At 52.3% G+C, this 116,432-nt stretch overlaps 16 protein-coding genes across 16 annotated transcripts; 8 read left to right on the forward strand and 8 right to left on the reverse strand.

Moving 5' to 3' along the window:
• Window positions 1–17,801: 17,801 nt before the first annotated feature.
• Window positions 17,802–19,039, forward strand: LOC100899976 (uncharacterized). The gene is made up of 3 exons (XM_003743657.1): window positions 17,802–18,036; window positions 18,192–18,242; window positions 18,413–19,039. The coding sequence occupies exons 1-3, from the start codon at window positions 17,845–17,847 to the stop codon at window positions 19,037–19,039; spliced, it is 870 nt and encodes a 289-aa protein (XP_003743705.1). The 5' UTR covers window positions 17,802–17,844.
• A 5,543-nt stretch (window positions 19,040–24,582) lies between these two features.
• LOC100900121 (COMM domain-containing protein 3-like) lies at window positions 24,583–25,678 on the forward strand. The gene is made up of 2 exons (XM_003743658.2): window positions 24,583–24,792; window positions 25,165–25,678. The coding sequence occupies exons 1-2, from the start codon at window positions 24,687–24,689 to the stop codon at window positions 25,623–25,625; spliced, it is 567 nt and encodes a 188-aa protein (XP_003743706.1). The 5' UTR covers window positions 24,583–24,686; the 3' UTR covers window positions 25,626–25,678.
• A 10,530-nt stretch (window positions 25,679–36,208) lies between these two features.
• LOC108864298 (uncharacterized) lies at window positions 36,209–36,999 on the forward strand. The gene has a single exon (XM_018639640.1). The coding sequence runs from the start codon at window positions 36,253–36,255 to the stop codon at window positions 36,997–36,999; it is 747 nt and encodes a 248-aa protein (XP_018495156.1). The 5' UTR covers window positions 36,209–36,252.
• A 1,141-nt stretch (window positions 37,000–38,140) lies between these two features.
• Window positions 38,141–39,738, reverse strand: LOC100900262 (uncharacterized). Its single transcript, XM_018639641.1, has 3 exons — window positions 39,523–39,738; window positions 39,165–39,375; window positions 38,141–39,022 (listed from the first exon to the last, which is right to left on the reverse strand). The coding sequence occupies exons 1-3, from the start codon at window positions 39,690–39,692 to the stop codon at window positions 38,141–38,143; spliced, it is 1,263 nt and encodes a 420-aa protein (XP_018495157.1). The 5' UTR covers window positions 39,693–39,738.
• Window positions 39,739–42,083: 2,345 nt separating this feature from the next.
• On the forward strand, window positions 42,084–44,193 carry LOC100900404 (histone demethylase UTY-like). Its single transcript, XM_029111566.1, has one exon. The coding sequence runs from the start codon at window positions 42,288–42,290 to the stop codon at window positions 43,911–43,913; it is 1,626 nt and encodes a 541-aa protein (XP_028967399.1). The 5' UTR covers window positions 42,084–42,287; the 3' UTR covers window positions 43,914–44,193.
• Window positions 44,194–50,493: 6,300 nt separating this feature from the next.
• Window positions 50,494–54,115, reverse strand: LOC100904040 (BAG domain-containing protein Samui). Its single transcript, XM_003743604.2, has 4 exons — window positions 53,945–54,115; window positions 52,188–52,874; window positions 51,748–51,992; window positions 50,494–51,390 (listed from the first exon to the last, which is right to left on the reverse strand). Exons 1-4 carry the CDS (start codon window positions 54,113–54,115, stop codon window positions 50,814–50,816), a joined length of 1,680 nt encoding a protein of 559 aa, XP_003743652.2. The 3' UTR covers window positions 50,494–50,813.
• Window positions 54,116–59,753: 5,638 nt separating this feature from the next.
• Window positions 59,754–65,325, reverse strand: LOC100900545 (probable G-protein coupled receptor Mth-like 1). Its single transcript, XM_029111551.1, has 7 exons — window positions 65,182–65,325; window positions 62,619–62,872; window positions 62,295–62,507; window positions 61,162–61,350; window positions 60,777–60,963; window positions 60,208–60,492; window positions 59,754–60,063 (listed from the first exon to the last, which is right to left on the reverse strand). The coding sequence occupies exons 2-7, from the start codon at window positions 62,731–62,733 to the stop codon at window positions 59,754–59,756; spliced, it is 1,299 nt and encodes a 432-aa protein (XP_028967384.1). The 5' UTR covers window positions 62,734–62,872; window positions 65,182–65,325.
• A 1,546-nt stretch (window positions 65,326–66,871) lies between these two features.
• Window positions 66,872–70,954, reverse strand: LOC114828244 (ventral anterior homeobox 1-like). Its single transcript, XM_029111552.1, has 3 exons — window positions 70,888–70,954; window positions 67,233–67,420; window positions 66,872–67,147 (listed from the first exon to the last, which is right to left on the reverse strand). Exons 1-3 carry the CDS (start codon window positions 70,952–70,954, stop codon window positions 66,872–66,874), a joined length of 531 nt encoding a protein of 176 aa, XP_028967385.1.
• Window positions 70,955–80,991: 10,037 nt separating this feature from the next.
• Rpp20 (ribonuclease P protein subunit p20) lies at window positions 80,992–82,112 on the forward strand. The gene is made up of 3 exons (XM_003743605.1): window positions 80,992–81,144; window positions 81,516–81,775; window positions 81,882–82,112. Exons 2-3 carry the CDS (start codon window positions 81,527–81,529, stop codon window positions 82,035–82,037), a joined length of 405 nt encoding a protein of 134 aa, XP_003743653.1. The 5' UTR covers window positions 80,992–81,144; window positions 81,516–81,526; the 3' UTR covers window positions 82,038–82,112.
• A 1,084-nt stretch (window positions 82,113–83,196) lies between these two features.
• On the reverse strand, window positions 83,197–84,480 carry LOC100904468 (peptidyl-prolyl cis-trans isomerase B). The gene is made up of 3 exons (XM_003743607.1): window positions 84,279–84,480; window positions 83,735–83,964; window positions 83,197–83,618 (listed from the first exon to the last, which is right to left on the reverse strand). The coding sequence occupies exons 1-3, from the start codon at window positions 84,357–84,359 to the stop codon at window positions 83,306–83,308; spliced, it is 624 nt and encodes a 207-aa protein (XP_003743655.1). The 5' UTR covers window positions 84,360–84,480; the 3' UTR covers window positions 83,197–83,305.
• Window positions 84,481–85,356: 876 nt separating this feature from the next.
• mRpL54 (mitochondrial ribosomal protein L54) lies at window positions 85,357–89,622 on the reverse strand. The gene is made up of 3 exons (XM_003743608.1): window positions 89,536–89,622; window positions 85,724–86,018; window positions 85,357–85,600 (listed from the first exon to the last, which is right to left on the reverse strand). Exons 2-3 carry the CDS (start codon window positions 86,015–86,017, stop codon window positions 85,409–85,411), a joined length of 486 nt encoding a protein of 161 aa, XP_003743656.1. The 5' UTR covers window position 86,018; window positions 89,536–89,622; the 3' UTR covers window positions 85,357–85,408.
• On the reverse strand, window positions 86,201–89,314 carry PolG1 (DNA polymerase gamma, catalytic subunit tam). Its single transcript, XM_003743663.2, has one exon. The coding sequence runs from the start codon at window positions 89,312–89,314 to the stop codon at window positions 86,201–86,203; it is 3,114 nt and encodes a 1,037-aa protein (XP_003743711.2).
• A 387-nt stretch (window positions 89,623–90,009) lies between the features above and the next one.
• crm (cramped chromatin regulator) lies at window positions 90,010–94,141 on the forward strand. The gene is made up of 5 exons (XM_029111554.1): window positions 90,010–90,126; window positions 91,023–92,075; window positions 92,148–93,712; window positions 93,824–93,830; window positions 94,025–94,141. The coding sequence occupies exons 1-5, from the start codon at window positions 90,010–90,012 to the stop codon at window positions 94,139–94,141; spliced, it is 2,859 nt and encodes a 952-aa protein (XP_028967387.1).
• Window positions 94,142–99,464: 5,323 nt separating this feature from the next.
• Prosbeta6 (proteasome beta6 subunit) lies at window positions 99,465–100,798 on the forward strand. Its single transcript, XM_003743606.1, has 5 exons — window positions 99,465–99,665; window positions 99,848–99,955; window positions 100,101–100,259; window positions 100,340–100,499; window positions 100,578–100,798. The coding sequence occupies exons 1-5, from the start codon at window positions 99,577–99,579 to the stop codon at window positions 100,761–100,763; spliced, it is 702 nt and encodes a 233-aa protein (XP_003743654.1). The 5' UTR covers window positions 99,465–99,576; the 3' UTR covers window positions 100,764–100,798.
• A 258-nt stretch (window positions 100,799–101,056) lies between these two features.
• Window positions 101,057–102,948, reverse strand: LOC100901119 (chymotrypsin-like protease CTRL-1). Its single transcript, XM_029111555.1, is given in 7 exon segments — window positions 101,057–101,121; window positions 101,447–101,514; window positions 101,620–101,841; window positions 101,843–101,862; window positions 101,963–102,067; window positions 102,512–102,622; window positions 102,775–102,948. Coding segments are annotated over 7 exon segments (735 nt in total). The 5' UTR covers window positions 102,919–102,948.
• Window positions 102,949–104,028: 1,080 nt separating this feature from the next.
• On the forward strand, window positions 104,029–105,926 carry LOC100901261 (uncharacterized). Its single transcript, XM_003743666.2, has 3 exons — window positions 104,029–104,185; window positions 104,361–104,614; window positions 104,875–105,926. Coding segments are annotated over exons 1-3 (786 nt in total). The 5' UTR covers window positions 104,029–104,184; the 3' UTR covers window positions 105,406–105,926.
• Window positions 105,927–116,432: the final 10,506 nt, after the last annotated feature.

Below are 116,432 nucleotides of genomic sequence, written 5' to 3' on the forward strand. Positions count from 1 at the left end.
TAACGATGTCCGGCGATCAGGATGATTCTCGGTCGACGCCCGGTTTGCTTCCTGAGTCGAATCAGCAATCGGAGTCAGCTACCGGGATAGCCCCGACACTCAATGAAATCGAGATGATATGGAACAGGAGAGCTAGCTTCGGCCAAGAATTGACGAGAGCACTATTCCGTGTTGGGAAATCCGCCATCTTCGGCGCCGAAGCCCTGCTTTCCTTAGACAACAAAGTGATTGATTCGGTGCGGGCTACCGACGGCATCTTGTGGCTGCGGTATCGGTACGACGTCCTATGGCAGGAGATCGTTGAGCACGTCGAAGCCGAGCGAAATGGCATCTGCCGCGATTGGGAGAGCTTCCAAAGTCAACTGGCCGCCCTAGAAAAACAATTGATCCAGCACGTCGGCGAAATTCGAGTGACGTTCGAACTGGTGCAGAACACCCAGGGCTGGGCCATCCCCGGAGCATTCCTGAAAATAAAGTACCACACAACGCTCTCGGAAGATACAATAAATTTACAGCGGAACAGGTCTAATGGAAACTACGCCGTGTGGACACTACGCATCAGCCAAGCCAATTTTGCAGGGATGCTTCCCAAGGCCAGAATGACACTGATGCGGCGGCAGCTCAGACAGGAAAATCAGCTGATCGGGATATGCGACACTTTCCTGTTCCCCGTTGGAGGAAGTGTCGCGTTGCCTGGATTACGGGACCCCGCTGAGTCGGATCTGGGTTCAAGGAGCTGTCACTATATCTTCAGGAATCATCCCCAACAATCTCCCGAGCCGTCGCATCCTGTCGCAGTAATCGGCGTCCATCTTGTGTGGAGACCAAAAACGGCTTGCATCAAAAATATCGCTTGGCCATGGCAGCAGAAAATCAGTAACGCGCCATCGTCGTCCAAGTCTGCTCAGCGCCGACCTCGGATCATCAGCGAGGAGGGAATCGGAGTAGACTCCTGCATTCCTCGGACATTCGACTCGGAACCCTCCAGCGATTCCCGGCATTCGGGATCTCATCGGCGAACCGGAACAGAGACCCATCAAGCAGACCTGGATTTTTGAATCGAGTTCAGGGAGAAAATCCGCCAACTGCATCGCGGCCCCGTCGCGAGCGACTTTCGGGTCGTTTTTTCCCATGCTACTCTAAACTAAACTATACTCATGGTTATCAGCACGACATAATCGCTTGAACAACGGAGATTCCGATGAACGGGCGGCCGGCGTAGGCGTCGGAATTAACAGAAAGCCAAGAATCGAGAAATATCGTGGAGATCAGACCGGGATCATTCGTTGATATCGTTCGTGTGGAAAGTCCTGTTCCCGAGTATAATGATCAATGATGTATCGACACATCGTGGCTCCGACAGGAGGATGAAAGCGGGGATCTGATCAAGATTTTGGAAAATACTCTACGCGGCTAGCTCGGGCGGTGAAAATGGAATCAATATACGGTTTTCGACAAGTTCGCCTATTTCTCTTCTCCCCGACGAGCTACAGCATTCGTAGACTTGTGACTCCTTCCAGCTAGGAATCTGTGTCAGCAGAAGAGATCGAGTACAGGCCGAGAGCATTCGGACGACAGAAGGAAGAGAGAGCGGCCCACAAACAGCGACACATAGCGGGGTCGAGACAGTGTTGTGGCTCTCTAAAGAGATCCGGTTAGTTGATGCCAAGAAAGCCATTCATTGATCAACGAGCGACGCGAGCGATGACGATCAGCTCGTCATGTTGTCGACCGTCCGCCGCGAATCAACCCTTCAATAGAAAGCCCGTTATGAAAATGACAGATTTAGCATCACGAGAGCGACACGGACCAATTAAATGGATTCGAGTTCCGGCGGATCTCCGTTAGCCAGCTCCGGTTCGACTCCCACAACCAGAAACACATCCTGTCGACGAAAGAAGGGTAGTAGACAACCGCTCCTATCCCGTTAGCTGACCCGAGGATCGCTGGACCTCCCGATTACCCAGACAGATGATCTGGCTTCCCACCTCCAACGGATCACCACATACCGTAAATCAAGTCGACTGCGATCCCCGCTGTTTCGAGCTGATTTCATGAGATTCGTACGGACGATCAGACAATGCAAACTTTCGAGCGGCACACAGGTTGAGAGCCACACTCGGAGGCGGGCTGAGGATTCCTGCCGGAGACTCACGAGCGAGCCATTGTTCGGTTTCAGCTGAATGGCGAGTCATCAGGCTGATCTTGATGGGTGCGAATCGCGATATTACTACCGAGCATCGAGCGATGCTCAGTGCATTAATGATAATTATGGTTTCAGCTCTAATAATAATCAACAGGTAATAAACAGCATCGCGGCATGCGGCATCGCGAGTTGAATCGCTGCTCGGTTGGTTGGTCGGCCTGTTGTTCAATTAGCCAAGCTAGTTTAGAGATTAACTCGACGAGCTTTGTTTTTTGCAATCTTCATAGTTCCGATCGGGGATATTTATCGAAAGCTTAGGGGAGAGACCGAGGAGACTCGTTCATGGGGAGCATGATGTGTAATATTGAGGCAGATTAACTTGGTTGACTGAGACATCAGGGATCCGGTATCTATGAGCTCCAAACAGAGTTCCCTGAGATTCTTCTCGATTCGGCGACGTATGAAGATGGAGCAAGAGGAAAGGCGACCATCCCGGCATTCAGCTCTTCAGATGGGGCGGAGACAAAGATGAACTCTCCCACTATCTCCTAGTGGGCTCACCGCCCCGGGGTGCGTGTTCCACGATCGATTCAATGGATACCTCGAGTGCGGGGAGAGGCAGCATTCACGGCAGCAGCAGTAACGCCGATTGCAGGGGCTTCAAGTGATTTCCGAAGCGCTTGCAGTCACCCGTCCAGAGGCCACTTAAATTCGAAAACCTCTCCCACTTGCTCTCACCCTATCGCCATGATGATTCGGAGATCATTTCCCCCGATTCCCTCCTCGCGGTCTCTATCGGCTCCTAAATCCCTCGCCGAGGCCCGGGAACCTTGGAGAATCGCATGCCGTATCACGCATAGGTTTTCCCGAATTCACGTGTCTGTTTAGGAAAATCCATCAGCGGGCGGTAAAATGCAATTATTATATTGTGATAATCTGATCGAACTACGGTTTTTCGACGTCGACAATGGCGTCCGCTTCAGCGGAAGACGCGATCGTTCCTGACATTGCTCTTGCCGAGGGGTGGGAGGAGACGAAGAATAAGTGTCGAGAGTAAAAACTTGAACTCTTCCGCCTCGTGCTTAACCTAAAAAGGCTTTATGCTAATGTTCTCATCCTAATTAGTGGAGTATCTTGTGGTGGTGACGGCCGCGGACGTCGTTGCTATGTTTGCAGTCGCCGTCCCACTGTCTTGAACTGAGGACGGAAAACAAAAACTAATTCCTGCCCACCCCGGCCGAGCTCATCGTGGGCACGCGCTCGACTGCCCTCCACTCCGCCTACCCCCCTCGGCTTTGAAGTCACTCGGTCGCCTCACAACAGAGCATCGCTGACTATTCGGCCTCCGCCTACTGCATGCTCCGAGCGTGCGGGATGTCATGGATTGCAAAAGCGACAACCGCTGGCGCCGCCGCCGCCGTCGAATTAATCTCACGACGACATCTTCGCGCATCAGTTAACCCTTGTCTCTTTCTTGTGGGGTCTCGGTTGTCTTTTTTTTGCCTCGAGCTCACACGAGCCAGTCATCCAGCCACCGCAAACGCCAGCTAGCCACCGAGTGCGAACCCTGGTGAGAACGAACTAATTACGAGATGATCGAGAATTCGGAAATGAAGCATGCCTCTGGCAGGCCATCACGACGACTTCGAAGCAAAAGCTCGCCGGCCGGCCCGTCGGTCGGTCGGTTGGGCAGCCACCCGGCCTGCGATCCCACCGGATCGATCGACAGGCTCAAGTGAACTTCGGTGGAAGTGGTCAACCTTTTTCAAAGTGCTTCTGTCCTTCTTCCTCGAGCTGTCGTCTCCTTGAGCGCTGCCCCAATTAACTCGAATCGAGCTTTTGAACTTTTTCGAAACTTGATCCGACGCAGGTCGATCTTGGCAAGTGACACATTGGGAGGATGGGTCGGCCGGGAATCTGAGGGTTGGGACAATTTAATTAGAAACTCTGTCCCCAAACCACTCGTTCCATTCTTCAAGGCTCTGGATTCCGTAGAGGAATCCGGAAGAAACTCATATGACAAGTAGCGAGTCCGCAAACTTAGATCCGTGATCGAGGCCACCGAATCATTCCTGAAATTCGGACTGAAAGTAATTTCAGTGAACTGTCACCGCATGCATAAAAAGAAGTCTCGGCTCCATGCACACGCATGGGAAGAGAGTCGATCGACCCGAGCGCGCGCGACCGGCCGAGCGAGCTTCGAGAATGAGATTGGCACAAGTTGTCGGAGTTGTCCGTCCGAACCTGGGCGTCGCCTCTTGTCTCTCTTCACGGATGGGAGAATATCGGCGCAGAGCGAACCTCCCTCCGTGTAGGCCACTGGAGTCATCATAATGACCTATTCAAGAAGTAATTCAAATCGACTTCGATTTGATCTCACCCTCGGCCCTGTTCGAAGTGGAAACTGCCCCTGGGAGGAACCGTCTGCCGTTTGCGTCTCGAGAGGATTGCGCAAGCTCGTGATTGGCAGATCTTGCGTCGTCGTAGGGAGAGTCGACGAGAACCAGACCGAATACGGGGAAGGAAGTCTTCGGAGCTCTTCAAAGCGCGAAGGAAATCTCTTTTGATTCTCTCCCTAAGACTCAGACTCGGAAGGCACTCGCTAACTAGTTGCTGCTAGCGGAGCGGATGCGACCGATGATAACTATGAGCTTGTCGAGTTATAATGAGTCTTAATCGAGTCATCGCGGCCATATGAAGCCCGTCTGATGTTAATCTCCGAGTGGGTTTTTATAAAGCGTTATAAAGTCCTCGCAGTGCCGCATGTTCTCTCTGTCTGCTTACCGCAGCAGCAGCGGCGGCGGCAACCATAAACTTTAATCTGATGTCTTTTTCAGAGGCAGCCACATAGTCACCGGCTAGTCCACGCAGTTGGTCGGGAGTCCGCAGCTTCGGCGGTGCTACGGCCGGTAGGTGTAAAAGGCCCATTTGCAGCCCAACAAGACCATGACCACGACGAAGCCAACCAAGGAGAAGAAGAAGAAACCCAGGACGATGACGACAACGAGGTCCAGAGTCCGTTTAAATTTAGAGCCTTGCCCGGACATAAATTACTTCGTTTCCGTTCCGCGTTCTCGCCCAGCAATCCCTATCCTTATGTCTCCCGCAGTATAAAAATCTTCCAAGGCCCCAAAGTGGAGCAGCAAATATAGCAGTCGGGAGCCTCGCTCGCCTTCTCGGCAGAGCTTTTCCCTCGTCGACGTTGATACTTCCTCCGTCGTCGCTGGTGTCCAAGCCTCTCTCGATCCCGCGCGACTTCGACCCGCGCTGCCCCGACTCCTACAACTCTCCCGATTCGGGTGATCTAACGTCTTCGTCCCGGTACAGCCTCCATTCGTTTCGCGGGAACTCCGAGCCACCGAACGTTCGGCAGGAAAACCGCGAGCTGGAAACGCGCGACGATCAAATTAGACTTGACAGCTGGATCTGTCTTTATTTTTTCTCGAGGTGAGTTGCTCTCGCTCGCTCGCGCACTCGGCCCGCTACTGCAGTTGCTCTGCGGCCACGGCGGCTGGCTCCGCGGTTGCCACCGCCGCCGTTCGCCGCTGCACCCGCCGCCGTATGTATCGACGAAAAGACGAAGGCTTTGTCTTACGAAACATATTGGGTACTGATCTTCGATAAGCTAATGGACGAACAAGCTGAACAATGCGCAGAGTCAGTCGGTACCGTCAGCCGAGCAACCCACCAGCCAGTCGTTCATCCAACGCTGTCGGACACGGAACAGCTAAGCGCGGAGCTTTGTCGAGGTTTCTCCTTTCAGCCAGGTTTGCTCAAAACCGATGAATCCCTCCAGATCTCTCCATTCAAGAGCGGGTTTTCCTCATTTTCAATGAGCCGGCCGAAGAATAGTTGTCTTTTGAGAGGAGAGAGATTTTCCTGCGCGCGAGCTCTCCCTATCCCGCGAGCTCACACTAAGGAAACATCGTCGACATTTTCCTGTACGGCGTGGCGCGCTCCGGAAGACACGGGAAGAATAAGACGACCGATCGAGTAAATCCCGCGCCTGACCCAAAGTCCTCGACGGAAGTGTGTTCTCTTTCCAGAACCCCGCCGAACTGGGCGAGAATCGTAATGGCCCAACTAGTTCGGAAGGTTTCAACATCCTACGTCGTATTGCCCTTATAATTATTGTATTCATTTGTCCCCAGTTCTCCCTTTGGTATCCGTGAACGCAGGTGGCTCCGTTGCCTTGTTTAGTCATTCACTCACTCAGTAAGTCGGCCGGTGGGTCGGTTCCCTGTTTCTTCTCGACTGATGCTAAATGTATTACAGCATAAAATCATTACCGCACCTCAGCCTCAAACCTCACCGCCGACTCGGTCGAGGGGGAGATAGACCGCAACAAGAAGACATTCATAAGACTGAGCAAGTGAAAAGGAGAGCGAGGAGTGCGGGAGATAGAGAGAGAGACAGGCTGAGCAAGAAGAGAAATCGACCGCTCGAGCGAGCGAGACTAGTTCTGAGGGGGAAGAACCTCGAACGGAGGAGGCGTCCAGGTGAGAGCGAATTCAATGCACTTCAACAAAAAGGCTCACTGGATGCAGATCCTAAGCCCTCACGATGCAACGCGGCCATCCAAGGTGGAAGGGGAGCGAATGTCCCTGCCTACGTACATTCCAGGCTACCAGAATGGATGTGATCATAGAATGTTTTCAGTACATTTTGAATTTCTGATAGTCGACGGTCTATCTTATGAGCGAAAAAAGGAATTCGCAAGATCGAGAAGAAGGAATTTTTCCCCTCGAGACATAAGAAAGACGGTCATGCTCAGAGTCCTGGACAGAGGAATGGAGTTTCTGTCAATGACAAGTGTTCGTGCGAGAGCTACGACCAGACTCGGGATAGAAAATTCTCTGAGGATTTGCGAGAACCTACTCACTCGAAGGGAGTGAATCGTGGAGTTGAAACGCAGCTACCCACTGTCTTAATGGAAAACTGGTTTGGTCCTCGACAAAGGCCGTGCGGAGCTGGAGGCGGTGCTTGTTTCATCAAGAAAACCTTTTTCCCTTCGTCCATGCTAAACTGATTAGATTTGAAATGGATGAATGTGAGCTGTCTGTACAACGTGTCAGTGGTTTCATCAAGGCGTTACCGTAACCGCTCGCTTAACTGGCTTCTATCATCACTCTGAGCGTCTGTGACTCCGCCACGCCGCCGCCGCGTCGCTAGCACGGGAATTTGTTGAATCGTCTGCTCCAATGGTTAACTTGTTAGCCGCTTCCACACTGACATTCGCACACGCGTGGTGCAGTGAGATCTGTACGTGGCTCCTGCAGCCTGTGAGCTCGCTCGCTCCTCCACGCGCAGCGGCTCCGACGCATTCAGATGTGGGACCAACAGTGAACGATTACTTCCATTAACAAACGTCACACCCTTGAAGACTTCATCATGGAGGAGCTGAGGCTACAAATTGAATTTCTCGTCCAAGTTCCTCGGGACGAGCGCGAGCGGAATTGCGAAACCAGAAATTCATCCGAGTGCGAATGCAGGAAGAAAAAAGACTCTGTCTCGGAATGTCACATACATTCGCTTCGTTTCACGAAATCAGGACTTTCTTCGAATCCGAGCCCCTGATTGGAGTAGATTGAAATCAAGGTCCGCACCGATCAGTGTTCTTTCATTTTCCGGAGCATTGGTCCCGGGAAGAGAGGGGAGCGCTTGTAGCTCACGGCGCAGCTAACGAGCTCGTGGGCAGATCTTCCTGAGCGGCATTCGATGGAATCCAACGGATCACTCGGAGTTTCGAAGACTTGGGGGAACCCCGAGGGACAGTGGGGGGATGCGAAGACAAAGCGAGCGGTAGGCAACTGGAAAAATCCGCGGGAAAGTCCAGCGTGGACTTGAGAACAGCATCGAGAGGAGGAGCGATTGAAAATATGAAGCGCTCGTGGGGTGGGAGTGGGGAGCCCACCGTTGGAAGGGCGGGGGAGCGCATCTGAAAGAGTCTCCACCATCAGTTAAAGTGGTGGTTTCATTATGGTGAACGTAAGCTGAACGTAGGCGTCATAAAAGTTTAATGTCACCACTGGGAGCGGCGATGTACAGCCGTGTTGCACCAACAGCGGAATTTCAAACATTCGCTGAATCCGCTGATGCTCTGTGGTTTTAACCTCGACTCGGCAGCCAACTGGCCGCTCGGTGGTGGTCAGCGGCTGTTGTACTACGCAAGCTTCGGCCACCGCACCCATGACACCGCTCGCGCGACCGTCGGCCCGGTCCCCCGACCGACCGACCGCTCGTCCGTCCGATTTAGGCAGTTGGCGAAATGTCATACAGTTCACTTTTGTCCAACTCATCGAAATTCCTCGTGAACTCCAGAGATGTCGAATTAATCCGACGACATCTGCGGGCGCAACAACAACTGCTGGCCGGCGGACAGATCATGATGCTTCGGAGAAAGAAAAAAAGAGACTCAGGGACATCGCATCTGTTGAGAAACTGAAAAAATGGGGAGCGCAGATGAAGAGAAATTCTACTGCTCGAGAAGAGAACGATTTTTGTATTTCGTGCGGCTTGTGGTCGTAGAGTCGACGAGGAAAACATCCGAGTCCCCGTCGATGCAATACCCACTCGAGTGACTCTGCTTCCGATACTTTCCGCAGCCGAATTAGACACGATCGGCGGCGACCGCTGCCGCAGCAGCACCGGAGACGAAGGCTGAAAATGAAATCCGTTTCAGCGAGGAAAAGGATAGCGTCAATATCGACGAGGAGGCTCGCGAGCATGACAAGAAGGGATTGAACCGGAAATGGTAGGAGTAGTTCGGCGATGTAGGCGAGAGGAGGGAAAGATGAGATCTTTTGAATTTGGAGGCTCGTCCGCGTACGCCTCTCATTGACTGCTTTAGGCCATCCTTGTAATACGATGAATAGAAAGTTGAATAGCAATGAACTTCTTCTCCCGGTCGTCCTCCTTAGCCGTTGCCTTCTTTTCGTTCTCGTGCGCCTGTCCCATCCTCCGCGCTTCCCTCCCCTGTCTCTCAAGCAAGAGGATCCGAGGAGAGCATCTGACTGAGTGAGCGAGTGACTGACTGACTGCGAGAGAAGTATGCCCGTTGTTACGGAGACATCGGACTGAAAATAATGGGATCGCCTTTCGGAAGGGTGACGAGAAGAAAAAATGGGGAAGATCACCGTCGAAATGATCGGAATGTGCGCTGGCGCTCTAATAACACCCATAACTCGCCCCATATCGATTCATGTGGGCTCATTCAAATGTCATTGATTTGAGTTCTCAGCGATAGCCAGACTTTTTCCAACTTTTGCCCCGAGGACACGCCTCCCGCGAGAACCCGTTCTCCTCGGAATCCGATCAGGAGGAAAACGATTGGCGGATGGGGGATAATCTATGACTCCGTTCTTCGGCTCTCGGAAAATAGGATTAGGCCGAACCGGAGTCACCGACGACATTCGGTGATTAGCGCTGTGGTATTGCGGTTAGGAATCTGACGGGGAGGAATATCTACGGGGAAGAGACAATGGGATCGTCGAGTCGTAGGAAACTCCGTCGGTCTATTCGGCGAGGTGACGAGCCACCCTCGTCAGAGTAGAAAGCAGTAGGCGGCAGTGGACACTCGAGGACCTGGCGGAGCGCTAAATTTATTCAATTCGATTCTGAAGTATTTGACGAATCGAACCAAAAGAGAGACCCGCTGCTACAGCGAGACAACAGCGACGACGACAAGGGCGACGATGGAAGGAACGAGAAGAAAGTTTAACTTCGTTACACAAACGAACCTCGTCGCCAACCGGCCAATGGATTCTCTAGCGCGAAACCGACCGAAACACTCCGTACTTTCAAGACAGCTTGGGCCGGGGAACAGAATTCTGCGTTCTATCTTGTTCGACCGCATTTCCGCATCGATTCTCGGCTCCGCTTGCGTGTACTACCGAATCGATTGATGATCCAGTCAGGAAACGGAGATGAATTTCGTGGACTCACTTATTCTTTGCTTCGTGATGACTTTCTTTCGGAACAATCAGAACTCGTGCTCCGATAGGTTCCTTGTCGCTGCGGCAAAAAGTATTCCGAGTGCTACTCGCGATCGCAGTTGCGGTTGCTCTTAATCAATTATTATGTCAAACCGCCCACAAGCGACGTGCATATGGATTGCGAGGGAAGCACTCCCAAATTGAGGCCTGGTTTTGAGTCTGTTTTACTCGAGTATGGGGTCGGTCGGTCGGTCGCTTGGTGGTTGGTTGGTTAGTCGCTCGCTAGCTCGCTTCTCGGTGGAGCAACTACCCTAACCCGAACCCTTGGCTCATAATTGGACAAAAACTCCAACCGCAGAATTGCACTGCCGAAGGGCGCTTTGCACCACCAACGCAGATCAGGAATTTCCTGTCTTCTGGAATCAACTCCCCACCGGTCGAATACGAGATTCACATGAGAGATCAGAGGGACGGTTGATTTTTAGCTGCATCTGCCGTGTCGTTGACCACTTATCCTGATCATCATGCGAATTTTCTTAGATGCTTTTTCCCCTCGCTCGTCTCTGATGAGGGTGAACATCGAGAGCAGCAGCACCCTCAGAGCAGAAGCTCGGGTCGAAATGAATAAATGTTCTTTTGGCGCTCCGTGTTCTACACCCCCACATTCTGTTTCGCGATATCAGATGGGCTTCGAGGAGTCATTTTCGGAGGGTAAACGGGCACCAACGAAAAGGGCATTTAGCCAACCGTTGTCGCGGGGTTAGTCTCCCGGATCGTTGTTCTTCCCGGATCCTTCAGGTCTCTCTCTCCCCGCCCAGGCATTGGACATCAGATGACCGTGGAGAGCTGGAGTTCTCCTGTAGGCAAGTTTCACTTTCTCGGCCTCCGAGCGGTCGACCGAGAGACAGTTCGGCGACAGACAGCACCGAAGAACGAGAGGCAAAACTGATCAGGAAGCCAAAATATTATTATTATCATCTCTGAGCTCTGCTGCCGACAAACTCATTGACTTCAGAGCTCTTTTAGGTGAAGCCAAATTGCACGAGTTCGACACCAGTGGCAAAACTGTCGCTCACCCGCCTGGGTCCGCATATCTGCTGCTGCTCATCGTCATCTCCCTCGTCTTCATCCACGCGTCCGCGTGCATGCGTGGTTGCCGATGCCGGGGACTGAGGTAGGTGACGAGTCGAACCTAACGAGCGTCGGTGAACTATCTCTCTCCGGGATAGGATCAGGTCGTTTGCGACAGGAAGAACAGTTCCGCTCATATTTTCGAGCTGCACGACAATCCCACTGACACAGTAGAAGAGTTTGTGTCAAGCGCGCTAGTGGACGATTCTCGCTTTGGCAATGAGGAGATTTCCGAATTCTCGTTTCCACTCTCGAGTCGTCGGTTCCAATAGCCGAAATTATTATCATTCTACTCAAATCTCTCCTTACGGGACGCAAGAACTTGGAATGCGACAGTCGGTCGAGCACTCCATCAAGCCGAACCGTCCTCGTGATGAGCATGACGCGAATGAATGTTTCGATCAAAAACCTCAGCGACTCGTCTTTTTGAGTCATTCGGGAGCACCAACTCGAATCGAAAACGGCGGTGGCTTATCTGAGGTGATCGAGCGTTGCTGTCTCAACTTCTAATCTGGCTGGTAGGCGCTTCGTATTTTCGCCTCCCGGTTCGCGTGCCAGCGGGCCCGCCGCCTGCCAGTCAGCAAAGCGAAGCGCACTTTTCCACGTCAGTCTTATTCCCCATTACTCGCGCACAAATTCCCATTTCTCCTGTCGTCACAGAAGAGTCACTCTCGTTCGAGGTGAAGTCTGCCTCTCAACAAATGAACCGTCAAACGCGTTCTATCCGAACCTCTGCAGCCGTTGAGCGTCCGAGGTCGTCGTTCCGTCCGAGAGCCCGTCGGTTGTGGTGAAGCGAGCCGGGAAGAATCTCGGACGTGGGATCTCGACCGACAAATGTTCGCGAAGAACGCCCACGGCAGCGTCAACTCTTCCATCAGAGCTGTCTTGAGCCCGAACAGTGGTCCATTATTAGCGGATAAACGAGGCAGAGACTCGTTGAGCTTGCAGCACCTCTGAGCCAGATATGTATGTCTGTGTAAGGCCGTCGTCTGTATGTCGTCGTCTTGTACTATGTCTGACCGACCGGCCAGCCGAGCGAGCGAGCGAGCGACCGACCGCATGTCCCTACTTGTATGTATGCAGCCGTTAATCACCATCCGAGTATAATCCTTGAGAGGTGTCGCCACCGCTTGCCGCAGTTGTAGCGGAGGCGTCTCGCAAAGCGTGCCGCGAGACCGTCGTCAAGAGCACAACTTTCCTTGTGAGCCTTTGTTGTTCCTTCCCACGAGAGGGAAGCATGGGGATAAATAGGTGACTGCTGAGGTGTTGTGGCTCTTTTTCCATCAAGCTCATGCTGTCTCAGCTTGTCCTCAGATAAGGCGCCCAGTCTCGGAACTGTCAAGACAATCATCGTATTTTACACCGTTTTAATAGCGACACGAGTTTATAGGCCGGTTTACACTGAGCGAGCTCGCCTCGGGCTCCGACCGTAAAGAAGATATAATGGCCCACAAAGATGACGATAAGACTCCGCAGATTCTAATGGCAGAAGCCCAAGATGATCTCCATCTACTTCGCTCCGCTCCGCACCACACAAAGAGGGGAACGCAAATTGTCACGATCCTGCTCGAAATGCTCTGAGAGAACGAATACTCTGTGTGAGTGAATCTAAATGCTGTCGAGGGGTACGTAAAGGTACCTGTTCGCCTCCTGGGACGGGGGATTCTTCCCCGGCCCTTCCTCGGCTGAAATATATGCATTTCACCTCCACCACCGGTCGAGCTTAAAGAATCAACTTCCATCGGGTTCGATTGACGTATATTGAACTCGACCTTGTTTTCGGTACTGTAATCGAGGGAGGAGATCCGAACCCGAAACTCATTCCTCAATTATGCCGCCGAGTACACGTCCGACTCCAGTCTCGAATTTCCTCTTTCGAATCTGAAGTGTGGGCTTTATATCGCTCTGAAATGGCTGTTGCTACCTCCGGTTACTTATAGGTCTTGTAGGAAATGGTTTTGCGACAGGGCGTTGGTTGAAGCCGAATGTGTTGATATCGATGTCGAAGCTCGACTCACTCCGGAGGATTGCGAAAGCGAGGGAGGAGCTCACCGGCACTGAGTGAGTGGACGGCCCGAAGACGGGCCAACGAGACCCGGAACGGGCGTTCGAACAAGCAGGCATCGTCGTAGCTCCTCTCGTCCTATAGGTCGCCTCGCTGGGCAATAGATCCCGATATCGACGAGCAAATGGTCGTGAGGCTGTGTCTTAGTTGGTCTGTCGTATTTACGGCGGCGGTCGGAGCAGCAGTCAGTCTAGATGTCGCCCTGGGGAGCTGTGCTTCGGAAAAGGAGCAATGTCATCTGTCACCGCAGAGACACAAACCGATATTTGTTCGTCCATCTGTTCGTCGATGCGCCATTCGATGTCGATCCGACTCACTTCGCCGCAACCTCCGGAACTCACGCTCGCCGTCGTTCAATTGCTCCTCATGGGCAATTGCGAAGAGTTGAGACTCCGCGTCAGACAGGATCCTCGAGCCTCTGGAACTCCGATCATGCGGTTCTCCCCGTCTGCGTTGCTTTTCCAGAAGAAATTCCAAAGGGAAATCCAGGAGAAGAGCCAAGAGGAGATCCACTTGAGAGTCCGAAGGAAAATCCGGAGGAAAATCCGAAGGAAAATCCGGAGGAGAATCCGAAGGAAAATCCGAAGGAAAATCCGAAGGAAAATCCAAAAAGAAGTCCGAAAGCCGCCGAGATCGCGGTTCGACCGACTGAGTCACAGTCGGTTGTTGCCAATTCGACTATGTCATCAGTTTCGCTGAGGGCAATTTTCTCCATTGAGAGTTCCCCATTCAATCAACACCCCGACCGTGGTCGCTCACTGAGCGCCAACTCAATAGACAAGAAGAAAAAGAAGAAGGAGAGGAACACGTAACGAGCAAGAGCAAAGATCAATGCCGATGCATGGACCATCGGGAGAAGGAACAAAACCGCAAATGGACGCGCACGACGAGGTCATTCACATTGCAGTCTCTCGTTGCGACCGACGGCTGCTTTCTCCTCTGTGGCCGCTTTCAGCAACCTATTCGTCCCTCACTCAGCGTATCCGCTCTCACACCCGACGTAGACCCCGGAATCAGAGACTCAAAAAATCACCCGGATGATTAAAGCGACCGTTTCGGCGGCTGCTGCTGCGAGCGCGGGTCGGTGAGTTAGCAAGGCGAGTCCCCTAAAGTGTGACAAACGGCTGCCGGGACCGCATTAGTGAAATGAAATCGAGCGTTTGCATACGACTGGGGATTTAGGCGTTAACCGGTCGAAACGGATTCTGGGATTTCCGCCCTCGGGCCACATTTTCCGCCGAATCCGGGGGAACAAAAAAAGCATGAATGAAGCTCGACCTGATGAACCTCGATGGCACCTCCGGCGCTCCCGTGCGGCCGATTGCCTCCTGCAGGTGATTCACACGGGAACCTCACGGCTCTGCTCCAGGCCACCTTCAACTCCCCTGCTTCGTCCGCTTCTCTCCGCCTCAAATGGGAGCCTTGTACGTCTACGTGAATCATTCTACGGCAGTCGATGAGAAGCGTCGCGGGCAATATTCGGTTGGTGACTTTTAGATACCTAATTGCAGCCAAGAGTTTCGAACTAAAACAAGAGCGCAGCCTGGGAGCGCGCGGAAATAATTTTGTCATGGCGAACCTCCGCATTAGGAAACATTCTCTCGCGCCAGGATCGGTCGGTCATCTGTTGGTTGCTCCCGCCCCGTATCCCTTGACGCGGCAAAGGATACGTTGTCGAACCGGGGGATCGTCGGATCGGAGATGAGCTCCATGGCGTCGTTGGTCAGCGAGCTCACCGAGTGGAAGGGCTCTTGTATCGTATGGTCGATGGCTCTTCGGCGAGTGGTGCAATCCGACCTCGCTGACCGCGCCTTCGGATGGACTCTTTGTCTCTAACCGGAAAGGCTGTCAGAGCTGCAGCAATTTCACTTCCGGTAATGTGTTGCTTGCGAGGGCCTGGTAATTGTGTGCCATTCAGGAGCGAGCTGAGATTGTGAGAGGGCCAGCTCGAGACGTACCGCCGCTCGGTCGGTCAGTCAGTCGGTCGGTCAGTCACCAAGCAGTCTGTCCAGCTGGCCACCCCGTGCTATTCTCGAAACAAATCTCAAACACTGACTGACCACAACGGATCGGGTTACAGCACATTTTTCACGCGCCAGCGAGCCCCGAGCCGAATAGAGTGGCGCTGAGGGATGGGAGGAAGAGACTTTCATAACCTTAGATGGTCAAGTTCGGATCATGGGAAGAACGAAAGAGGATGTGACGCTGCTGCTGCTGCTACCACCGACCGCGCTTTCTATGGGAGGAAAGTCGCAGTAGCGGCAGCAGCGGTGATCAGTCCTTCAGTCCTAATAGGAGCCTGCACGATGCATTAGGGACAGATCAGCGAAATCAGGAGATGCTTAGAGCCTCTTCGGTCCCCTGCTCGTTTTGCATACCCTCACTGGTTGTGGAATCATTCGAAGTTTTATCTTGTCGTCGTGACCGTGCTCGTGGTAGCGGTGGTCGTAGTTGTCGCTGCCGTCGATGTCGTCGTGGCTCATTCTCCGACGAGTTCTATCCCGTCCCCCTACCTTGGCCTCACCGAACTCCCACTTCTGCGGGCTCGCGACCGCCGTCGGGGGTGATCGTAGGCGACCAGGATGACTTCCTTTTGAAGGGTTTGTGGTAATCCTTTGTGCTAGATGAAATTCGTAGGTGGACAGATCTATCTCCGAGAGCGGAAATGCGTTCTATGAAATTCTTCCGACGGGACTTTGGGGAGTGAGCGGCTCGGTTCGAGCGACCCACGGGCTGGCTGCCTGCCTGCCTGACCACTACTTCCGGGGAGGTAGGACAGGACACCAGGGATTTATCCTTCATCTCGTTGCAAACGTCCGGTCTCGCAGCTGTCCCCGCGACTCCATCGAGTTCAGGCCGCACATTCATAGGCTCCGGAAGGAGCCCGGAACGAGAACCATATTTGGGAAAAATTTTGGCAAATTCCAGCCGATGTCTGACCCAGCAGTCTAAGGTTGGCGATGCGAGAGACCGTGGAAAATGTCCTCGATGTGGAGTCAGAGCTTCCTACAGCAGCAAATCTCATGGGAAATTATATCCTCAAACCGTTTCCCCTACAGGGTCGGGAAGTTGACCATTGGAGACGGAAAAGCGTGCCGCTTTATTATCCTATACATAAGTTTGTCTCAGATGCCAAAGGTCGTATAAAGAGGCGAGAGGGAGGCCAAAGGGAGGGCCCAGGTCGGAGGTCGATTATGTTCACTCCCCTTAGAAACGATGCTCACTGGCACGCTGGTGCGTTGGCTCGCCCGCACGGTGTTGGAAAACAAATGAAACCCTTCGATTCCATCCCTATCCGATTTTGGAAGCTCCGTAGGTTTAGTGGCTGATACCTGATGGTTTTGGGACCGCATCGAAATGCAGCCTCGCCTTTGAGGTGGGTGCGCACCGAGAGCTCGCTGCTGGACGAAGCTCTGCGGTCGAGGCTTGACATGTGACAAAAAAGAAAGCGTCTCGTTTCTGTCCGGTAGATCTGAGCTGTGAATATTCTCTGTCAGAGAGACAAAGGTCTGTGGAGGAACCTGTCGAGGAATCGTCGGTTATCATCACCTAATGATGTACGAATCAGTCAGCGCTTGCGTACATATTTCGAAATGCTGTGGCAAAAGGCGGCACTGCGCGCAGACATACGAACGGACATGCGGACCGACAGTCAGTCAGGCAAGTGAGCATACAGTGATGACACTAATGGTTGCTAACTATTCCCAGTATTCTCTGTCATTAGACGGATTGTGTCAACACGAGCTGGCGACGCCACGAGATAGGTGGTCGCAACCACTTCGGAAGCATGGACTCGGCTTTCATTAAGGAGCCGTCGAGCTCTGGCGTCTGTCGCACTCCTTTCCAAATGAAATCCGTCGAACCTGTTCGCGAGCCGAGCCGCCAAAAGCAGCAGCAGCAGCTGCCGCAGCGGCGACTGTTCATGCAACAACATCATCACGACCACCGCCCGGTATAGCTTCTGTAATGATGTCTCAAACAACGGCAACAATGTCTACGGCCAGCAACCCTAGACGCTTTATTAATAGTGAGGCCATGACACAATTAAATGACACGGAGAGATAACGCTTCGCTGACACATGCGCGCCCGAGACCAGCCACCGTATGGAGACCCGTTCGCTGAACTCAACGCAACCCCAGATAAGCCGAGATGTTGTCACGCACTGGAGTTTCGACATTCGCTATCTGCGCATATTGTAAGCGATAGAACTCACGGATCGCCGCTCTAAAACAGCGGATCGTCCTCTTCCCGCCTTGGAATTCGCTTTATGTGTTCGTCCCGTCGAGATTGGGAAACGGATTATAGTTAGTCAATCATCCAGGAGAGTTCCGTATGACGCTTATTCCGTCTGCGATCGATCGGAAGTGGAATTCCCTATCGCGAGCATGCTAAGGCGGCCCCACAGTTCGATTCAAAACAATTCCTGATCGCCGTCGAGTCCGCACTCAAGTATCACCTAAACGTGCAAGTGGTATCGACAACAAGTGCAGTCGCGCGCGTACGGAATCTGAATTCGATTCACAGTCCTCTACGATTCGTCCTCTCACGTTGGCCTTGCTGAGTGATCATGGAGTTCCTAGAGAACGCAATGAGAGTTTTTAGTGAAGGGTACATCCAAACGATCGATTTAAAGCGGGAGCGAGGCCTCATAGGCATAGCGCCGTCAGGAGAAAAGATCCTACCGAGCTCTATTCGATTTCCTCTGAGAGAGCTCCGTGTTCCAGCAGAAGATTTAGAATATGTCGAACCAGACACTAAGGTGGGTAACCATAATTGTGAAGCTCCGACTTCTCCAGCATATCTTCGACTCCGTTCCGATACTCGTGATCCTCCGATTCGATGTTCCATCCCAGAACTTGTGATTTGGACTCATGAGCCCATCCAGGGATTGAAATGAACGCCCCAAAATTCCAGGTGCGCTTCAAAGTGTGCTACGGTAAGAAGTCGGGATACCAAGCATGTGAGGTCAGTAAGAGTCATAGAATGTGGAGAACATTCTACCGATTGGAATGCTCTATCAGAGGAGCTATCAGACTCGAGACGTTTCTGTTATCTTCGGAGAACTGTCACGAATGACATCGTATGAGTCAAACCTCACGAACAAAGTATGTACTTCATCTCGCTCCTCGTTCCAGGTCACTCCAATCGCACAAAATCTGCGGTACGCTCAAATTTACGGCGTGGCGGAGGATTACTGTAGGGTATTGATTGAGGATTGCCAGAGCTTGGCGAATGTCGACCTACAGACTCTTAAATGCGTAGTTCCCCACCATTTGAGTCTGCGCATGGGAGAACATTGTATTGTCGCCGTGCCCTGGAAAGAACCTTCGAAAGCCAATAAGGAGAAGAGGCTGCCAAGCGTTCATCTCTTGGAGCTCCATAATTCGAAGAGCGAAGCAGAAGCGTCTCTCAAGCGGAGGAACGAATCGAATCCCAGAGCCACCTCACCGACCGTATTTTATCCAAATGAAGTGCTCGAGGCGGATTCTCCCACAGCCGGATCGTCCGCGCTTCCAGATATTACGGCAGTGGGCGAAAGCGAGACGAAAGATCTCAGAAATTCGCACGCTTCGCCTCACGCTGGCGGGGGAATCATGCCTCCGTCGAGAGACGAAATTGAAGTTGCTTATTGGACTGGGGTCAGAGATGGAGTTCGCCGATATCAGCGAATGATGACGCCATACCTCAATGCACCGCTCCCCTTTTTAAGATATGAACCAATGAAGCAAGTTCCACCGGGTCATGTGTCCCATCACGCCTAGCCTCGGAAGGCATGGTGGAATCAGGAAACGGCGGAGCTTTTTTTATAAATCCTAAAATCGCTTAATAAAAGATTACGGTAAGTTTCCAAGGGATCTCTCGTCCTCTTCCCTGACTGACATCTCTCCTCGAACTCTCATTCCAAATGGCTGAACTGATATAGCCGTTTGCAAGAACCGTTCGTCTTTCCGGAGCTTCCTCGAGACTCATGATGAATAATTGCGGCCAGCTTCGGCACTAGATTCTCCTGCCAGAAGCTGTACGTGAGACTTCCTAGAGGGACCCCGGGCCGGGCCTATCATCGAGTATACCTTCAAGATCGGATTCCAGGTCTTCTTAGCGCAATTAAATATCCAGAATCTAAGACGAAGCATTGCATACCATTCCGCGCAAGATTTCGCGAATCCCTCACATTCATTCTTCATCTTTCCATCAGAAAAGCCAGCATTCAAAATTGGAGCAGGACTCGCTCCCGCAAACCTGAAAAATGGGGCTTTCCAGCATCGGGAGCTCAGATCTTTCTCTGCGAAGGAATTCAAATTATCGGAACCGAGGAGGCCGCCTCCGCCACCGCAGCGGCGGTCGGGGATCATCGACGGTCGGTCGAGAATCAAGAAGCGAAAGGCGGTTGCAGGTCCCGGCCGAGCCCTTTCCAGGAGCCCTGCTCCTGCTCCACCTGCACTGTGCAGAGGCCCGCGCCCCTGGCTTACCTTTGCAGCTGCTTGTACGTGTGACGTGGAACGTCTCTTCTTCGCGTTTGCTTCTTTCCAGAGAGGAGGGCACCTCTTACCCCGCCCCAAACTCGGAGCTCTCTGCTAACCAATCGATAATTGACGACGCAGTCCTCGCAGCGACCGAGCGCCTGCCCTCCGATCCGAGGTGCGGGTGGATGGATCCTCACCCGTAAATACTGAAGATATACTCGGCCATGGAGCATATGCGTTCTCAGGGAACGGCCGCTCCGCGCCCTGCCCGTGTAATAATTGATATGGTTTGCGAGGTGAAGAGTGACGTCCATTCGGTAGCACGTGATAATTTGCTGTCCGCAGTTCGCTGAACTCGTCGTTGACGAGCTATGCGGAGCTTCATATATGATGTCGGAACTGTCTCAGCCCAGCCTCTCCCGCCATCAAACGAATGTCCCCTCGTTCTCGAAGGCGAACAGAACTTTTCGCGAAAGCGAATTGTCGTATTCTCAACTGTAGCGATTTATTCAAAAGTCAATGATCGGCGATAGATATGCTCCCGGGTACATATTTCAGGACACGTGAGGAGCATACAGACGCCAGTCTTTTCTTTCCTCCTTGCCGGAGAGCTGTGAACTCGACATCTCGTCCTAATATTAACGAGCGAACCTTCTCTGCCGCAATGCCAATGGACAGACAGACGGACAACATATTTGCCATTGACAACCGACCGAAGGGAGCAGCGCCGCTATCACCAGCTCGACCACGATGAGGACGACGAGGACAAAGATGATGAGAGCAGAGCGGGGGATAAAGCATCATAAATATTTGAGCGAAACTCTTGCTCTCAGCAGTGTCTTTCGTGCTTGTTCGATTTTGATGATGTTAGGCACTCCTCGAAGTTTTTCCCGTCGACTTCTTGTCATGCCTCCGCCTGTCTATATTCCGATGTTGCTCATAGCCGAACGGATTGTGATCGAATCCCTCCTGTCGGGGACCTGGGGAACCGGAATCTCACCCATGCGCAGCTTTCAATGTCCCCGACTACTTCGTCCGACTGTTTGTCCGAATCGCTTGTCGTGGGCGAAGTAGTCGATTAAGGCCTTGAAGCAACCGCTGGAACTCCCCTGTTTGCTGCCTGAGTAAGAGAAAACTCTTCCGTATGTTGAGGGTATTCATGGAACGAAAAAAGAGGCCCTGACGTCGAAGAGTCGTGTTCGAAATTCTAATTGTTTGAAGTCATTCGCCCCTGCCCTCTGTGAGCAACGAAATCTGCTTTCGGGAGTGCGCGTTCTCGAGAGGATTCTTCCCCTGTAGCAAAATTACGTTCGTTCTGATCCGAGCTACTTACGTGCCCCCTTCAGAAGGAGAGTCATTGTTGTATTCGGTCCAGTACATCAGCATCTTCGGCAGCGGTGGAGTTGCTCGCATGGACGGAGGCCAGTCCACCGGCCGATCAGCGAATCCGCCGTCGGGGGAGCGCTTGCAGAGCGGGGCGCGGGTAAGGTGGAGAATCCAGTGACCAAACGATCGCCATCTGTAAACTGAATAAAATCTCGATTTGTCTTCTCTTCCCTCGTTCGCCTCCTGAAGTCTTCTCTGCAGTTCATGCGCTGCTGCCCAGCTGCAGGATGTTGCAGCCAGTGTCGTCGTGAATTCCTTTCGTTATTCCTCTCATTTTTCCTCCTTGTCGTCGTGGACGTGGTTGTTTCGCCTCCCTCCGGACTGACAGAGTCATATACGATTTTCTCTATCGTCGTCGACGACTTCTTCTTGTTGTTGTTCTTCCCTGGTCGAAGGAGCTTCTCGGTGGTGGCTGTCGATCGCAGTCGTTTCCCTGACTCGCTTCCCATCCACTTAGAGCATCGGCAGCGGTGCACTTCTTTCTCGTTGTTGTCCATCGAGTCCACGGGAGAGAAAGCGCGTTTCAAATTCTATCTGCGGACTCGGCTGTCCAACCGGGCGAGGAAGAACGAGCTGGTGAGCGGCGGCGACGACGCAGTCGTCGATTGAATTCATTCAATCTCGTCGCCTACACCTGACTCCGTGCCGGCGGGTACGACGGGACCGAGTGCTTATTCCCCTCGCGAATGACGCGACGACGGCAAGTGGCGTTTGTCTATTTTGTCTCCTCTCGCTGTGGCCGCCCGTCTATCTGCTGCTGTTGCCGCCGTTCGGTGACATCTGTTTGACAATGTCCAGCGCAAGGAGAGCTTTTCACTTATTTCTCGACGATGTGGCCGCCGTTGTCTCATACTCCCCCTCCGCGCTGGGCCTGTAGGCGTCGCCAACGTAGGCGGCGACATCTGCTGATGCTCGCAGCGGGCCAGCTCACGGCCGGAGTCTTCGGCTAATTCGGAGATGCTTTGTCTCTTGCTCTCCCCGAGCAGCTCCGTATCGGTCGTGGATTCCATTGAAAGCGTCCAATCTTCTCCTTGTCCCGGTCGGAGACGACGTCCGAATCAAAAGTTCCTTATTCAAATCAGAATGAAATCAGAAGCGAGCGACAATGCTCTCGCAGGCTCGAGCCGCATTCTGCTTATATCTCGGCGAGTCGCGTTTCCCGTCTGCGAATCTCACCCTTAATTCGAGCAAAGTTCGTTGCTTTTCGCTCGCCTTATCGTGCTGTCCACTGGACGGCGACAGCCTTCGTCATGAATTTTCCCATCGAAAGTTTCATCCATTCCCCTTCATTCAAAAAGGACAGGATAATTCTCAATCGCCACGGTCGCTGACCGAGAGCGCAAACGCATGCGACCGGAGAGCATCGGATGTCGTTTGAGATATAGAACAAAGCCTCTCTGCCGCGACGTCTTGAACGGATTGAGCGCAACGCTGAAAACGAGGAGGAGGAGGAGGGAGGTGGAAAGCGATAAAAATCGTAGTCCCGGCCACTGTGCATTCGAGTGAATATGTTCGACGAGTTCATCCTCCAAAGAAAGATACCCCACCTGATAGCTGGTGGAATCGATCCGCGATCGACTAAGCGGCCCAGGGCGAGACATTGACCCCAGAATCAGTGATTCAGAATCCTCGATGCAATCCAGCAGGTAATTCGGGCGTCCGGCGGTCGCTCAGCTTCGTCGTGAGCGGCGGAGAGCGCGAGAATGGACATCGCCAGCCAGATGAATGTGGCTCGTTTCGCGTACCGCTGCCGATTCGAAAGGAGCAGCGAGAGGTCGAATGGATGCACAGAAGTGAGTGACAAAACAGAGAGCATTAGAGAGAGCAGATGGGTAAGACTTGCGGAAGGATAAGTAGAAGCTGCCCGCAAGTTGGCTGGATGCGCGACCTCGTCCCAGGAGTCCTTAGCGGTTTCTTTCTTCACTCTTTCATCTCTCTGCCCGCGAAAGGGAACGGAGAGGAGCCCCATGGTCCCCAAGCCCCTAGCCAAGCTTTTACACCTCGATCGTCTCGGTGGTTTAGTGGAGTGTTGTCCCTTTTGTTGCTTCCTCATTCTTTTTTCCCGACCCCTCTCCGGCCCAGGCTCCCCTCTGCGTCTCAGGTTTGCCTACGTAGGTCCCCACTATCTCGGCTGGCGGTTGAGTGCGAGGTGGGTAGTGATGCGAAACCTTTAGCCTGTGCATCCTCAGCGCTCGGTTACGGTGGTTTTTGTGCGTAGGTACCTTCTTCCCCTCCCCTTCGCTCTCCTTTCACAGGTGGAGGCCGTCGTCGTCACAACTCCTTTTTTCGTCACAGCAACACTCTCTCGGTCGGTTAGACGAGGATACGAAGAAGGCACACGAAGAGATAAGACGCGTCAGGAAGCACCATCCATCTTTATTAAGTAAAAACCACAGTTATCATCGGTCCCCGAGAGACACGCAAGAACTGAGTAAATTAACTTGCTGGGGGGCAGGCCGGCAGCATCCAGTAACCCGGGTCCTGGGCGGGTGTTTGCCATCGAGCTGACCGAGCGAGCGAGCGAGCGAGCGACCGGCTCTTTCCACGTCGACCACTCAGCCCTCTAACGTGCTGCGGTGAGAGGACATGCGTGTCCTCCGGGGCTATTATCTGTCACCTCTCGGGGATGACCCTGACTGGTCGTCCGTCCGGCCGGCCGGCCAGCCAGCCAGACAGCCAGCCGCTGCGGCTGGCTAGATGATGGCCCGCGAAGCCGCAGCGGTGCATAGATGGTCGACGACCGCTCCCGCACCCACTCCGTTTTAAGTGGACAAACCCCGGAGCCAGGCCTTCCCGAGACGCGCACTCCTAAAGAAGGTCTCCTCTCCCTTCTCTCGGAGCTTCGTTTCTCTCACGCTCCGTGCCCCATATTTTTCTCCTAGTCCGCTTCTCTCGTTTTTGCCGTCGTCTTGCGGGAGCGGTGAAATATTGTTCTCCAATGACACTTTGACAGAGACTGCGAAATTGGACAGAAGCGAAAGTAGCGAATAGTGAGTGAAAACCTCTATGGAGAGAAACGGAGCCTCCTATGATTCTTTATTTGCACGAGGAAGGCTTTCGAAGTTCCTCGCTGGAAGGGTGATTTTCACGATGGAAGATCCGGACGAGGGACGTGACGTATACCGTGCTGGAGACCGTACCTGGAAAAAGCGTAACTGTTGATTCGGAGGGGAGCCGATAGTCCAGCAGGGAGGGGGGGGGGGAAGTCAGGGCGATCAGCCCTTGGGAAGCGCGCTCACCGCCCTTCGCCGACGGTACCGGCGAGACGGCCACCTACGCTCCTAACTGGTCGCTTGGGATTCCTGGACTCTAACTATGGGTGGATGGAGCTGTACTCCCGCCGATTTCCGCCCCGGGATGCGAACACGATCCCGGGTGTCTTAAAGACCTCCGGGTGAAGCGGCGGTTCGTCTGCTCCTTCCTCGCCGGGGCCTGTTTACGGCTCGCTCTGCTCTGACAGCGCTATCAGCTGACTGTAGCTGTCAAGTCAAGTTCTAGTTCGTTCGTGGAACTCCAGAGACGTTCACCCCCTCCAGCCTTTATGTGATACGACCAATCCATGATGGATCTGAAAGACATCATCAGTTTCGATAAAACGATGTCAGCCCTCAATGAAGAAGAGACTTCGGATAGCGTTTTCGAAACCGCCCTCAAGGCGGCGATCGGTAAGCGAACTTATCGTTGCCTGCGGTGAACTCCGATCACAAAGAGATCACGAAGAAGAAGCAATGATTGCGCATCGTCTCTTGGCCTGGCGGATGCATCGGCAGAAAGAGCCAACAATCCTCCAACGACTTTTGATCGGAGCCGCGTGTTCCGCGATGTATCGAGGCAGCGCCGGACGTTAAATCACGCATTCCCGCCATTTCAAGTTCCTGGTTTCGGAACTCGACATCCGAGACTTGTATCGGCAGCTTCCTCTGCCGAGCGTTCCGCAGCTCCCCACGGAAGAGCTTGTCGAGCTTAGCTGACTCGGTATCTCCGCGTAGAGAGCCGCTAGTACATCTACAAGACGTATAGAATTTGTCTCTTTCCAGATCGCCTCAGCCCCGGAGATGAATCCAGACTTCCGTCTGAGCCGCGAAACCTTGACCAATTGATGTTCGGGATCATGGCGGTCCTCGTCGAAGCGTCAAAGTTTGGAGTGACAGAGAACACCTTAGAGCAAGAACTCAAGGAAATCAGTGGATTGAGCGATTCGAAGCGGATACGAGCGATTGTCACCGCATATCGTGACAACGTCGCATCTTTCCGTGCCAAGATGAGAGGAATCAGCCCGTGCTCATTAGGGGAAATAGTCGATTCGGTTGCCTCCGTTAACTGTCGCTTGACGTCTACCGAAGTCGAAAAGTTGGACGGGGCTGGCTGCGTACTGAAACTCGCGACGTCCGAGGGCCACGACGACGTGCAGTTCCACTGCACCGTCTCGCAGTTGGAAGACCTCGATTTGACGCTTCGGCAAGCGACGAAAGCGGTAGAGAAGCACGCGCAGCAGTAATCGAAGCTTCCAGTTGTATATACGTCTGCCGAGAATAAAACCTGAGAGAATTCCAAGTTCCTGAACCCTCAATTTTATTTTCAAGAATCCTATCTATTGCCGTTCTTCAAGTCGGTGAGTCGCACCTTCATGATGATAATCCAAGGAGGGTGCACTCATCCGTGCTACGGACGTATACGAAACGCGCCCTTCCGCCGGGGAGCTCTTCTCCGAAAGCATCGTGCGGAGAGACTTCTTCGGAAATGCTCGATATCCTTTTGAATCATCTTCGTCACCTGTCGGTCCTTGCCGACCGAGTCTGATCCCGTCAGGGTGGGAATTTCCTCCTAAAACATAAACGATATCCGTCGACAAGGCGGAAGCTCGTGAAGCCTTCTGGAACAAGATTCGAACCCTGTTTGAGGACAAAAGGAGCCTGGATCCAAGGGAACCTAATGAGCGGAGCGATTTCAAAAATGAAAAACCTACCTCCCCAAAAGAGGAAGCGACGAAATTTACGGATGAACGTCTCTCGTAAGACAGACCATTGGCCAGCGACAAAAGTTCGACCGACATTAGGCCACCTGCGGGCTCTTGGTGAGCCGCCGCTTGGATGGCTTGCGGAGCGGCTCGTTGGCTTGCTTGGCCGTCGTACTCGACGACCACGACAGCGACGACGAGAGCTCTCCATACGTTTCCTACCATTGGCTCTCATCGCTTGCCCGCCCGTCCGCCTGCCTGCCTGCTTGCCTCTGTGTCGCACTTCTTCTATTGAAAAGAGACAAAAAGTTGGCCCGACGGGAATTTCCTCCTCCACAGAGATGAGGGCAGAGTGTTGCTGCGGCCGGTGGGCTCGCTGACTGACTGACTGGCTGGCTCTCAATGGGGGAGCAGGTGGGTGAAAGTAGTGCCACTGCGGGACCCCGGAGGGGGGAAAGGGAGAGAATCCGGGTATCTGTCGTAAGGGGAGTTTACGGGCGACTGAGCCACCACTTGATTAGCTGATATCGGAAGAGTCGAAAGGAAGAGCCCACAGAATGATTTTTTTCTTGCTCGGCTCTTGGCTTTCGCAGTTATTCGCGCTTTCCGTCACACATTGTCAGACAGTTCACCCCTCCGCGATTTCCTCTGACTTCCTCTTCGATCCGTCGCTTCCTCGCACCCTATATCGTTGCGTCGGCGTCGTCCAATCGATCGCGGAGGATCGTCATTCATTCTGACCATTGCGTCGAGTTACGCACGTAAAATGTAGGTATAATATCGACATTTCGCATCCAATACAACAGTCACCACCGCATCACGGCCAGCTCGATACGACACTTTGCCTCAGGAGAGTCGAAAAACCTCAACGCTGACCACGCGTCGGCGCGCTCGCATAGCTTCCGGCCCTTGACAGGCCTATTCAACATGCGGTTCACGGAATTTCGTACGAAAAGTCCGGGAAGTACTTCACCTGTAAGAAATTAAATTCAATCCTTCAAGAGGAAATCAAAGATCTCCGATCGGATTCCGGATTTTACTTCCCAGGCTGAGTCGGGGTCCGAAGGCGCGCCCGTTCCAGGTCGACCCTGAAAACGCTTTCGCGTTTCAAAGGAAAAATTGCGTTCAATCTGTGGGTTTTCAGGGGCGAGCGATGGCTAATTGGTGGAAATTGCCAGCATGCGCTCCCGCGCGAGTCAGGCTCGAGGGTGTCTCCAGTCACTCGGGGTCCACTGGATGACTCCACCTTACTTTTTTGTTCTTGTTTTTGTCGCGTCTCCGGATGAATGGGATGATCATGAGAAGCCACTTCCTGAGTTGTGCCCCAGTCTACTCCCCAATCCCCGGACGCCGCACGCAGAATGCTCTGCATCTAAGGGCTCCTAACCCTTACCAAAAGCCACCTCAATCACAACTCGGGTCGTTCCTACTACGACGACGACGCCATTGTTGCCACCCAGCGATGGAGTCGACCGTGGCAGCAGCGGCGCCGCCTCGAACAACAATAACAGTAACAACAACCACTACACAACTTCCGTAGCCACTCGCAAAAAAATGTTCGGTGTGTCGCTGACAGAGATATAAATCTTGACTCCCACTCCACTCCTGGAACAATGCAATCTTTTCGTCGCTTAACCAGATTCAAAAATCTAACCCTTGCGTGAAAAGGAGCGGAGCTCGTCGGGCATCGTGAAAGGTGATTCCTCTCCCATTCAGTGAACTCCTCGAAACCCGACGAGGACCCACCACCCGAATCCCCTCGCGGGAATCGGGCCAGGAGTGGTTGGGAAACACTTCGGCACATAGTCGTATAGTCAGCAACGTACAATATGTCCGAGGAGCGTCATACGGTCGGTAGCATTCTCAGGGGCTCGTAGACGGACCCCCTGGCGGAAGCACGCGCACACTGCATTGCTCTCGGATCGGTTTTTCTTGAAGGGCTCTCCATCGGGACGATTGCGCAAAGCTTATATGATCGCTCACGGACATCCTGTGGAAAAAGGCATCGAATTTCAAATTCTACCGGCTGTTCTTCGACAGAGGTAATCGACTATGGCCAGACGGGGCCATAAACTTTTATGTAGCGGTCGAACAGTGGTTTCGAAGGTGGAACGCAATAGTCGAATGTCCGACATACGGCTTGGTAGGAGCGGCAAGATGAAGGAAATGCAAAAAGAGGGGCGGGGAGGGGCGACGGAGTAGTTCCTACGTGTCGAAGCACCGGGAGTCATCGAGCCACGTTTGAAAACCACCATAAATACACGTGAACCGGTGCAATCAGAAGCCTTGAAAGAGTCGGGAGAAGAGACTCTCTATCTCGATTCCCGAGGATTCCACTCGACTAACCAGCAGGCGGTGGAGTGAAGTCGCCGAGCGACGGTGCCACTTGAATGATATCACTCTTGTTTACCTCCTTTGTATTTACAGTGGGGCGGTGCGGCCGTACGTCCGTCCGTCCGAGCGACCATTCGAATGTTCCTCATTCATTCGTTCATTCATCGACCGAGGCGTTTATGTGTGCTCAAAACTGTTTACATCGACTTCCAGTTGAGCGCGCATATTGTAGAGCGAGCGAGCGACCGGACGGCCGTGGTTCGTCAAGCAGAGAGGAAGTTCTATTGAATGGAAAGTGTGTTCGCTCCTCCTTCGCCGCTACCGTCGTCGGCACCGCCGCTGTCGATTTCTTTTTCTTGATCTTCTTCTGCGCCTTCCGCGTCAAGGTGCGAGGAACCGTGAAGCCTCGGGCGACTCAGAATGTTTATTCACAGCCGTTCGACGTGGTGAAAACTCTGATGGGATAATGCTGCTGCTGGCGCTGCTGTTTCTGCCATACGTTGCGGGACATCGAGGAACGCGCGGGAGCAACGTTATGAAGAGCTCGATCTCGGGACCGCGATAGCACCGGTCGTGGAGTTGGCCGCCGCCGCCGTCGTTGTCGGCGTCGTCGTCCTATCGGTCAGCAGCTAACCGCGCCCTCCTGATGAATCCATTCAGATGCGTCCTCGGGTCGATCCTTCTTTTGTCCGGCACCCGCAGCGGCGACCGAACTTATCTCACTCGGCACCGATGGCCTACGCTCTCTGATCTTGCCACCAACTCACGAAGGGTGACTCGATCGAACGTCTACAGCCATCAACAGAATGCCAGGCATTCAATAGAAATGATGGATCCCACGTACATTGATTGCTCCTTACGGCGAGCTGCATTGGGTCGCCTTTGGGCGAGGTCGGATCGGCGGGACGATATCGACGAAGCGGAATGTTTTCGCGAACGAGGCTTCGCGCCACCCCTTGCGAAGGGTTTAGGTTTTAAATAGAAATCTTTTCTTTCTTCTTGCAATAAAGACAGTTTGGTATATGAGAATGGGGCTGACTGGGCTCCTCGATAGCGTCGGTCGTCGTCCGACCAAAATGGATGACCCTGAATTAGTGACGAACGGAGAAGCCACCGTCGGATCTGACCAATGACTCTCGGCACGATAAGAAACTTTTTTTCCCTTTTGTGTACCAGTTCGACGAGGCCGTGTCGCTTCGGAACGAGGCTGTCCGAGGATAACCGCTCCAGTCCCGCACGTACTGTTTGCTCTGTTCAAGCGATAATTGGGCTTCTTCGCAGAGGAAGATCTTCGCTCTCTCTATGCCGGCTTGTCTCAGTCGATGCAGTACAGCCTCCCACCCACTCGCCATCCCGTCCCGAGGCTCAGCTGTTCTTAGACAGGGAGGATGATTATTCCTCATTACGAACAAGCATAGTCGCCATCGAATCGACTGCTCGGCTTTTTTAATCGCCGCTACCATTCGCCACGTTTCGAATAGTCACCGATCGACCGGCTGCTCCAACTCGGTCGAGGAATTCCTACTCCAACCAGGCTGGGAGATGTTTCCGTAGAACGAATTCATTGGCCGACCATTCATCCGTCAGCAGGCAGAGATGTGTGAGACTCCTAATGAACGCCAAGGGCGATCCCTGCGGAAAAAAACATGCCCGTCCACGCTGGGCCGCTCGCTTTGTCCGATCTGCTCGACGTTGAAAAAAATGCAGCTCGAGTTCTTCGAAACCGATCCGCTGAAACCCAGGTTGTTTCAGTTCTTGATCGCGGAGTCTTGAATTTCATCGAAATTCGGCTTATTCCTCGATAGTGGGAAACCGGTAGGAACAGGAGCCGATCGTGGAGAAGGATACTTGTTTATCGAGCCGGAACTCTGCGAATCATTTCCACACGTCCCACTCGGTCGGAGCACGCAGTTCCGGCAGCGGGTAGTGCGCGACTAACAAAAGCAACTGTGGTATTGTCGCCCTTAGGGCCAGCAACCCTCTGCGGCTAACGGTCCTGGCCTTCCCGCTAGCTAACATGCAGCTTATGGCAGTAATGAGAAAAAGTTAATGTTGTGGCCAAAGGTGTCGACGGCATATTGTTGCTGTTACCTGCCTAGCTGCCAGTCTGCGCGTTTGCCAAGTTGCTCTCTGACTCGTTGGCGCTATACGAGAAACGACAAACATTAAATACAGAAGTCGTGCAACACCGGGGACAGTCACCGGCCATATGTCTTCCCTTCGGCCTGTTTTGCCGCCTCCTACCGCGCCTCTACCTGCTGGCCGCTCAGTCGTCTACCTCTTCGCTCCCATGAAGTCTCGAGCGTTAAGTTTGGCTCGGACAGAGAAATTAATGACGACCGCATCTTCAGAGACTCGAAATCTTTCCCCACCTCTACCGACGACGACGACGACGCCGCCTCGAAAGACGGTGCCAGCTGGAGAAGCACCACGAGCGCTAGAAACGCCTCACACACGCAAGGAGCTCTCTGTTTGTGATGAAGATAGGCAGTTCTTCGTGAAGGAACAGATTAATCCGACAATCGGGACGATTCAACACAACAACGACAACAACAACAACACCGACTACCCCGAGCTCCCGCAGCCGATCGGCGCACTCTGCTCAGCTAAGCGCCTCGACCACGTCATTTGATTTATCGGAAACACTGCTCTTCTCTCCCCCTCATATTTCTTTCCAAATATCTCCACCTCGTTCCAAGATGGGCTCTCAGGGTCGATGGTGCACTCGCTGTGGAGAAAGCGTCGCGATCGCCTCGGAATCGCAGCAAATCTCCAAGCCCGGAGAGAATAATTCTGCGAATATGTAAAAGAATACAGATGGTTTTTCTCTCCAGATTGGTTGCGGAATTCATCGTTGATGATTCTTCAAAGACAAAATCGAAGAACACAAACCGTGTGGACACGAGATGAAGGGCGGTCCGGAGCGTACGACGAATTTCAAGACGAGGCCTCGGGCACACCCACCACCTTTAGGGTTAGCGAGCAAAGGTGTCTAGGTGTCATCGACAGACACTTTTTGTGCCTTCGGTGGAAAACAAGTTTGGTTTCGCCCCTCGTTGACTGCAAACTCGATTGAATGCAGCGCGGAGAAACCTCCTTTTCCATGTTCCTCATCTGGTTCAGCTCCGTGATCTCGACTCTGTGGTCAGCGGTCATACCCGTCAGCGGAAGAAACGATTTCCCCTTCCTCTCCCATATCTTAGCACCATACGTCCTCCATGAAGAAGGTTGCGACTTGCGACTCCATTAATCTGTAGCGGGAGGCTCATCCTCAGAATGATTCGTGGGAGAGGCAAATCCATGGGACGCCCTTGTTCTCGATTTTTCGACGATTGTGAGAATTCGGAGCGATTCTGAGGATCACGATTAGCGTAGAAATTTGCTTGTGTCTTATCCAGGGCCATTCAGAGCCAGTGAGACTCGCGGTGATAGAACGCCTACGAGAGTGGTGTTTTGTTACTCGCGAGGAATCGTGAAATGTTTTATTAACGGTGTCATTATGAAGTAGGCGAAGCATTATCGGTGCCGCAACTTTGCCCTCTCCGCGTAGTTCGATCGAAGTCGAACGAGCGCGCGCCAAAAGATGGCCTCGTTTTAATATATCTTCATTTGCGACCGAGTCGACGCTGTGCGCTTCGGACTGCATCCCTGTTCATGTTTCTCCTCGAAGGTCCTCCGCCGCTTGGAAGGGGAGTCATCTCTCGAAGCTGGGGGCGGGCTGACTATTTGGACGACCCGAAAATGAGAACTCAGAGCTCCCGCGCAGAACTGACGGCCTACAGCCCACGACTTTATGATGCACTCTAGCAGCCGGCGAGAAGCTTTAATAAAAGGCCACATGCTTAATACTTCACTTATATACTGTCACTTATAGCAGATCGACCATTATAGGAGATCGATCGCCGGATGGCTCGGTGACTTGCTCGGCCGTTGCCGCCACTGCATAAGTGCCAGGAATCCGAAAGTATGTCTAGGTGTCGTCTCCAACGACCAAACGCTTGTTGTCGTCCGGAATGCTGACCGGATCCTTGGCGACACGACAAGACAACTCCAATCGAAAGCAGCTCGTCGAAGCGTTCTCGATCACGCGCATACCCTCCCCCTAGTATAGCTGTGCAGCGCCTGTCTTGTGGCTCCTCTCGCGCTAATTCACAAACAGACGATCGACTCGGAGAACGCTCTCAGATGGAGAGACGCTAAGTGAAATCGTTCGATAATTGAGTTTGAAGCGTTTAGTTCGATTCGATGGAGCCCGGCACGCAAAGTCGGAATTATTCCCTGCGTCAAACACATCGTGTATCAAACAGAGCAACTTATCGACAGAGATTCGGGTCTGCAGTCCGCTGCGGGAGACGATTCGGTACCGCGAAGATATGGTCGGAATAAGTTCATTCAGAAAACGAGGGGAAGCTAAATCTATTTGCCCGTTGATGTGAGGGTGGAACGCTCATTGCCGATAAAGTGGTGAACGCACTCACTGCAAGAGGTGTTGGGTGGGGGAAGGGGGAAGTTCCCGATATTTCTGGCGACGCCGACGTGAGTAGCCATCCCTGCTGACCCAGGTCAGTATTTCCATCCGAAAAACCAAGCGGTGAACTACGACGAGCTTCAGCATGCGGGCCGAACCCCAGAGGCCGAATGATCCGCCAAGGACCATTGATTCCATACAAGAGAAGTATACAGATAAACATTGTGTAGACACGCCGGTTTGTTGTGCCATTCCCATCCTGTGAGTTTGCGGACGAGTAAGTGAGGGGAAGAGGACGTGAGAAAGAGACCGAGCCACAGGAACTGTTAACCACAGTCGAACGAAAGGATGTCCTCGGGCAAGCTGCAACCAATAACCAACACACTACTGAACCGCCCAAAAAAGCTCGCTTACACCGCTGATAGGGACATCGCCCGAGGGAACAACAAGGGAGTTATCTACCCAGCCGGCCCGTCCAGCGATTCGCGGCTGCACTTGGCGTAAAAACGTCTCACGGTAACAGATGCCGTTCCCGGATCTAATCCACGGACGGCTCATTCGATCCCTGCCGAACTTTCTTCTCTCGGCTGTGAGGACGCGTGACTGACCGAGCATCGACTCGATTGCGATCATCGCGGGCAGAGATTCCCCCTTACGCTCTTCCGCTCTCGATAGAAAGTGTTGCCTCTTTCAAATGTCAACCTCCGATAAGAGGTGCATCATGCAAACTTACTTAAGGGGCTTCTCCGAAAGGGGAGGAGTTCCTTGAAATCAGTCCGCTCGACAGCGAGGAGAACGCAACAAATGTTATTCGTTGCGAGAAGGGGAGAGTTCGAGAGGGAAAATCGGAGAGTGCCTAGACCGGGCTGCTCCTTTGACTCGATGGGGGGGTTGGCATCAGCTCGATTCATCCACCCTCCTTTCCGCGGCGTCTTTCTCTTTGATTCGAACACAACACCATAGTATTCAATAGCTATTCAACGACTCTCCCCGCGAGCATTCGAGCTCTTAGCTCCGAAGTTCTGTGCGCGAAGCTCCCCCTTATCAATGATAATAATAATTGACCACTCGGATCTCGGTATCCGTCCGATGCCCTGCGACGATTTCTCGCTGAACCAAATCCCGCGGTCGGGCGGGAGGAATAATTCATTTCGTCCAATTCGCCGTCCATTTACTTCGCCTTCTGATCGCCTTTGGTACCTCTGAATTTCCCCGATGTCTCGAGCGCGAAATTCGCTCCAATTCCGTAAACGAGTTGGAGCTCCTGCCCGAGAATGTTCGGAGCTGACCATTGGCCATCGGATCATGCTCGCTGTCTCCGGAGAGATCATCCGGAGAGTCTCGCGGGGAAATCTTTGACGCTCTCTGCACCGAGCGCGGTGGCATCGCCGCTTATCGTGCGGTGTGCTGCTCGTGTATGGAGAGGAAGTGGTGTGAGTTCGTCTGTTGGCGTTCGTTCGTTTGTTTGTTGTTTGTTCGCTTGTTTATTGTCATCGGTCGCTCCATTCGTTCGTTCGGTCGGTCGGTCGCTCGGTCGACGGCAGTGAGAGAACAATCTGAAGCTCAATGTGTCGCTCGAAGCTAGTTTGCCTGCATGCCTGCCTGCCCGCTCGTTCGGCCGCCGACACTCCGCAGCCCTACCATCGAGCGAGCGAGCGAGCGAGCAACCCATTCTCCTTAGCCCGTACGGACGAAAACGCCGGAGGCAGAGCCGAGATCATGATGCATTTCCGGTGTTCTTTTCGCTTCCACCGAAAGCAGCCGACCGACCGACTGACTGAATGCAGAAGAAGCTGATAATAATGAAACGAGCTCACTCGCTTTGGCTGCTGTTTGCTCGCTAGACAAGCAAGATTATTTTGCCTACTAGGTCGACTCGATGGGTTTTTCGTCCGTTCACCGCCTCTGTCCAGCCGCTCCAGTGAGAATTCAACAATCCCGGGGACATCGGGGAAGATCTCCGACCGTGAGGAACATCCGGAAATTTGGGAGGGCAATCATGGGGATCTGTCGCTCCGTACGGTCTGTCGAAACTTTGACGTTATCACACGGGGACGTGAATTCTTGAGACGTCCCCCTGACAGAACTACCGACGACGCGTCGCCGACGTTGAATTCAAATTGTTCCACCCCTCACTGAGGGATGATCCCACTCCAACCTGGGCAGCCCTTCGTCTCCAGTGAGCTCACCGCGAGACATCTTGGAAATCTGACAAATCACGGAAGTTACTGAAAAGCAAACACATCCAGGCGGAACCATCCCGGGAATCTAAGAGACGCCATACCGCGCCCGGAAATCCCCGCTGCTGAACAGGCTGTGCGTCGTACTGGTCCGTATTGAGCTCCTCCTCTCCCAACGCAATCGGATCCGGGCTTGAAACGTAACAGACGTCCTGCGAGAACCTTTGTTATGATTCCGTTTCATAATTCGAACGACGTTGAGCTTTTCAGAGTTTCAGGATTGGGTGGGAGTTTGTAGGAGGAGCGTCGAGAGGGCAGAGGGCAAAGGTCGCCAGGGGCGCCAATCCGCACTCGGGACAGCCGCACGAGCCAATGGCAGCCCTCAGGAGGATGGCGAAGGAGGTCACAGGGTTAACTCAGGAGGGCAGCTGTAGCACTGCCTGCTCCGGCGTGCATCCCACGTGTGGCTCTCGGTCTCACCTTCTTTCCTCATTCCATGAATTAATATGTTGAGGATACCATGGAAAATCATCGTTCTCCCCAATGGATCATGGCTGAAAAACCGTGCCTTGAACTGAATATCGTAGGCTCCCGGGACAGGTATGAAGTTTTCTGTTCTCGGCGAAAATATTTCGGACGATTGAGGATTATAGCAGTGTCGATTCCGCGTCTGCAGAACCCGAAATCGTTCCACCTCCTCGCTACATCGGACGACGCTATCCACAGGGGTCAATGAGGAAATCTCTCGATCGGAAATCCCGGCGAAATGCTGGCTTGTCGGAACTCGATCTTCGAATCGAGGGCGGGTATCTATGGGAATAGAAATGTGTCGGGAGTCGGGAGCATTCAGGCTGAATTAATTCAAGGTTCGAATACGGAGGGCCGAAAAATCGATTCCAGAGTATACAAGCAGTGCATCGGACTTGACGTCCGATCTTTGATGGAGTGCATCGTGTTCGAGCAGAGGATAGAATCGCTTTTTTTCGAAATCGAATTTTCGTCGCTCCCAAAACAAAACTTCGTTTCCATTCGCGCTGCTAATTCCTCGAACCAATTGACTACCCTTACAAGAAAATTCATCGCTGGTGACCCTGTGGCTCCAAGAGCAAAGGAAGTGAGCTACAGTGTCGAAATAGAACGGAATTCCGGGCAAGCTCGTCAGCACAGAACCGACAAAACACCGTCGATGATGTCAGTTGTACTCCGAGTGGACAAGTCAGAAGATCTCGGAGAGAAACTCCTCTCGCGGCTCCGGGGCGGTGAGCCTCAGAGCGATACGATCCAGTTCATTTGTGGTGATTCCACAACTCGTGAAGCTCACACGGCTGTTCTCGCCGTACGGTCGCCGTACTTCGCCAAAGTGCTGAAAGACGTGCCCCCGGGTCAAACGGTCGAAGTGGATTTTTTCGGTGAAGTTATGGATCTCATCTTCGAGCACATTTATACGGGCAAGCCGCTCATTGTACGAGTGGAGCAAACTGTCGAGCTCTACGCCGCGGCCACAAAGTTTCATTTATACGATTTGAAGGAGGATATTCGAAAGTTCTTGCTACAGTCGATGGACAAATGTCTGGAAACCGAAAGTTTCCTCAAGCACGATAAAGTTGACGACGTATATCAACTCACCGATATATTCAATCACCCCGAGCTCAAGTGCGACCGGATCTCTTTGATTCAGCGCATCACACAGTGGGCGCTACGGACGTCCATAGAAGACATCAGACCAATCGTGGACACGATATCGAAGCCGGACCAGCCATCGAGGAGAGCTGTTCGGAATTTCCGACGCATTTTGAGCCCCGTTGCGGTCTTCGCACATGTTCTGAGGCGCTTGATCCAATGGAGCGGTAGAAATTGGATATCTGTATCGATAGTATCATTCATCGCAATTCTCTTGCGAGACGAGAGGATCTGTCTGAGAATGATGAATTGAATAGGGCTAGTCTACTGATAGGAGAAAAGATTTGACCAATAAAACTCAATGCTGGAAAATTCACTCCTCAGTCTCGCTCATAACCGACATCCAGACTTCGACAAGGAGTCACAGTCTGCGCTGGAGAATCCCCTCTATCCTTCGTTGATTCTATCCGAATCCGCGGAGCCGCTCGCCGTGATTCTCCGATAGAATGCCTACGATGTGTTTTGCCGCGTGTGATTCCTCTACGAGAACGCCCTGGCGGAAGTGACTCCTCTTCGCGCGAAAGGGGTGGTTCGCGCGGCTTGGGCTCCTTTTGGGGCGCATCCACTTCCTCCGGGGCATTTTTTCTCGTGCTCCGAAATTGATGAAGTGCAAATTGGACCCCGCGAGCTTCCATTAAGAAAGCATTAGTTGTGATAAGGGGTTCGTCTCGCTCGCCCAGACTGAGACACACGCGAAAGGGTTGATAAGTCCGACGCGGTGATTTTTCCGCGGGCGACGATTCAGCAACGACGGTCGCAACCGCCACCGTCGCTGCAAACGCCACTAGCGGTAGCAGCAAGACGGAGTCACAGACAATGATGACTTTTAGATGAAAGCCCACCAACGCATAATGAGCTTAACTCATTTTATGTTTCGACCACCTTTCTATCGGTGACTACGGAAATTCCAGAAAATATTGTACTTCTCGCCAAATCTTCAATTATTACCCAGACTAAATCATATATTTCTCCTTTTGTGTTCGCTCCAGAATATGGTGCTCTCCGTGTGTTTCCATTCGTCCCCGATCGATCCGCAGAATCTGTGATTAGAAAAAACGTCTCCGCCCGCACTGCGGCTTCTCCTATTCGGCCTCAGAAGGGGTTCCGCTCCTCTTGTCTCATCCCACTGGCTTTATTGACCATCGACTTCTTTGCGTTTCTCGTCCAAACTATCTATCTGGTCGCTGAGCATCCATGGATATTCATCCATTCTTGCGATTCCGAATTCCAGTATATCGACAAAACTTTATAAATTAAGATAACACCCTGCTTTGGAATCTATATCACTCGACTAGGGAACCGGACCACCTCCACCCACATCGGGGCGGAATCGAGTCCAGGAGTCCGGCAGAAGCGGCCTCTTTTGAACATGGGCTCCGAGTCTCTAGGATATCTCAGGTGTCCCTGAACGACATTTCAGCTATCTCCATCATTTCGGGACAACCGGTACGGGAAACCGTGGGTTGCCATCGAATAACTTTTTTCAAAACGTCTCCGAGGTGGTGGAACGCCTCCGCTCTCGTGACGACAGAGACGAGCTCCCCGTCGAGGTCCGCTCCTTGGAACATGAGTTTGAGCGAGCTCGTCATGAGTGTTTCCAGTACGTCTGGGTCTGAGGATGAGCTGAGAATCTGACGATACACCCGGAGGATCTCTTTCGCGACGTACTCGCCATCGTAGGACAGCGATTGATTCTGTACGAAATCCATGGCCTCGCTCAGCAAGCTCTCGAACTCCTGACAGCGCCAGTTCCGCTCGAATAAAATGAACGAGCGAATGTTCGGGTATATCGTCGTGGCGTCCGGCGCTGTCCTCAGGAAGCAGATCAAGGCGCGCAACAGAGCTTGGTGGCGATCGGTGGCGCTCAGAAATTCGCGCCAATTGATGACTTTATGAAACTTCGCCTGGCTGGCATCCTGGATGCCGGAGAGGAAGTCTACGAGACCTGCCCAGAGGGCCGGATCTTGGCTCTCGAGAACTTTCGCGTAAACCTCTGGGAGGCAACGATCGATCCGCTGTAAATAGTTTCCGTCGATTTCGGTGTCGCCCCGGGTTCCGCTCCACCGAATAAACTGCTTCCGAGCGAATTCATCCGATGGATCGGAGCGGGTGAAATCCTCGAGAATCTCCAGATCGGGATGAGGTGTATATTTGATGGTTGGGAAAATTCTCTTCTTCCTCTGAATATCGTGCGTTGCTTGACTTGAGATGGGAGAAACGTTCTTCTTCATCGGCGAATCCCTCGAGCATTCCAACTTTGTCGAGAGTTCTTTAACCTGGAATCAGAATACGGATTTCAATCACGGATTCACAATCATATCTCGACAGATCGCCCAGCGGTAAGGAGAGCTCTCGGGTGAAAATGAGCAACCTAACCTCTTCGCATGAGTATATTCAGGGAATTCGGTGAGAACTTACCCTCTTCCGAAGACTAGAGAGCTCGTTCTCTTTGAAACGTAGGTCGCAATTGACGGCGTTGAGTTGTTTCTTGCAGTTCTTCTCACAGAAATCAGCGTTCGCTGCCCGTAGACGATTCACTTCGTTTTTCAGCTCCAGCTTTTCCTTGGCCTTCGCCATGAGCCTGGCGATCAAGTTGTCGATTTTCTTCTGCATCTCATCCGCTGTCGCCCTGAGGATGAACAATCCCTCACGTAGGCGAAGGAAACGACGACCAGCCCTCTTCAGCGATGGTGTTGAAGACTCGTTCTGAGCTTTTTTCTCAAGTTCAATTCTTTCGGCTCAGTATATGTAGCTTCATTTCAGTTTCTTCACTCACCTGCTTGCTGTTCGCGGGACGTCGACATCAATCTGCATTGCGCTGGAGGTCGTCGCTGCCATCTGTTGAGTGGCTTGAGTGCGGACAAGATAATCGTCGACCAGAACAGCTTCATCCCATAACTCTTGATCATCGTCGCTGTCGTCGACGCGGGGTCTTTTCTTGCTCATGGTTCGCGTCGCGTTCTCGCCGGAATCTCCCGAGACGGCGTCGCGTCGTCAGCTAGATGCAGCGTATTATTAACTGGCTCGAGAGCGGATTTTTCCTCTACCCAACTCTATCTGAGGGGGAGATGAATCTCCCGTTCGTGAACCTTGTGGTCGGTGTGGAACTCTGCTCCGAAGCGGGCGCAGCACCCCCACTCATGAAGGATGACTCAAGACATGTCAGTCATCGACAGCGCGCAAAGCGATCGCAAAGCCTTCTCTCGAGACAGGCAATACAGCGACAGTGAGCAAAGCGATCGCAAAGCCTTCTCTCGAGACAGGCAATACAGCGACAGTGAGCGATTCAAAGGCTCCGAGATTGCACGACGATGTCGCGAAAAGTGACTTATGTTTATTTGGCGCGTATCGGAGCAGTTCGACGCGGTCTAGGCCCTTCCGTTCTGTAAATGAGCCACCGGAACGTCGCCCTCTCTTCCTCTGACTGCTGCTGGTGATGACTGGGATACGGGGACGTCTTCTTGGCCTTTACAGCGAGTCCTCGTTCCAGAGAACGTATGAACAAATCCATCGAGAGAATATCGCCCGGTGCTCGACAGATTCGAAACCCGTCCATATGAAGTCGGAGGCGATGATCCTTGTGATCTTTACTAGCCTCCCGATACGGGGGAGGCGGCCGCCACTACACTATGGCAGGCGATTCGCGGACTCGGATCCTATGATACCTCGAGATCATTCCGATCGAGAACATCCGCTCATCATCGGGTGAATTCCGTCTTTCGATCGATATGTTGTCCATCGTGGGCACTCCTGACACTATTCGCCATCGAGTCTCCTCGGGAAGGGAATCGAGGATCTGATCCCATTCACCGAAGCCGCCCTCGCGTCCGAGTCCAACTCTGAGGAGCCTCGCCCGTAGTCGCAGGATCCTAGAGTAGGTTCAAGGACGAGCCCCCCACTACGCTACTACCGCCCAATCTGCTCTGCTAGAAATACAATTACATCGTAACCGGTTGGATCAGCTTCGATCTGCATGGCTCGGGGAAGCTGTATTCTGATGCTACAGAGGTATGTCTTCGTCGGTTTAGTGCCGAGTCTCTGGTCAGAGATCCTGTACTCGGGAAGATTCGCAGTGCCTTAGCGGAGTATTCGTACGCCTGACCCGGGAAGATCGACTCCATTCAGGTTCTCGATGAGTAGAGTTGGAGAGATATAGTTTTCATCCGCGTTATGTTCTGTTCGTCGGATCCGGCCGACTTCGGGCTCGGAATCGACGGAATGCTGCTTCAGGTTCTGAGACCCGACATCGGCTCGGAATCGACTCGAGGCCATCTTAATAGCTTCAAGCTTCATCTATTCGTCAATGACAGGGCTTGTGTAACTGACGGAAGAGGAGCGCAAGCCGAATGCTTTCTATCATTCATTGTGCTTCACTGACAGTGTCCTGTTTATACCGCCGTCTTGGAAACACTCAAGAGCGAGGGATGCTCGGAGACCCCGGCGCAAACAACCCGGGGGATAGAGATGAGGACGAGTGCGTCGGAATCGACGCTCGCCCTTATACGACAGCAAGCTTGAACGGTGCCAGCGAGCTTGGAGAGGAGGGAGGGCTCGGTAAGTGAGACACCCTACAACTCGACCGCGACATTTGGAGAGATCGTGGATGAGTCGGAAGGTAGCTCAGAGAAAGCGGAGAAGTTGAAGCTCTTATGACGATGCCTCGATCGTTTCTTCGAGATGTATCGATATCTCATGCATTTCAGATATCCCGAACTCATGACTTGTTCGTCGCGGGTAGTGATTTCAGGATCCATCTGAGGTTTTCGTAGTACAGGGACTTCTGATGAGATCACGTTGATCTTGTGTAGACTGGGCTCGGCTTTGCGGAGCCTAAAGTTCATTCGAACTTGCGACCTATCTCAATGGGTCGCCTGATTGTGAACCGGTATCAGACAGAGATCATCAGCATCGTTTCTCTCTTCTCTCTTCCGGGACAGAGAGATCCCCTAATAGTGAAGTATGTTCTTCCAGAACGGGGATCTCCTCAATAGAATCAAGCGTTTCCCGAACCGCATTTCTCAGCATACGTTCTTCCGCTCAAGACAACGCCGTTCATCCGCCATTCACCGGGACACCTCTCCGGGCCCGGTCTCCGGATATGAATCTAGGCCCATCGTTGACATAGTAATCCTCCGATATAATGAGCGAGAGTCCGCCCTGTGACCGTCCGATGAGTACTTCAGCTCATTTGCAGAAAAGTCCAGTCGCGGTGGCAAGGGAAAAGGCACTTGGCGGCGCGGCGGCAGCCTGAGTGTCTCTCTGTTGTTATTATTTTTCGGTGGCGGCACACCAGCGCCTCCGCCATAACAGCGGCACTTGACGGAAGTAGCCAGTGGTTTCGATACGGGGATGTAAACAGTGGCAGCTTATTTTTTTCCCGAGAAAGCAAAATAGAAACGGAAAGCGAAGACTCCCTGACGCAGGTCCAAGAGTCCGATGCTCGTTGAGCAGCTCGAGTGAAAACACCAGCGGTGCCGACAGCATCACAGGGGACAGTGCGCAGTGCGGTTCAGAAAATGTGATGCGGGTCCAGCAGGCGCGATGTGTGAAGCGACAGCCGAAGGCTACAACAGCTCCCCGGCGGGAACGAGTTGTCCCTCGACGGAGACAGGATCTCAGCCAGCCCAGTTGACTCGTCGCGAACTAACGCTACTAGCCCAAATCAACAGTCTGCTCTTTGGTGTAGTTCGTATGCACCTGCCAGAAAACCAGAATAAGAAGGCGCTTATCGAGAAAGGAGTTCAGGCTCTCGAACGAGTGATCATAGACGTTCGCCGTCGGGCGGACCGCAAGGAACGCTGTCGCCGAAAAAAGCAGAGAACGCGGACGCCGTCCCAACGGAGACGGCAACAGCAGCAGTCCAAAAGAACACAGCAGCAGCAACAATCTCAGCGAGAGCAGCCGCTCCAACAAGTTAATGGAGAAATCACATCAGTGCAAACTCAATCGACGTCGCCTTCTTCGGGAGCTAGCGCGGCGCTTGTGGCCGCTGCGGGAGGAGCTCGGGAAAAGGAACAGACCGAGATGAAGGAGGAGCCGATGGATGTCGACGAAATCCAGATGAACGGACACCACGTTACGGACGACGAGGTCGCCCGCTTAACGGCTCAGAGCACGAAGCTAAACGGCGAGTGCTCATCAGAGAACGGTTCGCAGAAAGCCGAGCCGGCGGAACGCTCTGAGATCCCGGTGGAGTTGTGGGCGAAGTTAGGACATTTCAACCTGTTACTCGAAGACTACGAGAAGGCGCTGTCAGCCTACCAGAAATATATCCACTTGCGCGAGGATTACTGGAACGATCTGAGCTTCATGTACGGCCTTGCCATGGTTTATTTTCATTATTCTCAATTCGAATGGTCGATTCGAGCCTTCCGGGAAATTCTCTATCTCGAGCCGGAGTTCTGTAAAGCGGCCGAGATCCACGTGCGACTCGGACTCATGTACAAAGTCCGAGGAGACTATGTGGAAGCGCAGAAGTGCTTCGACTTCGTCGCGGGTGCTATCGATGAGGACAAATTATCAATTTCGAAATTCGAGCTTCAATTCCATCAAGCCCACCTGTTCGAAGTGCAGGGCAAGACGCGGCAGGCCAAAGAGTTATACGAGAGTTTGTTGGAGAACCTCCAGCTACCGAAGGGCGTGAAGGCCGAGGTCTTGCGTCAGTTGGGCTGGATGTATCACTCACAGGAGTTGGGACCATTGAAAGGATGCTCGATCCTTCCTCCGTTGCCGCCGAGTGCGGCGACGCCGATGCAAGCTAACCAGCAACGACAGTCATTCGCCATCCAGTGCCTTCAGAAGAGCATCGAGTGCGACCCGACAAGTGGACAGAGTCTTTACTTCCTGGGTCGTTGTTTTGCCGCTATCGGCAAGGTACACGATGCCTTTATATCGTATCGGAACTCTGTCGACAAAGCCGAGGCTAACGCTGATACGTGGTGTAGCATCGGAGTTCTATACCAACAACAGTCGCAGCCCATGGACGCTTTGCAAGCGTACATTTGTGCTGTCCAGCTGGATAAATTACATTCGCCGGCGTGGCTGAACCTCGGCGTGCTGTATGAGGCTGTTAAGCAACCTAGCGATGCATTGAAGTGTTACATAAATGCTCTGCAGGGCTCGCTCTTCAGCCCCGATTCCAACTTGAACACTTGTCAACTCCCTTGAGGGTTTCCAGCAGCCAAACCAGATCTCTCACTGGGCTCTTATTGTTAGGATGAACCAACGACCGACCGAACGACTAACTGGCTGACACACTGACTGATCGCAACATCAGCGGTACGACCGACAAACGGATGGACTTGAAGACTGGCCATGGATGGACTTGAATGGAGATGGTCACTGTTCAGATAATCCGTTCGACGATCGAGTCAGCGGGGGAGTCTCTTTCGAGCTATTCATGATATGTCTTTGTCGGCGATTCGTGTCGACTAATGTCACTGTTTGGATGATGCCGATATTAGTGGACAAACCCGTGGAATATATATATTATATAATATAAAAGTATCTACCGATCACCGAGTATACATTTATTGGTCAAGTGTTTCAGACCATTTTTGTAAAAGTTCATTATTCATAGATCGAACGTAGTGGTGAATAAAGTGACGGAATTTTCTAAGAAGCATCGGCGATCTTGCTTCGCATGGGCTCGCCTGAAATTACCATTAGGTGCCTTTCCCCGCAGATCTCCCGCGAAGCTCCACAGGGGAACTCTATCTATGATTTGGATGATCCAGGATTCCTTCAGACGCTCCATTGCCCTGGATCGAACGACCATATCCACCAGAACTCAGTCAATTGTGGAAGGATGAGGGTACAGGAGGAACATTGGTATTTCATCGCTGCGGAAGAGACATTGCTCTTTTCCGGGGTGCGCACTGAGCACGGAACTTCTCGCCAATTGTAGATACCATCGGGAGGCCTGCCTTCCCTCCCAGACTCGATCCCGTGAATATTCTGCTGCAAGCCCGGGTATCGATAATTCCCAACCTCGAGTGGGGGACCTGAAGTGCAGTCGGTGCAGCCATCGAATTTTCCCTGAAGCGCTCCGCTGACGTCGTTCCAATGAAGTATGCCGTGAACTTCCTCCGGAGGCTCTCCTATTCCACTTTAATCCATTCGCATTCGGGGTTTTACACATTTTCAGTTCCAATGTTCACGATAGATGCGTTTACAGGTAAGGATAATCATCTCTCGTGATCAATGCTTCGACTCCCCGGTATGCTTCGCTTAGATCCTCGGCAGCTCTCGGGAGAATGGAAAATCTTCGATCAAACAATCCCGCTTTCTCCGGTATGCGATAGTTTTTTTGATCTGCGATTCTCCGACAGAACCATGCAAGTCACTTGAAAGGAGGCGGCCTGCACCCCGCTCTAGCGAGCGGCACTACCGATCGCGCAGGAGTTGCAGCTGTCAGAATGCGCTTGCACAACTGACAGGAATCAATACCTGAGTATGCTCGACCGTGTATGGTCTGATGTGCTTGTTCAGAGTGCAAAAGTAATGCATCATCTATATGCGGTCTGTCTTTCATTTCGATTCCAATGTCTGCCAAAGCGGCGGCGGCCACCCAACACCCGAGGGAGTGAGCAAGTCCGCCAATGCCGCCATCGGAGTGCCAGACAGTCGTCTCGTCATTGTCTCTCTTCGATGATGGAAGCGATGGGCGTGGTGGCAGCTTTTTGACATGCTCCTGATCTTGAGGGGATTCGGGATCGACTGATATGACAAGCAATGTCACTCAGGAACCGCGAAACAGTTTCGATGCCGAATCCCCCAAGAACTGCAACAAGTCCACACGTAGCTGGTGCCCGCCACACGAGGCTCATCCTTGTCTTCTTGTCGACGTCCAAGGATAACTCCGCGCTGAATCACTCGGCGATCGACACGCTCGACGCGATCGACTCTGTGCGACGCGTGGCAAATAAATGATCATGCAAGCAGACGTGTGCGAATTGGTGTCATGATTCTTCAATGAACCTCCTCGGAATGCGGGAGGGCTCATCCGCACAACTGTCAGATGCAGATCTGCATCATTTCATGGTTCATCGGGCTGAGGGCTTCATCAAGGTGCTGCCTCTCGTTTCGGGATTCTCTCTCTCAGGAACAAGCCCGTCATGGCTTCAATCGTCCGCTGGCGTTCCTTTGTCACGGAGCCAACGGGCAGTCAAATGGACAGAGGGCTCGCGAACAAGTCCAGGAGCCGCGGTCGCCGCGAATCCGGAGCGAATTTCGCGATTTTCCGCGATTACGGGGGAATGTGAGGTTTTCCGCGAATTCCCAGTAAACTTATAGCGACGGTACGACTCCAGCGACATCTTGTCGCGAAAAAATCACCTTCCTTCCGATAGCCTACCGAGCTCCAGCACCGAACACCGGCACCATAACCCGTGAGGACCTGTCTTCGCGGGGGCGATTTGAGGGTTGAGAGGAGCATTCGAGGAAAGGCATGAGTGGAATCATCTAGAGAAAGTCTCCTTAAGCTCGTAGGTATCCACGAAGACAGATATTACAACTCCGGCTTATTCTCGTTCAGATTGATTGAATTACTTGGCGGTTGGTGAAATTAGTATGAGCTCAATCCTTTATTGTTCCTCGATAGATGACCATTACAGGTATCTTAATGTTGGAACGCGAGGAAGCGTGATTATTCGAGCTTCCTCTGCTCCGGAGAACTCCAGGTTTCCGATGATGTTGGCAACGATGCGGAGCTAGGATTCCACATCACTCTCTCATCGTGGAACCTCTCGCCTAAGATGATGCATAGGGCGTATCGCACTCTTTCCAGGAACAGCGCCCGTTTCCCACCCCGTGATAAATTCTGCCCTCAATTAGGAGGACGAATCTCATCGAAAGCTCAGCATAGCATGTCATTCAGAGCAGTCATCCACATCGGGAGTCACCATGCGAACCTTTGTTCAGTTAATAAATAACAACTCTCGCTGGATGATGCTGCATTCGTACTTTAGCTCTCAACCCAACCAGTTGGTCTGTCGCTTGAAGTTCGCTCCCTTCTTCGAATTCTTGATCAGGAAAGATTTCTGCGGAGACGTTTTCTTCCCTTGTTCTTCAGTCTTCGGCGGTGAATAGACGTAAGATCGTCCCGTACCAGTGGCCATTGCCTTCTGTGGCGTCCTCTCGAACATGATCGTTTGAGCGGCTCTCGTGTGTTTGTACTGACTGCGGAGAAATGAATGTATATCCGATTATTAGATGGGCTGAATGCGGATATACACTATACACTGTGAAGGAATTGTCGCGAAAATGTTGAAGAACAACTTACCCCCTCTGTGCGGCCGCTGCTCTCTGGTATTGGGCCTGCTTTTGTGGTTGAGGAAGTGAGGTTTGCTGACGGGGAGCTTGCTGTCGTCCCGATGTCTGGAGTGCCACTTGAGGTCGACCCTGCTGCGGTCGCAGAGGCTGCTTCTGCACCGTCGGGGACTGGCGCATCATTGCGGCCTTGCTGACCTCCGGGAGCTGTCCGGGTTCGTTGCTTATCCGGATGGACTGTGATTCTTTCTGAAGTCCTGCACGGACATACATAACCCTCGAAGCCCCTTGATTCAAAGGTTGCACTCGCCTGAAAGAACATCCGTGGTCGCTCAGCCAGTGGATCATTCTCCTCAATTCATGAAGTTCAGAAGCGTCTAAATTCGTAGTCCCCAAGATAATTTCGCGGATGTGGGCTCACGAACCTCTGCTGTCGCCTTTGGCGGGTGAGATAGTCGTAGTATATGGTGTTAGTCCTCGGTCCGTAGTAGTAGTAATAATAGTAATCCGGGTAGCTGTATCCGTAGTTGGTGTAATAGTAGACCGGGACTAGCACGTATCGACCTCCGCCGTAAGAATTCCCTGAAGGATGGAGCGAGGATTCGGATGAGCTCATTGGTGGTGCTACTTGCATTGACGATTCGTGACCATTAAGATTGAAACCCTGCCTTCCTACTAGCTTACAGCCTTCTTACTCCCCCGCCTTTTGCTAGGCGAGTTTCTAAAAGTATGGTTTGGGCGTACCCACTCCGGGCGTCCATCAGAGCTCGAAACGACCTCTCGAGGATTCAATGAGGCGTTGAAACTATCTACGAAATCCATACTCAATTCACATCCAGCTTTGCTTTGCTTATGTGAACTCTCACCGAAACCTCCAATCAGTAATCTGCTGTACAAGAGACTCGTGAGTCCGAAGAGCAGCATCGGCAGCAAAGCTCCCATGATACCGATTCCCGCGCAGCGTTTACTGATGCTGTGATGTTTTCTCTCTTGCAAATGCGCTTCCTTATCTGGTTGATCCAAAGTATCGGGGAAATCGAACGTGATATCTTTGATCTTCTCGAAATCTGGAGGGTAATCATAACGATGAATTAGTCGCGATACCTCAGAAGTATGAGCGAGCTCAGGTCAGTCACGGGCGCTCAATTTGGCGAAAGAGAGATTTCGCCACTATTGACTCGGTTTCCTCAAACCCACTCATTTTCCGCGTGTGATGTAGTCCGATATTCACTCTGAACGGCAGTTGCAGAATTTCTTCTCCGACGTTGCTCGAGTTCCATTCGGCTTGATAGAAGTCTACGTCACCGATATAGATGTTCATCAACGCCATGACGACGGGGACGGCACAATCACACGGCCACCTCCGGTTTCTTTTTTCTGAAGCGCTTCAAACTGAGGATCCTCCAAACTGAGCGTCTTTCGGGCGGAAGTCTTTCGTAAATGAATGGCAACTGTAAATTCCAGACCGTGTTTTCTTCCCCTAGGAGCTTGCTAAGATAAGGAGTTTATTCAGCGTCGGATGTCACGAAATGCTTTCCCTGAAAAAGTACTGCGGATCGTCGAGAGCGCAGCGCGTTCCTCGGCCTGTCCAAGCTCGAGTGGTCGGCATTCAAGGCTGCTGTCAAACATCGACACAGGCGGTTAGAGCTCCCAATCTTGGAGGGCCATCGTGGGTGCAAGACTTCACAAAGAATCATCTGTAAATCCATCGGAACGTGGTCGCTTGCTCTTCCGCTGGCAAGCGGTGGGAACGAATTGACATAGATGCCGCATCACCTTGTTTCTTGTCTATTGTTCGGATCGCTGACATTCGCGATGTTCTTCAAAACGGCATACCGACACAGATGATTGTTGCGATCAAGAAGGATCGATTTTTTTCCCGACAGACATGCCGAGTTCCGCGAGCAGTGGTCTGCCCAGCCAGGGGGCCTTGATAAGCGACGCGAGCTTAATACCGTGACTGCTACCTTGACGAGACCCGGACAGTTACTGATAGACGAATTTTATATGGCTCGAGCTCCAGGGCTGTCTGACATCAACAGGAAGTTCTTTCGGAGGTTAATGTGACGTCCTTGGCCGCTTTCGGTCGACCTTGATCCCTGGCGGCTCCCCGAAAATCATATCGGATCATACCCAGGATCACATGGCTGGTCAAGCTCAGTCGGCACCCGCTTCCGAGATGCTGCATTGTCCTCTGGCCAACGGATATCCGATATATCTGCTTACTCTGCAACTTTCCACCCTTGGGTAAGCTCAGCCCAGATCCTGAAGCGGAAGTTTTGATGGTGGGCTCAGACAGATCCGTGCGACCGCGACTCGGGGGTACCATGTGACATTCTCTCACTCATAGATGTAACATTGACGGGCTGACTGAAGAATTTCATTCGTCTTTTCGCTTTTGAACGCATTTCAAGGGGGGAATCCCCAATCCAATGTGCCCAATGTAATAGAGCTGAATAGAATAGGAGTTTAGCTCGGATGGCCTTGACCAAGGAGAAACATTGGTCGAGCGAAACAAGTCATGTCGTGACTGAAACCAGGATAAGGCATTCTTCAGGCTCCACGCCTGAGACGAAAGTAAACGCTCGTTCTCTGTCGCGTCCTCCTAGCGAGCGAAATGCGTGTTTTCGACTATTCAGTTAAGCCTCTTCAAAATAATCTATGTGAGTCAAACCTTGGGAACACCGGGGGCGACTCCGGTTTCCAAAGAACGTCGCATACCACAAATCAACATGTTCGGAATGGAGGCGAGCATACACGCCCATTGTAAGCATGAAGTAGCGTGAAATGGGTTACGGTTGGTTTGCCAAGCGGACCAGAACGCTTCGCGTCTTCCGCGTCGGCGAGCCGTGATTTGTTCGAGCGTGCGTGAGAGACCAGAGATGTCCGAAAAAAATATTCGCGCGGGCTGAGTGAGCCTCAGTGAATTCTCTGCGGCCGTCGACCTCTGCGGGGCCGACGAGTTGCTTGAATCTCCCAACTGCTGGGAGAGATCGGCTCCCTCCCCGAAACTCCCGTTCATATCCAGATATGGCATCGAGTACTGGAGGAACAATGTTGTACTGGAAATCACAGCATGGCGGGCTCAGACTCACCGGGATTCGAGCTGCGGTTTGGTTGGAAAACACTCGAGCTCATACAGAAAATTACAGTGGGAAAAATTGATTCTGAAGCGGAAGGTGTTTCGAAAATGCGGCGTCAGTGGCGGGTCTCGACCGCTGTTCTATCGCGAGGAGGATTCCTCCGAGTTATTGAAAATATTTCTCATCAGAGTCACCGAGCTGGATGATTCACCTGCCTCCGAAATGACTCGAAGAGAACCCGAAGTGTGTACTGCACTGTACTGATGATTGGACTTTGGCCTCAAGAACTGTCATCATCGTTCCTCATGTAGGTTGGAATACAGCAACGATGTATGTATATGCTTCAGAAATCAAGAATGTCTCAGAGGAAGGACGAGATTCCATGAAGGGGAGTGATATTGAATAAATGGCTTTATTTACAAAAAAACAAGATTGCGTTTCTTTAGATTCCCATGTAAGACCAACAAGTCGCCAGCCGACGTTGGGAGCGGTTCCGAAGCAGAGAAACACTCAGCTAACTAAGTCATTGGAATTTCTCCAGGCTCCAGAATCTCGAAGTGGGGGAGCGTGGCGTCGATCCTCCGAGTTAGCGCCTGTCTTGCATATTTACATGAGAAGCAGCAGAGCTTCCAAGTTCCGACTAGATCACCTCGAATCGAAGCGAGATTTCCCTGCGAGGAGCGGCGAACAATATTCCTCCAAAAATCTAGAGACGCTATTTCTTCTCGAGGGTAATTGAGGCGCTCGACGTCACTGGCTCGGGTGATGCAGGTTCCGCTTGAGTATTCGGTAAAAGCACTCCATTAACAGTAACCGAAACCCCGCCGCTCTCAGGCGTTTTTTTCTTCTGCGGAGACTTGTCGCGTTTGTCTAGATCTCTCTTCGTGGGGCTCTTGTCCCGCTGCTGGCTGGAATCTTTTTTCGGTGACGGAGATCTCTTGTCTTTCGAAGGTGAAGGCTGACGCTTCTTGACTGGCGATTTGTCTCGCTTGGGAGGTGTGGGCGTCTGTGAGTTCGGCTGGTTTTCCTGAATTTGGTCCGCAATGTCAGCGCAATCAGCCTGGTTTCTAGCCTCGTTCGGGACCTCTTGTGCAGGAAGCTGCCCTTCCGGAGCAGAGGTCGACGCCTCGGTAGGAGTCTTTTGTAGATCCACGTCCGATACGGCGACGCCCCGGTCTTCAGGTTCCGGCGATTTCTCACATTCTGGTCTGTTTTGTATTTCGGCGGCGTTGGCGCGCACTTTCTTCTCGAGTTGGTCAATCACTCGTTGCACTTCTTTGACTGCGGCTTTCCTGGAATCAATGACGAGAATAAATGGTGATGAGTACGAGAGGTGCCCGAACAGCCGCGAGACACGCTGACATAGAAGCCACGTTCCACTACGCAAGTATGTAGTGCTAGACCGAGTCGCGACTCGCGAGGCCACTAGCCTTCAGAACGCTCAGCTCGCAAGGAATCTATATTTAGGAGGCAGCGGCGGCTATGGCTGCAGCAACGACGACGACTAGTTTACATAAAAGAGCTTCCTCACGTAATGTGATGCGAACTGCGGCACGGGCCACCGAGCCGAGCGAGTTTTATGACTAGCGGTAGTAGGTACACGAATGAGCGCGAGGCGATAGATAGGTAGAGAGGGAGTGAATACCAACCTCGCGGTCCTCAAACATTCATTGCCGTCAGTTATGACGTCATCCAGGCTAAGCATCAGCCGAGTGAGCATCTCGTCGAGATACCGGTACTCCTTGGATTTGCTGTCGGACCCTTGGAATCTGTGAACCTCGTCGATGAGAAGTTTGAGATCCGCTAGAACTTTGTCTATTCTTTCCTGTGGACTTAGTTGTGTCTTTTGCGGCGGTGGAACCGGTTGTGGATGTGGTTGCGGCGCCGGCTCGTTCTGAGGATGGGAAAAAAAGACAATGCAGAGTTTTACGAGCTGATCGAACGCCAACAGAGAATCATGAGCTCAACTCGCGGAACACGCCGCCGGCCGAACGCATTAACGATGAGGGACACGATGGCCTGCGCCTAGCTGACTGACTGACTGGCTGACAAATAACACGGACATTCCAAGGACGAGCGGATCACCTACCTGTTCGGGTTCTTGGCTCGCCTTCGGCCTGAACAGATTCTGCGCCCATTTCAATGGCGTTTCCTGGTTCTTGGCGCGGGGGAACGTTCCCATTCCCGGCTCTGGTCCTCGTTCCGGGGACTTTCGCTGTGCTTGACGTTCGTTCCCGATGTTCGGACTAGAGTCGGAGCGTTCCACCTGCACAGGGATCGAGACACGACCTCGACCTCTATTCTGCATCATATTCGAGAAAGTCCTTGGGCGGAGCTGAGGCATAGTGCTGAAGCGTGAGGAATCCAGGGGACTGCCCTCGCGTCCTTGAGGTGTGCTTGCGCGGTAGAAACCTTGCTCGGGGGAATCCCGTCTCGGAGGACTCTGCTGGTGAGCTTGTTGCTGCGGCTGCTCTTGTTGTGGAGCGGCCCCCTGCTCCGATGCAGGGACATTCTCGGGAGATGTCTGTTTCTTTTGAGGTCGCGACTCGACGTGGATCGGTATGTGGTGGACCTTGGGGACTCGCCCGGTTCCCGTCGACCCATCGCTGCTCCCACTAGCCCGGGATTCGGTGTCTGAGGCGTCACCCGAACCGGTCCTCTGGTGCGAAACTTTGACGGGGATTTCGCCGAAAGCGTTCCGGAATCTGTCTGAGAATATCGAGTTCACCGGCCGGTTGAACGGGGATCCGTCGGGGAAATCGTGCCCAGAACCGGTCTGAAAATGTAAACAGCTACGTCAGAGCCTCGTCGTTCTTTCACTACAACCAATCGAATCGGCCGAGCGCTGACGCGAAGTGCCAAAGATTCTGTTGTTCCGGAGCGACACCTGGCAGGCAGGCAATCACAGACAGCCGCCCTTGCATAACAGATCCGAAAACAAAGAACGCCAACCAGCACGCTCCCATCACCGAACGCAGCCGATCGTCGACAGAAATGTTCGCAGTCGGATTCGAGATTCCTCAGCCCGCACGGCGCCTGACATTCGACTCTGCGTATCGTCGCTCGGCATAAAAATCAACCGGAGTCGAGTTGAGGACCACATGAGTCAGCCGGCTGCTCGGTCCGCGAGTATCCGTACAGCAGCGTAAGCACGTCACACACTCCGGCTAGAACATTGTCTCTACAAGGGCGATCGGTGGCGTAGGCGATCCAGAAGAAACAGCGCACTGGTACTAGTGTTGGTGACCCGACAAATGCTTGAAGCCGTCTCGTATTTCCACAGCGTTTAGCTGTCTGGTCTATGTAAATCTCGTGAAGGTTTATTCCGATTGCATAGCTTTCGTCTTTCCGGAGCTTCGTCTCGTCCGAGCGAACCATCTCATGGCGGCTCTTTCATAACGAAATCTAGCCGAGTAAAAAATGCGTTCGAGACCCAGTCGCAGACCTATGGGCGTACATTGGCTCTCTTCGCTATCGTCGGCATCCGTTCTCGGAAGGGCGGAGAGTTCCCGAACCGCGAGCGCAGACGAGAAGCAAAACACACACCCGAACGGAAGCCGTAAAATAGAGCTCTTGCGACGGAATCAACAGGGCCTAGGGAAACAACGCGGTAGTAAAAACGTAATCGGGTGTTATGAGAAGAATTCCCATCGCGAGTACGCACGCAGCCGCCCGCCTCGACGCACAAAGTTACACGCGACGCTCCACGGCTCCCGGGAACGGGGAGAGCAATTCCACGGGATCCCGAACGTACACCGTCGATACCGTGGGCCTTGCGTGAGTGGGCACGTTACACGTAGCGATCACGAACACCGAGTGGACACTTTCTAAACAAACAATACGTACTTGCTGTTGGAATCTCTGAAACTCGGGCGGAGTGTCCCATCGTGGAAGGCCTTCACTGAACATTGTGTCGAAAGGTTCCTCAAAATCTTCGAATGCGTCGCGAATCACGTCGGAACAACGCTCTGTACCAAAGTCGGGAGAAAACTGGAAGGGTCTTCTATTGAAACTCATTTTAGTGCTTCGAGCTGCGACACCCGTGCATGAGAAACTCTCAACCATCAGCTGGCTCGGCTCGCCACCATTCTAGCGGCTTCTAGATCGAGCGAATCTGCGCGCGGCATCTGGAAGCTTCGTGTTCGACTCCCGGCTCCGGGGACGCTCGTCCCGATTCCGGTCCCCGATCGCATTTCTGGCGGCTCAGGATACTCGGGCAGGAGTTTTGATAGCATGTTCCTCGATTATCTTAATCAAGAAACGATGTTACTCACCGGTGGCGAGTTGACGATTCCGCTAAGTCGCCCGGCAGCTCTATGTGTAGCTTTCTCTCACTCTCCCGCAACGTGACGTCAGAAAACGCCGCGTGCGCTCACTCAAAAGGGGAATCGGGGAGGAACGTTCGCGGCGCTCGCAGAAGGATGTTCGCGAATTGGGTCGTATGCCTTGAGCTCTTGCGCCCACCGCATGTTCGCCCAAAACATGATCATGGGCTAGCAATCAGGTGGCTCTGTTTTCGCGCTTTTCGAAAGCATCCGGATTTTCGAGGCTTCGGGGTGACTTCGCAGACAATGTTGGCCCGGCGAAGAGTAGGGAAACAACGTCTATCCGTTGAAATGGCATCCCAGTCTTCCCAAGTCTATTTGCATCTCCCCCGAAGCTAAAAATATCATCCTGGGTGGACCACCGGAGACATCACCACCGGTATTGACGTCGGAAGATCGTCGAGAGTCCAGAACGGCTGGCTGTTTTGAACATATGACTCTTCCCACAATTTGGAATGCTTCTCTTAGTTGAATTTTCAAGGACGGTGACGTCATCGGGTGGAGTTCGCCCCCTGATACCGGAATCGACAGGAAAAATCACTCGTTTCTGAGCGAAAAGCCGGATGGACGGATAGGAAAATGGCCTCGAGAGTGGCGGAGGCAGAGTTCTCGGAAGGCGCGTTAGAGAGACGCCGTACACCGCGGCGTGCGGTTCCAGGAGCACTAATCGAGACTTCCGGGAAGAAGTGAGGGTACGGGCGTGTCCACGATCTCGACATTGAGGACCACTGCTCTCTTTTCCAAATTGAGTTCGTCAATGGGAGCTCTCGGTTAGTTCAGAACCGGAGCTTCTCGATGACGTCATCGGCCTTGAGAGCGGAACCAACACAAGCGTCTCAGGCCGATTGGTGAGTCACACGTTCACGAACAAGCGCGTCCGTTTCGGCCCCTGTGTCTTTCAACGTCTACGATTGTAGGTGGTTGACGCAGCGTTTTCTGCCGCATACGGATATCTGCTATGGATAGTTCAATGAACTCCTGATGCCTCCCAACGGATTGTTGATGGAACGAGATATTGATGGGAGGCTGAACTGACGTGTCTGTTCGAATTCACTCGAGAGCAGTGATTCTTCGACTGAGAAAGTCTAATGGATTCCGACGGAGCCAGATACTTGGAGCTCTGGGTCGCAATCCTCGGTCAGCAGATCCTGGCCGATACGAATCGATATAACGAACCGTGGCTAACGGAGAAATGACGGAGGGGAGCTTGCTGCATAATTTCTCAATGAAATCAATAAACGTGCTCGTGCCTTCTCAATCTGCATACTAATAGCCACAGTAATGATGGGTTGCGACTTCCAGCTGAAACAGGTCATCTCGCCCGGTTTCCTGCATGAAGCGAGAAGAAAATATAGTACGAGATAGAATGCTTGGACCTTCTTTGCTTGAATTTGAAAAATTCTCCATACGTATTTTGAAAGATCAGGCAGAGCATCGTCGGCCTGGAAGCTCATCTGGCTAAGAGCAAATTGAGCATGACAGTTCTCCAGTCCAGCAACTCTCCCGTTACGGAGGCGGTCTGATGCTACCTTAATTCACAAGAATGTCGCAACATGAAAGCTGCTACCGGTGATCGATCGTGATGATCATCTCCTCATAACGGACTGGCTGGGAAATTTTTCTTGCAGATGTATACGAAGCTGATCGTTTCGTACTTCAGGATTGGGGCATGCCACTCGCAGTTGATCCCGTAGGGCACGTCGACCCCAAGCTCCGTTCATGACATGGACGAGCCACACATTCGGAAAATGGGAAACATCATTTGATACGGCGAATTGAAGCTTCCGCAATAACGCGTCGGCTAAACTCCATGGTGAATACATTTGAACACGCTAGTGAAGTTAGTTCGACAGCGGACGAAAATTTGCATGGTAATTGTCGTCAGAACCCAGCCGCGGCTTGCCGAAGGCCGAACTCTCGCTCGTCGACTCCGTTTCTTTCTCTGAACGTGAGCCGTTATCGTGGATGAAGATGTTTCTTTCACAGTCGTTTCTCTGCAGTACGTAAATTTCAGCGCTCGCGACACCGCACGAATATTCCAGTAAACGAAACTTCTGTTCATGGCGAAGCGGAAAATATCAGTAGGCGTGGAACACCAGTCGCAGTCCGCTCGTGAGGAGCGGCATGCTTGAGTTCAGAAGAGCGGCTCAACCAATGAGCGAAGTGGCGAGAAATCGAATGAAAAATTATCATGGCGGACATTTTGCCCCGGATGACTAAAGGGATTGCATTTACATCCGTGATCGACTAGGAAGCGTGTAGACGTCCCGATCGACCCAATGTCTGAGCTCTTCCCCTGAACAGCGAAGATCAGACACTCGACTCCGACCTGAATTGTGACTCTCCTCCGATCCGCTTCGAAGTGGAGGACACCGCCGCTCGCGGAGCTCCGCATTCTTCTGCGTGCAAGGGTCGAAGCTAGCCTTGCACAACCGCTTTTCCTTCTCTCGCCTCTCTCATGTCGAATCAGTTTTGAAGTTCCGGGAACAGACGAACTACGATCGACAGCTGAACTCAGCCGTCGATCTCCGGAGGCCGGCTGTTGTATCATTTCGAGCGAAGCTCAGTTTCGAGTCACACGATGCAGCACGGCATTCCTGTTGAGCGCGATCAACAAGTCGCCGCAGGCTTGAGATATTTTTCTCCAGTCAGCGTCAATGCTGTGGTGGCCGCTAATTGTTATTGAGATGAGTGACCCTGAGGGTGAATCATGGAAGACGCGGATCCAACGCACGGACATCTTCCGGACTCAGTCAGTCAGATCTCACAGTGAAAGTGTCATGAATTTGCCGTGCCAGAAAAGGAGTGCGTTGACGCTATCACTCCCGTACAGCGAGGAGGTGACGTGGATTTCTTCCGGAGTCTCGCGACGTTCGTCTTCCAGAGAACCCTGCCCTGGCGCTCGAAACGCGAATCGTAATTTTAGCTATAGGCTTCGCATTGGGCAGACTTCATGAGCCGGATTTTCAACTTTATGGAAGGAAACCCCCTGCCCCCTGATCAGAGAAGCGGATATCGCTCCAACAGATCCGCATAAAACCCAGGAATCGGAGGCGATTCCTCCGTTGCGCGGAAAGCGAAACTGCGGCATTCCGGGGAATGGAAAACGCGATGAGTACCTCGGAACAGCTCGAGGAAGTTCGACCAGGAGCGAATCAAACTTTCTGTGAAACTATCTTAAATGTCTATGCCGCTCAAATGTGTGTTCGGGCCTCTCCGGGTCCAATGCTTGGGGGGAAATGGATAATAATTCACTCATTGAGTTTGATTCTGGAAAACCATTTTTCGGGAACTTCTCGTTCAACTTCTAGAAGCGACTCCCGCGGTCGGGCTTGCTCGGCGAGATCCTTGTTGTTAGGAACTCCGACGACAAACTGGACTCTCTGATGTCCAGCTATGCGCCTTCGCTCATGTCACCCCTCGAATTGTCTTCAATCTTCTCAACCAATGGGCGTGTTCGAGCCTCATTTGTGCCTCGTTTCCCAATCTCCAGACCAAGAATTCCTACCTTATGACAAACGTACGGGGAGTTCAAGCAGTTATTCCGTTTTCCCCCCGGATGAACTCTCGGAGTATTGTGGGAGGCCTTATCGAGTACGAGACCGTTTGAGCTCGGTCAACCTCAGCGATGGGTCGCTTGCGAACAGATGCGCTCAGTATATTATACCTGAGTACCTTTCATCCGGAAGGAAACCATTTGGAGCGGGTGGGCGAAGTCGCGGAAGTCGAGTCAAACTTCGAAGGTACCTGCGCTACCGCAGGGTCGTGAACGGGATTTCTCCCGAGAATCGAGCCTAGACCGCATTTTTCTCTATGCGATGCTCCCAAAGAGGCGACCCTCTGCAAAACCTCATCACTAGGGGAAGAGCTCGAGCTCTCCAGCCTTCATCTTTCAGAGCAGCACCAGTGCTCGAGTTCGCTCAAGGAGTCGTGGTGCTGAGTAATCGGTGTCAGAAATCTTGAGGGGGAAATATAAGCCCCGGTTGAGGGTTCCTGATATGCGTCTATTTTCATTCCAGGTTCTCGAAAACCTCAGCTCCGTTGCCATCTCATGCAGAAAGTTAAGGACGTTCTGGACCGCAACCCGTCTTTCCCCTCCCCGCGTGCTGCCTTCTTCGATTCGATGCATGGAAAACCTCTGCAGGATGGATGATGCAGCTGATCGCATGAGCACCCGCGAGCCGGAAGCGGAAGTCTCGAACTGACATGGCGCTTCTCCTTCATTCCAGGACGGAGCGTGGTCGGTTCTCAACTGTTCCAGTGCACCTCTTGCTCGTACACTAGTTTCCGGTCTCACCACCTCAAACGACACAATCGAATACACACCGGAGAGAGACCCTATTCGTGCGATAAGTGTTCCGTAGCGTTCTCTAGAATCGATGCTCTGCAACTCCATCGGAAGACCCATGCTAAACAAAACGCACTCGTGTGTTCGATATGCGGTTTCACGTCACTGACGGAAGACCAATTGAAGTTGCACGATCGGAGCCATCAGAACAAATGCTCGTTCTGTGATCTGGTCGCACCCTCCGTCAAGACGCTTCGACTTCACGAGAGAACTCATCGCGTTTTCACGTGTCGTCACTGCGCGTTCTCATCTGTTTACGAAAGGAGAATAACAGCTCACGAACGATCGGTCCATTCCGGGACGATCCAGCACCTGGAGCCGATAATTTCCACGAAGATGATCGACTCACCGAGATCGAATATTTTGTCGTCCGGGCCCATGCACGAGAACGTTACGATGAACGCGGCGATGATCGGTAACTTCTAATTACCTAATCGAGAGCTCAATCCTTGAAGGTCCAAAAGCGTTCTCCTCTCCGCAGAGCTCGGTCCCGCCGGATCTTTGTATCGTAGCCTCGGTCCCTTATGAGTCCCAAGTCATCGGGTCTATGAGGTCCACAAGGAACGAGTCCTGACATTAGTGAAGACACTTGTATCTCGAAGCGACAAGCTTTATATCATCCGACTTCACGAGACCGTCCGTCATTCGACGCGCCTGCGCAGTCAAGCCCAGTCACGGTCTCAATTCTTATTGGTCATGAGTCATGATTCACAAGGAACTATCGGACGCTTCGACTTCCGCGGGAGCGGACAGCCGCCGTCTCCTCTGTGTGGAGTTTAAAATCTGAAGCTCACCGTAGTAAACGATCCTCCAGTCATTCTCTCAACAGTCACATAATAAATAGATCAGAATACTACCACGTGATACCTACCCGAAGTCTTCCATTACAATATACATCGAAGCACAGCATCGTGCATCTCTGAATGAATAGCAAAATAGGGGGTTCTCTCACTCGTATAATATAATAACTAATAACCTTAGTTCAAATCTTCACCGAGGAATCGATGGTGATCTGCGTGCAGATACTGGGTGTCATACTCAATGTTTGCAGGGATGCTTTCGACATTTCCCTGATGGCCACGGGAGGCCGTCTTTTCGTGAATGGTAAGTTCCTCCAGAAAGCTTCCCTCACTCGTCGCTTACAAACGAAAATTACGAATAGGAAAACCCCGTGGAGACAATTGAGCAGGCCAGCGATAACGTACAGCCGGTGGTAGCCAGTAAGCCACGGAATGAACTCAAAAGTCCAGATTATACCCATAATTAGCGAGATCTTCATGTAGAGGTGGAATCTGCGGAGAGAGAGAGAACTTCGTTAAAAACACGTCATCATCGCTCTATGGGGACGCAATGCGAGGGGAGGCCTACGAGTTGGGAGCGGCACACGTCGGACGGGCAAGCTAAGCAGATCGGGGTCATCGAGAGACCGAACTTACGTTCGTCGGTGTTGAGCACACTGAGAAACGTTTGTCAGGTGCATCATCTTAGCCGTGTACAATGACCAAGCTGTCAGAGCGAAGATGACACCATTGCACGCCAGGATGAGACCTACGGGCATGTTGAAATACAGCACGTACGCTAAGTAGCCGTTTAGCCAACATTTGCCCTCTCCGAAATGAGGTTTGTACCAATCTTCAACCAGATCGCTGAATTGAAGCAAAACTGTGAACGCGGTTACGATGAAGGTCATCGACCACGCGTACATTGAATAAGATGGATATCTGCAAGCGGGAAATTACACTGAATATCTCTTTAGTCAAATAATTAGACAGGGGGAAAACTTCTCCTCATTTTCCGCCACCGTCTCGCATTCAGACACTCTTCACAAATATCCTCTCTATAGTTGTTTTGGAGAGCTATCATGGATTGCTCCTTCATTTGAATTTTCGTGCCGAAGCGGAGCAGCCGCAGCAGAAGCGCGGTCTTTGACTTTAGAGGGAAGAAGTCGATATCTCGAAAGAGTCAACAAAGCCACAAGGCCGGATCTGACTGAGGTATTGCTCACTTGTCTTTTCGGAGCGTCGGATGATTCGATCCGTTCGGGGTGAGGGTGGCGATTGCCTGCCATATATCGTACGCCATAACGTTCGTCCAGAAGAACACGGCAAGGAAAACGCCATGATGAACGATTGATAAGGAGAGACAAATCGAGGGTGAGAGGAGATCTCTGGCGACCAGGTCCATCAGAAGTCCTGAAAGAGAGTCTTTCTCATGAGTATCCCCATCGGGAAATTCAACCGGAAGAACCCGCTCTCTCCCCGAGTGAGTCGGAGCTCGGCGTCAGAATATACGGCGGAAAATCGAGACTCATGTATCGTCGCTGATATCGTGCGACTATCGTTGCCCGTTGTATGGAAGTGATCCGGCTTTCGGCTCAAAATGCGGCTCACCGATATAGACGATGACGAAGCATACGGATAGCGTAATTACGTTCTTCCCGTGCGTTGTTCTCAATTTAGGTGTCGCGCAATAGACGAGAATCACGGCCAGCAGTAATATCATGGACGTGCACATTAGAGCGACAACAATAGGGAAGAACTCCTTTAGCTCGTTCCGGTCTCGTGTGAAGATGCTGTCCGCTGTAAAAAGAAAAGCACCATGATGGACATCGATTTCGATGATGTCATGCGTTCTCGGGATATGCGCGGCTCCGGATGGGCCCTCGAACTTGACCCCAATCTTGCTTGCGGCCAAAGCATGAGAATTAGGAGATTTTTTTTGCTTTTTCTTCCGTGGTGATTCATCTCAATTTTTCTGTTCCGGAGAATTTGTGATGAAGCTCCCTCTCTGGCGAATGACGACATCATGTAGCACCGTAACGAGCTCGATCGCCATCGTCGGGGCGTGATTTCGTCGGGAATAGCCACCGACGGAGCCTCTATAGAACAGGATGCTGGCATGTGCGTAACGTGGAAAACTGAAGGTGCCCGACGATTGAGTCGGACCTGATGGAGAACCGATGCTGTTCCCCTTTCACTGACGTCTCGCGTGACAGTGAGCGACGAGCGCGTTCCTCCAAGAGCTCATCACTTCAATATACGCAGATGCTTCGGTTTGCGGCAGACACTCGAATTCCGAGATTGGCAAGCCCAGTGTACGATCGTACTGGAAAATCGATTCGGATTTTCTGCACGAGCAGGTTGACAACTTCAGAGATGCTCGTCCGGACGAGCTGACCGTCTCCAAGATCCTACACAATCAGGCAGCTTCCCGCGTCTGAGTGAGTGAGACACACAAAGAAACTTCCGTGGCGAACGTATAACCGTGGACTGATAAGCGACGCGAGATACGTGGAGGTGGAGAACCTCGTCTTCTGGGTCACACGCTCTTGTAGGAACTTGCAGACAAACAAGGAATCGAATCGCTAATTTGTTGCTGTTACGTAGAGGGCAGAACATCGCTACGGAGCCCGGAAAGCGGGATGTTCCTCCGAAATTCGATAGAGTCACGAATCTTGAGGTTAAATCAGAAAAATCGGAAATCCATTCACGTCGAGACAGCTCTTCAGCTCCGGGAAACTTACTCGTGATGTTGCTGTAGTACTCGGCCGGCCGCGTACGGTCTGTGTCGTTCGAGAAAAATTCCAATATCCATGAGTGATTTCCGTCTCGGAGCAAATAGAGTAATGGATTGACCGCGTAGAAAGCTTTTCCGGCGAAAACTCCTTCGTATGATGATCTGTTCGTTTCCAAGTGTCGCAACATTGACTCAATCTGAAGACGTTGCTGGTACCGTTCTGAGGGCGAAATAAAGATCGACGCGGTTATCCAATTTGCTCAAATAACATTCTTTATCTCAGGATCTGTGAGGGACAATCATTGATTTGTTGCTGCGGAGCCATACTCACCGATCGACTCGGCCTCCACCGCCGTCGAGGCATTCGTCGATGAGCCTCTAGCCCAACCCATGTAAACGGCATTCAGGAGGAACTCGGAGAGCTTCCCGACCTCAGTCGTACTCATCTCGGTCGCCGAGCATTTCAGAGCTAGACTTTGGTTCGCGTTTCCTTCTCCATTTCCTCGCAAGTTGCTCTCAAACTGATCCGTTCCCGCAGACTAACCCATGGCTCGGTGCTACGGGGGTCGAGACTTGATCTGAAAGCTGAGGAAGGTTCTGAGAACGGATCGAAGTTTTGTGACGCCGAGGTCCCAATGAAGGAGGTCACTCCGAGCGGAGTCTCCTCGAGGATTAAGACGACATTACACGTGATAAGTGATGAGTTTCCATGCTTCTTGGCAATCGCTTCCGTTACGATAACAAGCGAACGAGTAAACTGAAGACTGCTATCTCTGTACATCTGTTGGACCGGATGCTCTCATCTATAGGAAGCATTCCACTCCACTTTGAGCAATGCGAGCTAGGAGTGGCATGTGAACGCTTCGAAGAGCGAATCAAATTCTCGTCTATCGTGTTTTCATTCGGAAATTCCAAGCAGGGAATCTTTCTCGCTTTTCTGCCAACAGAATACATGAAAATAGCCATCATTATCGTACAAGCAGCCAGGTACTTCAATCACTAGGGGCTCCTGCAGTGGTGTTGACGGATAGAAGCGGCGGAATAAGCGACAAATTTATCTCGCGATGCTTATCTCTCCGCAGAGCATTTCTCTCTGTTCGTTTTTGATTCTCTCGCGGAACACCTTTGCTTTATCACTTTCTAGATTGCGATGACCAGAGCCACCCTCTGCGAACTTGGATGGAACAAATCCTACTGTTTCAGACTGCGACGAGGAAAAATTCCTCAGCCCCCTCGCCGCTTTCGGCGGAAAAAAGAAACAAAAGTATCTTTCTCTGAGACAATTTCAAATTACGTTGGCGATATCCCGGTCTTCCGACGGAATAGTGGACCATACGAGTCGGGGTATCAATTAGTTTCGGGGACTGGAGAGTGAACGGAAAATTCCATGTTAGACGTTCGTGCACGTTAGACGATTCCGAGATCTCCATCCGACTGTTCATTTCCGTCGGGACCCAAGTTCGAGTTCCGACCGTCCAAAGCATAGGATAGCAGCGAGAGATGAGGACAGCCCATGGGAGTGGGAATTCCGCCTATGATTCAGTTCCACTTCTGACGGCTACGGCCGGATTGTCAGTATCGCCGATCTCAGTAGAATTTAAGAGTTACGCAAAATATTTGCTCGTCCTGCGGAGAACAACTTCGCAGTGAAGACTGACGACTTCTGACGCGAGATCTGAGACTGTTCACACCTCGGTGAACTTCATCCATTCAATGGACGTTTCTTCTGAAGATCGATGTAGCTCGAAGCTGTGCTGTGGTCGGGGCTTCCGACCGGAGTAGACAATATATAAACTTTATAAAGAAGAAACCGAGTGTCGGCGTCTCGCTTCCATGAACATTGTGAGGAGTGTGAAAATATTTCAGTCTGACTTACAGAAAATCTAGAAACTTCGTTCCTGCTCGACTTGCTTCGAAACATCTCGATTTCCTAAGACTTGCTACTCGAGAAGGATGACAGCCGAGTGACATCGAAATTGCTATTCTGGAGCGTCAGGAGCACTAGCAGTCCGATGCGTCTGCGGGGATTCGCCGTAAACAATATTAGGCTGGCCTCGTTCAAGCTCGCCGCAAAATTGCCTTCATAATTTGCTTTCTAGTTCGTTTCATTTCGAACAAGCGATGCGACGAGTCGACCGAGAACTATGCCGAAAATGGGAGAGATGGAGAAGATTCCACAACAAACGAGGAGTTCCACAAGACGACTCCTCTTAATTACTTGCTGAAAACGAGGAAAATCTCAGCTCGAAGGTTCTCACAACATTTCTGAAAACTGCGCAGACCGAAGCAGCGGGCCAACTAATAGACATGGCGTTCGCTCACAGCGAGATTCGTGGACTCGAATATGTTGATTGGAGTTCTCTCTCCCCAGACACCCACAAATTTCCCGCAAGATTGGCATCGCTCTAAACTCTGGGAGTCAGTGAATAGAGTACTCCGAAGGTTCCTTCCGCAGCCGGTGGAGGATCAGCCCGAACCGGATTAACCGATAAGGAGTCGTCGCTCTAATTGCCATCGGATTGCCGATTCTGCGGTTCCGACTGGCCGAACGAGGAAACTCTCGCTGGGAAGTGAAACTTCTGTACATTGAAGCCTTTTATTGTGAGCAGGGTTGACGACGCATGATGTTACTCCCGGACGGGGTTCCCGAACCATGTGAGAATGAGGTGGCAACTCAGCCGACGAAGAGAGATTTATGAGCAACGTGTCTCGGCACAGGACCGTCTCAAGCCTTCCAAGTCTGTTGGCACAGCGCCGTCCGGGCTCGAGAAAGTTCACAATTTTTTTCTAACATTCGGCGCTCAGAGTCGAGTTCCGCGAATGGGGTGCACCACGACCCATGATAAGCTGGAACCCGATTGGCTTTGCGAAGAGAGCGTTGCGCCCTGACTTACCCCGTAAGGATCCGATCAGCTGGGCCAGAATCCGGAGCGGAGGTGGGAACACTCGTTGTATGTATGTATGTCCTCCTTAATGACTGAGAAGATATGTTCGCTGTCCCACTGAATTGTGAATCGAACTAACTGGCCGAGCGGCAACTGAAGAGAATTTTGTTGGCAAACTGTAGAACGCCGCTCTTACTCTCACGATAGCGCCGGAAAAGTGGGGAAGGGTTTCTGGCGTATGCTTCGTCGCACTTCACGACGGCGGCGACGGCAATAACGTCCGCTGCGCGGCTACCGCCATCCGCGGGAGATCCCTCGCTCTGGGGTTTCGTTCGGACGACTTGATGCCAAATAAAATTACTCGGGGCGGGTCTGCCGTCGGAATGGGGAATGGGGAATGTGGAATCCCGAAACAGTCCCGAAATCGTTCGATGACACGCTCGGTATTCGACGTCGTGAGATCGGTCTCTCGGACAATCGACCGGATCAATGGATATTCTCTCGACATGGATGATCTCAGTGATGCGTCCGCGGACGTTTTGCTCGCCTTGCCATAGAATGACTCTCGCGCGGCGAATTCATTACGATGCATCATGGAACGAGGTTACAGGTTACCGAGGTCGATATCAATAGATTCGCGAAACCATCATCACCCAGAAACATGTCTTGATACTGAAACGCACGGAGTTTTTTCGTCTTATGGTCATTTATGAGAGCTTCGCGAGCCTCTCACAGATGTCCCCCGAATGCGGTGCTCACTAGTTCGACGGAGCTCCTCGAAGCGACTCTCTCTGGGCGCAAGAAGCGAATTCAGTTGAGGCGAGATTCCGCGTAAGTCCATTATCGCTGTGCGACGCATCCTCCTTGGCACCTTGGGAACTTCGAAGAATTATCGGGGATCCATTCGACGAGTCCCGACGCGCTGGGAGCGAAGGCGTTAGAATGACTTGGTTTCCCAACAACCGGAGGGTGCGAGCCTCAGACCGATATCATGAGCGTTTATCAGCAGCGTAGTCTCCGTACGAGAAGGTGCCAGAACCGGTCATTCTGTTCTGGAGGAAGACTCTGTTAATCGGCTCCAATGAGACTCGCCGGCGTGAGCTTCCCAGCCATTACACGTGAGGTGGATAATTATCATGTTCAGAACACACCGAAGTCCCCAGAAGTACAACATTATTCAATGATCCCTCGCGCTGAGCCATTCAGTCGCGAGGGGGGAAGGTTTCCATAGTTCCGTCATGGAGTTTTTCCGCTGAATAAAAAAATAGGCCATACCGACGAGATGGTCGGAGAGTTGACGCGCTCAGAAGTCGGTAAATTGAGGGTGAACTTCGCTGCGTAAAACTTGAGAGACAGCTCGGTTCAACGTCAGCTGCCAAGAGAATAATACATATACGTACGTAAGTTGGCTCTGTGGGACTCGTTCGCTGGAGCGATACTTCGGAGAGGTACGATTTCGGTAATTAGCGGGACGTCAGACTGCGTCTCTCGGCATCACCTCAGAATATGAGTGGATAATCAGCTTCACGAGTTTGGACTACGGAGGGGGGCTCAGCGCCAGGAGCGGAGCTGAATGCTGAGTCGAACGGGAAGGGGGAGGAGGCGGTACTCGCAGCGAGGACGTTTTTATTTTATTTGGGGAGGACTCTTCTAATGACTTTTATATAGGGAATAAGTTTATGCTCACTTCATGTTTCAATCAGAGGCAGAACGGCCGGAATATATTTTGTTTCGCAACGTCAGCGCCCTCCGTGTTATCGACGGCAGCGATCGCACTATTGTCGACTTGTTGCTGCAAGGCGAATGGAAGGCCTGGGAAATAAAGCGGTATTGTAGGAACGATGGGGATCGGCGGTGTTGTGAGTCCGGGTTGGGGTTGGCAAGCGAGTTCTGTAGACTTCACCAGCGGCGTGTCCGAGCCGCCTTCCTCTTCTTTCTTGTGCTTGGTGCGGCGGTTTTGGAACCATACCTTAATCTGCGGATTCGGGAAATTCACCATGTGAGACAAATCGAAGAACGAATATGCCTAACGGCAGAACACGAAGTCCGGAGTACTCTACCTGATTCTCTGAGAGATTCAATTGTTGAGCGAGCTGAGTTCGTTCTTTTCCGACGACGTACTGTTTAATCTTGAATACAGATTCGAGCATATCCAGCTGCTCCTTCGTAAACGTCGTCCGCAATCTCTTGGGTCGATCTAGGTCGAGAGCCTTCGGGAAGACGAGCTCCTTCACGTTTCCGTGGGCATCTGCGGGATTTTTAATCAAATGAATTTCCAGCCGATTGAATCACACGTGTCGCTCTTGTCTTTCAAAACTCATTTTGGCGACTCCCCGTGCCACGAGAGGGATTACCCCCACGACCGGTACCCTTAGGCCTACGATATGCTGTCTTTTCGTTCGACGATGACAGTCAATCAGACTGCCAGACACCCGAGCAGCCAGTTAGCTTACTCGCAAGCGTTCATAGAGTCGGATTCGAGGCCTTCGAATCGGTCGTCTCGAGCTGCTCCTAACCCATCTGCTCATAAGTGTCTCATAACGTGAGCCTTCAATAAAATCCATATTTGCATTGGCCTGTCTAATTCCCTGCTATACCTCTCCGCGGAGTCTCTTTTTCGGTAGTTCGCTAGCGCTACTCGGTCTGCTCATCTGAAACCCGACGCCGCCATATGCCAGCCAGTCAGCCCATTTCTGCTGCTAGTCAACTGGCTATCTCAGCTCGCTCGCTCCACAGACACAGGAACTCCCGGCGATGATGTCAACCTCCCTCTCGGGAAGATCTCAACGGAGCTCACTCCGCCATCAATTGGGCTCTTCATCGTCTAATCATGCGTCAGAGAGCCCGAGGAGTTTGGTCATTCTAACTCGGAACACGTTTCTTTGTGCTTCGGAGCCGCGCCCCTGTAGACGAGGAAGGGAAAGATTTCAGGAGGTTGCGAGCCGCGAAGGCGGGAAGGCGTCCTTAGTCAATCCCCTGCTCTGAGAGGAGTTCTCCCGGAGTACTCGCCCTTGTCCCGGATCTCCCCTTCCGAAGTCTTGGAAAGTGACAGAAGAATTATTTTAAGTTTATTCGCTGCCTCTCTGTAGCTGGTAGCACTCCACAATACCGGTCCCGTGAAAACGAAAGCCGGTCGAGAGACCGCTGGCTGTAGCGAGCAAAACAAACGTCGCTCTCTTCATGGCTTACTTCCTACGATCTCTCGTTGGGCGGTGTTTAGTCATGGAGAAGTACTCGTCGTTTATTTTGGCCATTGTTGCATTCTGATCGAGTTGCTCTACAAATAAATTGCCTTCTCAAGTAGCTCGGCTAGATGGCTCTCGACGGTGAACTCCAGCATGAAATCAAAACCCTCACTTAACTTCGGCGCATCTCCAATAATGCTCTCGTAGAGTGAGTCCCCCCCCCCCGTGAATACAACGGTCTCAATGGACGAACGCCGCGTTGCAACGAGGAACCGCATTAGACTCCTCTCATTCGCCTGAACCCCAAGAGAATTTCCTTCAGTGTGCAAGCGGTCACCTCTCCGAGTTCTTGCGTTTGCGGTGTCAACGGAGAAAGCCGGCAACTCCGAGGCTGGATCGAAAGTATGGGCCATTTCGCCATTATTGGTATTACGGCATCCGTTCGAAGAGCCGCGGGAGCCATGGCAGCCGGAACCGGAGGAAGCTTCGGGCGGTCTCGTGTCAACGACAACCTGTTTGCGATATGCAGACGACCCATCAGGCTTTCAAGCTCGGGCTACCCATTGGCCTTCCGAAGGGTGGGCCTTCGCCCGGGAATTCGGAATCCTCTGAGGAAGCTCGCAAGGGAGACATCGTCCAAGTCTCTCCTATAGTCGATGAGAGGAGACGACGCTCACGGCTTCGCGGGGCACGGGCTCATGGCAGGATCTGATCCGATTGAAAACACGCGAGAAAACGGCTTCCTTTTCTCTTCGGAAGTCCCGAAGCGAAGGGCTCGGATTTTGAGAAGGAGGCTCGACAATGAGAGCGGACGCACACCGATGAAGAGGGTCCACCCATTGTCAGCCATCAACAGACAAAGTGACATCATCTCAGAGAGGTGATGTGTATTCGTCCCCGCGCGTCGGTGAACGAGTTCTGTGTGAGTACATGTGCCCGTACGAGTACAATGCCCGATTGTGTCGGCCGAGCATCCAGCCATGATGTGCTGAGAAGCTAATTTGCAGTCTCCAAGGTCGGTCAATTGCGGCAGACATGCTTCGCAGAAGTTGACATTTCGTTTTATTTGGTCCGAGTCGCAAAACCATTTCGTTCATTTGCGGGACGGCGAATCGTTCTGGGCTCTGTAGGCGGCTGCACGAAGAGACCCGAACAGGGCGAAGACGCACCCTGGCTCGTCGTGCAGTATCGAATTCCTCGGATCTTCTTCCGTGAAAAGATCAGCGACTACACCCGTGTGGATTGTGCAAGGTCATCTTCGGAGGCGGGTTTCTGAGAATCACCGTAATTTGTTGCACTTGACATGTTTCAGGAGAAAATCAATTGAAGCTAACAAGATGTCCGAGGAGACAAGTGCAGTGCCTCTTGAAGAATCTTGAAGCATTGAAATTCGGCTTCTTAGAGAATCTCTTGTAACTGCCGAATCTTCTTTACGACTTTCCGTGACGGACAATACTCTCGTCAACTTCGCGGAATTCTCACGCAGCCATTGACGTTTCACATATACGCGAAAAACGCCCGGATAGGCACCGGCTAGGCCTCCAACACTCGCACAGCGCTTTTATCAGAGAAACTCCGAAGCATGCTCGCTCCTTCTACTTGATCCGAACGCCCGGCGGTGAAACCCAAGCCGCGGTTGGAGGCAATTCGAATCTTAGTGTGTTTATCATAACAAAGCTCTAAACGAAATCATCGGCATAATGGTTTGCACGGCGGGATGCCGGATACTTCAGTTTGCTCTCTATATGTACATCGATGAGCCTTCATGAGGGCGACTATTGACCTAAGACTGATGATCAACTTCCTCCAAGATCATGGTACCATGGAAGATTCCGATATCGGTCTTGAATCCGATCTTTCGATTTTTCGGAGCTTACGCGAACATGCCAAATTTTCAACAAGTCGAAATGGACTGATTTCGACCCCCCACGCTCGAGAGATCGGATCTCATCCTAGATTGGCTTTATCGAAGCAGTCCTCGATTTTCGGCACAGACAACGGAATATCAATGGGAAAGATGTCGAAGAAAGCTCTCGATCAACAGCGAATCTTGTCTCAGTCAGAGAATCGGAGTGTGACTTTGATCGACGGACTTCGCAGGTATCCGTGAGTTTCAGACCAAAAGAGCCGAAACGCGTGAAGAAATTCCACTTTCGAAGTACCTACCCGAGCTTCAAGGCGATTTCCTCGGTCTCTGTTTCCTCCATTGAATTCCGAAATTGCTATTCCTTCCGCTTTACGAGCCCGCGAGTACTTTCATAGACGAGAAAACAACAAGAGCGACCGTTCATTGACTCTTCAAAGTTTCTACGAATGTCCGATGGCAACTGTAAACACGTGAGGGAGCACATCGCGGGATATTCATCTGACTCGGATGGATAATAATCTGATTTTCCCGTCAAAAACATGCCGGATGACTCTCGACGGTGGACTGCGAGGCGAAATTTCGGCGATCATACCATTTCAGATCACTGTCTGCACGGTGTTGCATGGACGGAATTTTTCACGGAATCGCGGAAGATCGGCTTACCTGTGATCGTGATGGTTTGTACGTAATCAGGTCGAGCATCGTTGCTATTCCGATCCGTCGTGTCCATATCCAAAACATATGTCCTCGCGGAGAATCTCTCTAATGGCGTCGAGATCTTCCGAGGTCCGTGTTTGAATTCGGCATCTCGAGAGATGCTCCGCCTCCTTGCAACGAGTCCGCCTAGTCTGCTCGGTGCGCGGCTTCATATTTCACTCCAATTTTTGTGTCAGACAGCCAATCGCGGAGGATTTTGTTTTTATTGTTCGAGAGAGTCGCTCTTTTCTCGTGACCAGCAGAGAAATGCTTTCCTGCCAGCGAGAATAATTCTGGAAAAAGTTTGGTTAGCGACATTCTCCTCTCCTTCAAGTTTTCAATCCTGTTCACTTCGATCTCGGTTTGTGCAGCTGGAGAACGTTGCCCGGCGCCGAGTCGAAGAATGGATTTTTCTTTTGGGAGACCCCCGATTTTCCGGATAGAAGAACATTTTCCTTCCTATGATCTGAGCGGGAATAGCCAGAAGTAATCGGTCGCCTTCCGGATCCGCGGGATGAGTACGAATGCTTCCTGAGAGAACATGGGCGTTTCGACTTCAGAACGTTTCCGGCTCATGTCTCTTCCTCGATTCTTCTCCGAATCGACCTCACGTCATATCCGACTTTCCGCATTGCCTGTAGCTTGACGAAAGCAATAAAGCTCGCGTGAGGTACACGATGGAAGAGAAGATGTCACTCCATTAAAACTGGCCCGCTCAAATCTCAATCCCTAGAACCCGTGACTGATCGCTCAATTATATTTTGACTCGGAACCATTCCGTTTGAGACGTCAACCTGAAACCGACTGTGGAACAGTTACGAAGGCACTTCCCGAATCCTCTTTTCCCGTATAAACGAGTTTGGAAGAGCTTTAGCTCGTAATCGACACCGTTCCCTATCTCCAGTACCCCGCGGTCCCCTCCGGGAAGCGACGCGGCTCCGATAAATCGCTTCCCGAGAACGTTATGACGTGACCCTTCCCGAACTCCCAACTGACGAGCGGAGGAATCCGAGGAGCGGTTCGACGTACCGAACACGGAAAATTCGCTTGTTCTGCATAATCGGCTCAAGCCCCACGTGCTTGACGGTGAGGAAAATTCGACATTTTCGTGATCCTCCACCGCCAGTCAGCCGTGAATCCGAGCTGTATGGGCATAGAGACCGAATCAGCCTTCTTTTATGTAACTTTCTGTTTTGTCAAATTTCGTTCCGACTACCCGAAGGATGGCTTCGGGAACTTTTCGAGCACGATGTCAAACTAGGTACCGGCTTGCCATGGAACTCTTTGACGACTCCGAAACGCTCAGCGTGATTTTATTCCGAAAATCGACCTGATCAAGAGTCAGGAGTGCCTCGAATTCGTGGTTTTTAAACGACTTTGGATCACCATAGACGAAGTCGGTCTCCTTGACATCGATGATATGGGTCTTGAGCAGAAAGGATTGACACCATCCGGAACTTCAATCGAAACACTCTTCGCGGAATCGTCTATGCTGCCTGCGAAAAAAATATGATGATTTTTTCCGCGTATCATTCCTTCCCGTCAGCGGACGAGGAATGGTGTCTACGATGTTCCACAGAGACGCAGCGAGCTCCGGTTTTTTTAATACATACCTCGGGAAGTGATGACAAGACGACCGTTCTCCCCCGTACAGAGTTCATCATCTTCGTTGACTACCCTCAGTGCAGAGATAGGCCGCCGGTCGGCGACCGCGATCGGAGATTTAGTGACCGGCAGTCTCGTGACCGCCGCAGTGGGCGTCGGCGCGTCATCTCGTCGCTTGAAAACGCTGCTGTCGGTGGTCTTGTTGCGGGGCATCTTCCCCATTATCAAATTATTCAAGTCTTTGACCGACGTGATGGAAACAGCGCGTTTCATTCGACTCCATCGATCCATGAGGAGCTCGCTCTCCTGCTCGGAAATCGGCGACTTCTTCTGATTGAGAGATTTTGGCACAGGATTAGCTTCCTCACTTTCAAGTAGGGTAAGAGAGGAAGATCGTATAGAAAAAACAATGTATTTTGGAGAAGGGTCAGCAGTCAGGGAAGCTCAACGAGGATGGGAAATTACTGGAACATGAGCGCGAGAGGAAAGAGAGAGAGAGTGGGGGAAAGGGTCCGCGCATCTTCGGTATTCATTCGGGACACACTCGTGTAGATGAATAAATCGCTCGTTGCAAATAGTGATGTCAAAGAACACACCAATCAACACCGTATGTGACCGACTTCCCGGGACTGATGTCAGACTCGATGCACTCCCTGAAGTTCGGATCGAGAGCGCTTTTTCTAAAACACCGATTCCCCTTTCTAAGGCAAAGTTTGTTCCAGCGGAATTTTGTGAGGTCGAGGAAGCTCTGAACTTCTCGAATGTTGGAGAATATTCCGCGAATTCTGAATTCATTCCGCGTCGATCAATTGCGGCTCCAAAAATCCTCATTGACAGTATTATTCAGAAACTCACCAAATCTTCAGGATCGCCCTCGAGGTCATCAACTGAAATTCTACCGGAAGTCTCGGGCGAGATCAGAAATCGTGTTGCGTTTTTCTGGTGATTGCGGTGATGAAACCAAGCCCAAACCGTCTCTATGCGGAGGTGCAGCGCACTTACAGCTGCAGGTTCGCTTAGGTAGTGACTGTCGCTCACCAAAGAGCCCGGGAGAGCATTCCGCTGTCGTGGAATCGGAGGGAGCCTCGGATACTTGGCAGGCAAGGCGTTTCCAGCTTCCAACTGAAAAAAGGAAGAGGCAGAGAAGAGGAACCGTGAGAATCGTATACGCCGGAAAAAGTCTCTACAACCGCCCGCGGTCCGGTGATATCTTCGGTGATCCACATCCCAGTTCCGAGCATTCGAGAATCGATACCGAACTTGAGCGTTGTGCGGCTTAACCAGACGGAAGCCGAACTCTTCGTTCTCATATGTTTTCTACAAGGATCATCGACGGAGACGCCGAAGAGGACTTTTGTCGAGAAGTTCATCCATCCGAGGGCCGAAAGCTCGAGTCTCCCGGATGAAAAGACATCGCGTGTCACTTCAGAGGCTCTTCCAACGTCTCACGTGATGGCGGTACTCAGATTGACGCTCGGACTACCTTATTCAGCTTGCAAGTAGTCACAGGCAGAGGCCAAATCGAAGGCGGACGTCCGCTCTTCCGCAGCGACCTTGCCAAAGTGACTCGCTTATTCGATCGTGAGTTCAATCGGAAGCGACTTCATTCGTGATCGGTCTCGGCCACGAATCCGGCCTACAATCGTAAGCGGTGCCGACACTTTCTATTTTTGAATTCACACGATATTTTCAGGTATGGCGCAATATGTAAGATATCAATTGCCCAGGAGTGCGCAGCGAACTACATAGAGTAAAGTCGCGAAAATAGAGCAGAAAATCACCTCGAGAGGAGCGGAAAGTGTTTTTTGTTATACATGCGGAGCTTCCACGTGTAGTACGAGAATTCGTTGCGACAGGCAGGAAAGGTGCACATCTGGATCATAGACTATCGAAGGAAAGAAACACAACTCATGGACAGCTCAACAGAAGGTGGATGCGAATATCGTTTGTGCCTGAGGTTGAAAGAGAAGAGATCCTATTAGACAAGTGCTTGAAGTTGCCTGAATCATGGTTCTCCGCTTCCGCAGAGAGAGAGAGTGGATTACGATGCATCGACGGAAGGAATAAAAAGGACGATCTGAGAGAACTCCTAATATGCATCACGTACGTTATCAGCCGACTTGCGCAACAGCCAGCGACAAGCCCCGGGTCCTAGTCTGCGTACGGGATAATTTTCACTATGATTGGTTATTCGATATTTTTAAGATTCGCATTCAACTCAGGAAGGGATGGCTTTCTTCGGTCAAAAAGATTCGCATCCGATATCCTGATTGATGACGGAGCTCTCGAGCTCCGTCTCTCAATTTATGGGGGTGGGGAAAGGATTCAAGAAGGCGACTTCATTCGTGATCGGTCTCGGCCACGAATCCGGAGAAGGGGAATTCCCCGGGCGGTGACATGGGGACTGGTGACTTCAAGATTCCGGGAACTCTTTCTCTCCAGGGTAAAAGCCAGTTGACAACTCACATTCGCGTTCATTTTGTTGGCTTCGCCGAGCCTTCTGATCAGAATTCCGATGATGACGAACATCATGAACAAGGCTAGACCACAAATTATGATGGCCACTAACATTCCCATGAAATTCCTTGCTGAGAGGGTAGGAGATTTAGTCATGATTCATGATGACGGGCTTGAAGCCAATCAGCGAGTGATTCGAATGAATTCCGATTCCTTCGTGAGAGCACTGGCCAGCGAAGGTACTCTGAGATCTAGAAATTTATGGCATCGCTCACAGTAGTATTTCATCTGGCGCTCAAGTTCACTCGGTGTGGTGATGAAAGTTAGAACGGCACCGTCGAGATCTGTCAGGTTGAAGCGATTCTCTCGCGCCGAATTCATCAGCTCGTCCCGAACAGATAAAAGCATGGGTCTATCATATTCGATATCCTCTGTCGTCGTGGGCGTGAGGACAAAGTCGAACCGGATGCTCCCTGGAGAAGAAGAGTCGCAGATGAGATCAGGGGTTCAGCTCATACCTCACTCCAAGGAGAATGGAGACTGGACTCTCGGAGGAGACGGATCGATAATGGATATTTTCGACGATTCATTAGTACCTTCGTAAACCTTTGCGTTCGTGATACACTCTGTTGGAATCCGGAATCTCTTGGCAATTTGAGCAATTAGATGTTTTTTGAATTTATCCTCGTGATCGGCCACTTTCGAATCGTAGTTCGCGTCGAAACGGAGACGCGTATAGACTGGAAGAAAAGTTTTCCTCCCCCCTTACTAATTCCTCAGGGAATCACTGGCATAATCGCGCATGGTAATCGGTATGGGGGATTGCCACCGACTCTAACAGTTTGCCGCCCCAGATAGGAGTCAGAAATTCGAACTCACTCGGCTCGTCACGAGCTTTGGTTGCGTCCGGTGTCATTCCTGTAGTACTTTCGGGCGTCTGGGATGGCGAGTTGTCCTCGATGCTACTCTTCTCATCCATGATAGTTGACGAGGTCGCGGCGGCTTCCTCGCTGGGTTCTGAGGCGGCATCAGGTGACGATATACCTGTAGAGGCCTCGGGATTCTCAGCCGGTAAAGACTCCGCAGATGGTTCGCTCGACGATTCCAGAGGAGCCTCAGGCGCTTCCGAGCCAACTTCCGCGTTCGATTCTGGGGGCGTCCCTTGCGGTGCTTCTGTCGGGTCGTCAGCAGGGGACGAATCCGACTCGCTAGGAGCTTCCGAAGCTGTTTCGCTGGAAACTTCGGCCGTCGTCTCGCTGGACCCTTCGGGCAGGGCTTCACTCGAAACTTCCGTCGTAGACTCACTCGAAACTTCTCCTGTCGTGGCCTCAGATGAGGCTTCAGCTGTTGCCTCGCTTGACGCTTCGGGAACGGATGTCGTCTCTGCCGGCGTCTCCGGCGCTGCCTCGCTTGACGGCTCCGCTGAGGCCTCGCTGGACACCTCAGGAGCGGCTTCCGACGCCGCATCGCTGGAAGCTTCGGACGTAGCCTCAGCCTCAGTTGAAGCCTCGGATGCGGCCTCAGTGGAAGCCTCGGACGCCGCATCGCTGGAAGCTTCGGACGCGGCCTCAGTAGAGGCCTCGGCCGCCGCACCGTTGGACGCTTCGGACGCGGCCTCAGTAGAGGCCTCGGCCGCCGCATCGCTGGACGCTTCGGACGCGGCCTCAGTAGAGGCCTCGGCCGCCGCATCGCTGGACGCTTCGGACGCGGCCTCAGTAGAGGCCTCGGCCGCCGCATCGCTGGAAGCTTCGGATGCGGCCTCAGTGGAAGCCTCGGCCGCAGCCTCAGTGGGAGTCTCGGACGCCGCCTCGCTGGAAGCTTCGGATACCGCTTCGCTCGCAGCTTCAGAAGGTGCTCCGCTCGAAATGTCGGGGCTCGACTCGCTCGACGTTACCGGAGCGCTCCCGCCCTCACTAGTCGGACTTGCATCAGCGGGGGCATCTGAACTCACTTCGCTCGCTGCTTCAGGAGTTGCTTCGCTCGACGTTGGTCCGTCGGCCTCGCTCGGAGATCCTGACGTCGAAGCTACATCGGTCGTCTCAATGCTGGAAGAAGCCTCTGATACGTCTGATGGAGACGACCCAGCTTCAGAAGTCGTTTCCGGCTGCGTCGGATCGGAAGATGGGACCGCATCGGTCGTCGCGGACGCATCTGCAGAAGGTGTCGCAGACGATTCGGCCGGGACTGTGCTGCTCTCTGAAGTTGTTTCTACAAGTGCAAAATTTTCGAGATTCAATTATTCATTCAGAAATCGATTCTGTTCAGTCAGAGCAAGAAGGCCTGGAGTTTTGCCGCGGAATGCCGTCGATGCTCGTCCTTCAGCTATGAGCAAGCCTCGCAAGGGTACGTAAGAAGTCGAATCAAATCCCGACAATCGGAAGTCTAACTCTGATATGCAGTGATAAGGCACTAAAAGGCGCCTGCCGATATGGATCTGAACTACTCATCGGTCGACCTTGGTCGCACGTTAGCGCGATGGTCATAGCGTATGATGTGCTCGATACTATGCTCCGAGAATTCCTTCCTCTACGGTAGAGCGTATTCGCTTCCACGTATGAAAAAGAGCTCACCTTCTGCTTGTCTTCTTCGTCTAGGAATAGCAGGGAGTTGTCCGGAATCCTCGGGGTTCCCGAGCGGCATGACGAAATTTTCTGATCGGGAGAGAATTCAATTGATCTCCCTAAGTACTTCTTAGATTCGAATTCGGCGTCTAGAGCTTCACTCTTGAGCTTTGATCCTGACCGTACCCGATTCGGTTGATATTCCACTGGTTGAATACCGAGGGGAAGATCGTTGACTCCAGTCATCGGATCGTCTCGCCGCGTCGCTTGTGCGAACGATCATCATTTTCTCGATTCGTGAGCTCTGGTTTGTGAGTCTCCCGATGATAGTGATAACATCCGGAGATCTGGAAATTTTCGAGCGAATTAAAATCTGGTGATTGAATGAACGGCTTTTCGAGCAGTGCGACCGCGGTCTGATTAGGGAGCTTTCCCGGGAATAGGCGTTTGGAGCTCCCCTACGCAGTTGATCGATGATTTCTTCGTGGCTCGAGGCAGTCGTCTTTAGAATCTTTCATCTCAATACTCTCCTCGGATCGAATCCAAAATTGGTAACATGTGTTGAATCATACCAATCAGAAAAACACCATTCCATGTCAAGGCTATCGGGTGCATGCTCGTCGATAAGCTCTCGGCACGCCATACCTTGTCCTAGTTTCGATGTCGGCGGCATCGTCCCCTTCCGAGCTCGGGAAATTTTCACCTGCGGATCGTGACAGGACGTCCCTCTGTGCGTAGGGGTCATTCACTTCAAGTTTTGTTTCGTTGCACTGTCCACCGTGATGGAGCCTCATCTGGTACGGATGTATTCCGAAAGAATAATCCGCAGCAAACAAAACGATGGAAACTGCGATACTTTTCGACATTTCCCGAGCGATGACCCCAAGCAGTCAGAAAGAGAATAGCTATCTGATTGACTCAGAACTTGACCCAACAAATTGAGCCTATGAAGCACTCCAATTAAGCACGGATTCGCAGATGAGGGGCGGGGAGTTGAAACCAGAGGCAGGGAACGAAAGAGTGTCTCTGCTGGAAAAAGAGGAGTATTAGGAAAAATGGTTTGAGATCATTCTCGAGAAGATGAGATTCGCGAGAAAAAAAACGAACAGGTGTCACCGATATTCCGACGTCGCATTCCTCGGATATCCACCAGATATTTTGTCACCATCGCTCTCTTGGGGAGGGTAATGTTCGAAACTGGAACTCACCGTGGGCGTTGCTCAGCTCGAGTTCTCCATGGTCTCGTTGCTTGGATCACAAAGCTCGAGGAATTTCAGGACCTCGTTCAGGAGGAATTGGTGGCGAGGGCTGCCTACGGGAGGGTGTGACGGAACGCCGCCTGCTTGGCGATCCGAAGTCGAGAGTATGTCCTTCACGCATACTGTCACATTCAAATTTCAATAGCTTCCGCAGAAGGGAGCACGTTCTCATTCCCCACACCCCGGCTGAGCTCTAACGACGAGTGGGGGGGGCAGAACTGTCGGAGAAATCAACTTCATTCCCGAGAATTCTGAGTGAGATAAAATCGGGAATGCGGCAATTCTGACGCCTCGAACCGATCTCTGAAACGTGGTCGGCTCTTTTCATTCGCTGAGGGCATGCGCCTGGTCCGTCGGCGGAGTCGACGTGTCACCGTATGCTAAGAAATGAAGTTTTCCGAGGGAAAGTGTGCAGGCGATCGATACGCCGAGGAAACTCTCAAGGCCTCCGATGGAAATAACCTTCTGGGATGACATTTTCAGCTCGAGTAAGCGAAGATGTCCCATCTCTACGATTCTATGTAGGTACCTCTCGGATCCGACGTGTGTGTTGATCGACTCGAGACCGTCGTCAGACCCTCTTGTGAATATCCTTGACCCGCTCCTCGCAGCTCCCTCGGATGGCTTCTCGCATTCTATACATCGACGATATTCGGCGACGAAATGTGCCGCTCGTTTCACGAGAGCTCGTCAGATCTATAGAGCCTTACCGTACAGGGGCAATGGAACCAGGGTACTCGGCAGCTCCGCGCGACCATATAAAGCTTCATCGAGAGGCTCGGAGGGAATTCTGGCCGGTAGGATTTATCTGATCTAATCAGGAAATTATTTTCCTACGGAGTCGCTGAGAGTCTCCGGGGCATAATCATGGTCTAGATTCTCTATTATTCCAGACCAGACATCTCCAGGCTATTCATCTATGACACGACTCTTTCCCACATAAAACAATAGGTATCGCGTCACGCCGTTTCCAATCTCGCCGTACAGGATCGCACACTGCTGTGCTGACGACGGGCACCGGTTGCACGGGGACCTCAACGGGAGCATTCGCTGAGGCTCTTTTCAGAGCACCGCTGTTCCTTCGTCGAGCCACCCAGCTGGAAGCGATCTCCGGCTCCCGATTCTTTCTCTGAGACGTGCCCTGAGGTAAATCGGGGGATTCCGGCAGACGAGTTCAAGACCGGTGGACTTAATCATTCGATCGTTCGTTAAGAAAATGCTCCGTTGGACTTTCAATCGTTTCACGATGGATCATCGTCCCATGTCTTCGTGAAAAGACCGCCTCCTGAAAAATATCGCTTCGACTGGTCGCTCCTGGTGCGGCGGCCGCGGAGCGCCGATCGACTGTCGCCGTCCCGTTTTCTCATCTCAAAGTCGGGAACTAATTTCTTTCTTGGACACAACCTTCAGTGACGAGTACTCATGATGATCTTGGCAGAGACTATTGACATCCTGCCCGACCGCTGGCGCTGTCGAAAACTACCTTCTCATTTTACCTAATCACCCTTGTCAACTCCCATCGATCTGATTGATATCGACGAGTCTTGCAATTAATCGACTCGAATCGTGACTCATGACGCTTGAGCTCAATCATCAGGGGGGCAGGTACGCTGTATTTGTCCGACAAATTCCCGCTTGCCGATTACGCTCAGAAAAATCCGCTCATCAAAGCGTCGTAGTTTGAAGGACGAGAACTCGTGGCAGCCATTGCTACCCTGCCTAGTGATGGAAGTGAAAGGCTTCACATCGAGGAAGGGAGCATACGGCAGAACAATACCTAATCTTTAGACGATGAAGTCACATTGTAGATCCTGATGTTTCCATGTTTCAGCAGCTTCGGCTCGCACGAAGCGGCAATGCCGAAATCTTATCTGATCGCGCAAATTAAGTCGATTCCGCCGATAATTCGGGATTCACTTACTACCTGCTCGCTCTATCATCGCGGAATCTGCGCATGGTGAGCCGCTCATGATCGCTTTCCGCAGGACTTACAAGCAGGATGGGATGAACCAAAGGTGAAACGTCTCCGCGCTCCGCATGATCAGGGCATCAGTGTGATACTCTTGGCCTTCTGTGGGATGATGCGCGAGCTTTCTGAGATCGCGCAGCCGACAAGACGTTTCCACGGAGTGCGTTTTAAAAAGCCCGCCAACAGATATGGTCGGCTGGCGGCGCTCACATGTTTATCCAGAGCGCTTGTTTTCGCGGAGCTTCTCTGCTTTTCCGGGTCGCAGTTCAAGAAGAGGATTCCGGCGACTCGTGAAACACCTTGGAACTCCTCCCCGGACTTGGGAGCCGAGTCGACGCACAGCTCTTCCCCGCCGACAAACTCATCCCTCGAGGTAGGAGCTCGACAGTGTAGAGAAATCGTGGCCACCCAGTCGTTTCGAACGATTAGAAGAGGAGTCGAGATGAGCATCGATGCCGGAGGGAAGCAATCTGATGATGAAGATTAGCAATCCAAATAATTTCAAGCATTGGGCGAAGGCGAGAGGGAGCTGTCGAGAGCGGTAGTTCCGGACCCGATCACAACTCTCCAGCTCCAGCGTGAGCTACTCGAATCTTTTATCATCGTGTATGATCGTAAGCGGATTGTATTTCTTTCCCGCCTTCTTTTCTACGAACCCTGTCCCTTCTCGTTCCATCCGCGCTACATAGCGAATCCTTTGAGCGATGTGGGGTCGAAAGTTCATCAATCCTAATTTCTTTGCAGTCCACTGGAAAATGGCATCCGGATCGGCCGTGAAACCGAAGGCAGACAAACTAGTACGCTACGATCCGTCCGAGTATGAGCTCCGGAAGCGTCTGCCTGCTCAGATGCCCCGATCCCCGGACCACGTTTACATTAATATGAGAACTGATTTCCAATATCAGATGTTGAGAGCGAAAGAGATCCTTTTCAAAGGCTCAAATGAAGTGCACATCCACGGATTAGGAGCGGCGATCAATCGCGCGATCAACATCGCCTTACAGGTACGGGCCTCGTTATTGAGTAGCGAGCTCCCATTCGAAATGATTGCGAGTCTTCCTCGGGTATTATTCTTCCTCTGCTCGGGACTGACGAATTTTTCTCCTTTAGATCCGGGAGCACTTCGGCAAGGCATACGAAGTAGACACCCAAACCAACACTATTCAAGTGGTTGACGATTTCGAACCTCGTGAAGAACACATAGAGCCGCAATCGCAGACTAGAAACGTCTCGACGATACATATCAGAGTTTTCAAGAAAGACTAGGAAATCATCGTCGAGATCCTGTACATAATCCTGTACAGTATATTCTATATATGAGCGTTTTTCTTGTACAAGGAATGTGGTTTTGATTCTATTTCCTGTTCCCGTTGGATCATACCTATAGGATTCGGAAATCAGAGAAAATCGGTAGCTTGCCTACGATCAGGATCCGTGCCGAGGTGCAAAGACAATCGAGCTCGAGTGATGTTTTGGAGATTCGCTTCCGGGAGAATTATTCGCAGTACCGGAGTTTTTGATATCCCTCCCGAGCAAAGGGGTGGAAACGAGAAGATTCGTGCATTCGTCTGCCAGATCAAACGTGAAGTCCCGGAAAAGGGACTTCCCGCTCGAAAGAAGTCGACGCCGGGGATCGGCGGGCGTGAAAAACGAATACGATCGAGCGATTTCATGAGAGCCGTATTCCAGCAAAAAAGATGGAAGCAGTTCCGCTTTAAAGAGCAAGCTTATGAGATATATGGTATGAGTTGGAAAAAAAACAGCGGTCGAATGCCACGGTTCGGGCCTTATGCCGCGTTCTATAAGAATGATTGACACTCCGATTTCACTCGGAAGTTGTGAATTTCGTGACCACCTTGCCTCTGAGAATCACAATTTCAACTTGTTCCGAACTCCTGGTCGTGAGCCAGGCCCTGAACTCCGAAGCTCATCATCGGCAGAACGTCGCAGGACAATGCCGTCTGTTCCAGCAATCTTCCATTAGTGGCCGTTTATCGCTACGGCGGGGGCTTCTCCGTGCAACTCATGTCGATCACATAGGCTGAGGGACGACGGAAAGCAGGCCATGGCTCCCCCAAACGTTTTCGGTCGCAGAATCGAAGCATAGGCTCTGAGGAGGCGCGTCATCATTATGAACCCTTTCCCCTAAATCCTGAAATTCGGGGTCCCCTCCTCTCGTGGAGAAACTGTAGTGCGCGCCTGGTCCGGGCATCCTCCTTGACTTGGAGATTCGGTTCGACTGCATTAGAATCGAATCAGACTCCCAGAAAGCGAGCACAAAGCAGTCCTGCTCGTGACGCGGAATGTGAGCTCTGATCGTTAGTGGGGACGCAATCGATCGCGACGCACGTTATCGCGCGACTCAGTCCGACAGACTCGTCAGGGACATAGTATTCCCGAGACAGAGACATCGCGATGACGAGCATTAAAATTGACGACAGATAGGAATTTATTCAGCGTCGATTTCAAACATAAGTTCGTCAAGCTTTTCGAGAGATCTCTCTCCTCTGTACAGGGAATATTTGGTCTCTGATTCACACAGCGTCGTCCTTAGTGACAGAGTACGGTTCCGCAACGGGGATTTCTTCGCAGGCCGTGATCTTGACTTCTTTGATTGGTCTGTCGTTGGCTCCAGTGGGATTATTCTCGATTATCCGGATGACATCCATGCCAGCGACAATCTTACCGAATACCACATGGCGACCATCGAGCCAGGGAGTTTTCTTCACCGTGATGAAGAATTGAGATCCGTTGGTGTCCTTTCCGGCGTTGGCCATCGACAACCAGCCGGCGCCGTAGTGCTTGAGCTTGAAGTTCTCGTCAGCGAATCGCTCACCGTAGATAGAGCTGCAATCGAGATCATGGAAGTGATTAGGCACCCCCAATTCCGGCAGAAAATCGTCTGATCGGATCTTGTAGCCGCCGATGTCGAACAAGTTCGATCGAGGAAAGATTCGACTTACGCTCCACCGGTGCCGTCTCCTCGGGTGTAATCACCACCTTGCAGCATGAATTGCTTGATCACACGATGGAAGATGCTCCCAACATAGCCGTTCAGAGGAGCGGTCTCGCTGGTTCGCTTGGCGAGGCACAGCTGTCGGAAGTTCTCGACCGTTTTGGGAACTGTACCTCCGAAAAGTCCCACGTCGAAGGCGCCGATGTGCTTTCCGTCGATGGAAATGGCCATGCGAACCTGCACAGGGGAGAGAAAAAAATTCAGAGAGCCGTGCATGCAGCCGCAGGTCAGGGAACTCGCGATGGGCACCGAGTGTAGAGGAGTGACACGTCGAACCAGAGGCCATCCAATCAGTCCGAAACAATCCAATCCGGAATTTCAGAATTGAAACAGCGGTCTTCCCCAGGGCTTCTGCGAAACTTCGAGCAATCGCTAGGAGCCCGGATGAGGTCTCCGCAATATTTCGAGCCGGAGCTCCAATGGAATTTCGCGTGCAAATTATGAGCGTCATAACCGAGAATAAGTTTCTCGGAAAGTTTTTGGAGACGCACCTGATTGGTAACTTTCGGTCCCAGTCCCGTGTCCGCGAGGGACACCGCGAACAGCGATGGCAGAAGCGCTAGAAGTCTCATCTCGAGGCGTTTTGACCACGGTAAGAAAGCTCTTGCGGCTTATGCTTCCACCCGTGAGCGTATATATAGGCGGTCGGTGGAACCGGCGTAATGCTGCTGTTTGTGGTACCACGTCAGTTCTCTCACCCAGCACAAAGATTTATCCTCGGGCCACGCTGATTGGACGTCGCTCCTCTACTGGAGGGATCGAGGAGGGCGCGCGAGTTTTCGAATCCACGGCGCCAAAATATCGCGGAGCACTCGGCCCGCTCGCATCGGGCATCACACATGAGAACGATTTCGGCCCGAGCTCAGCCAGACCGGCGGCTTGAAAACTTCGGCTCCGAATCGGAGGATCAACCTAATTCCTTCAGTGTAGTCCCAGCCTATATCCCCCAAGTAATGATTCTCGATATTTCCCGACAAGATCTCCGCAAAAAATCGTTTTGGTGCACATGAGCCGCAGGAGGAGTTCAGTGACCGAGGTCTCCGAAATGGAGGTGAATGCCCTCGGCATTAATTTTGTTTCGGAAGTTTGTTGTAAAAGGCCGGCCGAGAACTCGAACAGAATGTACACGGTCACAGAATACTGTCATGCAGCTGGGCTTGATCATGAGGTGAAATGATTTAAGGATTGAGTTTTTTCCTCGGAGTGTCAGTCACGACGGAGCGCAGCATCGAATCCCAGATCGAACCCACTCGTTCCACTATGAGTTGTCGGCTTCGGAAGACATTTTAACCTTATTCGCTCGGCTCCTGATCGAATTCGTCTCGAGAAAAGACGATCGCTGACGGGCTCGATCGTGCTGAACAAGCAGCGACCCTCGAATCATGGTCGCATCATGTTTCCGAATCATGAGTAGGTTCGCTGAGCAGCGATTCCGAGAGAATGGGCTCTGCTCTGCATAAAAGGCGGCTCCGGCCACATTCACGAGACTCCGACGCATGGAAAGCGGGGGAAAAATTGCGCGTCTGACGCGCGAGTTTAAAATCGATGATGAAGAAAATATTCTCGAAGTACGAAACAGCTAGGGCTCGCTTTTATTTGCAACACACCGAAAACACTGAGCTCATGCTAGGGGTCCATATTTCCTATACCGCTCTCTTGCGCCCCTATCTAGGTCATAACCAGGATCGTGATGCTTGAAGGCGAGTGCTCTGTGGACGACTTTCGCGAGTAGCGCGAGCTTGTGCTTCTCATTGATTCGCATCTCTTCTTTCGTAGCCTTCGATCTCAGGCGGCCTTGATGAAGACAAGCCAACTGTAAAGCAAGAACATTTCGTACTAATGACCCAAGCCCCGCAGGTTTTTTATCCCAATATACACGGATGACGATGTCTGAATGAGCCGGGCGGGCGCCAGGTAGGAACGGTGTGACTCTCACCTTGTGTACCCGCGCCCAATATTCCTCGGTTTCCGGGCTTAATTCGTGTGGGTCAAGAGGGCGTCCAAGGTGCATCTCCCACAGCCACTGGGGATAGTCTTCGTCAGCGCCGAGCTTCACATCCTCTCCGGTTTGCTTGATGTTCGAGCCGCAGCAGTACGTGGCCAATTTCACGGGATCCGTCTCGACGGGATGTTTGATCCTCTGACTCTGCATGGAGGGGGCACCCACGGCTGTTTTACCCGGGCGAACCTGTGCGTAGCCCCGGAGGCTGATTGCAGCGCGGCGAAGCATCCTGGAAACGGAAGCGAAAAGGGAATGAGATTTCCCCTGGAGACCGAAATCGTCATCCTATGCTTGAACGGTGGACATATGGAGGAAACGTTTTATCCTGTGCATCGAGCAATATCGAGGTTTATTTTTTACACCAGATGTCTTGTCTGAAGTCTACATCATACATTAGGTAGTTTCGTCAATTTACACAACACCCCCACTCTCTTCTAGGCTGCCGCACGTGAGTGCCACAGTTTTGTAAATGTCTAGGGCTTCGCCTTCACCGATGCCGTAACCCAATTTAAGACCATGAGGATTCGAAGGCGTGACGCAGTCGTCGCCAACTTCCTTTCGTAGAGCCTTGTCCACATCGACTGCACTGAAAAACGCTACCCCGTAAGGGAGATCTCGCATGCCCACGCTAGACGCAAAATACGCTCTCACGTGAAGATTCGTGATATGTAGAGCGAGCGCCGCTCGGTACCGGTGTTCGGATCGAACCATGAAGCGAACTTCGTCATGTATCGTCACCACGAGTCGACCGTCGATCCGAAACTTGTCGAACAGGTACCGCATCGATAAGAGCATCAAATGCAAATAATCGACAGCGGAACTTTGGACGATCCAGTTCACCCGTGACATCATGTATTGCGTATCCACAACCGCGGGTTCCAGGGCTCTTGAGATCCTCGAACGGAGGAAAGGCGTTCTGGGCTCGGCGCTGCTGGCGTGTGCCTCCAATTTGTTGAACATGTGCGATTCCGTTCCACCGTGCCATTTTCCACCCCGCCGGTAGCCTTTCGTTTCGCTGAACATGCATCGTGCGAGTTTCTTGGCGGAAGCCTCATCCAGAGCCGGGTCGAAGTCCTTGAGTGAACGAGCCGCGAATTTCTGGCCAGCTCCGTACAGTCTGGCGTAATTGAGAATCTTCGCCTGATCTCGAGTACAGTGCGCCGTCGCAGCCGTACGAGAATGCATATCCGTCCCGTCGGACTTCTTACCCTGCAACGTCATCCAACCGAATGCGGTGTTCCCGTGAATTCCCCCGAAAGACGCGTCTCCGATAAGAGACGCTATCCAGAGCTCCTCGGAGTCGACGTCGGCACCGACAAAATGGTAGCCCTCGGGAGCTCGCACCATGGCTTTGAATTCGGAGCCTATTCTGTCCGTTTTGGCGTTACTGGCGGTCAGCCAAGTTTTTTCCACCGCGCGTCGACTCACGGTTCCGGCCGGGATGATTTTCGGGAGAATCGCGGCTCGGTCTTCTGATGTCCAGACGACCATTTGTTCTTTGATTCGATCACGGGCGTTCTTCCAGTAAGAAGTTTCCTTACTCATCTTCAGCAGAACGTTCGCACTTCTGTACTCGTCTGAACGTAAGACGTTCCCCTCGAATTTGCCGATGAAATCTTTCGACAGGGGATTACCAACGTTCAGATCGTTGCCTTTCTTATGAGGTAGCTTCCGGAACAGGATCCCGTCGCTCAGCTTGAGGTAGCTTTCAGGAGACGCGCTTGATTTTTCTCCAGGATGTTCTTTCCCCAATGCACCCGACTTGACTTTTTTGTGCTCGATCATCGTCTCTCTCATAGCCCAGATCGACTCTTCAACGTTGTCTGTGGTTTCTTCTTCGATAGATTTGCGGAGCAAGCTAAAATCTATCGTCTCTCCGCGGCTTTTCTCGATGAGCTTCGCATATTCGTCGCGGGGAAATTCCTCCCACAGAGGGCTCTCGTGAGATTTGATTTGCGAAGCCCTCTCCCGAGTCTCAGGCACAAGATATCCCCAGCCGTCTTCCATGCGGAAATGCAAAGGGTATCCATCCCACATGATCTTCAGCAAACTCGGAATACATCTTTTCTGGGTCGAGGTATTCCATGGACCGTGAACCCAGTCCAGATACTGGATTATATCCGATGGCGGTTTAGTGCACAGCTCAATATACCAGAGCGGATATCCGCAGAGGAATCGCTGTCGGGCTTGGAGACAATTCTTCAAACTCAAAGATCCTAGGGCGGGCGGGGGAATTTGGGAAGTTTTTCTCAGTTTAATCTCTTTGGCGCTCCAATCCAGACCCTGTAACCACACATCTCGTCGAAAGGCTCCGTTGTGGAATTTCCGGCAAGACTCGTTAGCAACTCGATGCAGGATTGAACGGATTTCAGATACGACGTCGTTGTAGGCGTTCTCGGATTCCTTGATGTATCGCAACCAATTATTGTCTACCGGCAGGTACGAAGTGAGCATTTCCATTAGCCCGAATAAACTGGCCTTGTGCGGCGATCTCTCCTTGAAGAGCGGGAGGACTTCGAGCAGTACCGAGCGCGTTGCCAAGACGTCTTTGAAACAATATCGCATGAGATTCTGGAAATCGGCTCGGACATCATCCGACGTGCCTTTCTCGAAAGTTTTCCTGATCTCCTTCTCCAGCCTGGCATCGCCTTCCCTGTACAGCTTGTGCACGTCGGCGAGGTTGTTCAGAGACGAGACGTCACTCCAGGATTCGAGGGAGTCGGACGGGTTCCGCTTGTTGGAAATCGTCTTGATCTTCTGATCGCTCGTCTGACCGGACACGCAAACGTGCAGAGATAAGGTATCCAGGAAACGGGTCTTGGAATTATGCGGCTCGTATTGTTCTCGGATGAAGGCGCGGTCGAAACCCACGTTATGGCCGACGATGACCGCTTCTTTTCCGGGATCGATACCCAGCGGGATCAAGTGTTCGGGAGTAATTCGGTCCACACGATGATCCCGTCCCCCAACCAGAGCGTCTGAACACCACGAGTACCAATGGGAGTCGGACAGAGCGACCGCAAGAGCAGGAAGATTCCCTTCTGTCACCATCGTTTCTACGTCGAAAACAAAAGCGTTCCCGGAAGGAGCCTCCACCGGCGTAGATTCCCCTGAGTCCGCTGAATACCGAACCCAACCCTTCCGGAACGCGAACTCTTCTGGCATGTCCGGTACTTTGGCGTTGAGAAGCTTCTCTATCACATCCTCGTAGGGTCTGCAATAGGTTTCGGCAATCCGCTCGAAATGTTCGACGACGGAGTACCCTTCCAGCGGTGGGAGCTGCAGAGACTCAACTTCGGGGAGACAATCTGCTTCTTTGTCCCAAAGTCCATGTTCCGTGAGGTGTTTCTCGATTTGTTTGAGAGTTTTCGCATCCGTTCGGGATTCCACCCCTCCGACAGCGGGGAAAATTTGGTCCCTGAGCCGCCGGGGCAGCATTTGTATCCCGACCTCATTTCTGCGCGTGGAGGAACACTTCCTAATGAAAAGCCTCCGCAAATGTCGGGTCCGACGCGCGAGCAGCATCACAGCATCCTCGTCCTGCGGGAGAGACCAAAGAATAATAGGGTCCACCGATGAACTAAAGCATTCCGGCCAAGAGGGTAGCACGAATTTTTCATCAGGGGCAGGATACCGGTGCGATCCGGGAAACTGCTGCACGAGGGGAACAGCTGACTCGATGGAACATCTGACGTTAGGGGAGACGACTCTAGAGTCTACAGAGGAACTCAGGACTGAATGCTTACTCTGAGGGAGATGTTTCGCCTTTTTGCACCTCACAAAACCTTTCAGAGCGGAATCACACGCGCACCAACGTAATTTGGAGAAGAATCGAATAGGCGCTTCATAGAAGCTTCGCTGGCGGGGACTCCTCTGGAACTTGCCGGGGCGTGTGCGGCTCAAATCTCCTGTCGTCGTTGACCCCCGGGGACGTTGACGTTCAACCGTTATTCTGGTGACGTCGTCCTCCGAGAGACGCTCGCTCCTGGGGAGCGAATCGATGGAAATGCAGGAAGGCGCGACGGATCAGCTGATGCTCAGAAGCTTCTCTGCTGCTCTTGAGACTGTCAGGAGAATCCCAAACACAACGAAGCTCCTCTTGCGCTGCTGGAATCATTTGTTCTCTGGCGCTTCGGTCTCGGTGTTATAATTTAATCGATGTTCGATGAGGAGCTAGTGGTTCTCATCGGCTCCTCCCGTTATGTGACTACGTGAGTTCCATGGAATCTTCGAACAAAAAGGAGGAGGAGAAAATAGGTACTCCTACAGCGCAGCGGGTCAGCGGCCGATGCATCAAGAGACCCCGCAAAGATGATGAGACAAACAACAGTCCCAAAGTGAGTTTCTGAGTGCCCGCAATTTCCTGGCCTCCAGAATCGTCCTCCCTCGATCGGCTCAGAGAATTCTGATGGCAGAATTCTTGAAAGTCGTTGGGTATTAGATCAGGGCGTCTCGAAGAGCATGGCGTCTCGCGTACTTCCCGACCCCGCAATGAATCGAACATACATTTTGGAGACTTTCTGCGTAAACTCCGGATTTTCCGTGTGGTAGATGGACCTAAATAAGGCGGAGGCACAGCTCCAGAGAGTTCGTGGCTTGGCAGACTTGCGAAGCTACTACGCAGCTCAAAGACTTCGAACGTTCCCAACCTCACTAACCCTAGAAGATCATCGAGCTCTATTTGCGAGGGCGTCAGGCCGCGATTCACGGATTCGACCGCTTCTTCCATAATAATTCCGTTCGAGTTTCTATTCATGTCCCGGAGCCGCGGAAAGACGCTCCCGCGGGACCGGCTTCCCTTAAGCCCGAGAGAAGAATCCCTTTGTAGTGGATTCCATGAGGAGGAGCCCTCGGAAAATTATTCCCGTGACGGAATCTCGCTTCGATGCGCCCAGTGAAATCTCTGGAAACTATCTGATCGAAATATTCGAATGCTGTGGTACTCGGGTATAGTCGGCGAATCGGGGTCCCCGTAACGGAGAAACGAGTTCTCCGTTGTCGATGACGAATCTCCATCGAGAACAGATTAGGCGTCCAAGCGGCTCATAGTAATCGGATACGCTGAGTTCTTCTCGCCCGGACCGCAAGTAGTTGATTATGCGGTTTGATAAATCCGAGGATCTCGCAGCACGTGCAGGGTATAAGAGCCGCAGCATATGTACGGTATAAGATCGTATCGATCGAGCTCCCGTAGAATGAATTCGGCGCGATTTGACAGCGTTCCGCGTTCCAGGTTTGTGTCCGGCGACTGCAGCATCATCAGCAACAACAGCCGCAGGGTCAGCAGCCTCAGCAACAACATCATCAACAGGGGCAGCAGCAGCAGGGACAACAACAAGCACAGCAGCAACATCCGCAGCAGCAGCAGCTGCCAAACCATTTACACCACCAAGATGGTTCAGTCACAAACCCGGTCTCGAGCCCAAAATCAACTCATCCCGAAAAGACTCGACGGTCTTGGGATCTTTGGACACACGAATCTAAGAACTGGTTCTTCGACGCGCTGTGCGAGTACGGGAAGGATTTCGACGCCATATACAATAGCATGGCCGCCAAAAGTCGCAAGAGCAAAACTCAGGGCGACATCGCATTCAAAAATAAAGATCAAGTCCGCTACTTCTACTATCGGACGTGGCACAAAGTTTCGAAAGCCTTGGGAGATCTCGGCGATACGAAGAAGAGCGTGCAAGAAATCTACGGTCTGGTGAACTACTCGGAGATGAGGAAAAAAATCGGTTTCAAAGCTCTAAATCCCACGAACGCGCCCCGTCTCCTGGAGCTCGTGATGTCGGGTCAGACGACAATTAAAGTCAAAGGGAAAAATCTTCGTATCAAAACGCCGGTGTGTCGCGCGCTGAGGATGGTCAACAACGTTCCCGATAAGTACAATGAAGGTCCCAAAGTCCCCACCCAAGTCACGGTGGAAATGCGTCCGGTAGATAACGCAGCCTGGACGCATGTGCAATCGTTGGCGCACAATCCGCGCGTAAAAATTTCATGTGGGCCCCAGAGGAAGATCGCGTCGATCGTCGACTTCATGGAGAGTCGATGGCAACCCGTACATTTACGGAAGAAAAATTCGCTGCTCGCTTCCCTCGAAGGTCTAGAAACTCCTCAGGAGCTGAAGAACTCAATTTTCAAATACGCGTCGCCACAGAAACTGCAAGTCCGCGTTTTCCCGAATCAAGTCCTCAAGCCCCTCGAAATCACGCTGGCAGACACGTACAGCAGTACGGACGTAAGTTTGAGCTCCTATCTGAAGCGCCTCGAAGCGAAGTCGGACGATGTGAAGAAACCGATCTCCGAGGTGAAGGCTCCGAATAAGGACTCGACCGATCAGAATCAGCCATTTCTCCAGCAATCTCAGCTACCCTCGACGAGGAACGAATCTTCAGAGGGCTCGACAGCGAATGTCGCGCTCCCCCCACCCACATCCCACAATGGTAGCAATAACAACAACAACAATTTACACATTCACCCGAACAACAACCTCAACATTAATCACAATTCCGCAGGTGCGGGCAGCAACCTCAAGAACAATATCGTTCCCAATTCTCCCTCAACAAACGGTTCGACTTCGGTTGCTCAGAACAGAGCCAAATGCGATAATCAGCCCAAGAAAGAAGTGAACGAGCACGGTTTCTTCACCGGATACGGGAAAATATCCGAAATCAGCGTGACGACATCGGTCGTCGACGAGGAAGCCTGCGATGGACTTCAAGCTCCGAATCACACGACTCAACCGGCTTCGACCCCTTCGAGCTCGGGTGATGACAAGGCAGAAAAGGACGGTCCCGTCGGACCGGGTTACACGACGGATTCTCTTTCGGTGATGACCGTGGGGGATTTTTACCTGAGACTGGGTTGCCCCGAATCGATTGTTCTTTATTATAATTTCCACGGGGACGACTATCCCGCGCCGGAAAACCGGGCGAAGAGCGTTCTCGATAAACTGATGACCGTTTTGTCGGCAAGTGTCTGTGATAGAAAACTGGCTCAACCCAAACCAACAGTGGCAGCCGCAGCAGCGGCAACAGCAACGCCGTCTACGTCGACGATCGCACCTAAGGCCAAACGTGATAGGTTAGCTGACAGAGCTGTCAGGGATCAGGAGTTCGCGGTACCGCTAGGGATGGCTCCTCGCGTGACGAAAAAAGACGTCGTCACGCTGGAACAGACAATCAAGATCGATTTGCCGCCTGGCAACCGTCGACATCGCACGAAACGCAAACCGATATCTGCCATGATGATTCAGAGAGCAATACAGCCGAGAACAGACCCCATCCCTACGAACGGTGTTGCACCGCAGAGCGTACCCGACGGAGTGGTCATTCGAAGCATAATGCCCGGTGCAGCCATCGAGACCACGGCACTCCCACCATCGGCCGCACCGGCGGCCTCGGTCGCGGTTACAGTTCCAGCAGTTCCTTCCGTTGCTGTTGCACCGACACCGCTTCCTGCCGCCGATTTCTCGATGGTCTCGGCAGTTTCCCTCGAAGGATTGATCGGTCACGCGGAGAGCCAAGCTTGCCCTCAAGACGAGATGCACAGAGACACTACCCTCGTCGACGACCGTCTCGAGACCCCGAAAAAAGTTTTCAGTTTCAACGAGGAACCCATGCCGTCTCCGTTGCCCTCGTTGGATTATCCGCCGCTTCTCGCGACCCCCACAAAGCAGTGGTTGAACGGCGATACCTCGAATTTGTCGCTCGGATCGCTTCTGAACGTTTTGGAATCGCCAATGAAGTCCCACACAGTTGTCGCCGATTCAAACTCGAACCTTGAATCAAAACTGCCTGATGTTGAAAGCCATTTACAATCCCTCATGAACGAGTCGAGCTTAGACTACATGACGAAGTTCGCAGATCTAGCTGCACAAATTGCTCGACAGCCTACGGGAACGTCGGGAACGCCAGGGGACTTGTGAGTGTTTGTGCGTTGTGGTTTCTTAATCTGTTCCCGCCAGGATGGGACCTTAAGGAGCGCGTTGTATCCACGACAGCGGTGTTTGTCTACTTAATGGAACGTGTATAGAGTCGAAGTCAGTGTAAACAAGAACGAGTGAAGTTGCTCAGTCGCAGTCGCCCGGCTCGGATGAGGTCGGTTCATGACTGATTATATTTATGTATCTAAAGTGAAACAGAAATGCCCAATGCGTAATATGAGTTTGTTGCTCGATCATCAAAAGTATGTGTACATATATGCGAGTTTTGCAAAAATTCTATCCGTATCGAGAATAAACTACAACGGGGGTTTTTTAACGATAAGCTACGGGATGTTCTGTCGGTCAGCGGGAAACTGGTTGTCAGGGAGGTATCTAATCCATCATACATCATCTCGTATTGTATCTAATCGATGACACATTAGAGGGGCTGATCCCACGGGATATCGAGCACACTCACCAAATTATGACAACCACAACAAAAACATATTATTCGGATTAACTTACTCTCAACTCTCATGTACAACACGTAAGTTCAATAATATCTCGCCGTGAGTGAGCCTCACATTGAAGCCTGGAACGTCCCGGAACGGATGAAAACGACGCGGTAGGTCACAAGCTCTCATGTCGTCTGGATGTCCCAGAGGCAAACGCAGGAGCATCGGGCCGGACGTCTCTTGACAGTGCCCCACGCACGAGTTCAGCAGCATCGACCCGTAGCCCAAAAGATCGTCGCCTCCTGACCAGATGCCAAAACTTATGTACATGTTTTTCTTCGATGATGGTATTCTTATTGTCCGTCGGATACCAGCTGGAGGCTCGAACTGCTTCGTTCGCATGAATTGACAGCCGTTCGCGATGGCGTTCGTTATGATCTCATTCGGAGTGCCCAACTCCGAATCAAAATTTTTTTCTTCGTACATCGGCTCTGCGGATAAGCGAAGAAGTCCCGGACATCGGAGCTCGAGAGCCATTCGACCGCGGGTATCATTCTGTGCTTTGAACGTGACCACTTGTATTGGACAACTCTCCGCACCCGGACGCACGCTTTCTCTCTCGCGGCGTCCAACAATTCGACCGCTTGTTGAGCACTGCTCACTTCGACATTCTCCACGGCGAGGATGACGTCTCCCTCGAGGAAGCGCGCGTCCTCGGCCGCGCTAACGGGAAGAATTGAACTCACGATGATTTCGGAGCGAGAAACTTCTTCGGATATCTCAATCCGCTGCTGCTCGGTGAGAATCAGACCGGGATAGAAGGAGGTTTTCCTCTTGATCTCGAGATCGAAATACGCGGTCGGGGTCAAATTTACGAGGTCCATGTGTATCCAAGGAGTCGGCTCGACTGTAGCGATGAGATACATCTTCCCCTCCTGCACGGGTCGAGCCAAACTTTCGAAAGTCAGTTCGAGATACAACCTCTCTTGATATACGGCTTCCTGCTTCTGTAGCATCGACCACTCCCAGGGAAGGAGTTTATCGTTCATCATGTATGTCGGGAATATGAGCTTCGATCGTATCGTCGACGACAGGGCGAAATCAACTATCCAACTGAGGAGCTTGGAACGAACCTCGCGGTTATTCGGCGTGGAAATTTTCTTTCGGATGAACCAGCGAGGCATATTTGTCAAACTTACGCGCAAGTGCGGATAGGGATTCGTGGATAGCGTCAGCAACACATTCGCGGTGAATTTCTCAACGATAACCTCGAACGTCACTTTTGTCTCCACGTTGAAATTCCTCTCGACAATCGGTAGGCTCAATCGGACCCACAAACGGACAGAGCCGGAGTACTCGGCTTCTATCGCGACACAAAGCTCTTCGTCGGAAACCCTTCTCATGGACAGTATATTCGGAACTTCGGAGCCCATGGAGAAATGTATCAAACGTAAATCGGCATAGCCGTTGAAAGCATGGTTAATGCCACGGCAGAGCTCTTTCTTCAGATACGATATCAGAGTTTGCTTCACAGATGTTCGGTTCAACTCGATGTATGCCCGCAGCAACTGCGTGAGAGCTCCGCATGCGCAAGTTTTTCGGGGCCGTTCATCGGTTTGAGTTGACGTGGTGGGACGTTTAGGGCTGAAACGTCCAGAGCTCCCGGGCTCAATTCGGTGTTGAGCGATATCGTGCCATACGTACCATACGAAGATCTAGAACGTGAAATGCGTGAAGTTTGAGTGCAATCTGCGATCTATTTCGTTATATATATCATATTGTGCGTTGCATTGTCGAGTCTAGTCCTCCCACCGGGCCGGTCGGCGCCAGCTGCTCATGGTGCCGAGCACCGACGCGGCGTTTCCGCAATGGACATCGAGCGACAATCTCTGGGCGAGGAATCGGCCCAGTCGCTTGTCCCCGGCGGCCCTCTCCAGAGCCTCACCGACCTGGGTGATCAGAGCCAAGGTCAAGGGACCGGGCCCTCCCATTGTTCCGAATGCAAGCGGACTGAAATGGTATCCAGGTGGCAGCTCAGCGTATTTCCGGCTCTTCGCAGCCCCAGCTCTCATGACGGCCGACCCTGCTCGAGACGCACCGGGATCGACCAGGGATGGGCCGAGAGAGTCGGTCACCGTTACGTCCCATACGAGGGCGCGACCCCTGGAGAACGGGATCAATGTGAGCCCGTCGGGCCGTTTAGCGTCGTCGCCCATGAGGCCCGTAGGCTCCAGTATGCAGGGGAAACCGGCTGAGCGGAGCGCTCGACTCAGCGTGTCGTTTAGAGCCGCGGGACGAGGACGGCGGCTCGCGGACAACGCACAGGAGAGGCCTAATGGGCCTGGCTTCCCACGGGGTCCCCGCAGGAGCAGCGGTGTGGCTCGATCAAGTTCGCGCCAAGTCGGAGGCCGACACAGATCCTGGCAGAGCAGTCGTTGAATCTTGTGCCTAGGGAGTCAGCCGGGATCGCGTGCAGCCACTCGCCGGCGCTTGGGCGTGACACCGCGAGCAATCGGGCACGGTCCTGCACGTCCGAGGCCTCACTGAGCAGGGCGTCGTGGGAGGCCTCGTGGAATTTGGCCATCCAAGCCCGCTGGGAGTGGAAGTCGGCGGCGTCGGGTGCGAAAGCGGATAGCCTCGCAGCGAGAGCTTCCCTTTTCGCGACGAACGACGACCATGTACCCGGCGGCAGGAGGTCCCTGATCAGATCTGAGGACGCGAACATGGAAGCGCCGGGGGCAGGCCCGACGAAGCGAGACCGCAGGTCTCGGTCGCGGTCGGGAGGCATGCCTGACGTCATTCTCTAGGGCTGAGCCTGAGGTTTGTCAGAGACTCGAGTGACTCCATGATCTGAGCATCCCATAGCTGCATGAGGCCAGTCGATTCCGAGCAGTCAGAGCTCCGGACGAGATGCTGTATGCGACAGGTAGAGAAGGAGGACCGGAGCAAGAAGAGACCCTGATGCGCGCCAAGCAGAGGGAGCTGCTCCCGCATAACCCATACCCTATCGGTCAACGAATCGATAGCCCTCTGACGGGCATCGGGCAACAGAGGCGCCTCGAGCAGGGTGAGCGACGACTCGTCGACAGAGATGCAGTCGGGAAGAAGAGCCATCAGATGCTCAAGAGATGGGTCATCAAGAGCCAGCTCAGGAGCGAACAGCTCGCACTTCGAAGGGTTGAGCTCAAGACCGCTGATCGCAGCGAAGTCGATCACACGCCGAACATCTCGGATGACGGTCTCGACCGCCCCCACCCCCAAGATTCCGTCGTCGAGGTACCACGCATTGAGGGGCGCCTCGATCGAACCAACAAGGTCCCGGATTCCGAGGCTGAAGACCGCTACACCGAGAGGACCTCCTTGCTGAATTCCAGTCGACGAGGACAGGACATCGTCGTCGAACAGCAGGAAACTCGGCTCCTGGTATGATTGCCGTATGAGATGGTATAGATCGGGAGCGGCGTCGCGCACGACTCGTAGCATGTGGTCCCTTCCGCGTTTGTTGAAGTTGAACGCGTTCCTGAAGTGCAGCATGAGGAACACTGTTCGGGGAGCACGAGCCAGAACGGCCGCCCGCGCAGTGTGGATCGCCGCATCCACTCCCCCTCTCCTACCGAACCCGAGCTGATGGGGGCCGAGAGCCTCCGTTCCCTGGTCTCGATTCTCGCGTCAGGCCAGCTTCGATGCGATCCTGCGGAGTGTTGATGAGCAAGCGATAGGGCGAACAGACGAATCCTTCACACGAAGAGCGAACAGTCGCGCTCCAAACAGGATCGGCCTGATCTCCGCCGGCACGACGCCTCTTCGGATGATGTCCACAACTCTGGCTAGCGACGCGGCCAGCTTGCGACCCGTGGCACCCAGAGAGGGGGCGAGAAGGTCTTTCAAGTGCCTGGGACGAAGGGCGTCCGGCCCCGAAGAAGAACCAGTGGGGAAGGAGGCAACTGCCGAAAGCAGCTCTTCCACAGATGTGTTGGGAAACGTCAACGGATCCGGAAGGGGCGGAGATCGTGCGGTGCGGGTGGATGCTTCGATTTAAGCGATGCCAGCACGCCGTCGTCAGACGCGAACTTATCGGTGGAGCAGAGCAGACGAGCGGCACCCGATATGTAGCCTTCTGCGAGCCTCGACGACACCCTCCGTGCCGTGTCGGTGGGTGCATCCGCAGACATCGCCCTCGAGTCTCCTGCCGTCTCGAAAAGCTCGAAAGCTCCCGCTTCGACGACGTAGCGCCTCGAGAGGCAACAGTGGCCGATGCTCCAGCGGCCGACTGCCGCGCGGGCACCGAGGTAAGAGACCTCCGGGGAGCGGGGATAGGCCGGTACCCGGGTAGGATCAGCGCGGCGGGAGGCGCCGGCGCAGTTCCTATCGTGACAGCGGGGATCACGATGCGACGGACGGCCGCGGCGTACGAGCCAGCAGGAGAAGCCCCTGGTGGCTGCGTCGGTGGTGGAGGCGGGTCGCAAACGCAGGTCGAGGCCGGCGCAGTGAGGCGCACGTGCTGCAGGACCCTCGAGCCAAGCAGGACCTTACTCTTCTCGCGAGCAAGCGCGTAAACAACGCAGGACGGATCACCGCGAGGGTGGGGACCCCGGCAGTCCACGAACCGTGGTGCGTTGACACACGATAACGCTAGGTGACCGAGACCTCCACAACTCCGGCATGCACGAGCACGAGAACAACGGGCAGAAGTATGCCCAGTTCGCTGACAGTTGAGGCAAACGAGAGGAGTCGGCGCCTCAATGTTGACATCATGCTTGCGCCTTTGGAAGCGCTGTTCCGTGAGTATGAATTTTCTTCGTACAGATGGAGCGCTGCAGCGCAGCTTCATTCCCGAAAGCAACTCCTCGATCCGTAAAATCCTCCGCGTGGAGGCTGACATGGGGAAAGTTTGGAGCGGAATCTTACACTGATGAGGCCCGTCATGAAGGCGTAAATAGAGAACATGCTTCGTCGTCCGACATATATGACGGAATCGACGCAGCATACATCAACCATCTTCCAAGCTGATGGAAGGACTCACGAAGCTAGCTCCCTCCTGCCCAGCCCCGCGGGACTACCTCTCACCGCTTCACCCGTCAGCTAAGCTCTTTCCCGATCGGCCGCCATAGTGGCCTCACGCGCCGTCCGATTCATGGACCCCCGACCGTTCCCATGTTTGGTCCACGAACTCGTTCGCAGGCCTTAAATGGATTAGGAAATTTCCTCCCCTTGCTGAATCGTTGTTGTTGCGATCGTCAAGACAGACAGCTTCGCGCTTCTCCGGATTCGAATTCAAAATCTGGCGCCCCTCTGTGTCGGCTGCGTATTTGTTTGGATTTTGCGTTGTCGGTAAAGTGCCGCATCACTGTGGAACCGGAGGAAATATTCGATCTAGTGAGCTGTGAGCAGCGAAAAATACTGTCAAGATGATGTCCCACGAGCCTGAGCCGTCGCCCACGACCTGTGGAGCTCCCCTGCTGCAGCGCGGCTTCGATCCATACCGAGATAATGCGGGGTGAGTACAATCTACTGGCTGAACCTCGGAACAAGTTTGTGTCACTCCACGATAGGTCGCTCATGACCGTGTTTCGACTCCTTGTTTCTTCCAATTTCGCCCTTTCCGAGGGGGCTTCGAGATACCTTGGGTCTGAGCTATGCCCCTACAGGACCGCTCACGGGCTTCCCATCTTATTTCAGAACTTTGGTTGGCATCGCCGGCGAAGATTTCGCTGTCATCGGATCAGACCTCCGACTCTCGTTGGGCTTCAGCATCTTCTCGAGGGATCAGTCCAAACTCTTCAAATTGTACGGCCATCAATGCTCCCCTCAGAACTATGATCATCTCCTTCGTCGACAACGACCACTGATTCTTGTACTAATGAGAGAGTGCTTGTCAACACCGGCTCGTTGAAGATCAGCCTCGGAGCGAATAACCGATGTGTGATTTCAGGACCGACCGGGCTGTGCTTGGGTCATCCGGCTGTTGGGCGGACTGCGTATCCCTGAACAAATTCCTGGAGATCCGTCTAAAAACATATGGATTCGAGCACAATCAACCGATGAGCACGAAAGCCATCGCCCAATGTTGCTCCACAATGCTATACAGCAGGTGAGTATTTTTCCAGGCTCTTCGACCATGACATCGTCCCTCACACCTAGGGATTCGCCACGTAAATACCTTATACGCAGGCGATTCTTCCCATATTTCGCGTGGAACATCCTTGCCGGAATCGATGAGGATGGGAAAGGAGCAATTTACTCCTACGATCCCGTCGGTAACTTTGAGCGGGTACCGTACCAGGCCGCCGGAAATTCCGGACCGCAAGTGCTGCCATTCCTCGACAGTATCGTAAGTGGCATGCAAGATTAAGTCGGAGAATCGCATGGTCCCCATTTTCTCTTACTCACCAGAACCGTTTTTCCCCAGGTCGGTAAGAAAAACCAATCGAATCCGGATAAAGCCCCGATCACCAAAGAGCGGGCCATCAATTTGATAAAAGACATATTCATCTCGGCCGCCGAGAGAGACATAACCGTTGGAGACGGAACCCACATCATCGTCATCACCAAAGACGGACTAGAAGAGATTCGTCTTGACTTGAGGAAGGATTAGATGGGCAAAATAAATACCAGATGTTTTTATATCGTCCGAGTGCCTCATCGCATTATAGTTGAATTATCATTATGATTATGATTATTATCATAGCATTATTGCCGTATGGTGGTTGTTTGTTCTACGACTTGTATGCGTGCCTCCATCGAGGATCATCTAGCGAGGTAAGGCGAAAGAGCACGGCACCGGATTCCGCGTGTGGCGATTGTCTCAACAATTCACTGGATGAACGGGAGATACTCATCTCTTCTGTGCAGGGGCGGAACCTTAGATCAGCTCATGCACGAGCTTCCTCAATCGGAGCAGGTGATGATCGCGTGATCGATGTAGGCGTCCCTCTGACACGACAAACGATCTTCTGCATGGGCAAAATTATGTCAACTCATGAGTTTCCGTTATATCCCAAGAATCCCGAGAATCGTTGCTTTTCGAATGATTTTATTCGTCAGGATACGACCGGATTGCTTCGGCTTCCCCATAGGTCACATCGCTAAATCCGGAAATTCGATCAATCCAATCTCTGAACGGGGCGACTCGAGTGAAGACCGGAGGAAGTTCTTGAGACCCGCATTCGTATCCGAAGCTCGATATCCCAGTCAAGGAATATTGGTTGCCTCGTTGGCAAGCCAGAGGTCCTCCGGAATCTCCGGGGCAGACTCCGAACCCATCCCGGTCACCCCTACCGGCACAGATTTTTGTATCATTCATCTCAGTAGTCATCAAGTTCTTGTAACGCGTCTTGCATACGTCCCTGAAAATCGAATCTTCTGTTTCATTTGCGCAGGGCCTCGCCAGATGCTGCTCGATCGCTGGCAACTCACTCAGTGCGCCGCGAGAAGTTCTCCGGAGTACTTACAAAGGTACGATCGGTAAGGAAACCTTAAGGAGGATCGGCGAACTCGATTCCAGGTCCATGAAATGCGTTTGACCCCAGCCTGTCGCGACACAAGTCGCACCGTCGAAATTGTGCGTGTCCTCGGAGCTCGGCAGACATATGGGAGACACCCTCTCCGAAAAATGCAATGGTCCGTCGAGTCTAATCAAGGCTATGTCATTCTGGGATTTCGGACAGAGAAACAGGATTAGGCACGCGCGATATCTTACGAACGACGAGCGAGAGTTCCGTCGTCGAAGTCCAAAGGGTCTGTCAAAGAATCAAAGTCCAAACCGATAATTATCCTGTCGCTTGATTTACGTACCTGAACACCGTGAACATTCCAACCCTCATGAGTTACGAAGCGCGACACGTTGCGCGTTTGTGTGAAAGGGGTCTTCCTGTCCCAGAAGTGTGCTCCGGCAACGACCTGAAAGCGATCGCGCGGATCTAAACACTTTCGATTTCTCCGGTTTCCGAAAACCCGCTCCAAATAAGAACATTTTATCCATCATGATGGCACCCGTGTCGTGGATTCTGTGGCCCGGAGAAAAAATAATGCCTTGGCCGTTTAGCGGAAGGGAAAGACCTTCGCTAGCAAATGATTGATAAATATGTTGTGCAATGCCGTCGGGTCGTCGAGACAGAACATTCATTCGGTATTGTCAATAGAACGTTTTCCAATCCGCCTTTCTCCAAGTGTTGCGACGGGACCACGTCCGAATTCAATCAAGGCTGTTCAGAAAACAACTTTTCTCCAACCTCAGGGGTGTGTTTTTGGGAAGAGTTCCCCTAGGACTCTCGTGCTCGACCAGGTCACGGGCAATCGGATTGAGTACGTATAGCGATCCTATCCCGACGCGTTGCAACGAACCTTCATGTCTTCTGGTTCTCGGGACACGAGACAGTGGGCAGCCGTCACTATCCAATTTTCGTCGATAATCGAGCCGCCACAAAAATGATCCCATTCACCGAAGAATCTCGCCTAGTCGGAGCAGAATTATGGGTTTTAACGTCGTAGAATCAGAGGTCGTTAGCATCGAGAACCTTCAGGAGCCTGCGCCCCGGATATTAATTTTGCACGAGGAAAAAAGAAGAACTTAAAGAGCTCTTCGCGCGTTGTCAAGCACTCCTCACCTGTAATGACACCATCCATGGGAACTCGTTGGGGCTGGCTTCGGTACCTCCGAGAATGTAGTTCGAAACTAGATTCCGACGACCACATTCTTTGGCCGAGGAAACAGCGAGCAATATTCCCAAGAGTATCGTAGCGGGACTCATGTTCCCGCGCCGGGTTCATGCAAAATGTTCGGATTACAACAATAGGTAGATCCGTCCTCAGCCAACAGGGACATTTTGGTCGGTTCTGTGCCGTGAGTCGTAGGTGTGGCCCGTGAATAATTTCCTCGATCATGAGCATCATGGATCATGGCATGTACCGAGCACCTGATCGACCTGATCGATTATTATTCCATCGCAACTGACTTCCGCTGCAGACGTCGTCATTATCAGTTTTGTGCGATAATTTCGAAGATTCATGGTTTTTCCTCAACTATTACCCGAAGCAGCTTCACAGCGATGATTTACAGCGCTTGAAAATGCCCTCTCAACTTGTTGTGACTGAGCGAGGTAAAAAGATTTACACGAACACATCTTGATCCTGAACGCCCGGCGCCAAGGTTGCGCCGAATCTCGTGGCTGAGAGATTCGTTCGAGCACGGCAGGAAAATCGCCGCGTTTGTTCTCGAGGAGTGGATTGAGTCGCACTTCCTCTCATGGAGATTCCCAGGATTAGGGAACGCAGCCCGCACATGGTCACGAAGCTGGACGTTGCCATGCGCCTTTGAGTATTTCGAAGAGTCGAAGAATTCAAATGATGCCGCCACTTCTACTCGATCTCTCAACTCCTTCGGATCAAGGAAAAGCTCGAGCAGAAAAGTCGGAAGTTGTTGCGAGCATGATGAGCTCGAGTTTCCTCTAGTAGGAACCGAGAGGAACTCCCTTCTGATTTGCCGACGATTGCTGAGACGACTTCCGTTCCCATGACCTCGGGCAAGATACTCGCGACTTGGAGCATTCTCGATCGCCTCCACGATTCTCCGGTCAAATTCAAACCAGACAAAGAGATGAAGAAGACCCTGTCGGGAAGAAGGAAAAAGCGGCTTCTTGAACGCTTGCCTAGTTACGGCGAAAGAATAATTTTGCGCGGTCGGATGCCTAATCGTACGAATCCTCGAGTGACTGCGAACGCGGATATCCTCGGAGAACGCTCGTCGTCAGCAACAGACCGAGGAGACATATGATTCTCGAAGAAAGCGAGAAGAAATATTTCACAAACAATTCGGGGGAGACACAACAGAGCTAGCAGACGCACATTCGCTCTCAAAAGTTGACACATTGAGCGTGTACGCCGCTGGGGATATTTTATCTCTCGCACAGATCTGCCAAAAAATAAGCCAAATCATTCATTGTTGACCGCTGAGTCCCGTCGATTTTCGAGGAAATAGTATTACGAACGTTTCTCCAGAGCACCTGCGTCGCATCACAAGTGAGTTCGCGATCGGGCCGCTTTCGATCTCGCTCATGCGAAAAATGCTCCTAGCAGAAATTCGCTCTCATCTGGATCCCTCGAGTTTCGCGGGAGCTGTCGGATTCGAACGATGAATGTTCTGGGCGTAGAGCGCTGCACCAGTGGAGTCTCAAAGTTCTCGATGAATTTTCAGTGGATGAATGTCCCCGTATGAAAACCCCCTACTCGGAGGGCGTTGGCAGGCTGGTGCGAGGTACAGAGAAAATTTGGGTCCTGATGGAAGAACCTCAGAAGGTCGTTTGGAACCTGCCAGATGATGTTCTCAGCGAAATGGCACGAGCGAGCAACGAAGACAGCCAGAAGTTTCTGGAAGATCTGTTCGATGTGCTCTCATGGGCGCAAGACATCGTTGTTCGCGTCGCCTTCACGAACAACCGCGTTCTGGCGGTAAGTTGTCCTCCTTCGATGCTCTCGTCTCGATGCGATTCCGTCCTCGAATCAGCGCCCGACGATTTCCTAATTCGCGGCACCGCGAATCCCTTGGCAGCCCCGGGATGCTCTCACTCAGTTCATCGACTCCTTCCGTGGAGTCACCGGGGTACGCCGTGATAAGAGGGGAGTATGGTGAGTATCGGGCTGAATGACGATCATCCGGTGCCGGACCGTATCCTGTCTAACCTGCGTTATTCTGTTTCCGGTCGGTCAAGGTGAGGATAGACGAGATCTTGATTGATGGCGTGGTCGCCAAGGTGGAGCCTTATTGTAGCGAACTTCAAGCACCTCACGGCCGGATTTTGAGGGTCGTCCAGAGGCTCTTTGACGGGAACACTCCCAAGCTCCATGAACACTACAGTCTAGGGATCCCATGGGATCGTCGTAACCTCAAGTTCACTTGGGCTTCAAGCGTGCACATGAGATCTGAAACCTACAGGAACAGTTTGCCGAACGAAGCAGGCTCCGTCGGAATCCTCTCATTACTAGCATCGAGACCTCCTTTGACTGATGCATCGAAAATAAATGAACCAATGGACTCCTCGGCAATCCCAAGGATTTGCCGTATCATGAGCAAGAGCACTCAAACAGATTCGTCCGTTACGCAGGAAAATGCGGAAATCCAAGATGCCGTCAGAGGTGCTTGCGTCGTGTGTGCTTTCTGTGTCGCGAAAGGACCAAGGGAAATTAGTTTTGACTCGGATCCATCCGACAGTGGGATCTTCGACGACGGTGTCTCCTTATGACCCGCTGTGTATTCCACGGATGCGAGACCGATCATGAGATATCGAACGCATCTGTGAGTAGGCTTGCTGAGTAACCGAGAAGCGAGGGAAGAGTCAATTGCGCTCGAGTCGTGTGGTATTTCCCGAGAGAATTTTGCTGAAAAATTTGAACATTCAGAATCCCTCATTTCCACCAGCGTACTATGTGCATGGGTCCTGGATTTGCCATCCCGAACCTTGAGCTCGGTTGCATCGATCTTCCCTTATTTCTGCTACTCTTTTCCATCATATTTTTCTGTTCATTCCGATTCCATGAAAGACCATTCTTTTCGATTTCATCCAACATTCAAAATAATTATTACGACAGACCCATTATCACCCATGTTCGCAAAGTACCGGCTTAATTCCGGTTTTCGTATCGATGTCGAGGGTTTACGTTGTGGACATATAAAATCTGAAGCTACATAGGTAGGTGTTATAATGTTCCGAAGCCAATAAGTATCTGAGCCCTTCTCCAGGAGGGATTTTTATGCCTCGTCAGGGAATGTAAAATAAAGCTTTGCTTTTCTCCTTGTCCGTTCTGCTTTTACTTTGATCCACTCGATCTGTGTAATGACTCCCCGAATAATTCTAATTCTGGTCGCAGTAGTCCGTTCTTGCGCCCCCGGTAGAAAGAATTTCACGCGAGTCACCTGGCCGAGACCAGGCTCGTCTCGGGGTGCCGACTGCGAGCCAGGGGCGGAATCCTCCCAGGATATGCCGAAATGCTGAGGGTCTGACCTGATCGACCAGAAAGTATGAGAGAGAGGAACGCTCAGAGGAGATTCGCTGTTGACAATTTCCAGCGCCTCGGAGACCGTTTCTGGGACGGGACAGATCAGCCGCGTCGTCATCGATATCCCGATGGAGCTCCTCGTCCCCCCGAAAATTTCAGCGTAGTCGATCCACCGTAGATACGTAACGGAATCGTCGCGATTCGCTCTTAGTTCTTATGTTCGGAGTGCCTCGTAATCAGCCTGCAACGCCGACGTGATCGTGAGCCAAGGACGATTCCTACGGCCATGTCGGCGCATCTGAAAATTGCGTACGGATACGAGCTTCTGGGTTGCCTCTCGCAGCCCGAGCAAAGCTTCGTACTTTTCCTTCCTGGGCTTATTCACGAGAGGTCGAGCTCGGGGAGGATCCCATGCCGTGCGAGACGTCGTGTGACAGAGTTTTCCATGCTCTTATAAGCAGAGCGGATTCCTGCGATGGGATTATCAAATATCTGATCAACTCGTTTCCAAACGTTCATCGAGATTCCCGCGAACAGGAGAGGAGGAGCGAGACGACTTCCGGAAAATGATGACTCTCTTCCGCTATCGACTTCCTCGACCCGGCGTTCGTGAACCGCCTCGCGTACCTGATCCGTATCGATGTCACTGTCAGAGCTCCAAAATCGTGGAAAGCATCATCATTTACATATGTATATGCGAGCGAGACGCCCCTCCGGGGTCTGGGGTGCAGACCGGATCGTAGAGGAGCGAAGGTGACAGCATTGTGCCTTATAAATAACCCGGACGCATCGAATCCCATCTATCCGACAGCGAGTTTCTGTGTCCCGTTGCTCGGTTCAAGGGCCCTGCGAGATCAAGGTTCCAGTCAGAAAGCTATACGCGCTTATTAGGTTACACTTTCCATCTTTGTTCTCATGTATTTCCACGGGACAAAATTTCGTTCGTTTTCAGAATATCAGTGGATCGTTCCGTATCTCCCGTAGCGTTGCGGAATGCCCTCTCGGTTTTGGAGTCCTTGGTTCTGTTGCCACCGCGGTCGCCGCAAAGGCCGGGCGGGCCTTTTTGCGCCAGCAGACGCGCGCCACCGCTACACATCGACCGCCGCCACAACGGCGAAACGATCAAAACTTGTGAACGAATAATTTCCAAGGTTCTAATCAGTGCGGTTTTATGCTATCGCCGCACCGCATTCTGCAAAAGCGAAACGGTCGAAGCTGCAGAGCGAATTAAACGGCGTCTGTGATCGATTGCAAGCGGCGGCGGCGGCGCCAGGGCGCGGGATCGACAGAGAAAAGTTGTTCTGTTAGAAGGAATCAATGCGACGGCGCTTTCGTTGCCCTTCTGTAGATCCAATTCCCCGATATTCGCCGTGGTATGTCGACACGCACGCACGCACGCATCGCCGCCGAAAGTAGTAGTAGGTAGCTCGCGATGCATCCATGTCGTGCTCATCGGCTTCTACCACTCGCCCGATTGACTGATTAATCACATGACCGGCCATCACGTTAATTCTGTCTGTGAACGGAAACCTGCCGACGACCATCATCGCTGCGACGTCTGGAGAAGGGAAGAGAAAGGAATAAACTCCCGCTAGTCTGTCGTCACCGTTGCGTGGAAAATCATTTCGTCGACCGGAAGATTGTGGAACGTCAGATTCTGGGTTTCGACCGACCGACCAGCCAAGCAAGCGACTGAACGAACGAAGGACTGAGTGACGACGAGAGAACTTCACTTTTTCCTCTTCATTTCTTCTCTGTCCGACTGCGCAGAACGATGAAGTCTGGAACCAAGTGGGTCGGTTCGTGAACCGTTTCGAGTCTCGCTATTAAAATCCCCTGAATCGTAACTTTCACGGAAAAATCGCCTTCCGTCTGCAGAAGAAATCGCTCGAATCGTTCCCATTGTCCTGTCCATTTCGTCACTAATTATTGTTCCCGTCTGTCGTAAGCTGCTTCGGCGTTTGTCAACGAGTGGAATTCCGAGATACCGACGACGTCAATGACAACAGAAAAATGTCTCCGGAATCTTCCCCTGCGGATTTCGCTACGAAAGCGACCGGCGGCGCCTGCTTTCGCTGATTAAGGAGCTCGCTTCGGCAAACGAAGTCGTGCGAAAAACAAGCGAACTCAAGGGCGTTCACAAAGTAAAACAATCAACTTTAAACGGCTCGACGAGGAGGCTCGTCGTTCAGCGACAACGCATATTTGATTGTGTCGTCTCATAAACAGCTTACTACCGTATCATTTCCTCGCTGGAAGTACTGTGACCTCTAGAATTATATCGGCTCGCCGATGCGCTCGCTCGCTCTTCAGATAATGACGATAGCGGTGGCGGCGACGACTCGGAACGGTAAACTTTCGCCGGTCAAGGAAACGGTCATGGAAACGAAACAAGACGCCGGTGACTGAGCGACAGCTTGCCAGCCAGCCTGCCTGCCGGCTCGCTGGCTGGCAAGCGAGCCGGCAGAGCCCTGGAGGCCTTTAGGGGATTTTCTGCCTCCGAAAACTCTTGATCTATCACTCGGTGGACAACTTCTACGTGATAAAAGCTTCATCTTCGAGCTTTGGTGCGCGCCTTGGGTACGAAGCGACGGCGGCGGCGGCGGTGGCGGCGGCGGGTAAATAGGTCCGGTCCACGTCCATGCGCCTGGTCCACGTTCACGGACGGTGTCGACGACGAGGGCGGCCGACGGCAGGCAGGCTGGCTGCCGTGCCCTTACTGAATTCGCTCGACCGAACAATACCCGGGCTGCCGCCGCCGTCGTATGATCGCGTTCGCGTGCCGGAACTACATACGGCACCGTCTAGACAGACCGCTGATTCCGGCAGCATTTTGAGGCCAAGGAGAGACTCTGGCAATGATCCGCCGCCGAGAGGAATATCCCCACTACAGTATCCGAACCACTTCGCTAATGAGCGTTTCGGAAACATCTAGGTTATGGTAATTGGTACGCATGATGATTGATAAGAATTTATCGCGCCCCACATAATATACAGCCGACTTCCGGTGGTGGCGGCAGCTCCGCTCGCACGGAATCCGCTCGGGAGCTTGCGTGGAATTCCGGGCCGGAATTCCGACTCTCGCTCGGAAGGAACCCCCTCATGCTCCTCTCCGTTGGGTTTGTCTGGGACAAGCTCGTTGGGAGGAGTTCCCCCCTTCGATCCGAAAAAAATATCGATCGGGTGGGACGCGGGGAAACTCCGAGAAAACGCGATGAATCCCTCATCCACTGCAAATGTAACGGAACCGTCGACGGTTTTCGTTCTCCAACTCGGGACTCAGCGAGCGACCGACGCCGCCTGATGGTCGACCGTATACGGTACGCCGTTGCGCCAACATACCGATGTCTCCTTCTCCAAGGAGTTCACAGCGATCACGTACGGTTTGCAAGACACGTTAGTCTGGTCGACGTCGACGGTAGCTCCGAGCTGAAAGGGAATTTTTTCTGGGCACTCCGAATGTTTCAGCGCTCATTGACGAAGTAGACGGCGGCTGCGGCTTCATCGACGACGATGACGACAACGCTCGCCGCTTTTGCGTAACACGGGTCGAGGAGTCCGTCGTTCGTCCATGAGTGTTGGCAAGCCAACATCATCGCGGCAGCCGCAGCGGCGACGGCGGCAACAGCAGCAACCTACTGGCCCACTCACTGGCTTGCTTGACTGAATTGCTGGAGCGTCGCGCTGGGCCTGACCCAGTGCGAGAGCCCCACTCATTCACTCGCTCCTTCGGCTGCTCGCTAACGAGCGGACTTTTTCATTTCCCATCGTTACATCAGTTGAAACGGCGATCCAGAGTGAGTTTCGGCTCCGCTCCGATTTGAGCTCCTTCATTCAGACGCTTGTGGCAGAATTCCAATGACAGGGCATCAAGAACGCTACAGGAGAGGGACAGATTCGGAGAAAGAAGCGGACCACAGATCCGCGTCCGACGTATCGATCGAGCCGATAATCGAATCCCGGAAATTCCATTTCCCGTCTAGACGTCAGACTCGGCGACTCCTCCTCAACATGGACCCCTCTCCCGCGTGGAGTCAACTCGGACGTGGATTCTGAACTCCGTTTCCTCCTCCCAGATGGCTTCCGAACGTATTCCTTGCTCTTCGGCGACGGCCAGAAGTTCTCCCCGGACTGGCAGACTCCAGGAAGTTCAAGCCCAAGAGCGACCTCCCATGTATCGATTTCTTCTTTCTGGACGTCGATCATCGGCGAAGTCAATTTTCGCTGTTCCGTCTATCGCTCCTAAACGTGATGTTCCCGTTGAAGCCGTTGGCTTTCGAAATCTGGATGGAATCCAATCCTCGACGTCCCGAGCCGATACCGTTGAAACCGGAAACTCCATTTCGTCCGGTCATGTATTATAATGATTCTTCTTCCATTGACCTTCCTCTTCGGAGGATTCCGGGGAAGAAAAAGTTCAAGATCATAGCATGATTATATATTCTGTCATGAGAACGTTCCCAAATTTCCAGAAATTCCGGCATCCTGCTTTTAGCAGAGATTTCGGTTTCTGTAGGCGAACGTGGTAGTTCTTCGGTTTTCTCCGTCGCAGGACCCGAACGGAGGGCAAGGGTTGATCCGGGCAGTCGCAACGTAGCTCCGAGCACTGGTGTGAACACTCCTGACTGAGGAATAATAGAGGAACAGAACGGCGTGAAACAGATTTACATACAATGAGCAGACAAGCCGATGCGTCTCAGTGATTTCTTCCAGAATCCTTCGTCCAGGATGCTGCTCGCAGACCGAATATCTGCACCGCAGCGCATGAGTCAGTGATCGCTGTGCTTCTTCTGCCGCTGTCAGATTTCGGCCGAAGGGGGCGAATTGAAGAGTGTGTCTAACGTACGGTCGTCACCTGGCCGCCGCGCCCTCGAGTCGTGTCGTACACTATTGCCGCGTTCTTTTTTTCGGGAGTGTTTTTTTCTGTCTGCTGAATATCCCAATTCCGAACGAGAAGGAGCCGACGATGTCGCAGAGACATTTTGTAGCTGCTGTCGGTGCCGTGATGGTGTCAGCTGCGTCAAATGCGATGTCGAAACGAACTACGTTAGCCACGAAGGTCGGCTTTTTCTTGTGAAAGTGAAGCATTCGAAAGGATGCTACGGGACCCAGCCAGCGCTTGTCAGACGTCGACGGGCCGAGGGACAATCTGTCCGTTCGTCCGTCAGACAGACAGGCCCTTCGGTTGCGAGGATACGAAGGAGATATTCGGAGGAGAAGGATGACGTCGACATCAAAGTCGGCACCGCCGGCGACTCCGACCTCCAGAGTTTCAAGGCCGCGTCACATTGTCAATAGATCTGCATTTTTCTTTTCTACTTCGAGAGATTTCGACTTCATCATCAATTCGTCTACTTATCTGTTTGTCCAGTGGAACTCCGCGGATCTACCAGCGGAGCGAACGACCCTTCTGGTGGAGCACTGAGGGAGCATGATGTTGCAAAATCAGTATATTTGAAGTGTGCGGAAGTACCTCTTTGATGCCAGAAGATCCGTCAGAGGTAAACCGAAGCGTTCACCCTTTGATTTTCTGACAGGTCTCAACACAAACGCGTTTCTACACGCGAAAGAGCTTCGTGGTCATCCATTTCCGCTCACCATCCCGCTAGATGACGGACACCGTTGCAGCTTCCCACCGATCGGCTATTCAATTAATTATCATTCGTTCATCGTATTCGTCAGTTCACCGCCTTTGGATTTGTTCTTTCGCGGATTTGCATGATTCGCAGAATTCTTCGAAGGACGGAACATCGCGAACCCACGAACGGTGAGACATACGACGAGTTACCTGCACCGCTTCCCGACGCGAACCTTCGAGGCCGAACCGAAGATCATCGAGTCTTCGGGGCGCGCGAGTCAGCTCCGAACCGACTCTTCATCTCGATGCGGAAAGAAGAAATCCGATCCAGTCGGCCTACCGGCTTCTGAGAATCCGGCAGACCGACAACTTGCGGCGCTCTCCAGGCGAGGCGCAACCCCCGGAGCCAAGCGCAGCTTTTTCGCAGAAACTCAGCCTGCCCTCGACTTCGGCTCACCCCGATGAAAAGATGAGAGTGCGTTCCCCGGTTCGATCGCGGTGATGATGTCCGAATTCAGAAGATCGCCGTCGATTGCGGTTTTCGCAAGTGTAACGGACGCCTCCGCGGAACCTTGAAAGACACTCTCTTCTTCGGATCGATTGATGAACCACTAAGCAAGACGTCCGACACCCGCCTGCGGGGTCGTCGGATTCTCGTCGCGGATGCTGACTGAGCAGAGAAAGAATAAATGTTGCACGAGTCACTACGCAAAGCCACGCCGTAGTTACTGCTTAACAGATGCCCGTTTGTCCAGTCGCCTGCCTGCCCGTCTGGCCGACCGACCAAGCGACCGCCCGACCGCCCATCCACTCGTCCGTCCGTTCGTCCATTTGCTTGCCAACGCTGACTTGTTGTATAGCAAGTGATTGGGACTGCTGCTCGTTCCTTGGCCCGCTAAAAATATCGTCATCGTAAGGCCCCTGGAGGTGCAAGCGGGCGAACGCGCGTGCAGACAGGCGAGCAGGTAGATTCGTCGGGTTAGCGAGGCCGACGTCGGGGTCGCCGTCGTCGACAGTGTCGCCGATGCTGGAAGAGACAGCAGCAGAGCAGAAAGTGAAAGCCTTGGTGCCATTATGGCGTTGCTGATGATGTTTGTACGAGCAAACACAAATGTAGGTACGTACAATCAAAAGCACATTGTCCGCGAACGCGTGGACGGAGGAATTCGGCTGCTTCGCCTCTCTTGTTCGGTCGTTCTCAAACAAGAAGTCGATGAAGTAAAAGCAGATGGAGTAGAAGATGCACTTCTGCCCGCTCTACTGAACGGCCACATTCGCCGATGCGTGTGGCGTGGCGCGATGTGTGCGCGCCCTAGAAGATCTTCGGGTGGCTCCTGTCGACTGGCATCGAAATATAACACGAAACAATAACAAGGCGTTTAGAAAGCGGAAAAGCCTTTTTTCTGATTGAAGATCCACTAACTGACACGTCACGCCGCCGCCGCTCGTTTGTAGTCCGTGCGACGGTCTGTCCGGCGGGCGCTCGCTCGTTCATCGGTTCGCTTGGAAGTCGTCAATCCATCACTCCTCATCTAGTCGATCATCCTCATCAGATTGCGAGAAGACCACCAGTGATGTTGATCCAGATAGACAGATTGGGGACGGCGCACGTACTATGTGCGCCGAATCCGCTCACATGTGCAATAAAACTTTGACCTGTCTGTCGGAAGCCAGAAAATCACTGAACCTACTCGTAGTCGGCCTGGAAGCGGGAAATCTCCGAGAATAGTATCTTCTGATGTCCGATTTGATTTCACCATTTGCAAAATCGTTTCCGCGACTAGTATTTCTTTTCGAGCGTTTCTGGCTGTCTCTCGCGGCAATCATTGCTTCGACTTCCTGTGACATCCTTCGTTTCCAGACTGTCAAACATCCTTCGGAGCCTCGTGAAATGCCTTATCATCCTCCGAGGTTCAGATGATTCAATCAAAAAAAATGCAGGCGTTCGGCAGCAGCGGTCGCACCACGACCACCACCACCATTGACGGACGCAGCCGCAGAAGCAGCGATCACGAAAGTGGCGACAGCTCAGACTTGATGTGCGCATTTTCTTCTTGAATTCATTCTGAAATCCCCCGGATTCCTCTTCCAACTTTTCTTCCCCGGACGTTGCGCTCGGCCGCAGCGGCTCAGTTCGTATTGGCTTGTTACCTGCGAGCAGAAGCGAAAGTCTTTGTACAAAAAAAAAGAATCTTTCAAAACCACTTTCTGCACAAACTGAAATCGGGGTCTGGACGTCGATAACGGAGCGAATGCGAACGCAGCAGAATTTTCTGCAGCCGGCGCTCCTTGCCCACAATTATGTCTTATCTTTTCCGGTAGATTCAACGTTTGGTTGGACTGAATCAAGTTATAAAACTTCTCTAAGATTTGAGAAATTTTCTTTTACCTCCTCACCCGTACGAGGTCGCTCGACCGCCTCTGTCAGCTGAGCCGATTGATCCAGATGACGAGCACCGCCGTGCATCTTCCTAATCCGCATGGGTCTCGATCGAGCCTGATCGATTTGAGATTAGGAGCTGCCGTCGCAGAGGCCGCCTCGAGGGGTCGAGATGCAGTGAGCGATTCGATCCTAATGGCTTCACGCTCGTCCAATGATCCAGAGCGAATGTGGAGATGATGTGGAATCCCACGAAATTCAACGGGAACCCGAGGCTCCTTTCGATGTTTCGATGAGTTCCTCGCTATGAGTTCTCATCGATGCCAGTTGTGATGACTTGGTAGTCTGTCTGCGTGATTGTGTGTGTTGAACAGCCACAAGCGGCGGATAGCTACAACCCTTGGCCACGTTGAAGTTCCAACCGTGTTGCGTAGCCTTTCACGGCGGCTGCGGCGGCCTGCACCAACATCCCCGACAGCAGCAACAGCAGCAGCAGTCACTTGGTTCCCTGCTGCTGCTGCTGTAGCTGCTGCCTGGTTGTGTTGTATTCGCATGAGAAGCGAACGCGGCTAAGAAATCGGGTCATTTACTAGATTCTTCGGTTCGACGCGAGCAAGCGAGCCCTCCTTCTGCTTGCTCTGGCTGCCTTCAGCAACATTTCTGCCACCATCACATTTCTAACACCACCACAACCACAGCCGCCGACTTCGACATTTTCTACCGAGCCGACAGATAGCTGGCGGCTTGGCCGACCAGCCAGCCGGTCGATCGATTGAAGGATCCATGAAGATTCCGGAAGCTTGACAAGCTGCGGGAACACCCCGGACGACGTCAGAGAGGTGTGCGCCCGTACTCCTTCGCCCGCTAGGTCGAATCCTCCAGGAGGAGGCTCCAAAAACAAAATGGCTCTCCCAGGCAACTTCCTAGAAACACTTGGCCACCCCAGAATGTATCCGTATTGGGTCCCCGGAATGCGCCGAATAACGTCGCGATGTCGAACGGAAATCCAGTAGACGACCTGTGGAGAAAAATGTCTGTCTGGGCTTCTTACACACAGGGTCAACATTCACCATTCCCGCAACGTTTGCGATCAGCTCTTCCGTAGTTCAACATTACGCCCAGTCGGAAACGAGAGTTGATAGCCCAGAGCCCTGGAAGTTTCGGGATGAAGTCCTACGTCAACTGAATTCCGTCCGGACGGTTCGGCTCGAGAGGACGCACTTCAGAGCCGCAACGGAACATTGGTCGAGGGTATATCCACGAGAAACAGTTGCGAGGGTCCATGTACGGAGCCGAGGATTGGTTCCGGAATCGTCCCATTCGGAGGCCGGAGTGACGTCGCGTCGAGAGTCTACGGATTCTTGTCTATCGGGGAATAGAATAAAGATAATCAGTCTCAGTGAGCCGTGTGATGGAACCCTGTCGGGGTGGAACGACAACGCTACTTAGTGGAAAAAAACAAAGTTTTTTTCGAGTGGTTTTTACATATTGAACATTCTGCCGAAAAGACAGAAGTTTCAATTCATTTTCTCTCTAAATTCATTTATTTAGTTGGCTCGTTTGTCTATCTAGTTCCGCTCGACTCTGTATCGTCTGCGTTCGCGTATGTACAGGATTTTTCCAGGTCGACATATTTTTGAGCATCTAAATTCACGCACGCACAGAATAAAGAATTCAACAACGTTTCGTTACTGCGACTCTGAATCCAGTGATGTGGTTCACTCACAAGCTGTTTCTGTCGTTCCAGTAAATGCGGTTCTGTCTAATTTTTCCGGACTTCTCGCTTTTGAAGGATTCAGTTTTTCTAGGGCCTCCAGGACATGAAAACATCTCCGTGTTTGACGGTACTGCGCGTTTTTCCCCATACTTGTATCCAACGGAGGAGAGTGACCGTGATGCAATAGCAGCAAATCGCGGGCTCCCAAACGTGACAGTCTTTTCGCACTTTTCGGTCTCGCGTCCGTGCTGGCGTGACCACGACTCGCGGGGCGATTTCAACGAGCACAGAATATTGCTTACCAACTGCAATAACAACGGCTTCCGAACTAACGGGCAGCCGTGCTTTGTTTCTCGCAATGGTCAATCGAAGAGGGGAAAAACTCCGGGAGAAAAACTCGCCCAAACGCCGAACGATTATGCGCGTCTTCCTCTTCCTGCGATTGCCCCTTTTTTCTCCTTTCGAAGACACTGCAGCTGCCGGCACTGTTCAGAGAATGGCAAACGATGTACCCCATAACAAAAACACATTCCAGAAAGGTGCGTACTCCATGCAGAGTCTCAGTTCGGATCGAACATAGGGGATCAGAGAGCGGAAA

Source organism: Galendromus occidentalis, unplaced genomic scaffold (assembly GCF_000255335.2).
Source record: "Galendromus occidentalis unplaced genomic scaffold, Mocc_1.1 scf7180000077450, whole genome shotgun sequence".
Lineage (NCBI taxonomy): Eukaryota > Metazoa > Arthropoda > Arachnida > Mesostigmata > Phytoseiidae > Galendromus > Galendromus occidentalis.

Bases quoted from the DNA above. Each gene is read 5' to 3' on its own strand.
- LOC100899976 (XM_003743657.1), top strand. From the start codon at position 17,845: ATGGAGTTCCTAGAGAACGCAATGAGAGTTTTTAGTGAAGGGTACATC. The intron at 18,037-18,191 runs GTGGGTAACCAT...CCAAAATTCCAG, and splicing joins ATGTCGAACCAGACACTAAG to GTGCGCTTCAAAGTGTGCTA. The intron at 18,243-18,412 runs GTCAGTAAGAGT...TCCTCGTTCCAG, and splicing joins CGGGATACCAAGCATGTGAG to GTCACTCCAATCGCACAAAA.
- LOC100900121 (XM_003743658.2), top strand. From the start codon at position 24,687: ATGATGGATCTGAAAGACATCATCAGTTTCGATAAAACGATGTCAGCC. The intron at 24,793-25,164 runs GTAAGCGAACTT...GTCTCTTTCCAG, and splicing joins CGCCCTCAAGGCGGCGATCG to ATCGCCTCAGCCCCGGAGAT.
- LOC108864298 (XM_018639640.1), top strand. From the start codon at position 36,253: ATGATGTCAGTTGTACTCCGAGTGGACAAGTCAGAAGATCTCGGAGAG.
- LOC100900262 (XM_018639641.1), bottom strand. From the start codon at position 39,692: ATGAGCAAGAAAAGACCCCGCGTCGACGACAGCGACGATGATCAAGAG. The intron at 39,376-39,522 runs GTGAGTGAAGAA...GTTCATCCTCAG, and splicing joins GTCCCGCGAACAGCAAGCAG to GGCGACAGCGGATGAGATGC. The intron at 39,023-39,164 runs GTAAGTTCTCAC...TTCTGATTCCAG, and splicing joins TCTCTAGTCTTCGGAAGAGG to GTTAAAGAACTCTCGACAAA.
- LOC100900404 (XM_029111566.1), top strand. From the start codon at position 42,288: ATGTGTGAAGCGACAGCCGAAGGCTACAACAGCTCCCCGGCGGGAACG.
- LOC100904040 (XM_003743604.2), bottom strand. From the start codon at position 54,115: ATGAGTTTCAATAGAAGACCCTTCCAGTTTTCTCCCGACTTTGGTACA. The intron at 52,875-53,944 runs GTACGTATTGTT...TTACATTTTCAG, and splicing joins TTCAGAGATTCCAACAGCAA to ACCGGTTCTGGGCACGATTT. The intron at 51,391-51,747 runs GTTGGTATTCAC...CATTGATTCCAG, and splicing joins GAATGTTTGAGGACCGCGAG to GAAAGCCGCAGTCAAAGAAG.
- LOC100900545 (XM_029111551.1), bottom strand. From the start codon at position 62,733: ATGAGTACGACTGAGGTCGGGAAGCTCTCCGAGTTCCTCCTGAATGCC. The intron at 61,351-62,294 runs GTAAGTTTCCCG...TTCTTTTTACAG, and splicing joins GTACTACAGCAACATCACGA to CGGACAGCATCTTCACACGA. The intron at 60,064-60,207 runs GTAAGTTCGGTC...CTCTCTCCGCAG, and splicing joins TGTGCTCAACACCGACGAAC to ATTCCACCTCTACATGAAGA.
- LOC114828244 (XM_029111552.1), bottom strand. From the start codon at position 70,954: ATGGACACGACGGATCGGAATAGCAACGATGCTCGACCTGATTACGTA. The intron at 67,421-70,887 runs GTAAGCCGATCT...AAAATCCCGCAG, and splicing joins ACAAACCATCACGATCACAG to ATGCCCACGGAAACGTGAAG. The intron at 67,148-67,232 runs GTAGAGTACTCC...CCGAATCCGCAG, and splicing joins TGAATCTCTCAGAGAATCAG to ATTAAGGTATGGTTCCAAAA.
- Rpp20 (XM_003743605.1), top strand. From the start codon at position 81,527: ATGGCATCCGGATCGGCCGTGAAACCGAAGGCAGACAAACTAGTACGC. The intron at 81,776-81,881 runs GTACGGGCCTCG...TTTCTCCTTTAG, and splicing joins CGATCAACATCGCCTTACAG to ATCCGGGAGCACTTCGGCAA.
- LOC100904468 (XM_003743607.1), bottom strand. From the start codon at position 84,359: ATGAGACTTCTAGCGCTTCTGCCATCGCTGTTCGCGGTGTCCCTCGCG. The intron at 83,965-84,278 runs GTGCGTCTCCAA...TCCCCTGTGCAG, and splicing joins GACCGAAAGTTACCAATCAG to GTTCGCATGGCCATTTCCAT. The intron at 83,619-83,734 runs GTAAGTCGAATC...TCTCGATTGCAG, and splicing joins GGAGACGGCACCGGTGGAGC to CTCTATCTACGGTGAGCGAT.
- mRpL54 (XM_003743608.1), bottom strand. From the start codon at position 86,017: ATGCTTCGCCGCGCTGCAATCAGCCTCCGGGGCTACGCACAGGTTCGC. The intron at 85,601-85,723 runs GTGAGAGTCACA...CTTGCTTTACAG, and splicing joins ATTGGGCGCGGGTACACAAG to TTGGCTTGTCTTCATCAAGG.
- PolG1 (XM_003743663.2), bottom strand. From the start codon at position 89,314: ATGCTGCTCGCGCGTCGGACCCGACATTTGCGGAGGCTTTTCATTAGG.
- crm (XM_029111554.1), top strand. From the start codon at position 90,010: ATGGAATCTTCGAACAAAAAGGAGGAGGAGAAAATAGGTACTCCTACA. The intron at 90,127-91,022 runs GTGAGTTTCTGA...TCCGCGTTCCAG, and splicing joins AGACAAACAACAGTCCCAAA to GTTTGTGTCCGGCGACTGCA. The intron at 92,076-92,147 runs GTGAAGAAACCG...CCATTTCTCCAG, and splicing joins TCGAAGCGAAGTCGGACGAT to CAATCTCAGCTACCCTCGAC.
- Prosbeta6 (XM_003743606.1), top strand. From the start codon at position 99,577: ATGATGTCCCACGAGCCTGAGCCGTCGCCCACGACCTGTGGAGCTCCC. The intron at 99,666-99,847 runs GTGAGTACAATC...ATCTTATTTCAG, and splicing joins CCATACCGAGATAATGCGGG to AACTTTGGTTGGCATCGCCG. The intron at 100,500-100,577 runs GTAAGTGGCATG...GTTTTTCCCCAG, and splicing joins TGCCATTCCTCGACAGTATC to GTCGGTAAGAAAAACCAATC.
- LOC100901261 (XM_003743666.2), top strand. The intron at 104,615-104,874 runs GTAAGTTGTCCT...CGGTCGGTCAAG, and splicing joins CGAACAACCGCGTTCTGGCG to GTGAGGATAGACGAGATCTT.